This window comes from Poecile atricapillus, chromosome Z (genome assembly GCF_030490865.1).
Source record: "Poecile atricapillus isolate bPoeAtr1 chromosome Z, bPoeAtr1.hap1, whole genome shotgun sequence".
NCBI lineage: Eukaryota > Metazoa > Chordata > Aves > Passeriformes > Paridae > Poecile > Poecile atricapillus.
This window is the reverse complement of record NC_081289.1, coordinates 135,715,568-135,837,483: the sequence shown is the minus strand read 5'-3', so window position 1 is coordinate 135,837,483 and position 121,916 is coordinate 135,715,568. Positions and strand designations below refer to the sequence as shown.

General features: G+C 39.5%; 3 protein-coding genes and 1 non-coding gene across 6 annotated transcripts in view; 1 reads left to right on the top strand and 3 right to left on the bottom strand.

Annotated features, from left to right (window-relative positions):
- Positions 1–6,092: 6,092 nt before the first annotated feature.
- Positions 6,093–39,202, bottom strand: MTMR12 (myotubularin related protein 12). Of its 2 annotated transcripts, none has more exons than XM_058826798.1 (16): positions 39,043–39,202; positions 31,189–31,243; positions 29,896–30,035; positions 28,079–28,151; positions 26,774–26,904; positions 26,036–26,129; positions 23,481–23,604; positions 22,272–22,347; positions 19,272–19,378; positions 17,054–17,178; positions 14,430–14,508; positions 12,758–12,828; positions 11,594–11,766; positions 10,745–10,912; positions 9,776–9,937; positions 6,093–8,791 (listed from the first exon to the last, which is right to left on the bottom strand). In XM_058826798.1, the coding sequence occupies exons 1-16, from the start codon at positions 39,100–39,102 to the stop codon at positions 8,216–8,218; spliced, it is 2,214 nt and encodes a 737-aa protein (XP_058682781.1). In that variant the 5' UTR covers positions 39,103–39,202; the 3' UTR covers positions 6,093–8,215. The 2 variants fall into 2 exon arrangements, with proteins under 2 accessions (XP_058682781.1, XP_058682782.1); XM_058826799.1 differs by lacking the exon at positions 39,043–39,202 and adding an exon at positions 34,216–34,236.
- A 13,666-nt stretch (positions 39,203–52,868) lies between these two features.
- ZFR (zinc finger RNA binding protein) lies at positions 52,869–99,653 on the bottom strand. Of its 2 annotated transcripts, none has more exons than XM_058825802.1 (20): positions 99,566–99,653; positions 99,275–99,359; positions 81,540–81,822; positions 79,977–80,121; positions 78,966–79,184; positions 77,546–77,796; positions 76,000–76,191; positions 73,503–73,803; positions 72,414–72,607; positions 70,933–71,052; positions 70,291–70,436; positions 69,756–69,918; positions 67,932–68,137; positions 67,570–67,720; positions 66,031–66,172; positions 61,049–61,146; positions 60,132–60,227; positions 56,126–56,237; positions 55,933–56,030; positions 52,869–55,249 (listed from the first exon to the last, which is right to left on the bottom strand). In XM_058825802.1, the coding sequence occupies exons 1-20, from the start codon at positions 99,600–99,602 to the stop codon at positions 55,070–55,072; spliced, it is 3,219 nt and encodes a 1,072-aa protein (XP_058681785.1). In that variant the 5' UTR covers positions 99,603–99,653; the 3' UTR covers positions 52,869–55,069. The 2 variants fall into 2 exon arrangements, with proteins under 2 accessions (XP_058681785.1, XP_058681786.1); XM_058825803.1 differs by having other exon boundaries at positions 73,515–73,803.
- Positions 84,421–84,558, bottom strand: LOC131573929 (small nucleolar RNA SNORA66). The gene has a single exon (XR_009276305.1). It is a non-coding gene; the product is annotated as a small nucleolar RNA SNORA66 (small nucleolar RNA).
- A 7,413-nt stretch (positions 99,654–107,066) lies between the features above and the next one.
- The window catches only part of SUB1 (SUB1 regulator of transcription), a 15,435-nt gene continuing 585 nt past the window's right edge, over positions 107,067–121,916 (top strand). Inside the window, exons 1-5 of the mRNA XM_058826929.1 lie at positions 107,067–107,170; positions 109,098–109,170; positions 110,550–110,669; positions 116,492–116,600; positions 119,355–121,916. The exon at positions 119,355–121,916 is cut by the window's right edge and continues 585 nt beyond it. Coding sequence (XP_058682912.1) covers positions 109,099–109,170; positions 110,550–110,669; positions 116,492–116,600; positions 119,355–119,434 — 381 coding nt within the window. The 5' untranslated portion in view covers positions 107,067–107,170; position 109,098 and the 3' untranslated portion in view covers positions 119,435–121,916. The remainder of the gene's footprint in view (positions 107,171–109,097; positions 109,171–110,549; positions 110,670–116,491; positions 116,601–119,354) is intronic.

Here is a 121,916-nt window from a genome sequence, read left to right as displayed (position 1 = left end):
GGTGTGCTTCAAGCAGACAGTAACAGGGACTTCATTTGCCATTAATTTCAGGAAATATAGCATAGAATATGAAGGACCAAGGCTGTTTAGGGAAGGAGATGACATTTTTACTGCTTTCTATTGGCATGTTTGTTTAGAAAGATGATGTTACACAGAAATTACTTTAAAATTTGAAAATATATAGGCAGATAAAACTATTTCAAAGAAAACTTTTTACTATGGCTCTTTAGCACAGCTGACAAAAATAAAAAATATCAAGGTTCCTAATTCTGCTTCATCTGCTGGTTTCCCCTCCACAGCAAGAGATCCTTCTTGATCTGGGCAGTTAGCCAGTCCGGTGACCAATGTTTCTCCATTTAAGAATAAAGCATCTTTGATGCAGTTTGGTTTATTTACAAAAATGTAAGAAGCCCTGCTGCTTTGAGCACAGGATAAATCAAACAGCCGGGGACAGCTTCTTTAGCACAGCTCTTTGAGCCAGCATGTGACCCAAGCACCATTCTGCAAGGCTTCTCCTCTACCAGCTCTCCACAGAGCAGTTCTTCATGCTTCTCACCCCCATCAAATACATCTCAAAAATCTGATGGAATTGGCCCACCAAAGTGGCCAGTGAGTGGAGGCACAGCTACGCGCTGCCCCATATGAGACAGACTGCTTAGACTGCCACAGCTCAGCAGTGAGGATTTGGTGGTGGCCAGACAGTTATTAATGCAACAGCTACCTTCTCCGAGCAGGCCCGGGGAGACGTTCAGGAGGCCTGGGAGATATGAATCAGTGGGTGATTCTCACTAAACAAGATCATCCTGCGGGTGTGGCTGCCTGGGTGACCCCTACTGGCAGACCAGAAGTTGATAGAATTGAACAGAGGCTGACAGAGGCACATGAAATATGTTGCCAGGCTGCTCCAGTGTGGGCTCACAGGTCCTGCCAGGAGCCTGCTCCAGCACGGGCTTCCCACGGGATCACAGCCTCCTTCAAGCACATCCACCTGCTCCAGTGTGGGATTTTCCGTGGGGTGCAGGTGGGTCTCTGCTCCCCTGTGGAACTCCAGGGGCTGCAGGGACACAGCAAGCCAGTGGGTTTTTTTCCTCCACCTGACCATGGAAAGAGTTAATTCTTTTTTCCTCTCTTCAGTTCAGATGTTTTAAAGAATTCCTTTTCAGCCTTATGGTTAAATTTACCTTTTTTCAACTTAGTTTGTCACACTCAGGTATTATTTTACTGACTAAATGTAACTTTTCAAAAGAAATTTCTTGGCAGGGAGCACCCATTTACAATGCTCCTCTGACAAATGAAAATATGTCAGTCAACTTTTCCCTCAGTGTGTTGCAGCTGGGGGGACTTTTGCCTTCTGAGGCTGGAGCTGGAAGGCAGACAGTTGTATATTAATAACTGAGACAGAAAACATTCAAGGAGAAGGATGTCCATCAGCCTAGACAGAATATTAATGTCAACAACCAGCACAAGGAAGGCTATTACTACTTTAATAAGACCCAAAGATTAGAAAAAAGTTTATGTTCAGTCATTTCCTGCTGCTTGAATTGTTCTGGGTCCCTGGTAATTGTATTTCAGCTGTTTCTAGCATTCATTATTGCCTGCAGGACACCAGAGGTTTGCCATATTCATGCAGCCTCTACTTAATACCATGCCATTGAGTAATGGTTTTAGTATTACTGTATTTCATTTCACTAACTTGCCCTTTTTGTCATAATTTCTGCCAGCCAGCTATTCAGCTGCAATTTGAAACATAAAAAGGACCATTGCTTTCAGAACAACATTAGGTAGATAAATTTTCATGGAAAATTAGAGAAAGTACTAGATTCTACACCTGAGAGAGATAATAAGCAGATTACAGACGGAGCAGATCACCTGCATTAAATCTAAATACCAATGAGAAGCAAGTAAAATATGCTAAAGGAGTGTGGGGGAGTAACCAATCAGCTCACCTTTGTGTGGCTAAAGCTTTGAAGAGAACAGCAGGAACACACCAGGAATTCAAAACCCCTTTCCGAGCAATGGCAGTTTTTAGATTACAAGTCAGAACACGATATTTGCTTTCCAGCAGCTGCCCTCAATCACTGATTACTCACAGCCCAGGCAGCATGATGGTATTTAAGACTCTGCCAGCCCAACCAAAGTACAGCCTAAGGAACTACAGGCCTGAAGAGCATCAGAATGTATTTTATGACCATAGACTGAGTTCACTGGGTTTGCTCACCTTACTTACCTTCCTGCTGTGGCAAACAGGTCTGATCCAATAAAACTGTACTTTAAATCATCCTGTAAGGCTTCTACAAGCAACCTCCAAACATAGCTGGTTTGGATTGTGGTTTTTTTTTTCTTCCCTGTCTTTTTGTTTTCCCTCAGAAGTGTTAAATGGTGGGAGTTGGCCGTGCATGCTATTTTAGGGCATTTCAGCTCGCTGCACGTAAAAGGTGGTTCCCAGGATTTATCTCTTTTTCAGCAGCAGAGCAGCTGGAGAGTGACTTTTCCTGCACCTGTGATTCCACCTTTCACCTCATCTGCTCCAACTAGGCGCTGCCAAGTGAGAGGGGCAGCCTCAAACAGGGGCTCCTCTTGTCCCCCCCTGCATGCCGACGGGGTCATTTGGATCAATGGGCTGATCCGATGGAAAGGTAATCCACACAAGCAAAATACCAATTTCCATAAAATCAGTTGGAAAGCAGTAACGGTGTGATTGCCAGCAGGACTCCCTCTGGCCGCTCCCTGCATCTGCTGCACACTGGGAGTAACCCAATCCCAAACCTGCTGGGAGAACAGGCCATCGTTCTGCTGTCACTTGTGCTGACACCATCACAACGAAGTGCTGAATCTATAGGGGATATGCTGCATTAGAAAACACGTTTTGAGATTATCACCCTGCTTTTTCTTTGGTGCAGTTTTTGTTTGTGAAAAATTGCTGTGCAGGAGGATTTTACTCTAAATAACAACAACAACAGGGTAACTTACGGAACAAGCATGCTCTGTATTGGCAAGGAAGTAAGAGACCTTGTAGTTTGAGAACTGTTTAAGTCATCTGTGGTACTTCTAGTCTGGCTTTCAAATATTCCCACCACCACCTCCTGAAACAGGAAAAGCTACATATAGCTGGCAGGTATAAAACCAGCCTTTTCCAAAGTTAAATGAACCGCCATCAGAAAAGCAATAAATATTTTCTAATGGCAAATCCACAGTGGAAAGTCTGGGATGGAAAACTGGAAAATACAGGAAGTGGCTTGTAGGAAACAAACTGGGTTGATTTGTATAGTGAACTCAAGAAGGGTGGTGAGGAACATCCTGTTTTGATTTATGAATTGGGGTCAGAGTGAGAGTGGAAATATATTCTTGCATCACCGAACCATAAAGCAACGAGCACGTATACCCTCTACATAAAATTAGCATCTCTGTCATCACATTCATGCATAAACATACTTTCAATTAACATCTCTAAAAGAAAAGAAAATGAGTCCCACTGATTGCAAAGTGAGTCCATGGAGCTCTGACTTTTAAAAGTCTTAAGAAGACTTGAAGGTTTAGACTCTATTAGCAAAACCATACATTAGTTCTAGTAGTGTAAGCTGTTCTTAATTGGAAATTTTCTTTAGATAGCAGTAAGATTTGTAGGTTTCAGAACTCACAGAAATATTAGCTGGTTTCCAGAAATTCAGTGGTTCCATAGACTGAATTTTGGCTCCTACAGTATAATGAAAATTTTATTTCAAGACCCAGAAATAGACAAAATGCAAGAGAAAACTGGGATAGCTAACTTGACTGTAAATGAGCAGATTTTCCTATTTGAAACATTGCTTTTAGCCTGAGAACTGCAGATTAGAATCATGTCTGAGATGCAGGTACAGAGGTTTCTGTTGCATTCTCCTACCCTGATTTCCTTCTGAATGACACAGGGCATCTAATCATTGTTCCATCTACCCACCTGCTTTGAAAACTAGTAAATAATTTTAATGGTATTTGACAAAAAATTATTTCAGAAGCTGCTAGATTCCAGCAAGTAATCTGGGGGCTACATGGCCAGGCCATGCCAAGCCATGAGCATTCACCTGGTCTCCCAGGGACTGAGTTACAGAGTTTCAGTTGTCCAGGAAGTCAGCAGCAATGACAAACCTATGAACTGCTGGAACAGCACATGACTTAGGAACAGTGGGGAGATGGATGCAGACTGAAGATCTTCTGGCATGAGCAAGGACAGGAAATGCCAGAAGAAATGACAAAATTGAGGGGACAGACAAGCCAAAGCCACAGGAAGTCAGTCTTCCTAGATCTGCTGTTTACAAAGTAAATTAACAAATGCACTTCCTAGGCATGCCTTATTCACCTGCTTTCGGCATCGAGGGATAACACTAAGGTAAAGTGCCTTTTTCATTTTACTGGGCTGCTGCATGAAAACCAGGGAAACCAAATGCTTGCTGGAAGCAGCATAACATGCTGCAATTGAGCACCAGCATTTACTGTTCTACAGGGCTCCACAGCAGCCAAACCATGGCAGCACTGAGCATCCACTGCCCATCCACACACTTGCCAAGATAGTAGCAGTCCTCTATTACATCTATTATCTTCTCAGCTTCCACAGCACATTTAAAGCTGTGAGCCCAGTCAAACTTACCTCCCAAGCAGAGGGACTCCTCTGGGGCTCAGAACTGTATGTGTAGCCTACCCATTTCCTTCTAACACAGGCTGAAGAACCCCATTGCTACTGCCTTTGCACTCAACACGGTGGTGGTGCCCTCCCCACAGAACTGTCTCTCCAGCTCAAGTATCAGCTCTTTTCTTTTTGTGTCCACTCCTCTCCAAGTTAACTCTATTTTCCCGCCAAGTTCTTCCATCCTGCAAATGCTAGCAGAAAGCATTTGTCATGTTGACTTTATTATAAACCAAAAAAAAAAAGTGTGCAAGACCCTAAGAAGGGTTTTGCCCCTTCCATTCCCCACACCTCCTCAATTCAATATGGGAATTGGTATTCCATGAGTACATGTATTGTTCTGTACACAGAATGCTCTTTTCAGACTCAGCTAAGTTCACTATTCAAATCTCCTTCCTATCCCAGAAAATGAAGTCCTTCACACAATTTTTAAATAGAGTTTTATGCAAAACCTAGCTCTTTGTGAAGGAGCACTCAGCTGTAAATACTGCATGAGGTCTCCAAGTAGTTTAGAATGAAGGTGACCTGTGCTGTGACAAAATTAATCCATTGTAAGAAATCATCAGCAGAAAGTATTCACCTGCCTCTGGAAGAAGTTACGCTTCTGTGCTTCAGGCACAAATGGAAAAAGCTTTTGCTGGAGCGGAAGATCAGGAGGGCAAGCTGGCTGTAAGCACCCTAATCAAGTACATGTTTGCATTCCATTATGCTGCACATCAATAGCTGAATCTTTTCAATAGTGAATGCAGTCTTAAATCAAAGTCAAGCGGTCAAAGTACAATCACTGGTCCTTAGCAGGTGTGGGTGAGGCAGAGGCACACCTTGTGGTACAACATGACCCACAGCTGTTGCTGTGTGGGCCTTCAAGGACAAAGGTGGCACAATCTTGTAACATTCATGGGTTTTTAACGTGTGATTTGCACTAGTGCTACCTTTGACCAGGGACTAGCAACTTGTAGTGTCTTGAAAAATGTGAATTTTTAAATCTGTACTCCACAGCTTACTGTGGCCACCTTAGTCCATCTCAAACACATCTGGTTTGAGAAACACCCTCCTGTGGCAATTTCAAGAAGTTGCTTAGTGTAACTGCAAGAACAAATTTCACCCTGGACATAGGGGAAGCATATTACTAAGACAGAAACAAACACTATTTAATAACCCCCTCCCCAATACAGACACTCAGCAGACAATTTCTAGCTCACCTTCAACTTCCCACAGCCATCCTATGTCACTGCACTGAACTGTCCTCTCTCCTTCATTGGTGGCATCTCTCCAGAAGTACAGCCAGATCAAAACTGCACAGCTTCCCCATAACATATCCTGTAAAATCAGGATATAACCAGAAAAGCCTTGCCCCTGCAGATTGTCAAGTCTGCTGTGATTTAGTGCATCACTTGCAAAGTGGATCTTAAACATACATTCTCATTTCAGGATGAATCGTTCAAAGTATACTTTATTAACACTCTTCAAACAGCCCATTAGAGAGAAGTAACAGTATTTAACAAAAAGAAGGAAAAAAAAAAAAGATAAAAACCTGTAAAACTGCTAGATTGCATTCAGTGTTAAAACTTGGAGGTATAAACAGAAGCCTGGAGCAAAAATATGAAGTCTATTTCCAATCCTTCAGTGCAGAAAACCAGCAATAATGGTATTTACTCTACATTAGAAGTGTTCCCATGTTCAGTTCCAGATATATGCCTCTCTTCTATATATATTTCTGATAACTTATGTACAAATAAGATGTCCAACATCTGTTCTTTAATACAAATATGTAATCTTCATGACTGAAATATTACAACAGTTTGATCAAAAGTATAGAAAAATCATTTTAATAGCTTTTTTATAATGGCAGTGTTTAAAAAAACCCACCTTTGAACCCAAATGACCTTAGAATGACAAGTATTTCTTCACTGCTCATTCAACATGCAAAGTATTATTGCATACATGAGTCACATGAATTACAACTAAGTCTGAAGAAAATGCGCTGTACAGCCCATTCTAGCAAGTGCTAGCTGTAAAGATCATACATATCACAGAAGAAAGCATAAGTACTAGTGTATTTTTAAATAAAACACTACAAACTCAAGTATTGTCCTCGCACTAAGACTTTAAGGCAATAAAGAGCTGGGAAGCTTCAGTTTGGCATAGCTGCATCAAGCTCTCCCCCTTCCCAGTTACGAGAATTTCTTTTTAGAGGGCTGCTGATGAATTGTTGCTATACATTAATACAACTCAGTATGAAGTGATAAGTCAGTAACAAAAGTTTAATATCCCCAGTTTCACCGAGCTGATCAAATTTAAGCAACAGTTTATCCACCAGCTAAGTTTTCCAGCATGGATTTCTAAATTGCTATGAGAACAGATAAAATATTCAATGCGTAACCTCTCAGTGTAACTGATTTTATGACTTGAATCTGTTCTGGGGGTATTACAGATTTTAAGGGTTCAAAACAGATCTGATAGTCAAATAATATTCAGCTTTACAAAGGATAATTATTTGCAGTAAAAATTTGTATAAACATACACAGTAGATCCAAGTTAACAGGCATTTCTTTATGGCTTTTTTCACTGAGGTACTGTTGTAACATCCAGCAACAGGACACAAGTGTTCTATAAACACCACATTCATAAGCTGTACCACCAACTCATGACAAGTGGTAACAGACTGCAAATCCTGCTTTGCAGCAGGACTACAGGGAAAGAGTCTTCTGTGCTATGTGGAGAGTCTCAGTGCAAGCTACAGAAAGCCTTAAAGGCATCTGGCATCAATGAGGGAAAATGAGAGTCTCACTCTACTTAAAAGGAGAAAAAATACTCATGACAAATTTAAATCTCATTCCTTAAAATTAAGAGCAAACTTAATATTCCAAGGCAGCAAGGGCATATAGCACAGCAGCCATATATTAAAACTTGAAATGTGTCATTAAGCTCTTGCATCTGACCCTTGAGCTACGTGCATGCACAGGCTCAGGGCAGCCAACCTGTGACTGACACCACACAGACCAACACTGACAAAGGGGAAGGGGCAAGCACATGACTTCTGTTGTTCCAACAGCAGATGGAAAATGCCTGGTGACCATGAGTGTACTCCTCAGCTGTCAAAAGCTGATTTGTGAGTGCACAGTTAGTTGCATCTTTCACTGTTTATGTGTGTGGGGAAAATGCAAATCACAATACTCCACTCCCAGTACTCTTAGCATAAGGGGAAAGATGATTGCTACCGTATGCATTTATCATTCCACCTTTACAGCAGAAAGTATTCTTTCACTGTTTTTCTTTTTTTTAACAATGGCCATATGGTTACTTCAGCCAAGACTCCCATTTTTATTACACCTATGCTAAAAATATGTTTCTGCAATAAATATTGTTAGAGTGAAATGGAAGTTCAAAACATGCTCATTTAATTACAGTAAGTAGCTATTTCCAATCAAGGATTTTCAACCCCACAAACCCATTAAACAGGTTGCAGATGCTCAAGTTCCTTAAATGAAGATACAGCACAACATTTAAAACTCAGTGCTTAGTCACATACAATCCATACTGTAATCTATATACATGTTATAACATATCCTCACTTAGATCAACAAATTCATCATCCCTCTTGACCAAATCATCTTCGTCTTCCAAGTCTTTCCAGGTGCTGGTGGGTAAAGCTGGTTTGACAGACTGTCTCTGCAGTAAAGCAAATGGAAACAAGGACGACAAGCGGGCAGAATTTCTCAGCATGGGAACAGAATGTACATCTCCAGAAACAGCCTGACTGTGTTCTTCATCCATTTTCACCTGCAGGGTTTGCACTTCCTCCATCAAGTCCAAAATCTTGGCAGCTGTAGCTATTGTTCCACCACCATGAAGCTGGGCCTCAGGAATCCATCGTAGGTAACGCTGTGCCCAGACTTTGATCTCGGGACCGTCAATGCGCGGCAACAGAAGACCGTGGTAGTCGACAGGTTTGCTATGCCAGCTATCATAAAACTCCCTTAAGCTGTTAGGGGCCTCATCTGAAGAATTTATGAACTTGCCAATTCTTTTACCCAGAATGTTTTTAATTAAATGATCTGTTTCTTCCCTGAAAAATCCTCTCTTTGTGGAAGGCTTTGCCGGTGTCAGTGGCAAAGAAAGTTGCCGTTGATGCTTTAAGAGTAAAAAAAAAAGGAAAATACTCAGATAAATATTAATGGAATGAGACTTCAGAAAGCAGCTTTAAGAGGAAGAAAAACAAGTTGCATTCAGAAACCTCTTGCAAGCAATAGTCACTTGAACTATATAAAAAGGTGGTATCTGTGTTTAAATCGTTATTTTTCAATACATCAAGTACTTCACAAAGCATACTGAATATTGCTAGTTTCCTTCCTTGCATGAACCAAAAGTAACACCAATAAAGCAATTCTCTTTGAAAAAGCCAAACCCTTTGCTTACATTCAAGTATTGCAAATGTCCATGTTTAGTTTAAGTGAGTTAGAAATCAGAGAGCACTTTATTTCTATGCTTTTATCCAGTGGTCCCTCACTGCATCTCAGATTAATGCTGTAGATCATACTGGCAATGTCTCACATGAGAACGCTTTATACAGGACAGAATTTAACAAATTAATTGCAATTGAAAGAGGCTACTCCACAAATGTTTCCCTGAGTTTGTGCTACATGCCAGTAAGGAGATGGTCCATCCATAATCCTCCATACTCCAGACAGTTTTTTTGCTCTTGTTGGCCTCCCTCCTACTCCAAGAGAACATACACACTCCAGATACACTTGGATAAAATTAGGGCGGCAATCACAAACCTTTGTGTTTCAGTCAGGTACTCCATGGAATAACTAAATGAACTCCCTTCAAACACGTAATTGCAACTGACCTGAATATTGAATCTCATGATTTACCAACAGACTTGCATAGAAGGATGAAGAAAAATAATCCCTAACTTCATGGCTATGAACTATAAAAGAGTCATTTACAACTAAGGTGGATGTAAAGTGGGTTCTTAAGATCCAGGCAGGTTTGAGGTATACATGTCAATCAAAAAAAGTCTGCACCAATACTTCGACTGTGAGTACATTTGAAATAAGAGATGTGCGAAATATTTCTAGAATTAAAAAAACAGTTTAGCAGCACATATCTTACTTTGAACCGTGCAGTCTTCCGTTGACTTTTATCTGGTTTTGGTTTCTCTGCATAAAGAGGGTTGTTCAGAAAAGCCTGGGCCTTGGGGTCAAACTGCACAGCCCAGTCCCACACAGTAAGGAATCTGAAAGGACCACTTTGTGTCTTGATGCTTTCCCCACTCTGCCAAAACAAACAGGTCACATTTAATACTGCAAGAAGGGAATTCTAACCAAGTCAAGGTGAAGTTAAGAAACTGGTGTTTCAGTAAAAAGGCCACAGAGTTGCAACAACACTTGTGCTTTCTATGTGTTCAATAACTGAACAACAACAGTGCAATTACATTTTCACAGATGAAATTAAAGTTAAATATTCTCAGAAAAAAAAAAAAATCAAAACTTTTGAGACTTGGGGAAGAGACAGACACTTTGATTCTTCAAACACAGGGGGCATATTAGAATTCCAAACACCAAAAGTTGTAACTGCAGTCATACAGTGCTACTGGTCTAGATTTTGTGATCAACAATTTATTTGTATGAAAGACAGTAACCTTCACTTTTACTTTTGGTCTCTGTGCAGCCTTGCAGAGGATACTCCCACTACTCCCAGCTTTTTAGGCTAGAGAAGAGCATGAACCACATATAAATCAACATTCAGGAGATGTTGATTTTGGAATACAACAGAATATACTACACAGGAATTTCATAGATAACTTATTCTGCCAGACAGCTGGATATTCCTTGTAGGTTAAGGAGCTCCAGTTTCACTGAAGGGCATTAAACATGAAACTACAGCTACATATTATAGGTAATACACTCCTTCTATCATCATAAACTCCTAAGTACTGAACTTGACTCCTTACAGCCAAAATTGCATTCACCCTTCAAGGCATTTCAATGAGTAAGAAAAAAGGTGCCATCAGGAATTAGCTTTTTCTGAGTGTTCCTTGTTTTTCCAACACACTGCATCCACAAAATACCAAACCCTTACCTTATTAGTGTCTCTTTGATGTTGAGAGTTGAAGAAGAAAGTGCTAAAAATAGGCACATAGAGGCTGTCTGACAAGACAGTTAAGTAAGTTTCTGTGAACTCAAATGCTGGAGGATACTGTTGTACGAGCTGCCAAACACAATTTAGCAGGAGCAGAAAAACAGGAGCCTAAGTAAAGAAAATATTTCATCAGTTTCAAAGAAAGTTAAAATTGTTCCACCATGCAAACTACTTATTTTATAGTATTTAGTGTCTCCAAATATAATTCTTAAGGCAAGAAGCCTGATTAGCTACAGAACTGCTGCATATATATTTGCTTGAAATCTGAAGTAGTATTTTCTGAGCTACCCTTGGTAAATTACTGACAGAAGAGATGAGCACTTTCTACTCTGAATTTGGAAGTTGCCTTTTAAAGGTGGCAAAGCAAAACTAGTTCATAGCAATTCTTGGTCAGAATGAGTCAGTTTACACCTATTACTTCCATCCAAATAGCAATCTGATCTAGTCCCAAAGCAAGACAGTATAAAGCTGATCTCCAGATGTGACGGGAATAGGCAATTAACTTATTTCTATGGATGCTACTACCATTTAACACAGTTTTCAAGGGCACAAGATACATGACTTTCAAAAGACTGCAAGACTAAGACTATTTTATATTTGTTCCCCTTAATAATAAAGCCATTGCTGAGCCCTAAACAGCAAAAACAATGGCACTGTACAAACATCAACCCCTAAAACAAAATGCAAAAGATCCTCAGAGTAACTGGAACTTCAGGACTAGCATCTAAATCCCTCTTCAAGCTGAGTAAGTTTATAAACGTGTAAGCAAGGAAAGTAATTAAATCTTACCTCCTCTTTCTCACTTTTGTGTAAGTGGTTACAGCGATCCAAAAACCCATGTCCTCCAATCACCCACTCCTTCTGAATAAGGCTCTGAAACCCTGATTTTGTTCTGCTGTGTGAATCCATCATTACTTGAACCAGACTCGAGATTACACAGCACAGATCAGTAGCACTTTCTTCTACAAAGGAAACAGAAACCACTTCCAATACTGAGCCATTCTTCAAACTTTGTGTAAGAACGCAAAGCATTGACATGGTCACATAAATGAAATCATTTCAGGATCAGAGCAACACAAACATTTTTCAAGTCAGAGAGAAGTTAATCCATGATTCCAAATTTAAGGTTTACTTACACACTTCTCCTAGGGAAGCACGTTGACAATAAAACCTGTAAGCCCCAACCTTCACTACTCTAACTTGCCTGTGCCCTCCAGTCTCCCACAAGCACACACTGCCCCTCAGCCCAGCTATTTGTCCCTACCCTTCCTATCTTCCATGCCTCTTTTCTACGAGGTGTGAAACTGCCTCCTCATGCAACCTACATTCTTCACCTTCCCAAAAGGTGACTCTAGAAAACACCTCTTTGCTGTGCTAGGCTTCTCAAATGGCAATATGTGGGAAAAACCCAATTAAATCACCAATCCAAGAGTCATTCAATGGATAACTTTAGGTTTGGTTTTATATGCGGTTACTCAGTCTAGGAAAATAAACTGCTCAACGTGTTTACAGTAAGCATATTCTTCCATGTATTTTTAATAAAGAGCCTGCAGAATATCCAGCATGTATCTGGAAAATATAAAGGTTATTTTGCGAAATTTTCATATTACTGGTCCGTTGTGTAGATGTAGTTCCCTTGCCCCTTAAAGTACAGCAAAGGGTCTAGGAGACTTTAAATAAAATACACCGGGAAACAGGAATGTTACCTCTTCTTTACGCAAGACTCTCCTGCCAATTTATTAGCAGCTTTTTCATTCATATCCTGGAACTGTGCTTACCATATTTTGTTTAACTACAGGAAGCATTTCCAGGAGAGTGAGAGATTTAGGTGTCTTATTTGAGTGCTGTAGGAATTTTAACAACTCTTTACCATAACTATAAACATACAGCTTAAGCTAATTCAAAATAAATTTAAACAAATAAAAAAATAGGACTATCTCATGAAATTCTTACCTATGAGGAGAACATTTGTGTGCTGTATTTCCAGACACTCAGCAACTTCTATTGCTTTCTTCAAGACCCTCCTGTTTTGGTACAGGAAAAGTTGAGTGAAGTTTCTTATATTAGTTTCCCCTAGACAGGGTTAGAATGCCATACTTGAAACTTGACTAGTTCTTTAAAACACAAAACCCATGCTCAGTTTGTGTAAATGAAGAACTGCTTAGCTTCAAAAACATTTTATTTGGCCATTAACCATGCATTTGCAGTTGGTATGATATAAAATGCTTCATTCTAGATCAACAGCAGCCATCACACACTGAAGGATTACAATTGCAAAAAACCAGATTTTTATCCTGGAGAGAGTCAACGTCACCACATTTATGTTCTAATGTACTACATACTACATTTCTTCCAAAATTTGCTTTTAAGAGGCAGAGGGAAGGATGAGCAATCAGCTCTTGTAAACACTCAGACAAAAGTTAGGCAGAGAATATTACTACACAAGGAAGACTGAGTGAAATTACAGATCACATAAAAACAGATGTAACACGGTTGGCTTCTAGATCTAAATCTTATCAAGTTAGTTATTTTTAGCAAAAGCCTGCACACAAATTAGGATTCTTGTAATATCTTAGGTCACTAATAGAAGCTGACAGTTTATTTCTTAAGTGTGGAGTTGTCAGATTTCTTTTTTGTTCTGTCATCTAGAACATGTGAAAAGGCATTCATATTAACTGCAAGAGCAAAGAGCAGGCTGATCCAGGAACCAACTGGATCCAAGTATGGAAATGACCAGTCTCAAGACACTCCATGGATAGGAACATGGCCTGGCTTTTACTTTAAACTGCTTGTGATCTTGGTTATGTCAATGAACTTCTCAACATCTTCACTAGAACCTTTCAAAAAACACACACATTTAAATTCTAGATAAAGAAGTTAATAATTATCAGTATCTACTGATTGTTATTAAGACCAGAAGGGACTGGAACAGACTGCAGAGGCACTCCATGGTGAATTAGCTGATCACAGAATAAACTGACAGACAGAAGAGCTAGCACAAAGTAACACTGAAAACAAAACTCCTCAACATTCCACTACAACAAGCCTTAAGTTAGCCAACACCATTCCAACACTTACTCACTGTTGACTGCTGAAAGAAGAAAAGAGAACTTAAGGAACAATTAGCAAAGCAAGGGGACAAAACTGAGAAGAAAAGTCCTTTTATAAAGTCTTTGGTGGGCTAACATCTTAAACACTGCACTTTATCTCATCCTGAAGGACATTACAGAAGTAGAGTACAGAGAAGAATGGCAAGGCCAGTCAGAGACACAGAATAGCTTTAAACAACAAACAAACAGGATTCTTGAGTTCGGAAAGAAGGTGGCAGTGCAGGATGGAAATTACTGGATCTGTATTTTTAACTGGCTCTCTGGAAGAATTGTAAGTGGAATAATCTGCTACTTCTCACATCCTTTAAAGTGGAAGGCTTAACACAAGTCTGCACCGTTAAAAACAGTCTCAATTTGCAGACATAAGATATATAAATGGGACTATAAGCCTGTCTTAGTATTTTTCCCTACTGGCAATAAAGAACGTAATTCAGTTTCAAGAAACTAGCCAGAAAAAACACTACAAATGCCATTACCAACAATTTGAAATATAGAAAGCTGAAGGTACAGCAAACCTGATTATTTCTAGCCAGTTTGTGCTCTCCAGTAATGAAAACCATTTCACATCAGTTGCCCAGAAGTCTGTACTGTTATCTGCAAAAAGAAGAGGAAAACAAAAAATTGGTTTGTTCACACATGCGCAGTGGTAATTAACAGCCATCCATTGAATTACCCTTCAGTCATGAACAGGCACAAAACAACCAATACTTAGGAGGCAGCAAATCTCAATCACTATTAAAGTTGACACCTTATAACTAAGGACGCGAAGTAGTCCTACAAACACCAGCAGAGTTTCATAGGCACCACAGCCCTTTAGTAAAAGTACGTTGAAGGTTCATGGCAATCAAACCAGGTAAATAAATCTGTTGACAACATGGAAAAGGAATAAAAAAGTTCAATCACAGATGATGATCCACATAAAGCTAAACCTAAAGAGGCTGGATTTTGAAAATCATTACCATCAGAGCCAGAAACATCAATGGGTTTTAGAAGTAGGTTATAAAAATTTATTAAATGTAAGACTACCTGAAAAACATTTTGAACACTTTTGGTGCAACTAAAAGACGGCATTAGAATACATAAACAGGGAGGCCAAATTCAATACCACAAAGTCATTAAATGACTATGAATTTCACTAGGAGTTTTGTAGGTTTTTTTCAAATGCCACCTAAGTGCCCATTGCTTTTATTTCTATTAAAGCCAGCCAACAAATATTGGAAAGCTTTCACAAGCTGATACAGTCAATTAAGACCAGAATAGATTACATTTCCTGCATGAGAGAAACCTTGAAACACAAGACCTACATTTGTTCTACTAGTGAGAAACCAGATACACACACTCCCTCCTCTCCCCTACCCTTTCCACAATAGCTTCAGTTCCACATGTTTCTGTGTAATTATCCACCTCCCAGAGTCTCTCCAAACACTTCCAGTGTTCAGTTCCAGCACATTTACAAACACTTCTGACTCTGCTGCATCTTTCACCCCAAATGCACAGGCATATATGTTTTATTCCTGTAGCTGTGCTGCCTCCTTGCCTCGGCACCTCATTTTGTTCATTACACAATTTAAACTTCTCTCCCAATTTCTTTCACCCTGGCCACAGAAACTAGCTCTCCACAAAAGTTTTAGAATGCATCTTCAAAGCTCTGTTCTATTACACATAGTTCTCACCAAATCCCACCACCCTCACTGTACAGAATTTTTTCCTAATACCTGATCTAAACCTGCCCATTTTCCCTTGTCCTATTATTTCATGCTTTCATCTAAAGTTCCTCTCCAGTTCTCTTGTAGCACCTTTAGGCACTGAAGGGTTCCATAAGGTCTCCCTGGAACCTTCTCTTCTCTAGGCTGAACAATCCTAATTCTCTCAGCCTTTCTTTCTCTCCTTTTATAGGAGAGAAGTTCCATCCCTCTGATAATTTTCAGTGCCCTCCTCTGTGCTGGCTCCAGCAGGTCCCTGTCCCTCCTGTGCAGGGACCCCAGCTCTATCATCCTCTATCAGGGCAGAATCCCCTCCCTCCCCTGCTGCCCACGGGGCTCTGGATGCAGCCCAGGACACGTTTGGCTCTCTGGGCTGTGATTGCCATGGCCAGGACAAGTTGCCCATACCATATTAACTACACACATAAGGGAGAGAAGTAATTGTTAATGCGTTCAGACTTTAAAAGATGGTAAAAATATTTATGGTAATGTAATAATTTATGTAAGATGTTAGTACTTCTGCAAAAGGTTATCTGAATGTTTTTCTCAGACTAAAAATGCGTAGTGCTATACTCAGTGAGGTACAGTCTAGTAACAAACCTTATTTAAAAAACTGCAAGAACAAACACAAGATTGCAGTTTGAACACATTCCATTTTTCATGAATGTAAGACGATGCAATTACATCATCAAAATACACAGTATTTCCTGAGACAGATTAAATTACTTAAATTCAAGCTTTGGCCTTTTTCCTACAAAGAATGAGTTACCAGAAATCACATAAAAGGTAATTATTTTTAGCTCTTAAGATTCATTGTGGATTTGACAGTGTATTCTAGACAAAATCCTCAGAGTGAAACTCAAATACCTCATACTAAAAGTGGAGTGGAGCTCTTTTCATCTCAAGAGGTGAGGTCAAAGTGTTTCATGACAGCAAAATAGTTGGAAAGTTTCAGGAGAAAGAAGTCTGAAAGCATGGAGCATATTTTCACATGGCTTCCATTTTTGCTTTCTAAGGGATAGAATTTAAGCAGCTTTGTGTGTTTTGAGATGTGATTAGTGTGTAACAAAACCTAGAGCAAAAATTAATTAGCATTTAGTCTCTACTCTTGACAGAGCCCAAAGGCTAAGAGATTGGCCACAGAAGACTGGAAAATCTTCCCCACAAACTTCATTCCAGCTGGTGTATTCCAACTAACGCTTAAGACTCCACTCCTTCAAAAGTAATTCTCAGGTACTGTGACAGCTTAGCAGGAGATGGTTAAGTCAAAGAACTACAAACCTTCATTCACATCCCAGACATAAGCACAGTCTTCAGTTATATATTTTTAAATCTGTTTTTAACCACCCTCAAAATCAAGACACCAATCAAGAAAATTACTGCACTCCAGAGACACAGCACATCATTGTTATGCTTTGCTTTAAAGTCTGACTTACCTATCAAAAACAGCTGTTTAAATCTCATGTATGCAGTCTGGATATCTTGCAGAGATGGAAGGCTGCTTGACAAGTCATCCAGCTTCAGGAGCTCATAGGGAGGTTTGCTAATGGTCTTATAGATTCTGAATCAAACCATCAAGAAATTAAAGCCTTCTGCTTCACAAGTCAAATAATGCATCAACTATTAACACTGAAGACAAAGTTAATAGGCATGATTTGTCAAAGAGTTGTAATACTAGAAGACAGACACTCCCAAAAGCTAGTGACCTCCATGCATTTTTAGGTACTGTCTGGAAGCTTGCCTGCAGGCTTATAACAAGATTTGATGCTTCTAACATGACACAAATAAACTCATACTTGTGCCTATCTGTGCAGTAATGAATATTACAAGCACTAGTTGATTTTTACTACTGTCTCTTTAGTATTTTTTTCACTAGGCACACCAAAATCACTTTACTAAAAGGCTGCTAGAGCTCTATCCTGAAAGAAGAGATGAATAGAACCATCCAAACCTCCCAGCTGCCAGGTCTTCTAATGAATAACACAACTAAAGGAAACTATTTGGATTAAAAAAAGACAATGTATCTTTTGCATTTGTATAATTTCTTTTTCATTTGTATCATTTCCCTATATATCTAAGGCTTTTTTGCCTTGAAGGAGAGGAAAAAATACCAGGCCAGATGATGCTTTGGCTTGGACCCAGAACATTCCCTCTCATTCGGGTTCCAGAGCTCAGATGAACATCAGCTTAGTAACTACGTCCACTGTCACACTGGCCTCTTTATTATCAAGACTTGGGAAAAGTTGCTCTGGCTCATATTTCAGAAGTGAGGCCTTGTGGGAACTTTTCCAGGCAGGATAGAGTGTTTTGCTTCCTGCAGGCTGTAGCACAGAAACCTGCTTTAGGTGAGAACTAGAGGAGTCCACATCAGAAACACAGGTTACCAGACCTACTGGAAGATGCATCAGATCAGAGAAGTGAGGGAAAGCAATTGCTGGCCAAATACAATTCTTCTTCCACATGAAGCAGTAAAGAACTTACACTGGAAGATCAGGCTTGAACAGCTTTTTTGAAAAGATAAACTGCTAATTGTAAACATCTGCTCTGTGCCCGAGTTCAGACTATTACTATAATGGCACTTTAACACACCCTGATGGCCAATTTGTAGATATACTTCAGACTCCAGAGATTAAACACCAGTACTGCACAGCACTCTCCCAACTTCAAATGGCCAGAGAGAAGGGTCAAATTATCAGAGAATACCTGTTACAGCTTACTGCTAGTTTTATTTACTTTCACATCATGAAACAGCATTAAAGACAGTTCTAAGTGATATAATCGTTCCCATTTCAGGGTAGAAATAGAGAATCTGCAGGAAAGGCCACAATTCTCCTATGCAAGTATAATTAATTTAATAAACAAAAGCAGTTTTAAGAGCCAAATCAAGTTGTTTTCTGTTAGTTCTGTGTGATTAACAGGTCTCCATCTATGAGGAGCAAGGATCCAATATTCAATGTACAGATTGTACTTATGAGTCTGATCTAACAGGTGGCTTCTGATTGAGAAGTTCTGCCCAGGACAAACAACAGGTTAAAAAAAAAAAGCCAAAACAAAAGGGCAAAAAGTCATGTCCATAACAGTCAGACAGCTGTCCTTCTTCCCTTAAGTTAAACTTGTTATTTTTCAAACTGCTGAGCTAATTCAGCTCGCTACCCCATCTGAAAAAGCGCTGTCTGCCTTCACATCTGAAAGCTGCAGTACTGAATTGCTTAGGCTGTCTCAGACATTTTAGATCACCTTATCTCAAGCTATTTAAGAACATGAACCTACCTCTCAAAAGGCAGCAGAGTCTTAAAAACTCAGGTTGCAAATGCAAGTTAGAGATGGAGTCCACACTACTCTTACTTGCAAAACAATTAAGCCATTAAACCCTACAAGCTTTGCTGCTGCTTTACCTAAATAACATACTACAGTTTGTACAGATTTCTCAGAAATCTATCTGTATGTATTTCCACAGAAAAAGCCTTCAGTGAAGTTCCAACCCTGCACAAGTGACCAGTGCCATCGGTAAACACATTCCACTACAGCAAACTACTTTCAGATACAGAACTTGTTTCCTGATGTGTGAAAGCTTAAAAGATACAGCATATATGGAAAAAGAGAAGCAAGGTCCATACCAAGCAAAGTGTTGTGGACAGAATAGCTATTACTGACCCATCCAAGAAGGCTTTTTGCATTTGTGAAGTGCTGTCATCCTGTTCTTTGGGAAATGCAGACATTTTGAGAAGAGCAGCACCGTTATGGCAAGACCAACACCAAATCTGCAGAAAGACATTTACCAGGTGAGAAAAATTAATAAATTGTCCTATACGATGTGACAATACATATTCAAGTGATTGAGTGATTTCAAAATTTCTCTGTACTTTTGCTTCACTGAATTTTTAGTGTATTTAACAACACCATCAATAGAACCAAACTCCTACACCTGCACCAGAATTACATGCCTGAGTACACTATGTTATCACTTCCAAGTTTTTAAGTTAGGCTTTGCACAGGGAAATATAAAATGTCAGATTATGCCAAAACATTACTTTCTCAGCTTCCCTCACTGGTAAAAAAAACCCCATTGATCAAAAAGTCTGTGGCCAAATTATGTTGGAATGTATGCCACAGAAAGATAGAACTTGTAAGTAACATATATCTATATATATTATCCATCAGTTTCTCCATGGTAGGTTTTTCTAATAGTTTAGCATTGAGGTAACTCACAACAGATGCACTGATATTTTTCCATTTGAACTATGCATAAAGAGTAATCTAGGCATATGAAATAAAGTATTAAACACTCTACAGATGAATCAGACTGCATGATCTCAGTATTTCTTGTGCAAATCAGTGCTCAAAACTTCTTACTTCCCTTTACACATAATTTCCTCATTCAAACTCCTTCAAGCTCTCAAGATGATCTGTAAACCTGCATTGAAACGGGGAGTAAGAACCATTTTCATCAGGCATATTACACAAATTAAATCAGGAAACTGAAGTTCTGCTACCAATTTACAGTAACCAAGAGGTGCACCTCAGGATACAGAAACCTCACAATCATCAGGAGTGGAAAAAATTACTATACGGTCCTTCCATTGCCTTCTCAAACCTATTTAAATGTTCCAGCTATCTTGATACTAACTTCACAGACAGTGAATAATTACAAGAGGTCTACAAGGCCTCTGAACAGTGGACAGCTACAGATGTCATCTATATGGACATCTGTAAGGCCTTTAACATGGTTACCCACAGCACCCTCAAAATTGGGGAGATAGATTTGATGCATGTTGTTCAGGGATGAGGAACTGGTAGAATGGTCACATCCAGAGAGTAGTGCTCAACGTCCCAACATCCAGATGGAGATTAGTGATGAGTAGTGTCCCTCAGAGGTCTGCATTAGGGTCAGGACTATTAAATACCTTCAACAGTGACACAGTCAGTGAGATCAAGTGCACCCTCAGAGAATTCAAGACGACACCAAGCTGAGATGGTTTGACAGGACACCATCCAGAGGGACCTGCACAAGCTTGAGGAGCAGCCCATGGGAACATCATGAGGTTTAACAAGGCCAAGTGCTGGTGCTGCACCTGGGTGAGAGCAGCCCCCGGTATCAGCACAGGCTGGGCATGAACAGACCCAGAGCAGCCCTGCCCAGAAGGACCTGGGGGTGCGGTGGCTGAGAGGCTGGACATCCTCCGGCCATGGCACTCACAGCCCAGAGAGCCAAACGTGTCCTGGGCTGCATCCAGAGCCCCGTGGGCAGCAGGGGAGGGAGGGGATTCTGCCCCTCTGCTCTGCTCTGCTGAGACCCAGCTGGAGCACCCAGAGCTGGGGTCCCTGCACAGGAGGGACAGCTGGAGCCAGCACAGAGGAGGGATACAAAGATGGCCACAGAGCTGGAGCACCTCTCCTGTGAGGATACACTGAAGAGTTGGGGTTGCTCAGCCTGGAGAAAGCTTTGGGGAGACCTTTCTGTAGCATTTCATTACTTAAAGGGGCTTATAAGAAAGATGGGGACTTTTTAATAGGTCTTGCTGTAATAGGACAAGGGGTAGTGGTTTGAAACTAAAAGAAGGTGGATTTAGAACAACATCTATGGAAAAAACTTTTTACAAGGAGGGTGGTGGAACCCTGGATGGAACAGGATGCTCACAAAGGTGGTAGATGCTCCAGAAATATTCAAGGCCAGGTTGGACAGGGCTCTGCACAACCTGATCTAGGAGAAGATGCTTTGGTTCATTCCAGAGAGGGATTAGACCAGATGATGTTTAAACTCCAAACTATTCTACAGTTCTGTGAACACAACACGGAATAAAAAATCCCAAATGGTTCTGTTTCTATGTAAGAGCCAGTGTAATAGGTCTCTGACTCTCTGAGAAAAACTGAGCCAAACTGCTTTGACCTTTAGGCAGGATAGTACAGCCTAATCTCCTCCATGGACTAATAATTTAAGAGCACAAAATGAACATGGTTTTCCTTGGCAAATTTGATGGACACACAGCAACTAAGTTAAGACCTCACAAGTGGGATTAACTTGCTCCTTTGTTTCCATCTTCTCTGTTTCTTGAACTACAAGGCAGGAAGCCAAACCCAGCTTGCTACAGCCTGCAACCAGTACATTTAACTTCATTTTCTGTTGGTCTGGTAGAACTAGTTTTTCAGTTGAGCTACCTGACTTTGTAAAAACGCTACATTATCACGGCCATAGCACTTACCAGAACCCAAGCCAGGTAACTGGAGGTGTTCACCTACACCTTACATGCACCATCTTCACCTCAATACCCTTGAATTATTGAAGATAATATAATTTCAAGGCCTACATCTTGCCCCAGCCAGATGCCACTCAGCACAGTCTGATGAAAAACAGGCTGATGGACACACAGGCTAGTAATATATGTAGGCTGTAAGACATGAGTAAATGGGAACTGTGAAGAGTAAATACAAATTCTGCTGTTATGCTATGTATATATATCATATATATGTTTTTCTACATGTTACACTGTTCAAGCACTTCTCATTCCAACATCTGTTTCCCTTCTGTAGATGACCAGGTATACATGTAAACTGTTAAGAACAAGTTCTGAGAACAATATGCCCTAACATGGGCAATGTTAATTGAAATTCTGCCACCTCAGTAAGAGTCTTACTCTCAACCACGCACATACTTACAGGAATTCCTCGGCCTTCATACTTCAAGATACTTTCTTCAGAAATGCATATAGGAACAACAAAATACAAAGGCAGCCTAAGACAACAAAGAAGAGTTTCTTGGTCTCAAAAACTGAAAAAACAACAATCTCCAAGCTCCTTTTAATGATGGTGAGTTTTCTACCTCAAATTCTAATTATATATTCACCTTGCTACAATAATCTTCTCTGCTAGATAATTCTGTTGTCCTCAAACCTGTACCTTTATTTTCAGCTGAATAAGGCTTTTTTCCCAACCTTGAGGTCTTAAATATTTTCATTGTAACACTCCCCTGCCTTTGCAAAGGTGCATTTAAGTGTAACCTCTAAGATTGATGGCTAAGACCACCTTGGTTCTCTCATGCTTTCTTGTTTCAAAATATACTCTTGAAGTACTAAGTGACTAGTTCTGTTTCCATGCCTGTTAAGCAGTTCACTCCTAACTCAAGAATGTCATTTAATATATCAAGGATTTCCAGCATCAACCAATACTATTTATGTTTAAAACCCAGAGAAGCAATGAAGTTAAGTACTTAAACTCAATTTGGGTGTCCCAAGACAGAGTTCTCGAATAAGTAGTTAAGACACTGAAATACTAGTTTCCAAGGTCTGTGAAATCTTTCAAGATTTGACTATGAAACAACAGGAGAAGTATACAATGCCTTGTATACATCCTGAAGGCTCACCAATAAATGCTACTCAGCTAAACTGGTGGCCAAGCTCAGTTGAACCTTCCCCTAATGGAAATGCAACTTCCACCAGAATATTTTTCAAATTACTTTAAACCGGTTACTTTTTCCCCACCCAGTCCCATCCCAACTAAAACAGTGGAAAATTTCCAGTGCACACAACTTGAAATTTTACCACAGTAAAGGACTGAGAAGGTGTCATCCTAATGAGTATGATGGAAGTGTAGGACTCAGCCATATATATTTTCTATTCTCCACTCCTAGATACACTCAAAGCTTGATTAGACCAAGCTCTTCAGTAGTTTGAACCTAATGTTGAAGTTAACCCTGCTTGAACTAGGGGCTGTGCAAGATCACCTCCTGAGATTACAAACCAAACTATTCCATAAATAAAAATGGAAAACAAATCTTAAAAAATGTTGTAAAAAATGTATCATTCCCAGCATCAAAGTTACACTGATTTTCACAAGTCGAAAGTTCATTATTTACTAGGGCAAACTTACTTTTCAGAGACTCTGTAGCCTTCATTGGTGGTCACTGCTTTGTATTTCACATTCCCTTTAGTCCGCTCCAACTCATCACGCCAGTCCTCGAGGGTCTCAAACATCACAGTTTGGTTTCTCCCATCTGTCAGACATCAATAATATGAACTTTCCAGACTGTCAGGGACTCTAACACAAAAAAAATCCTAAGTAAACCTGTTAGCCACCATTAAGGCAAGCAAGCAGAACCTCTTGTGTACAGAAAGCCTTGAGTCAAAGACAAAATGTCTTTGTACACCACCTGCTTCTGTCTGATCTTTAACAACAGCAATATTCTGTCAAATACTGCTGTGACTAATAATTCCAGGAACAGTTTCTCCTGCAGAAGCTAATTAGTTGTTACAGACCTTCCAGTTAGGGATGTGTTCACATACAGCCTAAAATGCAGGATACTATGCAGCAAATGTTTTATACTAATGCAGCTGACTGGTATCCAAACCTGTAGTTTAAATGCAGAATTAATGATCATACCAAACACCCTTCTACAAAAATTTAAGATATTGCATTTCATTTAAGGTTTGTTTTTATCTCATAAATAGTTTTGCATTGAATAGAACATTTCAGGCACTCAGTAAGAGCAATTCAGTCTCAATACTTTCAACTGAGAGTCTTCCCTGTAATTCTACTTAGCCACCTCAGAAACAGGTGAGACAGCAGCTTAATTTAGCCTCAAATCTTGTATAATAACCATATAATTTATGGAGTAATGTCAATTGTTTTAAGCACACATCCTAATTAAGCAACATTCTACAACTTCTGCTAATACTGAATTACCAAAGAGCACTATAATTCCATGGAAGATACAATGGCAATTTGAAACTTTCCACTGTAAGAAGATAAGGTAGATGAAAAATTTACAGCTTGGAACAGAACATTATTGATGAGCTCTTGGAGACAAGATTTTAGAGGTATCAGACTGTGAGAGGCCTAAAAAACAATTTCTACAGTCTACATGGCTTAGCATGTAATAATTTTAAGAATTTTATGAAGAATAGACACCTAGCCACTTAACACTGGAAACAGCTATTAAAACAGGAAGGAATTGTGGGACAGCACTACAATGTTACTTTAAAGAGTAAGCTTCTCTCAGGCTCAGTCTCTGCCTGGAAAAGCTTGCAGTCCTCCCATTGTTTAGAGCTGAAACAGAACACCAGTTTCAGGTGAAGCCTGCAGGAACTACCTGGGCCAGCAACATGCCTTTCCTTGCAAACAGTGTGTTCCTGGGCTGCTTCAGCAAAGCCACTGTGTACCAGCTGAGTGAAGCCACCACTGCTCTCAGCTGGAGGGCTGTGCCCAGTGCTGGGCTCCCCCATGGGGGCTCCTGACCAGGCCCAGTGAAGGCCCTCTGTGATCATTAAAGGACCCAAAGCACCTGATATGAGGAGAGACACAGCTGGGATCATTCAGAAAAGAGGGCTCAGCAGGAGCCCATCTCCCTGTGTGGATAAACACTGGAGGTGGAACAGGGGAGGGGAGTACAGAAGATAGATCCAGACTCAGCGACTTGAGAAGAAGCAGTTATGCACAAGCTGAACTACAGCAAATCCCACTTTTATATAACAGTAACATTTTTCACTATGAGGAGGGTCAAACAATGAAACTGACTGCCCAGAAATGCTGTGGAGTCTCAATACTTGAAGATTTTCAAAACCCAACTGGACATGACTAAGCTTGATGCAGTTAACCCTACCCTGGGGAGGGGCATATGGACAAGAACATGACTAATTTCCAGAGGCCTCTTCAGCAATCCTGAAATTCCTTGACATAATTTGGAAAGTGTTTGATTAACACCTTGCACACATCAAAACCTCCCTCAGTGAAAGGAATTGGTGTTTCTGGTGCACTAAGGATCAGGTTCCTAATTCAAAACAGCACTATTATTTCAGCTAAGGTCTGAATTATAGAATGCTAGAAAGCGCACTGACGATTTTTTATCCTGAATTTTGTAGCCTAATGTGTTATTTGGCTAATTTTGATCAAGTGGGAAGATTATGTAATAGGTCAGATATAAGAGGAAGTCATATGCCTTGCAAACCTATGCTTTTTTTGCAATTGCCTGGAAGAAGCATATTCCTTACAAATAAGAGCAAAAGGGGAAATAGTTTCTCATAGGATGCCACTGCAAATGCAGTAATTTCAGAATTAAGAGCAGGAAGTCTGGTTCACAGCAGTAATACAGAAAAACCACACCGTTAAAACAAGCGAAGTATTTTTGAGATGAACCACATGAAAAGCATTTGCACATTTTAGTCACAGTAAATTTTCAGTCCAGGGATGCTACTCCTGCTTGGAAAATTTCAACTTCCTGAAGGACACCAAAACCAACAGGAGACAATTTAGACGTTTTTAGCAACATGCCAAACAATTTACAACAAAAGAATGATTTTTCCTTTGAGGCTACCTGCCAGCAGGACAGAGCCATAAGCTAAGCACAAACTCAACTATGGACCTCCCAGACTGCTTAACAAACTAACTATGCAACAAACAGACAAAAAAACCCACAAAACCACATTTACCTGTGTTGTTTGGAGCAGCTGATGCATAAGAGAACAGAAACAAACGTTTAAGCAGCTTAGGAGTCTGGCTATGATGAACTATACCACTGACGATCTAAAAAAGGACCAAAAATTAACACACACAACAAGACTGTCAGTGAAAAAAAATGCCTTTTTTTTTTTTTTTTTTACCAACCCCTCCATCCAGGTTTTAAACAAAACTGATAAATTCTATCTCCAACAGCTGAAACCTGACTTCTAGGAAGGTTTCTCTGTTGTCTGAAAGACACTGTACCTACTCTGTAGTAGTATTATATATAATAATACTAAGTAGTATTGTATATGTTCAACCTCCAGAATTACTCTTATTTAAATAAAGTTAGTTTACTCTTAGTTAGTTTGGAGTTCAGACTAACTTGTCAAAGCAACACTATATTGAAGTCTAAAATATAATGAATTACATGTCACAAATAGAGCAGCTTTGCAGCTTGCCTGAGCTGGAGCTAATTTCCTGTAACATCCCCAAATTCCAGTTTTCTTTAAAGAGACACTACTATCTTTTAACTGCTATGCAGAATGAAATACTTAATGAAATCAAGTTTTACTTTCTGTCTTAGCTGGAAATGATCAGGAAACAATTCCAAGTTTCAGGGATATCTCAGAGTGAATTTCATCCTTCTCTCATCCTCACAGCACCCAACACCCAAATTGGTTAAAAATAGTTAAAAATAGAAAAGCAAATCAAGTTACAATACATACTCTTTTCACTTCCTCTTCTTTTGTGTATCTCAGGCAGAAGTTAAATACTCTAAGGTCTTTACAGTAGATAATTAACTTCTCTGGGTATTTTTTTAGCTGCCCTGTTAGAAGTTTCTTTTTCTCATCATAAACTGCAAAATTAAAAAGCAAAGTAAATATCAAAAAGGTACTTGTATGTTGATAAAGTTGTCCCTGGCTGACTTTCCAGAATCCTCAAGAAACTAATTGAAGCCCAAGTTTTCTCAAGACAAAACAAGCATCCTATAACACAGGCTAGCAAGCTCTTGTGCTGATACTCAACCTTTTCATTTAAAACTCATCAAATTACTTCACACAAAGTAAAAGGGAAATTTGCAGCAAACCAGCTGCTCAGTGGTTATATCTGTTCACATTCTGACTGCACACTAAGTTTAAAGCTTCAAGATACATAAAGAACAATTTAGTAGTTTTACCCAAGGGGAAGTCCCCAGACATCTGAGATCATTCTAAGTTCCTTAAAAATATTTCTCTAAATCACCATGAAGTCTCCAAGGCAAACCTCTCCTCATTTCTCTTTGAGGATGTACCATTTCACAATTTCAAGTGCTGCCAGCTGGGCCACTGTACATAAAACTAAAGCGTCTCATAATCATCTGCACTGGTCTGTCCCAGTTCACAACTTCACAAATCCACATCACCACATATAAATACTCTGAATACCCATAACTAGTCCAAGAACAGGATTCTCAATAAAGCCTTCCCCTACTTAAAATCATCAGCCGCATTCTAATTTATCTTTTTTAGCAATACTGGCACATGTCTAAGCCCTGATGCAAAGCACTTGAGATTTAGTTGGCAATTAAAACCTCCTTTTCTATCTCCTTTAATAAGCTGAAGACATCATGAATCTCATAAAACAAAGTCCCCTTAGACAAACAAAAAGAATTGTTTGAGCATGTAGTACCTGTACTGCTATTGCTTAAATGAAGTGAATACATCCGTATTTATAGAAATAGTTGATACACTGGAAGATCCTTGTCTTTTTAATTTAGGGACTTTTCACAGTACACTCTCTGCTTTGAACCACTGCATTCTGAAGAATCATTTTGTCTGTTCCAGCAGACGATTAATCAAATTAATTTAATCAAATAAATTAATTTAACAAGCTTGAGGGGTAAGACTGAGTTCTGATAAATTTCTTATCTGTCATTTCATTAAATATAATTGCATCTGCTTTTTTAAAATCTAGTGTTTTTCGAAAAAAAGATATACATGTACAAGGAGCACCAGCATTCTAAGACCCCAAGGGGTAGAAAGCTGACTTACCTCCATATATTTGATCTACGCATTGCAGAGTTATGTCATTTTCTCCTACAATCTTATTCTTAAATTGTGGCTCCTAGAAACATTAAAAAAAATTGTAGAAATGTCACATTACAGTACCACCTTTTGCCAAGTAAAGGCTTTCCATACATTCTTTTCATATCAGCATTACTTCTTATTCTTATAAGCTGTATAAGGCAGGACAGAGAAGAACAGTTATTAAAATACAGACAGATGGAAGTTACACACATAGTATAGCTTTTTTTAAATCTCAGCCATGCTTGAAATGTAGATACAGTTTTTACTTTTCAAATAGCTTTAAAGCATACATTTCCATTGAGAGTCATTTTTCAAACTAGAGTCACTGCAGTAAACAGGAAATACAGTAACTTCATGTAATCCAAGCTCTTTTATGACAAGTTTCCTTGCTATGTGAACCTGACAGGAAATAAAAAGCCAACAAGTATCTCAAGAACATTCCAACATTAAAGCCAGATCTATCACCGGCTAAAGTGAAGACACACACACACACAACCCAATTACTTTATCTACTGTGCAGATAAACTTGAAGTGATTTGGAGCTCCCTTCACTTCTACCATTACATGAGTTCAGTTAAAAATGGCATTTTAGCAATACCACAATGAAACACTATTACTTTCAATACTATTACCAAACAGTGGATGTATACTACATTAGCAAATTATATTTTACTGTGAACAGAGTTAGCCTTATTCAAGTTGCTTCCAGGTCTGTAGTACTCTGAAGCAGGTAGCTAATACTGAACTTTTTTTAAAAGAAGTATAGTTGACTTGGCATGTTACGAACCCAAGGGACAAAGCCAGCAGGGAACAGAAATTAGCATGGTCATTACCAACTTTCCACAGATCACCTGAGATTTACACCAAAAGATTCTGCAGCTTTGTCTTAATCAGTTCCAGAAGGTCCAATAATCTTTACTTGACTACAGAAGCCTTAATTTAATGTTTAAACTTTGTGAAATTTTACCCCAAGAAACTTCTGACTACAATCAACATTTGTCAAATGATATTATTCTCAGTGTCAAGATCACCTTGAACTTGGGAGCCATTAAACTCTCTTTTCACTTCTAACACCTAAATAATCTATTTTAATACTTATGCTTATCAAAAGCACTGTGGCAGTACCATTCTCCTCTGACAGCTCAATTTGAGCACCTAAACCAAAGGAAAAAGATTAAAATAATTTTTAATATTTGGGGAGTTTTTAGCTTTTTCATTGTTTGCAAGCTCAACAGCACTAGGCTTTAAAATCTTTTCAGTAAACACTGGACTTTGAATGGAATAATTCACAGCTTTACTGAGCCACATAATTTTTCAGAGCATTTCCGCTGAGTATTAGCTTACTCAGTCTTGTACAGCCTGAAATGATTCTGCAGATGTAGCCCAAAGTCAAATCAGGCAGATGTTATCCATCATCAGAGACATTCACACTTCCACAAATGCTACCAAGACAAAGAGCCAGAAATCTGCTTTAAACAAACTGTTGATTAGTTTTCAAAACAATGGGTTCTTTTAACTTAAGCTTCACCAACTTATAAAATATAAAAAGAGTTATAAACTATGTCTAATCTAAGTGTCCACATAAATGCTTGCATTGCCTTTGCTTAAAACAGTCATTAGAGCTTGCGGAAGGATCAAGCAGATGCAGACTGATTCAAGTTATTCTGCACCCATTAGGAAATTTTATACATTTATGTTCATTCTGAATCTTTACATAAGGGAAAGCCATGATTATTTATACAGAGCCTGTTTAGTCATAATTAGAAGACTTGTTTTCTTACATTATCATCTGAAGCAGAATCATCATCAAGGAAAGAAATCTTAAAGTTTGTGCACACAAGTTTCCCGTAAGTGCCACGATTTGACCCATCTTCTTGCATATACTTGTACACTGTGCTGGCTTCACAAAGCAGAAGTTCACCTGTAGAGAAGAAACACAGACTTGCAACATTAACTGACATTTACAATTGAATAATTTCAATTGTTATCTCAAACACAGCAATAACTTCCTGACAGTTTCTCAGAACCATATGCCTAAAGATAGCTCATCACAGTTACACAAAGCCACTACAAGGAAGCTCCTGGAGTCAGCACATTGAGAGCCTTCCAGTTTACTAACATTATTCCAGAAGGCCTGAAGTGCAGATGTTGGGGAGTTCTGTTAACCAGAGGTACGTGTGTCATGGACTACTCCACATGCCAGGAGAACAGCAATCATTTGAGCGTGTACTTGGAAAAAATACAAAATCCAGCAAGAGCCATTTATGTAGTCAGTAAACAAGTTGAAAAATATTCTAACCTTCCTTACTGTTAAACTTTAAGAATGCTGAAACATTGAATTAGTTATTTCAGGTTCAACATAGTTATTTTTTCATAGCTTTGACTGTTTTACAGGTCCCAAAGCTATTTTGGAAGGCTCCAAAACACAAGTTTGCATAAATAATAGTCAATTAAGTTCTTGTGTTAGAACCCACAGGAACTGAACTTCAAATTTAAGAAAGAAAAGTTTTAACAGATGTGATCAGACATCTTGGTCCTTCCTAAAAGTGTAGGAAATCAAGCAGAAGAATACGAGTTTGTAGTAAATTTTTACATGTATTTTGTCTTTCCTTATCTTGGAAAATACTTGTTAAAAAAAAAAAAAAATTATGTTACAAAAGAAAACTTAAACAGTAAATGAAACATTGGAAGGCCCAAGTAACTCACAGCAGAGGCAAAAGCCACCAGAAGGTAAATTTCTTCTAGTTCTTATCTTCACTTCCAAACAAACAAAACCCACCCAACTTTAACTTCTAAGAAACAGGACAAACTCAAGTATTGACAGTTCTCCACATGCAGCTTACCTGAGGACACTGTACTCTGTAAAAAAATCATTTTTATAGAGTTTTTAATATCCCATGCAGATGAGATTCTAAAAACATTGTAACCTGCATGGGTTTTTAAACCAAACCATCTATTTTACTACTTGTCACACTGATGTCACATGAGTGTTTGCTGCAGACATGGAAATATTTAAGTATTGTTCATTAATCACTTATTTTTATTCCTTAAGTCTAGTAATATACAACAGTTACCTGGTAATAAGCGAGGATTTACTTCCTTTTCTATGGGTTCCTTTATATGTATTTCCTAAAGAGAGAAAGTGTAATTATTACTTTGCAAAGATCATGCCTTCAACACATGCTGTAAAGAACTACACCCTCCCAGCTTCAATTCCTCACATTCTGGCAAGTTAAAATTAAAGAGAAAAGCCTCCTAAATGAAAGGAGTATACATCTGCAATTTGATCTTTTGACTTAATGTCAGAAGTCTATTTGCCAAGTAATTGTTTTGACATCCAGTGTCAGTGACATGCATTTGTGAACACACAAAAAAATGCACCATTTGTGTGACAGAAATAAAACATTACCAATATTTTCTAAGTTCTCTCAGCACACCTAAATGGATAAACTTAAGCATAAACTTAGTACTACAGCACCATCTCCCAGCTTGTTCATAAGCTTTTCCATGAATGACTTGATATAGTGTCTAATGTATTCTCCGGTTTTTCAAGTTTCATCCATGACTCCCTGTTTCTGATTTTTTACATGTATTATTTCAACCAAAGTACATAAGTTTCTTAAACAGCACTAACATGACTATATGGAAATGTATTCCACGATCTTGGAGCTAAGAGGTACAACCTGGTGACAGGATATCCTTCAGTTTTGACCCAAACTGCACAAAACAAACGTATCAAATTCTGTGCCACTTATTCTAGCCTTTAGCCACTGACAGTTGGCCTAAAATCTCCAGCCAAAAGACTGTTAAACTAGAGGAGATGCTACACCCTTCCTGCTCAGCCTGTTCAGAACTTCCTCCTCCAAGTCCAAATCACTTTGCATGCATTGGAGTCTTTCTGGAAAGCCATTAGATAACTGGAAACCCCCCCGAGAGCACAGCAGTAAGCAAGCTAATTTTAGTTCATCACCAACATCCAGAGTCAGCTACTGCAATTCAAGGCAAGCAATCAAAAGAAGATATAAGCAATAATAATTTTGCTGGATTAAATACAGAGAAACAAAAGCCCCTGAGAATACAAAAATAAACAGCCTCTGCCATTCATATAAACACTTGCCCTCCACACCCGGAAGACCTAGAACTTAGTTTGAAGGTTGCACAGCAAAGCTAAAACCAGCAGGAAACCACGTCATGAGAACAGCAGAGATGTTCAAGATAGGACAAAAAGAGAAAAAGGTTATAAAATTAAAGTGGTAGTGGTGTGAAAAAAGAAATCCATAACTACAGCTGACAACTAACAGAGAAAACAAATCCCAGTTTGCTGCCTTTGTCTTCTAAGTGTGGGTGCTGTAGAAGTAATACTTAATCAAAGTTCAGGCTTGTCAGCTAAAAAGTTAGCTAAAATGTTACTATGACGTAAGCTGAATGCTTCTGCATTCAGAGGAGAAATATATACACCTTTTCTTCCCCCAGTGTTGTCTCCTCACCAGTGGCAGCTTTAAACTAATGCTTGGGTTTACAAGTGTCTTTAACAGCTCTGCCTTACACAATTACTCTCTGTGTACAACTACATGCAATACTTCTCAGAAAACTACATGCCAACAATCACTTCCACAGAACAGTAAAGCAGTTATACTAGCCAGGTGCTTTCCCAGCACCTCTGACTTTGGGAGATGCCATAAAAAATATACTGCCACTGCACACACTCTGTTCGTACTTACTGCCATGAGTACCAGTTTATGCTGGTGCTGGCAGAACTGAACTGAAGAAAAAAAAAATCGACCCCAAAGAAGTTCTTTGAGCTCACACACATCTGTTAAAATGTAATGAAGCTTTTATAATGGGTTTCAACAGCAAATAATCTTGAACAAGTAGTTAGGGTTTTGGTTACAAGTTAAAATTGGTTCTCTTCTGAATGGAGTTAGAAGTTTAATCAAATTGCATCACAGCAAATTAGAGACCACAAAGACTGAGATTACCTTGTAAAATCCAGTTTCACTTTGTTGGAAAAAGCCTACAGCCACTACAGTGTAGTATAGTGTAGGCACTGTGTTTATGATAGGTACAATTCCTGTAACATTCAACAGATCCCAAGAGTTAAGCCTCCAGAAAAGTTCTATTTGAAATTCAACATTTACATTCCCACAATAAATTAATAAACATATTAAAGGTGGTTTTGATACATATATGCTAGAGATAGCTAGACCTCAAGCCATGAGTGCTGCTGAAGAATCCATGATGCTGCACTTATTTTCCTAGGGTGGGTATTAGAAAACATTAGACTTTACATACATTTTGTATGTGCTCTTTTCAGTGAGAAGGTAAAGATCTGCAAAGAAAAATTAACTCACCATGAATTAGTTCAAGTTGTGTAGGAAATTACATGTAAATTCAGCTGCCATCTCCACTCTGTTTCAACTACATTTTTATAATGAATATAAGTTTTGGAGCAACACAGATCTTACCACTAACTGAAGAGCCTGCTGACACTTCAATTCATACTGCTCAACGCCCCTTTAAGCAGTCACAAGTTGACAGTCACTCACCCACTACTTTATCCCTGGGTTTGTCTGACAACACGCTGAGGTAATTTGGTTTGTAAAATCAGCTGGGAAGTATGTACTTGTCCTACATTTGGTTTTATTGTTAGTGCCTATTGTTAGCAGAAGTGGCTCATCTACAGGTCAGATGAGCACAGAAAAAAAAGAAAGGGAAGAAGCAGAAGTAAGTCTGCCCCCTTCTGCAAGCTACTGAATACATTTGGACCTCAGAAATCTTCACCCTCTGACCATTTTGAAGCTAAGCATGCAAGTACTTTCCACCTGTGACCATTGAAAGCCATGCAAACCTCTAGACAAACAGTTTTTCATCTGTATCTCTCCCCTCTTCTGAATGCCCCAAGCAGCATTTTGTCACTTCTTACTTAAGATAAAACTTGGGAAGCCCTACTACCAGCCAGGTGTTAAAAGCAGTCACCCATAGGACACCATGCAAATGAGGAAAATTAACTTTGTTTCTGTAATTTCTGAGGCAAGGATTTCAACTCAGCTGAAGATTTTAGAGACTTCTTTCTAAGTGATGATTCTCACCTGTGCACTTACCTTGTGCTACGTTCCTTCTTCCAGGCTCTCAAAACGTGGTAAGAAATATAGCAATGCTCTTTAATTATCAATTTTAACAGAGAGTACCAAGTTATGCCAAAACTTCAAGCTAACATGTCACACCAAATTAATTCATAGTACATCCTCCTTCTTGCTAACAGAAAACTAAAAGCTGTCTTCCCTAAGGAAAGTTTTCTTCCTATTTTTTACTGAACTATAAGGAACAACTGCACAGTTCGCAATATCCAGGGACTACAGTCAGCTCTCCTCCAAAAAAAATGTATTTAAAGGGATTAAAATATTTTCCTCAAGTCTGTCTAGGGAGACAAGTCTTCCCCAGTTGCTGAAGGCATGAGTGAGGCAACAAAGTTTAGGGCAACAAGGTCAAGTAGGAGCTATGTTATATTAACAGGGTCCTAAGGTTGGAACAGGAAAGGAATTCCAAATGACTTCTGCTTTTCATCCTACAGTGTCACCACAACTTGAGAGCAATTCCTCTCACTCCACAGGAGGGTAAACAACTGTGTACTGGAAACATATAACAAGAGAAAAACATTCCCTTCATGCCAGAATCCAGCTCTTGATAAAGAATCTGTCACAATTGACATACAGATACATGTATGTGCCTGCTGATCCTGCTCATCTCCCCCAGCAGAGACACCATGCATACAGTCTGCTGCTGCAAACTGTAAACTCTAAACCTAGCTTATCCCACAGTAATGCTTCCACTGATCCATAGCTGAACATTTGTGCAACATGTAATTCCAACAATGAAAAATAAGACTTTTATTAAACATGCTGGGAAAACGTTTGAAAGATTCAAATAAAGAAGGAACAAGTTATCACTTCCAAGGTATCAAGGCTACTGGCTGAAACAGCTGACAGCTTTCAAAGCTGATGTTTTTATATCGTTTTCCACAAGTAAGTTCTTGTGCAGGGAAGCTCAACATCTTGCTGAAATTTGCTATAAGCATCTGTTTTTTTCGTATTTACTTCACTAAAAGAGAGGTGAGATAAAGATAAGTGTATACTTAAGAAAGTTATCAGCTGTGAAAGACAAACTGTGTACTGAAATATTTGCAAATTAGTTGTGGTGCTCCAACAAGTTAATACAGTGCTCCTGAGTAAAATACACTTTTATGGAACAGTTCCACTGGAATTCCACGCTAAAGAGGAAACACCCGCACAAATGCTGAGTATCTACTTTGCATCCAGAAACAAACCACATTACATACCTGCTACTTTCTGAAGGACTCCTTTCTGGTCAAACAAAAAGCCTAATCCCACATTGTATGCCATACCACCCAGAGCATATACTTACTACACTTTAATAACATTGCTGAGAATAATCTCCTACTGTTTGTTTTCCTTCCTTTCACAGCTCCATTATCCAGAAGTCTATTAGATCATAGCATGTGTTTTCCCTATCCGTTTCATCTCTTATCCCTTCCTCTTTCCTTACATTGTCCTGTCCATCTCCTCTGACATCAATGTCTGTTTTTGACCATGTCAGCCCAGCTGTCCACTTCACCAGCTCCTATTCCTTATTCCACCCTTCAACTCCACCACTCCAATTTCAAAGGAGTAACATACTTTTTAAAGACTGATCGCTACAGAACACACAATATCGTACCAAGATTTACAAGCAAGAAGTATTCACGGTGGTTATGAGCTAACAACAGAGCAGAATCTGAAAGACAAAGCACACAAGGTATGAAAGTTACCCTCAGCAGTTTGTGGTGTATCCCAGATTCCAGAGGCAAGCAGCATGAAGCAGAACAACCTCTTCCATAGTTTAAAGGTTAACACAGGAAAAAACATCCCTTAATAATGAGGGATGTTGGAAGGATTTAGCTTTAAAGAATGCATGGAAAAATACCAACTTTAAGCTTGAAATCAAATTTGCAATTTAATTTTTTGTGCAAATTAAGATTTTTAGGAAAATATGATCTAGCTTGTTTGACCTGTAAATAACTTCAGTTTTCAAAGTTTAAATAGTTAGAAATCAAGAAGTAATTCTCTGGTTCTTGTTTCACTGTCTCCACAGACACATATTCTGTGATCTGAAATGTCAAAACATTGACTTTATACCCTAGTATTCACCCCGCTTCCTGCAGGGTAGCCAAGTCTGTCCTGAGGGGAAGTGTGTCATTAATATCAACATCCTACGGTCTCACTCTCAACAGACCACTGATTGATTTGCAGTTCCATACAGCAGAGCCTAACTAGGTTATATTTAGTCAGATGTTAAAAACGCTGCTTTTCCAGACATTCTGGGATTTCACAGCAGAAATTAGTTCTGTTCCTTTAATAAACAGCATTTTCTTTTCACTCCTTGCTTCCATCTGGTCATTTAATAACAGGAATAGAGTTCCTGTTTCTTTTCATGTTCAAATTAGCACACACAGCAGCTTAAAGCTGACTTCATTTTATTTTTCAGAATATTGCCTACTGTGTCCCGCTGGTATCTCTAGACAGACTAAACAAGGTGGAGCCAAATCAAAACTCAGCTCTGCCTGTTAAGTTCCCTACTGCAGGGCTCCCCTAACCTGGAAGCAGCAGTTTATGGCATCCTTCCTGCTTTAAATCAGCTTCCCAAGCAAACCAGGACAAGACCACAGAAGCTGGAGGCTGCAAGCAAGGGAAGGCAACACTGAACTCTATTGCTCTGTAGTACATAGTGGTTGATTGGAAATCTTGCCTCAGGCTCAAGCATAAAGCCATTCAAGGCAAGGCTCTGCAAATTCATGGAGAAGTCCACCATTAACTCCAATCCTACACAGCTGAAATCTCAAGCTCATGAAATCCCTGAACTGCTGTTTCCCACCTTCTGACATGGCCTGCCAGAGGAAGCATCACACCTGTTGCCAGTACTTCTTCCTAGAGCACCTGCAAGTTAAAATGCCTGATGTAAGTTCCCAGATGACCAAACTATGTTCCACATAAGAGGAATTAGAATTTCCACTGTTTTATCAGTCTAATTCCTTTTTAAACTCAACTAGATGAAAGTTAACTTGTACAGGAAATCTGTGTTCAGGAAGCTGTTTTTCTTGGGTGCACACAGCTCTGTGAGAGATGCTCACTTCTGCTTACTTTAGGATATTTAAGCAACATGCTTGTTCTAGACACCAGAGTAGCCTCACAGGTTTCATCACATATCTAAAATTTTGTTTTTAATCCTCATACAAGCCACTAAAGTGTTCCGTTTCCTGTGTAACCATTAAGGCATACATAGGCTGTCAACAGCAGAGTCAAGCTTGCTTCACTTGCTAATCACATCAGATCTCAGTTTCACTGTGTCTTTGAAGGTGCAAAAGGTGCCACTCTGTGGCAGATGTCACATCTATAACACCAAGTTCCTTCTGCAAGAATGCATGAAATTCTTAAATTTAAGTGAAAGATGGAGAGGCTTAAAAAAAGCAAGAGCATGTAAAGAGTTAATGACTGCACTGTCTACTTAATCAGGATATTTCATAAAGAACCTCATCTTCCAGTATTAAATACCTTAGTTATTCTTCCTGCAGCCATCAGGATCATATCTGAAGCATTACATCACTGCACTTAAAATCAAATTAAAGTACTCTTTATTATTTGGTGTCTTGTTGCAATATGTATATATTTACTTGAGCTCTTTACAACTAGCTATTTTTCTAGCAAGCTTTAGTCATGAACCACACTCATTTAAATGGTGAAACGTCTTCCAGTAAGTCCAACAAGTGAAGCTGTTTCTTTCACAAAATCCAGTTCCTTCTATATTTGTACAAGGTACTTTCCAAAGGAGAAAAAGTGACCTAAAACAGGGGTATATTTGCTGACTTCAAAAATATTTGTACCTATCATTTACATCTGATTTCACTTGGAAATACAAGAAAGAGATAAAACTTTTAAAGTAAACTGATGAAACCACAAGCCAACCAGGACTGAAAAACATATAAAACCAGATTTGCTATCACCAACTAAGGACATAAGTTTTAAATACCACAGCTGATTTTGGCCATAAGAACTGATTGTTCTTTCAGATCTAGTGTAAAACAAAAACAGCAGATTCACCAAGGTCCTATCAGTGACAAAGTCTGCACTGACTAACAAGATTGACAAAAATCTTTTCCTTAAGAAGCTCTCAAGAGAATTAACGATTAAGAAGAATCAGTTTGACACAGATTACAAAGAAATAGGAGGGGGGAAAACTCCAGCACTTACGGCCCATATTCTTCAATTTTTTTTCCCTGGAAAACAGCTGTTTACCAGGAATAAGAATGATGAAATGCAGAATAACAATACTGACCTAATACCGTGTGCTAACAAAACGACCTCAGTAAACTGAGCCTAAGGTCACTTTGATCAACCCGTCAACATAAGTTTCGATAAGTAAGTGAAAGGACAACAGGCAGAACAATACCGAAGACACACACAGAAATATACACACTACCAAGAATTCAACGTCGAGCTGTTAAGGAAGGATATTCAGGGCTTTCCAGCGGCGGAACTGACTGTAAGGAGCTCACCGAGCACAACGTGAAGTGATGCTGTTCGGGGACAATACGAACAACAGGTTCGGAAAGTCCCACCTTACGGGCCGAACAGCCGCAGCCCGACATCTGGCCGCGGCTTACAGAATACAACTCTGCTGACCAGACAGCTCTGTTTTTTCAGCTCTTTTCCACGCCGTTCACCCTCGGGGCAGCCCAGGCAGGCTGAGCCCCGCAGTGCCCGGCGGCAGCCCTAGTCCCGGCCCCACTCCCCCCAGCCCCGCACAGCGCTCCCCGCGCCCCGAGCCCCCGGCCAGGGTGCCCGGGGCTGCCCCGCCCGGCCCGCCCGGCCCCGCACCTCCGGGCTGATGTAGGACACGAAGGACGGCTTGGCCGCCCTGGCCCCGCCGCCCAACATGGCCCCGGCCCGCGGCGGCGGCGGCGGCGGCGGCGCTTTCCAGCGCTCGTCCCGAGCGGGGAGGCAGCGGAAGGAGCGATCCCGCAGCAGCGCGGCGACGCCGAGCCGCATCACGGAGCCGGCACCGCCCATGCCCGCCCCCGGCCACAGCCCCGAGCCCGGCCCCGCTCGGCGCCGGCCATTTCTGGGGCACCGCCTCCCGCCGCGCCCGCCCTCACGGGGCACGGCCCGCGGCCCTCAGCGCGGGGGGGGTGCCTCGGCTGCTCGGTGTGCCCGGGGAGTGCCCGCACCGCTCTGCACTCGGCCTGCGGTTGGAACCAACAGGGGTCTCCCGCCGGCTTCTGTAATTTCGGGGTAACCACGTACCTTTGTGTGTGGCCGCAGGCACCTCCCGCTCCTGGCCTGTTCCTTGATCCAGCCGCCACTTCCACGGAGTCATAAAATCGCAGAGTGGTTCGGGCTGTAGAGGACCTTAAAGCTCATCTTAAAGCCAACCCCCTGCCGTGGGCACGGACACCTTCTAGGTTGCTCAGAGCCCCACCCAGCCTGGCCTTGTGCACTGCCAGGGATGCGGCATCCACAGCTTCTCGGGGCAGCCTGTGCTCACCCCCTCACAGTAAAGACTTTCTTCCTAATATCGCATCTGAACTTCTTTTAACTCATCTATTGCATTGTTTCTTACTCGACTGCCAAACGCCTGTGTTGTATCTGTGCACACTTAGAAGGCAACTCAGCACTAAGGAAAATCTAGTGCAAGAAAAATGACATAAAATATGCTTTTCATTAAATAATCCTCTAAACCCTCTAAAATGTGACTGCTGATACACCCCGAGAAGTCCTCTGCCTAATGCCTGCTCAATGTGTTACAGCCACAGCCTCCCTGGAATGTCGTCTTTGGACACTGTAAAATCACAGCTGTAAATATAGACCAGGTTTAACCGGTATGTAGGTTACTTTTAAAAGCCTCATTTTTATATGAATACAGAACAATGCAAATATTGTTAACGGCCTGTGGCAATGCAGCTAGACTACCCAGCAATTCAAATGGTAACCCAGGTGACAATTTGTGCAGAGAAGACTTTATGGAAATACTTTTACAAAAATAAAACATACTTTACAAACTTCAGTAGACTATAGGACATGAATATCAACAGCTCCTTCAAATACTAGTGATATGCACTTTTCATATAATTTCCCCCTCTTATTGTTTTAATACTTCTCTTTATTTACCTTGTTCCAAAACCAGACCTAGGAAAACTACAGAAGGAAGAAAAAGGATTACATGGAGTTATAAAATAGCATTTATAACAGTTAAATGGAGTGACTGCTTCAATTCAGAAATAAAGCAATTTCCCTGTTTTCAGAGTCAAGGAATGAGAAGTCACCCCAAAACAGAAGTCTTTTGGATTTAATCACCTTTTCTCTGGGAAAAAAACCCAAAACAACTCAGAGATTAGCTTTCCTTAGTAGTTTTATAACAAAGGCTATTCTGGTATGGGAACCCACGCTGAAGAGCTCTCATGTTTCACTCCACAGCTGCTTCCACATCATTCCTTACATCCCATCTGACCTCAGCTGCATAGGTCAAAAGTACACCCCATGGGATTAAACTGGTGCAAATCCAGGGTCAGGGGAAATGTGGGACACCACCTCTGTGCTCCCTAGAGTATTAAAGTACTTTAAGAAAGAGAACAACATATTAAAAAAAAAAAAAATCGTTCAAAGTACCTGGATTTAGAATGGGAATAATGTGAATACCTCAGCACGCCATGAGGTTTACAGCACACTAAGGCAAAAATCAGCTACTTACTGACATAGCATTTTTCAAAGAGGAAGGGATGTTTTGACATCAGGCCAGAGTCTTAACTCCGATGGGAAGTGCTAAAGCAGCCTTAATTCCCACACAGCACATGGGAATTCATTTTTCATCTTGTCATTCAACAAAGCCCTACATAAAAATAATCCGAATGTAACTGCTATTCTCCATCAGCAAAACACCCACATGGTGATGAACAGGGAGTAGTTCATCCTGGGGTTCACTCTCCAGGATGCAAAATGTGTGGAACTGGACCCATTGCAGAAGAGATTTGGAGCTTTTTTGCTAGAATTTGAGGGCTGGATTTGTATTCCCCCTTAGTCAGTGTGTTCATCTTTTCTGGAATGGAAGAAATTATGCTATCAAAAGCAAGTTAACTTACTCCACAGAAGAACATTACCATCTGAAAGGGCCAGCTGCAATCCTGACTCTGTGCCCAACAGATTACCAAGTGCCATGTTCTTCCCTTTCCCCAGGAAGAACGATGTATTCTCACTTTCTCTTCTAAAATCTGGAGCTCTCTGTGGGGAGTACTAGCAAAAGTCAACTTCAGCATTGCCACCTCATCTCTGCAGATTCCTGTCTGCAGGAGGGAAACTCAAAGAGCAGTTCTGCTCTTCCTAGAAACAAAGATTACTTTGTTTAAAAAATTCACATGTTATTAATTTGAACAGTTCTTCAGGCTGAATTCTCAGCTGTGCCCAGGCTTGGTGGCACAACAGCTGATGGAAGGGAGACACAAAGGGACTGTTTGCAGCCTCTCTATCAGTTTTCTTTCAATGATCCTCTTAACTGCAACTTGTATCTCATATTTTCCTTTGTGGCAGTCCTCCTTGTCAGCATTTCCTTGGCTATGGGAAGTAAGTATCCTGGATAAGGGATTATCCTAGGCAGTATCTGGAGCACAGTTGGTGAAGATCAGTGAACACAGCTCTTTGTATCACATTTCAGCTTTTCTGAGCCTGGGCCTTTGTAAATCTCAATGCCTTGGGGAGTGCAAAGGGTGCTTCGATACTCAGTGGGTGCAGGCCACTGTGTTGTGGGTGCTTTGGTATAGGTTGGACAGATGTAATGAGTTCTTAAAGCCATTCATGAGTGTTGAGCAAACTAACTAACACTATATCTATTTTTTACTTCCCATTTCCTCCTTCTGAAGAAAATAGAGGGTGTCTTTGTCATGCTGCAGACCTGCAAAGTCACAGGTGTGCATGACTCCCAGAGTAGTAAATCAGAGGCAGGAATCTGCAGCTGTGCTCCCCTTTGAACATTCATCATGGCTGGATCCAGGTCTGGACACTACTTTTAGTACATGCAACTCCAGTGGTGACACAGGAAAAGAATTTGAAGTAGCAGCTCAAAAGAGGATTTCAAACAATTACCATTTTTCAAGGTTCCATGATCTTTCTATTCAGAAAATATACCTGGGTGTACAGTTTGATTTTTCTTATTTTCACATTGTCTGGGCCTTACCAGAATTGCACTTAGGTGTGCAAACCTGGGTATTTCTGTTGTATCCATTCAGTTACTCTGACATTTCACAGAGTATTGCAGGTGCTCGTGTGTAACTCAGAGGGAAGGAGCTGTCCCAAAAGTGTTGGATTTACCCTGAGTATACAGAGATCTCCCATGCATGCTGGGTCTGATACTCCCTATTAATACTGTTCAATTAAGTAACTGAGTTTAGGACTTTAGTATTTCAAACACTTTAAGAGAACACATTAAAGTGGATGAAATCAGTATCCGAGAAATATAGAAGATTTAAGATGAAGCTGGAAGTCAGATTACTGGGAACTATCAGGGAAAAAATCAGAAATGAGGAATATACTGAGATGTCCTCTGGGAAAAGGTCACCAAATCAGTCTGTAGACAGCCAGCACCTACCTCTAAGGCTAAGAGAATTTTCTGTGAAAAATCATGAATGTTAGCTTTCTGTAAATTAAGACAATTCTAAAAAAATAAAACAACAAAAACAAAAGCCATAAAAGGACTCGACTCTAAGATACTACTTCTAATATACTACTTCTAAGACTATATTCACACTGACATTTTCATTCTCCAGTATTTTCAGTGTCCTTCAGGAATCAGTTTCCAAACTTGGTTTAGATTGCAGTATGTCACCTTTGAGGTGAGCTAATTTTTGAAGTGTATGGTCAGAGATTCTGTCTCATGTAAACATTTTATGGTTCATCTTTGTTGCAGTGGCTTTTCTCCACTGATTGTGTTACCTTTAAGCAAGGCAGACACCCTGGTTCAAGGAACAGCATGGTGGCCAATGCCCAGGCCACTCAGTCCTTTTGCAAACACAGGCATCAATGTGATGGATGGCAAAATGGCGTTTATTGCTGAAGAATTTGACATTTTATAATCTAGGTTCACTGTGTTACTCCCATGTGCTTTCATCACAGCTAGGTGCTATTGGCTAATTGCAGGGGCATTACCATACACTGTGGAGGAGGGGGGTTACTATCTTTCCATTACATTCCGATATCTTCTGAGCGCCAGGCCTTACTTCTACATATTCCCCCCTCTTTATGCACAACTAATTTGGTAGAATATAAAGTGTATTAGTCTTAAAAAGTTCTAACATTATTTTCTGTATATCTATCTCTAAATGTTTTGTCTAACTTATCTATATTATAAAAAGTTTTAAAAGTAGATATTATAAACTTGAGTAAAATATAGGGTACACTATACTTAACTAAAAGGCTAAAAACTTATAAAATAGATACTGCAGTTTTTCATTAATAAGCATAAGGCACATGCGGTGACCAAGTGTATTTTTAGAGCATCTGTTGCCTTTCTATAAACAGAATGTTAACCCTTTCTAGTCGGCTCTTAACAAAGGACACAAGCTTATTTAAAATATACGGTTTTTCAATTATCTGCAGGTCTTCATTAATTGTCATTTGTAGCTGAGACAGTCTCTGTTGTTGGGTCACGATGGCAGAGACACTTGTGGCAGCACCAGTTGCTCCCAGGCCAAGCAGCATTGTTATGGTCACACCTGTCACCAGTTCTCTTTTCTGAAGTTGGGCGAGTCTTTCCGCTTGCAGGCTCAACTTTTCATCCAGGTGGTACAGGACCATGGGAACAATCACAACTTGCACACAAAAATCGTTAGAAACACTGAAGTTATAAAATTATAGGCATAGGGTAATCATTGTCCCATCTGTGCTTATCAGCTGCTGCAGGCTGGAGCCTTGCAGTTTAGGATTTATTGGTGAGTGAACTCTCTGTCTCCCCTCTGTCACCTGCACTGGGAATGCTAGCGCAGCTGAAGGGACCCAGCTGGCATATGCAGCTTTTATCTGTCCCCAGTCTGTGAGAGCAGTATCTTCTCTCAGTTCTTTTTTAATGTAGAGGGGGGTATTCTTGTTTATCTTTGTTGCTTCCTGCTCGAAGGACTCAGTCTCCGACCGTTTGCCCTTGCTAGTATCTCGGTCGGAGTCGGAACTCGACTGGCTAACTACTTCCGGTTTCCCGTGCCTTTTTGTTGGGCTCTGGCCCCGCCTACCATCCCTGTGGGCGGGCTGTTCCCTCCCTCCTGGCTCTCCCCGCCCTTCAGTCCACCCTCCACTCTGCCTTTCACCCCACCTTTCACTCCGTCCTTCACTCCAGTCTCTGTTCCTCCCTCTGCTCCACCCTCCTCTCTCTTCTCCCTCCTTCACATTCCTTTCCCTCTCACCTTGACTACTTCCCACGCATCCTATCTCCTTCACTTCAGTTTCTCTTTCTTCTTCACATTCCTTTTCTCTCCCATCCCCCACTATGTTCATCTCTCAGTGCCAGTGTTTGTTCTTTGTTCTCACTAAGGATATTCCTTTCCTGCTCTATGTCTTTTTGCTCAGCGCCATTTTTAGGCACCTGAGGGGATATTTCCCCCCGGGCTTTTTGTGCAGCACCCCTGGCCTCTTCTGTTAACTTTCTCCAAAAATCTTCTGATCCCTGCTCTTCCTTTGAGAGCAGATCAGGGTTTGGGGATTGAGGGGACGTTTCACCCTCTTGTGTCCCCTTTGGCTCAGCCGAGCCACTCTTGTCTGGGGGCTTTGAAGTCTGAGTGGCCGCCCCTACCCCCAGTTTCGGGGTGGCCAACAGACAGTTTCTTCTTTCCAGGTCTCTTGCTCTTGTCTAGCTTTTTTCAAAGCCTTGACGACCTTACCCATGACTTAAGATGTTTCACACTACCCGAATCTATGGTTTCATTAGCGAGAGCTCTGGTACATTTCTCCCACACCTCAGGGTGGAGAATGTCCACTGGTTGCTCTATAACCCCAATATGCAAAAGCCTTGCGATAGTAAGTGTAAAATCCTTAGATTTGCAATCTATTCCCCACTGTTTATGTAATTCAGATACAACCTTTATCAATGATTCCATCTTCCTTCTGGTCACAGGGACGTCTCCCTCGCCAGGACTAGTCCAGCTGTCCTGACTGCTGCTCCCGTTTTCCAGGTAATCCTTCGCTTTCTGGGTTTGAATCCCGAATCTTCCCGGGTTTCGGCACCAAATGTTACCTTTAAGCAAGGCAGACACCCTGGTTCAAGGAACAGCATGGTGGCCAATGCCCAGGCCACTCGGTCCTTTTGCAAACACAGGCATCAATGTGATGGATGGCAGAAATGGCGTTTATTGCTGGAGAATTTGACATTTTATAATCTAGGTTCACTGTGTTACTCCCATGTGCTTTCATCACAGCTAGGTGCTATTGGCTAATTGCAGGGGCATTACCATACACTGTGGAGGAGGGGGGTTACTATCTTTCCGTTACATTCCGATATCTTCCAAGCACCGGGCCTTATTTCTACATGATTGTATAGTGTGTTTCAATTTTTTAAGCAGTTTTCGAACCTAATCTCTCTGGTAAAAGGAAAGCAGATCTACTTTAGCTTTCCTCAGCTGGAATAGCTGGCTGATTCCTGTTCCATCCAATGTCGCAGTCCTGAGACACTCTATGTGTCCAGCTCCTCCCCAAAGGTGGTTGAAGAGATGCAATTTTTTTTCTTGACTAAAGCCACCTGGGATGTCCCACATGGCCACACATCATGACTCAGATGGCAAACAGCAGTTCCTTCAGGGGTAGCAATACACACCACTGCCATTTTTTGTCCATCCCTTAATTACTGTTTTTGTTCTGCCAGGGCCTTCCAGAGCTAGCCTTCCTAACTCCTCTAACCAGGAAGGTTCATCTGCCATTTGGGACATACAGTTCCAAAACATGCACATAAGAAGAGTGCAAGACTAAATTAACAACTACGCCATGAAGAGCAGGACAGAAGCATTAACTGCTGAGAACACACCCTGGACCAGAGTGTTTACTTTGGTCACAGAGATGCAGCTGGGAATTACATGTCTTAAACTTGAGGATGGAAAAAAAAATATTGCTGTGAGAGTTGTGAAAACTCAGGGAAACTGACATTGAATGGCAAAATCACCTTCTCATAATAGCTACAAGTGGGAGAAGAGGAAGTGAGTAACTTTTTAATGACTCTCCTCACCCAGAAAAAACAGGAATACAAGGGCTAGGGAAGTTCCCCACCTTTTCTTAGCTCTTTTGAAGCAAACACAATTACTTGTTTGTGGGCACACACAGACTTCTTTGTCATGGGGTGAACTTCTTTATTTTATTCTCCAAAATACTGTGAACAGAAATGACTTCAGACTGGGTATTCCTTATCCTTAACAGGAACACACAAAGGGTAATCCAAACCCCATCTGTATTGGGAAAAAGCCTACACCATGGCTAGATGTGAGGCACAGTTAAGTCAGGGCTCTCCTCTGACATTGTTTCTTCTAAACCTGCAGTCCAAAGAGAGGTCCTAAGATCATGAGCTTGCAAATAACAAGGTGGGTAAATTTAAGTGTGGCCCTTCTGATATCAAAGGTTGTGAACTGACTCTTTTGTCTTGGAATGACTCTCACAAAAGAAAAAAAAGAAACAACATTCAGCTCCCAGTTTGATGACAGCCCCTAAGTTGGGTGGTGGAAAAAATCTGCCAAGGTGTCCTTGGGCAGCCCTGATTCTTTCTTCCTAAGTCACTTCTCCAAATGCAAAGTGGATGAAAACCCCTTGGGAAAGATGTCCAGCCATCTGTCACTAGCTAGGAATCTGCTCCATCTAGTTAAATAGTTGCTCCTGTGCAGGACTCTTCCTGCTGGGCATGAGGAGGAGCAAACCAAAGCTAGTGAGAACCATCCAGTGTCCGAATTACAGGGTGCAGGATGGGTCAGCTCCAGCATATCCATGGACTCCTTATGAGGCCTAGACAGTAACCTCTTCTCTTTGGGAAGGACACATACTTGAAGATTATGCTGGCTGTGTTGTGGCTCTTCTGTTCTTTCCTTTAGCAGTGAAAATTGTAGCTAGTGCATAACTACAGTGAAAGAAATATGCTTGTTTTACTTTGCCTGCCAGGGCCTCGCCTTACTCTTGGCTTTGATTTCCTAAAGCAAAATGCTTGTGTCAGTAATCATGGATGTCAGGTAATGAAAGAAGCCATACAGCTCATGCTGTAATTTCCACCTCCCATACAACTGCTGCAACTAAAAAATCTAGCCCAGGTAAACTGAGAAACAGACACAAACCTACTCTTTCAGGAAGTCTACATACTCTTTAGCAGAAACTCATGGCAAAACACAAACATGATTCTAGAGTCTTGCTTTAGCTTCCCTTTACTGTCCCTGACTTCAAAAAGGCTGTTATCTAAGTGAGGCATGCGTTTATTTGGCTAAGACAGATGAGTCTTTGTAGCAGCAAACTTCATAGAAGCAGCAAATCTTGTAAAAGAAGTTTCATAAATCCATGTGTTCTTCCCTGTTAGCAAATGTTTCTGCTTTACTAGAATATTTTTCTCTGCAATTGCTGTGGTTTTCATCTTCAGGCCCTTGGAAAGTGTTTGACCAAACTTTCTAGACTTAAAATGCATTAGTGTGAGAATTAAAATATTCATGCTGACATATGTATGGCAATCTGGCATGCCTGAATGTCAAGACAGGTATTTGGAAACTTTTTTTCTTGAGGGTTCCAGAAGTCACCTGCACTTCCAGAACTCCAGGTTTTTCTAAGAAAATAAGTTATTTTAAATCTATTTTTTTCCTGATGTGTGGGTGAAATTTGTATACGGACTTTTCCTCAGGGATAATAGGTAAACCAGCAGAGGACTGGTGGAATTTTATTGCATGGACTTTGTCCCAAACCGTTGGGTTTCAGATCTGTGTTCTCTGAACTCATCACTGCTTCTTGGGAAGCACTTCAGCCCTGGCTACTCCTGTAACTGGAGCTCTGAACTCATCCCACAGCATGTAAATGGACTCATCTTATGCCTTTGGGTATGCTGGAGAACTTGCTGGGGACATTAGCTAAAGCATCCAGAATCCTGATTTATGATCTACCACTGTCGTATCAGGAATGCTTATCCTGAATCTATTGCCCTGAAATCACCCCTGGCAGCAGCTGCAAGAAATTTCTTAAGAAATGGGTACAAGAAAGCAAAACCACACACTACCCTCTCACACAAGATTTTTATCTGAAATGCCCCTCTCCTCCTGCTGTCAATGATTTGCCAGATACAGTCTTTGACACACATTTTATCTACTCTTCCTTTATAACCTCGCTCTCAGCTTGCCTTCCTCAGTGGGAATCCTTACCTTGCAGAATTCCTATGCAGTCCTCAGTGACTCAGAATTGAAACTCTCTTCTTCCTTCTGCTGTGCCTACTCTGATTTGTGTAATTTCTTCACACCCCTAAAGTATTTACTTCTAATTTATTCACAAGATAGTCCTGGCTCTGTTTCTAGCCACTGCTGTCTTATAATTCATTAGATTTTATTTGGGGTTTTGCTGCCATGATAACTTTGGTACATAGTTAAAAAATTATTTTGAAATTGTTTTAAAATGCATTCTTTGGCAATAGATAGGAACGCCGTAATAGCTGAAACATCACAGTTTTCTCTTGGTGCTTGTTACGGGAAGGTGAGAATGAACTCTGGTTTTCCAGGGGGAGCTGCTGCTGAGGGCACAGCGCTCTCTGCTGCTGGAAGCGCACAGGGACACTTCAAACACAGCCCTGTGGATTTGCTGCATAAAACTGCACTTTTCTTTTTGGCTGTGGAGCATTCATTTAGGTTTCCACGTGTCTGGGGAAGTGTCCTCAGACACTGTAACACTCTCCATTCACATGCAAGGGAACAAGGCACGTACTCCAGATGTATTTCTGTCTGTGAAGCAGAAGAGATGCATGAAAAGTCAGTGACAATTCTGTAGTTTTCCTTCACCTTTCCCACAGCACACTTGCTGTACATGACATGTAAAGTATTTTAACACCTCAGTTCCACTGACCTAAAACATTTTGGTCTTAAAGTCCTCAGTGACCTGGGAACTTCTTTTTTCTGTGTTTTTGTGGAGTGTTGCAGTTGCTCCTTGAGTGGCCAATTGTGCACTGTCTCCTTTCTGCTGAAACAGAGCCGTTCTCTTTGATTTCCCACATTGTTTCTGGAGTTGACTGTTGATAAGTATTGATGTAATTTTTTTTCCTTTTTATTTTACCTTTGATTTATAGCTCTCTAATGGCCTTCCCCATCTTATTTCTTGAGTTGGAGCCATTTAATTAGTTCTGTTCTTTCACTTACCATTTCTCTTGGGGTTTTTTTGTGTTTGCTTTTTTCCCAGGCCCGCCCCCGCGCCCCGCCCCCCCCCCCCTCCGATTTTCTAATGGAGTGAAATTTACCAAATTCAAATGTGGGATTCTGCACCTGGGATGGGGTAATGGTAGGCACAGGTACAAAGTGGGAGAGGAGTGGCTGGACAGCTGCAGAGGGAGGTGGGACTGGCTGGTGCTGGGCTCAGTGTGGCTCAGCAGTGCCCAGGCAGCCCCAAGGACAACAAACCCCATCCCAAAGCACCGAGCACAAGCACAAACCCCATCCCAGAGCACCGAGCACAAACCCCATCCCAGAGCACCGAGCACAAACCCCATCCCAGAGCACCGAGCACGGCACAGCCGGCCCAGAGAGGGGATGGTCCCGCTGGGCTCAGCCTTGGGGCAGCTTCAACCTGGGCCCTGCAGGTGGACGAGAAGGGGAAGGTCTTTGAAAGTGTCCCGAGGAGGAAAACAAAGCTGGTGGGAGGGCTGGAAGGAACTTCCTGTGAGCAGCAGCTGAGGAATTTGGGCTTGTCCAGTTGGGAGAAAGGGAGGCTGGCTGAAGGGTGACCCCAGTGCTCTCTGCAGCTTCCTGAAGAGGGGAAGGGCACCGCCAGCTGCTGAGCTCTCCTCCCTGTAATCCAGGGACAGGACATGAGGGAGTGGCTCACGGCTGCACCAGGAGAGTTTTTGACTGGCCCTCAAGAGGCATTTCTATAAAGAGACGGTGGTCAAGCACTGGAACAGCTTCCTAGAAAAGCCCCAGTCTGTCACTGCTCCAAGGCACAAGTGCCCTTAGCAACGTGCTGGAACTTGGCCAGCCCTGAAGTGGGCAGACAGGTGACTGGACAATAACTGTAGGTCGGTCCCTTCCAACTGGAAGAGTCTGTTCTGTTGTATTTTATTTGCTTTCCACTTACAAATAAAATAAATTATTGAAGTTATTGGTAGAAACTGAGATAGCATTTAATAATCACAGAAGCTTTTCTTGTGACAAGCATGCTCTACTGCTGCTACCACAATGATTATTCCACTTTCCTGATATTGCAGTTTCACATGACTATAACTGGCAACATCCTGGATCACTCTGGCTCCAGTTCTTAAATGTAGCATGCTTTTCTCTCAGGAAAATATGAAGTAGTTACCTAAGCAGTGACATTCTTGACATCTTAAACCATACTGAGGTATCCATGTGGGACTGGCACCTGTGGGCCTGCACCTCTGAGAAACCCATCCCCTTTTGGAGAAGCACATACCCCAGGAGCATGTAAAACATGACAGTAAACTCCTGTATTCAGGCACCGCCATCTCTCTCATATTGTTCAATAACTTGTATAACCAGAAAATTACTGGCAAACTTAAATGTGTGCCAGAAGTGGAGTCTGTGCTGTCTTACATAGTCTGATCATATATGCATAGTACTGATACAAACACAATACAGCATGCAGAAAAGGAAAGAGGTTACATAAGGAGCAAGGTTTGTGATTCTTGTGTGAATCAAGAGGCCTTTTGTCTCAGTTTTAATGTTAAAGTAACATTTTTACTGTGGAAAGCCATTTATTTTCTCTTGGTCAGCTACTCCATTCTGCAGTCTTAAATTTTTAAGCACAGGAAACTTAAAAAATCCACAAAGTTTTCTTGATCCTATTCTATGTTTATTGTGATTCAGGGTATCAACCTCAAACAGGACTGATGCAGAATATACGTGAAAGTACTTAAGCTAATGGCTGAGCCTCTGCAAGCTGGTAGGCTTAGAACTACCCTGCAATAAATACTGGTGGCCATGGCTTTCTAGAACAGGCTAAGAAAACAGAAGATGTATCTAAATGATGACCCTTACTAACACAGGTATATAAGAACCATGATATGTGGGAAGGTGTGCATTGTGCAGAGTCAAGATCCCCAGCAAGAGCTGCCAGTCCCTGAAAAACAGTAACTTTTGCCCTTGGTAGCAATTGGACACTTGTCGAGTATTATTAGGGCAGCGTTTCTTAAAATACAAATTGTAAACAATCAAAGTTCAATAAACAACGGCAAGCTTCTCTCAGACTTCCATAATGCAAGTGAAAAAAGTGGAACAAAATGTAAGAATACACATTTACAGATATTTACAGAATGAAGTCTGATTTTTATTTGGATATAAATCAAAACTGCTGTAGTAAGTCTATAGATAAAACCCCTTGGATTTTTCTTTTCCTTCCCCAAAAAGACCAGCTAATTGTTTCATTTTGGAAGTCTGAGAAATATCAAAACGAAGGATAAAAAGATCTTCTGAGAAGACCTATAAAAGAATCTCGCAGAAGAAAATTAATTTGCTAGCCTTTTTTGCTAGAAGGCTCTTTGGCTTACAGCTTAAAAATTAAAAAAAAAAAAAATTGAAGGAAAAAAGATGTTTTTGTTGATTCTATCACTATACTTTGTAAAATTGAACTATACATGGAAGAAACCATTGCTAACTGTGTCTACTCTCCACCGTTACTCAAATTCACCGTTATGCTATTCAAATCTGCTTAGTTGGTCCAAACAAGTCTTAATTGCTTAATAAAGAAATGAATTCGGCATTGTGTGATTACTTAACAGACTAATTATCAGCAGATATTCAACCAGCAACAAGAATGTTAAACATGCATACGAATTGTTGCAGGAATATTTAAAGTTGATTCCAACTGTTAGTAGTTTTCTAGGCAGAACAATTTTAAGTACTAAAAGGTCTAAAAATAGAAGCTTCAAATGAACCCATCATATTCAATAGTTCTGTAAGTTTAAGTGTTCATCTAGAATTTCATAAAAGGGCAAGAAGTCAATGGACTATGTCTAATAGACTTTAACTTCTAGCAGTGCCTTTAAGCACACCATCCATGTGAAACCACACTGCTCACAGACAGGATGCATTTATGAACTAGGAAGACAAGTCAAAGTAAGAGAAAGCTTTAAAACAGAACAGCTCACATGTTCATAAACTGTTCCTCTTAGGTGAGCATGGCTCTGTGTACATTTCCCTTTTGTGAATGAGGACTACAGTGTTTGTGATTGTGGGATTTAACAAACAGCACTGCTGAATAAAAAATGAATAAAAAAAGTGCTTATTAGTAAACTGCTAGCATTACCAAAACACAGGATATTAAAATACTTATTTAGTCAGTTTTACCTTCCTACGTGCACAGTGTAGTATTTAAGTCAAAGCTAGCTCTATACGTTTGAAAATCTTGATTTTACATTCTTAGATTTGTTAACAAGAGTCAGAAGTTATCCATTAAAATGGACAGGAACACCAGAAACAAACTGCAAATTCACCTTTCACGACACAGCACAAAAATCATGGTCACAGCTTCATATTTAATGTGGAATCACTTTAAGTATACAATATTTCAAAAGATCCAGAAACTGGTTAGGAGCTAAAAGCCAGTAGAACAAAAATACAGAAAATCTAAAATACATCTTTGACCTTTTTAATCCTATGTTTTAGGGTCACATTCCTGAATAGACAAGTTTGCCTTATGAGTAAAGAAACTTTGGTATGGAGTTGAACTAGCCACATGAATAGCACCTGTAGCATTCAAAATAAATAGTAATGGCTAACTAGACACGATGGCAGCAAGATATCCCCTAGAACAAGCATATGCTTGGAGCTATGCATGAAGGCTGGACAACGAAATGAGAGTAATTTTTTTAAAGTAACTTCAAAGCATTTCTGCTTTTTGTATTTCTAATTATTTAGAAAGCTTTCCTACAATGAGAAAGCTTTACTTTCGTATGCTAACCCCTTATAATCACTCCCTTGAAAATTGCACTCTGATGCTCACAGAACACTATCATTAAGCGTTTTTCTTTTAAAAACTTTAGATTCCCTCTATTTTTCTAAAATATTGTATTTTTATTCCATAGGCCCACACTGGTTAGCAGTAGATGCTGGGAACAGAAACATCCCCCCTGCTCCAACAGTTGCTTATTAAAAAGGTCAAAGACAAATTCGACCTTGAAATGGAACAGAAGTTGGGCTTTTCTTAGTAAATGGTATCAGAAATAACAAATTATCTTTGTCACATGTGATACTCTCCTACAGCCATCGATAAAGTAGCTACCGGAATGTAAGTCTATGTTAATCTGTATTTTATGGGTTTGCAATGAAGCATAATCCACATTTAACAGAGTAAGTGAAACTTCTGCTTCCAGTGTGTAATGGATTTTAGTAGTTTAATAAATTTTAACTTTTATTTGTGTATTCCACTGTAGTGCTGTGACAACAAATCACACCTGTGTACCAGAGCATACATCAACAGTATGATGTAACTTTACTTACACCACTGCTATATTTAGATTTTTGAAAGAGACATAAGCATACACTATGGCCACAGCAAATAATTTTCTGTTTTTTTTCTTTGATAACCATCACTTTTTGAGTAATACTTCACTTTTAAAACTTGAATTATTGAAAAAAGTCACAGAAAGTTTATACAGGAACAGATATAAGGAATAACCTCACAGGCACTGATATGACAAACATTTATTTCAAGGGCTGAGAGGCATTACTACCATATTGACAAAGCTGACTGAAAAGAATGACTAACTTTGTCTAAATGGAAAATGCCCACCTTTGCTTGTTGAGAAAAGAAATTCAGAAAGTTATTTTTTGGCCTTGCTATGTCACGAAGTCAATCATACAAAGACCTATGCATTTAACCTAAGGTAATAGTTTTAAAAGCCCTTCTATAAAAAAAAAAAAACAACAAACCATCATGCAAATCTTTGATCAATTATGCAGCGGCTTTAAAACTGTTGCAAGACCATACTGTATATATTAGCTTTTATACTGCTAATGCACAACTAACAGCAAACTCGATTAGATTAACACAAATTTATCTTAATTACATTGTTATATCACACTAAGGAGACAAATGCCACAAGATTGGCAAAAACATTTAATTCTGAGCAGTCAAATGGCAGGACAATTATGTGTTGTAACCCCTTCACATTTAGAAAAAAACATGATCCTGCAGTCTCACTTTACAAAAAAAGAAAAAAAACCTTCTGTAAAATAGTAATTGGGAGGGGAACAGTTCTACCACCTAACACAAAGTAACTCATACAACTAGTGTCAAAGGCAAACAAAAATACTTCTAAATAAAAGGTCAAAATACACATAGCAACAGAAGCACAAATGCTGCATTAAATACAGACAAGATAGGAAGACAATGCACTTGTTAATAAAAAAAGACAAAAAAAAATGAAGTAAAGATACTAAAATTAGCAACACATTTAAAGAAAATGCTATGAGGGAAAACTGTTTTTTCCTATAACAAGTTTCCATTTGCAGTCTTTCCATCCATAATTTGTCTGGTACAGTACATCCAATTAAAATATTCAGACTCTCACAGAAGAACTAGGTTGTTCTCTTTCAAATCTAATTCAGAAGCTGGTTTTGGATGTTTTAAACAGACATTATTATGAATGAAGTAAAAGCAAGGCAACAAATGGACTTTTCATTACCATCAATATTAGCAGTGATAACAAACATTTTTAAAAGTTATCATAATCTTTTTTGTCCTTCTTTCCCTCTGCTTCAAACCCATCAACCCCATCACTGTCCCTTCTCCTTTTACGATTATTATGGATGTTGAAGCGTTGATTCATCTGTGGTAACGGATCCATTCCTAGAACTTTGTGTATCTGACGGAATGCAAGGAGCCTCAGCGCAAACTAGAAAAACGGTAAGGAAAAGTTACTCGTGTTACAAACAAATGTCCACTTTGAGTACTTTGTAAAACAAGTAGGGAAGAACATCAGGGATTTGTGGTATTACCCGTAGCTCTAATTATCCCAACTTTCTTTCTCCCAACAAAGTCAACACAATAAAATGTCTATGTCACATTTGCTGCTTCTATAAGTGCAGCAACTTAGCTTAATGTGCATGTGCTTGGGCTTCTGGGCTTGCACTGAAGCAGCCAAGGCTTGTCACATGTCATGTTAGGTGACACATTATCAGGAACCATTAACAAAAGGATCAAATGAAGAGGCAGAGGCAGTAACCTCTTAAACTGCAAGCACAAATGGTCATTACTGTCATATAAACCTTACAGATGTACTCAGAAAATTTCCAATCTAGTAACATAGTGCTGTAGAATAAGCCTGTTTACAGATCTAGATCTATATATATAGATGACAATGCTACAAATTTTTTTGGAAAATAGATTTATTTCAATAATGAACACTGTGAACCTCCTATGCTGTGGTATGTTCAATGCCTAGCTTAAGATTGGTAAGATATGATTACATTCTGAGAAAACAAAATTCACATCCAATATAAAGCTCCATTAAAAAAAACCAGAACCTAAACAAAACCATCCCTCAAATTTAGTTATTTCACACCTACATTCCCTTACCTGTGCACTTGAAGTAATATCCTCTCGTTGCTGATCTGTCATTACAGCAAGTGTATCAAAAGGATCCTTTTCACAAGGGTCCAAAAGGCCAGGACCACCTACAATAATCAGGCTAATTAATAGCACATCTTTACCTAATTACAAGCAAGATTACAGATTAGTTAAGTGTAAGTATACATAAAAGGCAACTTGCCTTTAAGGATGATTCCTGAAGATATACACTCAAAAACTCTCCTCAGTGCATCCCCAGGACTCTGTGGTCCAGTCGCGCTGCTAATTGCTTTTTCCACAAGCAACTCCATAGCCTAGATCAACAACGGAAGGATTCAGCCAAATTGGAAGATGGACTAAGAATAAAGCTTCTACTGCTCCTCAGTAGACAATTTTGATTCTTGAATTTTGAAGAACATTACACACTGTAGAACACTCAATTAAAATAGAAAGAAACCCCAGTTATGTTATAAAGGTGGTGCCAGATTAACAGTGAGCACTGATACTGGCAGCTGGTCACTAGTGGTGTCCTCCAGGGCTCAGTGTTGGGCCCAGTCCTGTTTATTCGTGATCTGGATGAGGGAATCGAGAACAGCCTCAGGCAGTTCACAGGTGGCACCAAGCTGGGTGGGAGTGCTGATCCTCTGGAAGGCAGGAAGGCTCTGCAGAGGGATCTGCACAGCCTGGATCCATGGGCTGAGGCCAGTTGTGTGAGGCTCAGCCAGGCCAGGTGCTGGGTCCTGCCCTTGGGTCACAAGAGCTCCCTGCAGCTCCAGGCTGGGACAGGGTGGCTGGAAAGCTGCCCAGTGGGAAAGGCCCTGGGGGTGCTGGTCAACAGTGGCTGAACATGAGCCAGCGTGTGCCCAGGTGGCCAAGAAGGCCAAAGACATCCTGAATGTATCAGCAATGATGTGGCCAGCAGGACCAGAGCAGTGATTGTCCTGTGCTGGGCACTGGTGAGGGCCACATCTTGAGGTGGTGAGGGCCATCTTGAATCCTGTGTTCAGTTTTGGTCTCCTCACAAGAAAGAGACTGAGGTGGTGAAGCATGTCCAGAGAAGGGGAACAGAGGTGGGGAAGGATATAGAGCACAAAGAACTGCTGAGGGTGCTGGGGGTGTTTAACCTGGAGAAAAGGAGGCTCGGGGGTGACCTTACTGTTCTGTATAACTACCTGAGAGGAGGGTGTAGACAGGTAGGGGTTCGTCTCTTCTCCCATGTAATTGGTGATGGGACAAGAGGAAATGGCCTTAAGTTGCATCAGGCAAGGTTTAGAATAGATATTGGGAAAAAAAATTTGACTGAAAGGGTTGTAAAGCTTGGAACAGAGTGCCCAGGAAGTTGACAGAGTTACTATCCCTGGAAGTGTTCACAAAACATGTGGATATTGCAACTAAGGACATGGTTTAGTGGTGCTAGGTTAACAATTGGACTTTATGATCTTCAAGCTCTTTTCCAACCTGAACAATTCAGTGATTCTGTGATGGGCTTCTTCCCATCACAAGTTGTTCAATAATTTTGTGGAAGTTTATACAATCCATATACAGGCAGACAACTTGTCCAGCCATTTTTGAGAGTATGAAACACTCTGGGACACTTGATTCTGTCAGCCACATGAATACAATACACAGTATACCTAATGAAACAGGATGCTATCGAGAAATAGAAATAGTTTTTTATACAAGAGTACAGAAACTTATAAAATCAAAAATTTAATGTTCTTAAAATGCTTAATATCCTCACTAGTCCTTCAGTAGCAAGACTGAAGGTCACAGCAATTTTTCTCCTGGTTATCAACCAACACTAACTCAGATGTTAAACAAGTGTAAAAAAACTCTGTGATAATATATTTTCTGAAATGTATACATTATTTGATGTTAGTTAAAATGGCTTAAATAATTAGCTGTGTTTTAAGTACTGGTGGTTTTTTTCTGTGAATATTTTTTAATTCACTTTTATTATACACTATTTTTTTACAGAAGAACCTATAAAAGTATTTGTAAAAAAAGGACTAAATTCTCTTAGATCGCTTTCCCAGAATTAGATAAGTATTTCACTGCTACCTCTTTAAAGGTTTAAGGCTTTTAAACTGCAAGTTTATTATCAAACAATGGTTTTTGGTGGGTTTTTTGGAGGCACTTGTTATTTGGTCGTTGTCCTCCTCACCACATCTACAGTTGTTCAAAAGCTATCTTTTGTTCTTCCTTTCAAGGTATAAATATTTATTCTGATGTATGCAAGTAACTACAGGCAGTACTCATCACTAAGGGTGCCCATTCCTTTCTATTTTAGCTCCATTTAAGTGACAGATTTCAATTATTGAATTGAATTGCTCAATTAGTTCCATCCTCCCGCTGTATCAGTCAGGATTTGGCAACAGTGATTTAGATATTTTCAAGTGCAGCAGTAGAGAAGAAAAAAGCAGATCTTGGATTTGCATTTATAAAAACCTAGTTCTTTTGGATCCTCATATAATACACTGAGGTCTATAACACACTCCTAGGAAAATGTGAATTATGATGTCCTGGTGTTTAGGTGGACAAAAGGCTGGATTTCAAATTTTAATAATGTGTAGGAACCCGACAAAATTCTTCTAATTTAGTTTTCACTTTGAGCCACATGAAAAACTAATACTGTGAACATTCAGGCTTCCCATTAACTTCTATTTTTACAACTACTTATTTTTTTTCAAAAAAGCTCTGTCATCTCTTTTGTTTGTAAGTTTTCTAGTATAGAGGGTAGGAGAATCCAGAAATCTGTACTACTCCAATCTATGAAATTCCATCTGTACTGACTGAAATTACCACTTTCATTTTGTCATTGCTTTTTATCAGTAAGACTTTTCCTACTGGCCAAAAGAACAGCTGACACCAGTTCAGTGCTGATCCATCTCACTGAGAACGCATCAGGTACCAGGAACAAATCGGGAATCATTCTTGGAGAGAACTGAGATGCAGCAAGGTTTGACACACTACTGCACATCTCTCCTCTCTTCTGGATGTGCCTTGGAACACATAATGTGAGAATTAAAAAGCCACATTCTTCGCTCTTCACACATGTCCTTGCTTTGTGTTACAGTAGTTGTAAGGATACTTTTCTGAAAGTATGCCAAGGTTCATTCTCTGGCAACTCAGTATCATACTGATATTAAGAGAGCACTTTTTAGCATCTTTCAAGCTGTATTTGTTTATGTATTTGTATTTGTATTTATTTCTTTTCATGAAATGTACTAGTACTGAAACTAGCACTAGTTTTTTCCCTTTAAATATTTAAAAAAACACAGACGTTACTGCTCCACTTCCTTTCCAGAAGCAATAATTATTATCAGAAGTAATTTAATAAAACTGTCTGTAAACTTAGTGGAACTGTAAAACATTTCTCATCTAAATGAAGTCAACTGCTCAAAACAATGTTAGTGCTCTTCCTGTCAAAACTGAGAAGGAAGCAGCACAGTACAACTGGATTTGGTCTGCAAAACACAACAGTCAGAGCTAGGTTTACTTCCACATGATATGCTTCAGGTATTTGCTTCAGACTAACTTTGTCCAATCCACAGCTTATATATCATTTAATATTTGGAGCTTTTGTAAGGCAGTCAGTGCAAAAGGAATGCTCCAAGAACACTCAACTGAATTAAGAAAGGTGACCTGACACAACCCAGAGATTTAAGTGACACTGACTAAAGTATGATGATGACACAACCACAAGCTGTACTGAAGTACTGTGGTACTGCACCTTGTGAAAGGGATATAATAATCATAAGAATTATTGTGATTTTTTTTTAGTTCTTTCTGTTATCACAGAACTATTTGGGCACAACTGACATTATTTTAGGTAAGTTTCAGCAAACTCCAAGCAATTCAGAATAGGTGGTTAGAAATACTTTTATACAGAGTAAAGGAAAAAAATGCTAAAACCTAGAATATTAATCTACCTACAAAGAATAGAAAAGGACAAGAAAATTTATTTTGGAAAAAATAATAACTTCTAGCTACAGATGAAAAAACCTCAGAAACTGTATTTTAAGAGGGAATCTGGAGTATTTGTTAGCCAAAAAAGACCTCAAAATCCCAAACAAAATCCTACATTATATGTTGAAAAAGTCTGAATTTAAAAATTGTATTAATTGTAAAAACTGTATACTTCCCTATAATTTCCTTGTAGAAGCATATTTATTAAGAAGACTCATTAAAAAAAACCCATTACTTACCCAGCTTGGAAAATCAGACCAAGTAGGAACCCGCTGACAGAGGTCACGAAGAATACGTATGATAATCACACAGGACTGCAGACCATTAGCTCTAGCCTTGAGAGCAATACAAAATCCAATTAATTAACCCCTGCACCCATAGCAAACAGGACTTGTTGAAAGACTAAAACACCACTGTTCAATGGAAGCTCAGATACAAGATTGAAACAAATCATTCTACAACTTTATTCCGTGAGCTGCCATTTACAGCAGTATTTTATACAGGGTTAGTAATTTAAGGTGGCAGAAGTCAAAGTGCACAGGTTATACAAGAATAACGTTTCTTGATCCCCTATACACTTTGACCTATGTTCATTTGAAACAATAAATACAGTATCTTTCTATATTAGCAATAAAAAGGATATAGTAAAGAACTAAGAAATACGTATAGAGACTGAAAGGTCAAGGGAATCTGTTTGGTTTCTTTATTGTGCCTTTGCCAGAATGCAAAGTCACTAAACCAAACAGTTGCTTCTCACCTTTCATTCCCTACACTTAATGCACTTAAAAGAAATAGAAAAAAAAGGCTTAAATCTAAACACAAAGCTTTAAACACATATTCCATTATTTAAAGCGAAGTTACTCTGCAGCCTTATGGAATATATAACAAATATACAACATATGATCACCCCAAGCGAGTCAAGCTTTCAACATCGCCTTCTCAATGACCGGAAAAAAAAATGGCGTCAAATGAGCAATAACTGCATAAAGCAGCTCCTCCATACTCAACCTTCTACAGTTAAATTTAGGGACCAGAGAAATATTAAGTATTATTAGCATGAACAACGCTGAGTGTTTTCACACAGTTAAACATTCATATTGCAACTGAACTAATCTCTCATAAGGCTACAAGAAGAAAGTAAAATGATGTTCCGAACCTGGAACCACTTAGCGTGGCGTAGAGCAGCCAGAGCGTCAAGGCATTTTTGCCTGTCCAAGACGTCCGGTGGGTCTTTCACCATACCCGAGGTTACATCTAAAATGGATTGAATTGGCAAAATGCAGTGAGGAATGGGTGTTTGACCAGGTGAGCAAGACACTTCCTTAAATAGCTTCAATGTCACACATGCCATTTGAAGTTTCAACCCTTGAATGAGTAATGTAGATGTTCAGCAGTAGCTGCTCAATTAGGATTAGGGCATCGACCCAGTAGAAAGATCAAGAGCATAATGCACTTCAGCTCTTAAGTTATTTTCAATTGCATTGCTGATTATGCAATGCTCAGCTAACACTGGAAAAACACATATCTCCTAAAATTAAATACTGAAGGAAGGATGGTTGGACACAGTGCACCAGCACAGAGAACACAAGACAGAAGAAACACAAAAATCCACTTTAGCCAAGAAAAAACATTTGAACTTAGTTTCTTTTAAATTTTAATTGTCACATGTTATTTGGGACCTATTCTAGAAAAATAAGTATAAAAAATCTTAAAAGCACTAAATGTTTAGTAATAAGGTTATTTTTATCATGCCTGGAACTTGAAATTATTTTACTTCAAAAGCCTGACTAAAGGAATGCGACATGTTCTTCAATATTATGGAGTTCCTTGTTTTCTAGTACCTTCTCTCTTACCCGTATAAATAAAAGTCCTCAGCCCATAATATGTGTTCCACCAACACTTAGGATGTAAGGAAGGATCTGAAAAGGGACTGCTTTACGTAAGACTCACCAAGATAAAGAAAAGAAAGGAGTAGTCTAAAAAACAAAGCAAAATGTCTGAAAGATGGAAAAAACACAGCAGACATTGCCTATTTAAATGTTCAGGAAATAATTTAATTACCAAGCTAACTGCTTTGCTACCAAAAATGAAGAGTTCAAAGAATTGGTTTAATCAACAAAACTGGAAGCACTACCACTAAACAATGTGAAATGGTATCATAAAGTTACTTGAAAACTATATGGATATAATCAGATCACTGTTAGAAGTTAATTTTTTACTCATTCTGAAAATGGCTATGGTGGCTAGTCATAACATATGTTGCTAGCATAACTGGTGATACACCAGATAAGATGGAAATAAAAAGCTCTCACTCAATGGCACACTTTTCACAGGAGCTGGCTGTTTGGACCAGTACAGTTTACTCCTCCAAGATCTAAATTTAGGTTAAGCCAGGGAATAAAAGAAAATAAAAAATAATGAGACTCATGAAACATGTCTGCAACAAGAAGCTTTTAGGAATGTTGCAGAAATTGTGCTCTGAAACCACAAACATAAAATACTAGGTATTCTTTAGTATATAGAGCTAAAAGGCCATGAATTAACATGGTGGTATAGTTTTGCAATACAGTAACTAAATTTAATGTGAAGTACCACATTCAGATTTGAGCATTTTGATAGGACAGTTCCATTGCTCTGCACAGGGATAAAAAGGTGAAGACTTCATAGGAGTGAAGTTGAGAAGAACATATGTAACTTCTCACACAGATATTCCATTTTACAGACTATATATTAAAGTGGAAAAATGAAAATCTTTCCTAACAATGCAATTACAGAGCAAATGAAGATGTTTAAAGTGATTTTTTTAAAAAACAAAAGATTAAAAAAAACCAAAACAAAAATCCCAAAACGGAACAAAAACAACAACAAAAAAATCCCCTCCAAACCTATACAAGAGGGGTGCCAGCTAAAGCTAAGTGATGAAAGGAGTACAACACAGATATATGAGACAACAAGTACATCCTGACAGGAGAAAGTAGCAAAATAAGGCTGAGAAATAAAAAATGGAAATATATACTGTTGGGCCAATAGCCTAATCAGTAAATTATTTACTTTCTCCTAAAACTAATACACAAATAGGTGATACTGTGCAAACTTTTAGCACAATAATTCATGAAATAATTGGAAATTTCTACCTCTGAAAACCTTCAACTTGTAAAATGGTTTTACTGACAAGAATTGCAACTTAAATGTACAGAAAATAATCTTAGTGCTGGAAATGTTTATCTAAAATGGGTTACTAATAGCTGTCAAAAGAACACCCTTGGAACTTAAAAAGACTTTGAAAGTCAGAAGTTGCTGAGGCATGTACTACTGAAAAAATATATCAAGGGAACTCCTGTAATATTTATTCTGTGGATTTTTGCATATGTTTCACATTTCAGGATTAACCCCTTAAAGACTGTGTAACTAAAATCAGATGCCTAACATACCACCCTACTAAACTAAGACAAAAATGGAATTAATTTACAAAACACGGGCATGAATTCTTACCCTGTATAACTTATTACTAGCCTAAACATAAGGGGTTAATCTTCAGTTAGACATGCTGTGTCCACACTACCTCTTCATTAAAAGTTAACAGGTATGTCAATTTAGGTAAGTTTTATTATGCAAAGTACATTTTATCCAGTCAACTATTATAAGACTAGTGTGAACACTGCTTCATTCTAGGAGTGAGACAAAGACAGAAGGAAAAAAAAAACAAAAACCGAACACAAAGTAACAGCAGATGCTAGGACTATGCATCCAAACCCCTCCTTTGTAAAGCATGGCAGGTGTGACACTGAGCTTTAGAAAACCTTGGTCAAAAATCCTTCCGATGTCTTGGCAGCAACCCCTGACAGGAATCAAGTCCCACTGCTAGAAGGCTTTGGACCGGGGCTGTTAGCTAAGGATAAAAAAGACACACGCGCACACACAGAGGTGTTTGTAAGTATGTACACTTTGTTTGCAGAAGGAAGACTCCACAGCTGGGTTAGAGCTCTTCAAATGTATCAGATTTGGTCAACTGTCAAACGCACAATACTGTAGGGAACAGTAGCTATGCGGTTAACAATTTAATTTCACACTTTTGGGTTTTTTAGCCTTTTATGTAATAACACATCAAATACGATTCTTCTCCACGTGCAAGACACAGGTTGCATCTTTACTCCAACTGGTTCTTCCGGTAAAGCCTTCCTTAATACTTGAACTAGCTCCCCAAGCGGGCTAGGGAAAATGAGAACTTTAAACCAATGTAAGACACAGAGCATGAGAAGCTGCAGTAAGAAAAACACAAAAACATACTGTTACTCTGCAGCAAATATGCAGCAGTCTTCGGAATAAGGAACTTCTTTGCTGCAATAATTGACAATTCAGTCTTCTATTTGCTCCAGTTTCAAAAGTGAACTTTTCTGCACATCCATTTTATACTGCTCAGTGTCTTGAAGAGAAATCTAACTTGATTTTGTTTGCCTAGAGGCAGTACTGCATTCAGCAGTGAATAAACTCACAAAGATAATTTAACTCAAGTGTGGGTCAGACAAAAATACAGATTTGTTTCCTTTTGGTGGCATAACTTAGGGAAGTGATGGTAGGAATTTGAATTTTTTTTATCTTTAGTCCGCATCATAGAATTTTGGGCCAGAAACCACTTAGCTGAAATTCAGTATTGTAGCAGGAATCAATACTGCACATTTGCACAGTACATCAAGAAATAAACATGGTGTTCAAGGTTAATTTCATTAAATGGTTAGTCTAATTTAATAATAAAATGCATTCTTTATAAACTTAAATAATATGGAAGGTTGGATTCAGCCCAGAGTCATGTTACACTCAGATTGTCCAAAACCAAGTAAAATTGGTTGGGTCTGACAGTACACATACAAAGCCTTTATAGCTAGTAATAATATGCACAGCTTAAAACAAAAGCTCTCTAAGACTCTTTGGAAGTCATCCAAACCACAGAATGCATGTTGAAAATTTTTCTTTCTGATTATGTAGGATGACTTTGTTAACATAACTTGCTTATAAATGCACTAGTCACAGCTACAGGACACTTAGTAATGCAATATAAAAACCTCAAGTGTTTTAGAGGACATGTAGTGATGAGATGAAATATAAAAAAAACCTCCGTGGCTTATATAAATACGTATATACACAAGCACATGTATACATACACACATACAATTTCTTTCAACCTGTATATGAGAAGTGTTAAAACAGCCTCAGATTTCCTATTTGTAGGTTCACTGTCAAACACCAGAACCTTGTTTGCTATGGTCTTTTTCAACTATGAAAATACAGGATTAAAAGGAAACAAAAGTTAATTTTATCTGACCCATAAATAAAAAGAACCAATGTACTGCAGACATTAATCATGCTTGTTGGCTTAAAAGCTTTTGGAGCTTTGAAAGTGTTACAGAACAGACCCTAAAGCAACACTGCTGGCACCAGAGAAACTGTGGACTTCAGAAACATAAATTGATTCCCGAGCTCCACCTTCTGCTTCAGCTCAACGACAAAGCCATTTCTTATTGTACTAGTTGGGTTTGCCAGTTGGATAAAAGAGTGATTGTAATACCAGGAGCCTAAATATACGCAAAAAAGCACTCCAGACCAAAAAGCAACCTCAGAGAGCTGGAAAAAATCGCATCATCTTTCAAAGTTAGAAGCACTGTTACCATCAAAAGTGCTGTAAAAGTGCATTTTAAGTGGCACTATTTAGAATGTCTAAGTGATAGAAATACTGACCCAGTTCAAACCCAAAAACCTGTGATTTGATTTTCTAAATCCATACAATCTTTCTCTTTAAGGCAAGACTGCTTTGGAAAGCCAGTTTATAGCCACTTGCTATAATATACTTAGTTTTCCACATAATTTTAAAAGAGGGGGAAAAAACTCAAGCTTGTACCTTTTCCAGAAAGCTGAGGTTGGACATAAAGTTAGAAACTTTAAAAATTAAATAAAAGCATCATATACGTATTTATTTTAACCAACTGTTCTCTACTGAGACTGGTTGTTGAAAAACAAAGTTTCAATCAATCAAATACATGTGCCAGCATGTTGCCTTCCAGGACCTTAGTGCCATCTTAAGCAGAATAGATAAACATAAAAAAACAGGTGAGAAATAAATAACATCTTTAACAACTTCCCAACCTCCATCCCTCATGTTCTCTTCCCGAATGACTGGAGATGTCAGTGTGATTGTAACTTGCATTTTGGGTTCCACACACGAATTTAAAATTATTGCTGCTTCTGGGATTGCACACTTGATATCGTATTTCTCTGGACTTATCACCTAAATATTGAGAAACAGAAATTTCTATTAGCATGTAGCCATTAAAAGTATGTGGAAGAAAAAGGATTCCAACATATTCTTTCTTCAACAGAAAGACAGAAACACAATATAATTATATGAAACAGGTACCTGTGTAGTCATAGAACCACACTACCCACTATAAAGATATGTAGACTTGCACATTGTTTCCAAACTATTAATAAAAATACAGAGCCAAGCAGTCAGAATAAAAATAAAAGCTGCCCAGAAAGGAAATTAATATAAATTATGTAACAAGAATCTTCATGGTGTTTGAGATAAAGAAAAGCATCAGAGCCAATTAAAATGTCAGCAGGGTGTTTCTGACTAGAACATAGAAACCTTTGAAAAGCAAAGATGCAGGGGTTATTTTTCAAGCTCACAGTTACAAATGGGTATTGCTAGGTACATCCTGTGCTTTGGTGTCACAAAATGCTAAGAGAAAAGGGCAAGATAAGCATCAGGGAAGAAATGTAAGTGTAACTAACAAAGTGTTTATTTTGAATTGTTTTTTGCAACTTTATTTAATAATTCTAAATAGCCCCAAAAGGAAACTGTAGGCACCCCTGTGACCTTCTTCTACATACATGGACAAGTGGACATTTCCATGAAGACAGACCCAGATGTCCATTTGTTAAATTTACTTCTGTTCTGTTACTTCAAACAAGAGCAAACTTGAGACTATTTTCTCATTAATCTGATCCTGCTAAAGCTTCTATCATGCCAGTGATTCTGTCAAGCATTTTACTAGAGTGCATTGAAATACTACTGCTGTGACAAGCACTCTACAGTGACAGGCTTTGTTCAGCAGAGAGCAGAGACTTTACACTTTTTTGTGGAAATACTACAAAGGGTTTATATTTCACTGAATGGTCTAAGACTGCATGTTTACTTTTTTAAATGTCCAAATTATAAAAAAACACACACTAGACTTAGCTGGCTAATTGTGAACTATAAAGCACGGGCACATACAAATAGGAAACAAGATACAAATACAAAATACTGGCATTAATGGAAAACTTTGGCCTTGAGGCAGCAGGTGTGCTGCAACAGGTAATGTGGTGTAATTATCTCTATTGCTACTGATAACTGATTAATATTCTTTCCTGTGCTCAGTTCTATTTCCCAAATAAATGAAATCTATTAAATGGTGATTGATACTACACTGCTAGAGCACACACTTTTATGAACATAATATAGAGGAAGCAGAACATGCAGCAGTCTCTGAATTCAGACGAAAACACTCAGAAAATGGAAAGAAACTGAACCTGAGCTATGTCATGTTGCAGCACAGCAAGTCCTCCAGACATTTACCTTGAGGACAGATTTTCACAGTACTTTTACAAAAATTCAGATCCAAAAATCTAAATTCTACTTACTGCAAGTTGCTTAGGGAGACTTTCAGCAATACGACTGAGTAATGTCTTGGAGGGTTTCTCAGCACACAACAAAACAAGATTGACATTTCGGTCTCCACGGAGTAGCAAACCTTTAGCCAAAACGCCCACCCGTAAAACGCCTTTCAAGGCTCTGTGAATTATATTAAAAGTTGCATTTAAAACAATAATGTAAAAATCATAAAAATAATCCTGAAAATAGAAAAGTGAAATAAAACAGTGTTCCACATCTTTCTGAGACTTCAAAGTACTGCATAAAAGCCCAAAGAGATGAGATCCTGGAAAAACTGATCACAGGGTAAGGAAAAACAATAAAATTATTAAGAATTAATTTTAAAAAATACCTGTCTTTGCTTCCATCCTTTTTGTCATCTCCCTCTTTGTTCTTGCTTTTTTCATGATCAGTCATGCTGTCAGAAACCAGCTTCAAAGCACGCTCAGTAATAGAAACAATTTTTTGGACTGCCTGAAGTTCCTCCTCAGTTGGATATATAGCAGCATGCTTGGTCATCACATAGCGGTCATCAGAAGAGTCAGGGCGGCGCATAGGCTGAACAGACAAAAAAGCGTACTTCTGAAACTTGGGTACACTTCCAAGTTCAAAAATGAGACAAAATGACCAAAACCCAAACATGTGGCTAAGAAACAGAATATTCAAATCCCACATCACTGAAATGTAACAAAACATGAAGTCTTCTCAGTAGCCTACACTGTCACAATCAATCATGTCTGAAAAGACCTGAGACGTATCAAAAGTAAACTAAGGCCTAGTCCCAATATCAGAGGAACTTTCTCAGCATTAATATCACTTGCCTTTCTGTTGACCGAGAAATACCTGCATATTGCTGCAAAATAAAGTATCCATGATTACTTTTGTACAATCACAGGATTCTACAGGATGGCCTCGGATGGTCATCTAGCCCAATCTCCTGAGCAAAACATGGTCAGCAGTAAGACCATATCATGTTGGCTGAGGGCTTTAATTTTTGAAAACTTTCAAAGGATGCACAACACGTGTATGGAAAAAATAATTTCCTGTATTCACTCTAAACCTCTTCTGTCTTGGCTTAAGCTGGATGTATCTCACCCTCTCTTGACTGTAAAATGCCTGGCTCCATATCCTGTATAAAAGCAGAGTTATTAGAAGGCTATTATGTCCCACTGAAGCTGTCTTCTACAGGCTGAACATCTGAATCTCAGATGCCTCAGTCTCTCCTCACAGGGTAAGCATCCCAGACCCCTGACCATCCTTGGTAGCTTCACACTGAGCTTTTTATGGTTTATGTATCTTTATGTATCTTGTACTGGAAAGCCCAGAATTAAATGCAATATTGCAGTGAGGGTCTAATGAAAGCAGATCACTTCCATTCATTTACTGAATGAGCTTCTTTTAGTAAAGCTCAGGTTGCTGCTGGCCTTACTGCCAGGGCATGCTGCTGACTCATGCATGACCTGGCTGTTTGCCAGGACCCCGAGATCCATTTCAGCAGAGCTCCTACCCAGTCTCTGTCAATGCAATATTGAATGCAACTTTCTTTCTGAGTGTAGCATTAGGCATTTGTGCTTGCAGAATTCCATAACATTCCACTCCTACAGCCTGCCTAGGTGCCTCTGGATGGTGCCCTTGCCCTTGAAGGTATCAGCTATCCTCCCCAACCCAATATGATTCAGGTTCATGCCAGTTGCAAACCTCAGCAGTGTGCACTCATTCCATCACCTTGCAGATCACCGATAAGGTGCTTATCAGACCAATGCTAGTATCAACCCACATAGTTCTTCTGCACTCCACACTGCTGGAGTATGGTGCACCACAAAGCATTATTCTCTGAGACTGATGACCAACCCACTTTTTATCCACACATTTGTCCACAATTAGGTAAATAATGTTGTATAATGCAGTCAAATAAAATAAAAGGTAGAAAAATCCAGTATGACTTGTGTTTCATAAGAAGCAATATTTAAAGCATCCTCTTGTCATTTTGCTGGACTTATTTTGGAAGACTAGTCCACCTACACCATTTCATTAGCATATAATTTCTTCTTCTCTTTTCTAAATCCTTTATTAAGAAACACTGGAGACAAGTGAAGTAGCACTGAATAATTTATAATTCTTAACTGTGCCTCCTGGTAAGAATGGTTTAATTCTTTTCTCAAGTTAAGAAACTCACAGCTGGTCCTTGGGGCTGAGGAGGCATTCCAGGTCTAACTCCCAGCAGACCTAGAGGTCCTGGAGGGCCATGAGGATATCCTCCATCTGGTACTCTGCGACGGTCATCCCAGTGATGTTGCTCTTCCTCCATTCTCCTCCAGTACATGTCCTCTTCATATCGCCTGAATAATCAAAGTGCTCTGTTTATACTTGTTTACACTGTTTTAATACTTGACAACACTCTAGAGAGATTCTTCTCCATCCTCAACAAGTTTTAATAGTCATAAGCAAATACCAACAAACAGATGGTAACTAAAATGAATTATTGTTGTAAAAGTAGGTCTGCATTTATTGAAAAGTAATTCTAATAACTCTGCATTCCTCAGTACAACTGAACAGTAGCAAACAAAAATCCCAGTGAGAGAACAACAATTTAAAACAAGACAGTACAGAGTTCCCTAAAGTATTTAAAATAAGTAGCTATATGTAGAGTTTAGTTTCAGACAATCTGACAGCAGCTTTGTCACATTCATTCATGAAACATAATGCATTACCTCATTTCCATCCTCCAGCGTTCCTCCTCTTCTCGCCTTCTCCAGTATTCTTCTTTTTGCATCTGTTTCCTCATCTTCTCTTCTTGAATTTTTCTTGCTCGAATACTGGGCTTTACTTCTACTTGTAAGTCTGGGTTTACTTTTTTCTAGATCAGAAAAGTAATGAATTAAATGCTGTTTTCCTGTCCTCATCTCAAGGTTATGGAGTTGTTCAGACATATTTAACATAACATTACTCATCTACAATAAAATCAAAGGGAGTAAAATGCAGTGTTAGAACTGCACAAATGCACGCACCATTGAAAAGTCTGCTTTTTAATGTTGTTCATCCCACCAAAAACACAGCAATACTATTTTGTTTTTTAAACTTCATCATAAGCAACATAAAGAACTTATTGTTGCTTGCATTTGTTGTACTACAAGCAAGATTCAAAACGTTTTAAAAAACCTCAACCAAAATACAATTTTGCAGCTTGCATTATTCTTTAAACACTATACTGCCTATGAAATATATTTCTATTTTTTCAGATGCTCTTTACTCAGAGTGCCTACTTTTATCTAGTCTTTAAACCTAAGAAAAGGTGACCAGACCAGTTAGCTGACATCTGGTCGATTTTCAGAGAGTAGCATTAGCATTCTTACCTTGTACTGAAGTCTGTGCCGCCGCCCTTTCAAATGCATCTCCTTGGCATTAGGATCATTAAAACTGCACTCACAGAGTTTACAGTGAAAGCGGATCACCTTTCCTTCATCATTTCTTACCTGGAAAAAAAAAAGTTTTAACATATTTGGTCTTTTTTTATTTTATTTTATAAAGCTGATATAAAATTCAATAATCCATTAATCAAATTATCCAGTGACATTGGATGTCTACCTCTAACACATTTGTCCCAAAACACATTAAGAAGTTCACACAGTAACTGAAAGAAGGCAAAGTAGAAAAGTAGAACCATCAATTCTGACAGACACACCATTGTGCTTGGTAATGAGCAAGGACACAAGGTCCTTCCATTCCAAAGAGTACACAGCTGTAAATTCAAACCTGAACATAGTGAGCTAATAAATCACAAATCGGTGTATTATGCAAAATTTACATCAGACTTGATCCACCTATTTCATACCAGCCATATGAAGCAAGAAAGGAACATGCACAACACAAAAATGTAAACACATGCACAAGCCTTTGCAGGTTCAGTGCCTTGTCACTCTTATCTTCAAGGAGAACCCAGGGAATTACAGTCAGTCAACCTCATCTTGATCTCTGGGAAGGCAATGGAGCAGCTAATCCTGGAAACCATTTCCAGGTACAATGAGCTCAAGAAAACCATTAGGAGCAGTCAGCATGACTTCACCAAGGTGAAGACCTGGCACATGAAGGCAGAGCAGTGAAGACTGTCCATGTAGACTTCAGTAAAACCTTGGACAGTCTCACCACAATATTCTCCTACACAAGTTGTTAATGCATAGGCTGAAAAAGCATACAGTGAGGTGGACTGAAAGCTGTCTGAGCAGTCTGGACAAGGGTGGTTATCAGCAGGACAAAGCCCAGTTGGAGGCCAGGAGCCAGCAATGCACCTCCAGGATCAATTCAGTCCTGTAACATTTTCAATAATGCTCTGGATGATGAGGCAGAATGCACCCTCAGCTAGTTTGCTGATGACACAAAACTAAGAGGAGTGACTGGTATGCCAAAGGATTGCACTGACATCCAGAGGGACCTCAACTGTCTCACCTAGTGAAGAGGAGGCTGAGGGGGGATCATATCAGGATATATAAATATCTGGAGAAAAGGTGTAAAGAGGACAGAGCCAGACTTTTTTCAATAGTGCCCATTGCCAGGACCAAAGACAATTAGCGCCAACTGAAAAACAGCTGAAGATCGGAACACTGTTTTATTGTGACTGACTGCTCTCACACAACTGCTCAGGGAAGTTATGGAATCTCCATCCTTTCACATTCTCAAAAACCATCTGAACATGGTCCTTGGTGACTGGCTGTAGGTGGTCCTTCTTAAGCAGGGTGACTGAACCAGATGACATAAAGAGGTCCCTGCCAGCCTCAACCACTCTATGACTACGTTTCACTGAAACAACTAAAAAATAATAACATTTTCATATTAATACCTCCTCCACGTAGTCATGGCCCACTGGTTGGACATCACTTTGCAAGGCAGCAAGAGTTGTGGGAGTCACTGGCTCAGCTGCTGTGTCTGGTTTTACTTCTTGTGTTTGTACTGTAGCAGCAGGAGGTGTTTTAACACTTTCAGCTGATTTCATTTCTTCCATTTTACTCCCTGTTGTCTGAAGCTTATTGCCACCTAGAAATCAAAGAAAGTTAAATTACTACCCTTCATAAAATGAAAATGTGATTTAACATAATGTGCAAACTGAAGATTTTATTTGTAAATATCTATGATCTGGGCAAAGAATTATAGTCTTTTAAAATCTACCCAAACTTAGATATGTTTTCAATACAATTACATATTTTAACAGTAAGTTTAACAACATTCAGGTTACTTAAACACTGAAGTTGTTTATTCTAACAAGAAAAACTTTTGCTTTATAAAATTACCACTTTGTTATTTGCTTTCCTGCTTTTTCAAGAGACAGGACTGAATGGGGAATAACTCAGAAAGCTTATTTTAATTATCTCTTTTTTTATTATTATGTAAATTTATCTAGAAAAAGTGCTTCAAAATTATAATGTTTGTACTAGTAAAGGCAGTGTACCCCTGGTGTTGCAACTGTATAAGGCTCTCCTTGAAGAGCAGGATAGCTTATTGTGGAACAGCTGCTTCCCATCTCTGTTATGTTCAGTTCAAAGTTTCCATGGTTAGTTTTCCACTGTAAAAAAGATGTTTCTATTGCCCATCACAAAATGCCAATCTATTGCAGGTGTATTAACAGCCCAGACTGTGAACTGAAACTAGGACTATAAACTGCAATACTCCAGCAACTACTACATATGAAACCAAAGGTAGGAGGCTTCTTACGAAAGTGGGAGAAGTATTCAGGAAGGGGCAGGTGGAGACAACTGGGCAGAAAACACCACCAATTTTGAAGCAAAATTTTTATAGACATTCTTGCCTATCAGTAATTCCCTTAAACATAGTGGAGTAACTCATGCATGGAGTTACCTAAATACATTCGTGTCTGCTGCATTAATTCTTAAAAAATATACGGAACAGGTTAGGTTTTAAAATAAAGACTGACTTCTGTACTTGCCAACAAAGTTTATTTTCGGTGTAGATATTTTCTTTACAGCTATGTTAGCAGCAGTTGAAGATGTTTTGTTGTTGGACGCAGTGTTAAGTGGTGTGTTTGCTGTGGGAGTAAGAATTTTCACTGCAGAAGATGCAACGGAAGAGTTCACTGTACTGCTGCTAGTTGCTATATTTGAAGCAGAGGCAGTTGGTTTGGAAGCAGATGTGGATGTTGAGGAAGTAGCTTGGGTAACCACATTTGGTTCAGTTGAAGGAATGGGTTTGCCAAGTTTCGTATGCAACTTTACTACCTGTAAGTAGGAAAAGAAATTCAGAATATGATCTCCCAGAGATAGCTATAAAAATACTGTATCACAAGCAAAAGTATCAATATAAAAAAAATAGAAATAAAAAATTAGCTTTTTTTTTTTACAAAAAGTGGTCTTGGGAAAGACAAAAGACAGATGTGTAAAAGCTCTTCTCGTCTGTAACAAAGAAATACGTAGTTGTTACCTTATATTGCTTACTTCCACTAGAAATTCGGGCATTTACTCCCATAGCTGTTTACATAGTAACAGAAGCACAACGAGCTTGTAACTCAGGATAGTTCATGAATACATTTTGCTCCTAGTGTTTCAATGTATCTGTTTTGTTGCCTGGTCACTTTTTAGACTCCCTGGAAAAGGCAGCACATCCAACTGTTTTGGTTCCAAACAGTATTTGGAACTAAGAGTTATTTAATTCACCTTCAGCAACACTGTCTTTTGATTGCTACATTTGAAGAGTCTTCATATTGAATCACTTGCCAGATTATTCAGCTAAACTAAAGACATTCCTTAGGCAAAAGTTAACCATTTTTTTTTTCTCTTTTTCCAATGTTCAGAAACAGTTTAGAAGGATTTAAGATATATTTCAGAACTCTTTAGTATCTTATAGAAAGTAAAGAGGTACATGCTTATTCTTAGAAGTAATAAGCAGTGGTCTTTCCACAACATGTCTGTCATGGAATAATACTTCTTTTTGGTGACTGCTGACCACCACCTGAAAAAGCAATGCAACTAATCCTTAGGAAAAAACCACGCAAGATAAAAACTAAAGACTGAGTTTTGATAACAGCAGTAAAAAATACAAATCTGTGAGACATGCCTTACACGTGAACATGTGTACAATCATGATATGCACACAAATTAGTTTCTTAGGCTTTTGCTCTTATTTTTTATGTTCCCTATTAGAATACAGACATATTAATGTTATACAATAGGATAAATTTAAGCTTAAGCAACTCTTCAAAATTACTTTTTTCCAGTAGCATGCACACAGTTCTTTAGTTCTCACAGGAATAAAGAGAGTCCTTTGAGATACCATTTTCACACTAAGAACCTAAACCCAGCAATGGTTTGCAACTATTAAAAGAGAAAACTATATCCAAATATAAAAGGAGAATATATACTACACTCCATATACTGATGGAGTATACATCAGTATACAATACTCAATTATACAGTATACAATATACAATATAATATTGTATACAATATTGTATACAAGTATACAATACAGTTGTATTGAGTACAACTGAAGAAAGCAATGGCTCAGGTTATTAAAGGAAGAACACTAGGCAAGTCTCTCTAAATTTTAGTTTCTGCTCTCTTTTAAACATGCTGTGAGATTTATTTTAATAAGAACAATGCTACCGATGCCTGTGTCCTGAGATGCAAAGAGCTATAAAAGCAGAGTATTAATACTGTATTTGTTAGTGACATTAATCTTTCCAGAGTTATGAGGAAAATCTGTAATTTCTAAACACATGTTCTACCTATCACTGCACATACTGTTCTATGTCAAAGTTTAAAACATGGGTCACAGCATTTCACAGTGCAGCCCGGAGTTTTTATTCCAGAATGCCCACAAAAGAGCACCCAAACAACGAGAAAAACACATGTACCAGAAGTCTTCTAAACATACTCACTATAAAGTCTACTACAACAACTACTACTGTTCCTTGCTTCCACTGGACAGTTTTCTTTGCAAGAACTATCAAATAATGATGCCTCGCACTCCTCTTCTTTGCACTAGCTCAGCTTACAGTGTTTCAAAGTGCACTGAAAGATTTACTGTCCCAGCCAGGCAAGTAAGATGAATCTCAAGAAAAGTCCTGAGAAAAGTTAGGGGGCACAAGCATGGTGCCACATGTCCTCAAATGGTACCTTTTCCTCATCTCACTCTTTCTCTCATCCTCACACCTTCTTCCTACGATTTGCATGATACCCCAATATATCCTCTTGTTATTGGTGCTATGGCAATATTTTCCCCTCTTCTTTCAACAATGCCCTTCTAATAGTGAGCCTAAAGACATATTTGAAAGGAAAAGAAGAACTAAAATTTTTTAATAAAATAATTTAAATTCTATTGTTTTTGCATATTTTCTCCTTCCTAAAAATGAGAAAAAATGATGGGGAGAAATGTTTATTCTGACTAGCATGGTAAGAAAAAGAGAAAACTCTCACTTTCTGGTGCTTGGCTCCACGGATATGGGCAGCATAAGCATCTGCCCCAGTACAAGACACATCACAAAGCTCACAGCGCAACTGATTCTGAGTTCCACGAGCAGAAGTACTATTGTTGGTGGTGTTCTGGGAAGCTTTTAATGCTGCTTCCTTCTTTTTGTGTTTCTGGCCTTCCAAGTGCTCTTTGTAAGTCTGTTTAAATAAACAAAACACACACAAGTAAGCTGTCTTTGTACTGTGAATATATGTAATACAGAACATAGCAGAAGACACACGTTTTACCTAAGAAGTACCTCCTACACTGAACATTTCTGTGGTACAGCATGCTCTTAAGGCATTAATAGGCCACTTCTAAGACCAGAAAATGTTCTTCTCCAGCATCAGAATCTCACACTTAGGTAAAATAATACATTTTTTTTCCCTCTAACTTCTCAGCATTCCAATCAAGTAGTGGTCATCATCACCACTGAAAATTTGATAGGATCAGAAAATTGCAGTTTCCTGCATTGCATTCAATTATTTTTGATTTTCAGCTTCCCTCAAACTCTAAGTGGATCCAGATAAACAGAAAAATCAATTTAAAAGAAGGTAGTGCACAGCTAAAGCTGTAATGAAAAAGAAATTCAAAAATTGATATTAGTTCCTATATTAACACTGGCGACCTAGAGCAGACAGGGTAGGAAATAATGACAAGTTTACCCAAAGTAAAATAACTGTTTAATCAGACTCACACAAACACTCTGCCTGACTTTCTATCAACTTTCTAGGCACCTGTACCCACTGAGACACTGAAGTGGGAAGTTGGAATATAATGAAGAATAAATTTTCAGGTTTCCCATTCACAAAACTTGTGTAATCCCATAGCTCTCAAAACAATATTTTCTAATAAGTTTCCTACGCTAAAGAAACAAATCACATTCAGAGTTTCAAATAATTCTGAAGTCAGGTGAAGCTTCTCTGTACCAGTTCAGGGGTGTATCCTTATGTCTTCCAATAAGAACTCTTTCTATAATAGTACACATTTTTATTTCATTATTCCTTCAGTAGAAGTATACAACCAGGTCTAAAAGTCAAAAAATACTCTTGATTAGAGGGACAGAGCGTCCCTCCAATGAGGAAAGGCTAAGACAATCTGGTTTGTTCAGTCTGGAAAAAAAAAGGCTTTGGGGTGACCTAACTGGGACCTTCCAGTACCTAAGGGGAGTTTATAAGAAAGATAGAAGAGAGACTTTTCACAAAAGCGTGGAGTGACATAACAAGGGGGAATGGCTTCAAGCTGAAAGAGAGTAGGTTTAGGTATTACAAAGAAATTCTTTACTGTGAGGGTGATGATGCACTGGCACCGGTTGTCCAGGGAAGCTGTCGATGCCCCATCCCTGGAGGCACTCAAGTGTCCCTGCCTACAGCACAGAGCTTGAAACTAGATGATCTTCAAAGTCCTTTCCAACCCAGGCCATTCTACAATTCTATGACTCTTAAGAGGGTCAGGGTTTTAGCTGAAGAAATTATGAATAAAGTATAGTAGAATAATATATAATACAGATACCTGTGGTCCAGCACAGCTGATCTTGCAAACGTCACAGTAGTGGATCTGGGGTGGTTTGGGAGGCTGTTTTGGTTTCAGTTGCTTATTTTGGAATGGTGTCTTTTTAGTAAAGGTGGTCCCTGTCCAAGCAGCTGTTGCAGCAGCAGCAGCAGCAGCTGCTGCTGCCTGTTTCTGTTGCTGCTGCTGCTGCTGTTGGTAATAGGATGATGCAGCTGAATACACTGCAGCTTCATAGCCAGAATAGGAGGTACCTGAAAAATTAAAATAAAAACAAATGTTACATCACCATATATAATGTATCAATTACATAATACACTAATTCAAATCATGTTGCATAACAGTTGAGGGACAAGGCAAGATGTAAGTAATTCACTGAGATCTTGTCAGGCAGTCTTGAATTTGGCTTCATGTTTCACAGTAGAAAAATATACAGCCACTAATCATGCTGGAATATACTCAGTTCTAGACACATCTTTGCAGACACATAGTTACATTAGATATCTCAAAGCATCCCTAGAGAACATAGGAAATTTCTTAGTACATCCGGTAAGATTGGGAATGATGGAACAAGAATTATAGTGAAAAAATCAGCAAAGGCCACATGAAACAAGGAATCTTCTAGAGCCAGATTTGCTGTTCACATTCCCAAATGGCAAGGACTGATAATATGGAGAGGAAGGGGAAAAAAATGAAGATAGAAGACAGAACATCTAGTGTTATTACATCCTATTTCAGTGACTTAAGTTGTTTTGGTACAGAGAAGATGCTTCACCCCCTAAAACCTGGCTACACAGTCCTTGATTTCTGGTTGAATAAATCAGGGAAACCAGGCTCTGTCTGCAAGGAAGTAATAAAATCCCTTTTTAAGCAGGAAACAAAAGAAAACAAAAAGTACAGGGTAGCTATAACATGCCAGTTAATTACCATCTATGGCTATGAAGTTACCATATTTTCATCTTTAACTATGTTTTGGATTCCTCATGGTTGAATTAAGGTCTTTTCAGCACACATTTCTCATTCCATTTTGGGTCAGGACAACCCAAACTTACGAGATTTATACTGAACTGTTCCTCCCTGTCTCTGTAACTGCATGCACCCTTCCCATTTCCTAGGAGTAACATCTGTGTAGATGCCTTTCCTTAAGTTTTATATTCCATTTTCTCCATTTCAGTTTATACCTTACTGCTCAGATATCAATGCCAACACTTTGTATACTCTCACATGTAACAAAATAGGCACATAATGAATCAAACTTCTTTTAAAGATACAACAAAACATTCTGCCATTGTACTGATTGAACTGGTTGATACTTCTCAGCAGACTACTATATAATTGAGCAAACTGCTAGAATTCTGAGTGCTGAAAGCCTCTTCTGCAGCAACTGCAAGGATCCCAGCAATAAAACATGCAAAAATCTTACCAGAGTAAGTTACTGCTGTTGTACTGTACGTTGCACTCTGAGTATAGGATGGAACAACAGTGGCTGCAGCTGCCACCGGCTGCACAGTTGAGGACACTGGATATATGGAAAACGTTGTTGTTGCTGGACTTGGGGTTGCAGGTTTTATAGCTGTCACTTGCCGTGTTTGCTGGGCTTGGGTGTACTGAGTTGCCCCTTGACTATATCCTGCTTTGGGAGCTAATGAAGACAGAAAATACAAGTGTACAAACATTGTCAAGTTTTAGTTGAGTGAAATGCAAACCATACTAAGGGAAAATTAACAATATGCTTGTGAACAAATGTGTAAAAAGTGGGGGTTTGTTTTGGGAGCTTTGTTTCATTTGTTTTGCATTTTAGTGTTGTGCACTGGATTGCTTTACTGTCATGGCTAGGCCCTGCATACCATGTGTCTCAATCAAGCCACAGCTCACAGTAATAAGCCTTAAATTTATTTGTTTTTAACTCTGCTATCATGTTTTTAACATGGTTTTAAACAAGTATTAAACAACCTTCTTATCCAACAGTTTTTCTAGAATACTCCAAACCAAAGCACACCTAAGCATTCGTCTTAATTCTATGTCAAAAAAAATAAGCAGGATTCACGCTTTGTAGCAATCATGATACGAGTAATTAGAGAATTATATACATGAAGTACCTAGAGAATGGAAAGAGTATTTCTAATGAAGTTATCATCTGAACACAACACTTATTATCTCAACCTATTTCAGCAAGATTTCTAACCAGTAAGAACTTTGCCTAGAAGTATATTTTGAATGTATTTAGTGGCAGTCCAAACCTCAGAGGCAGCTACTTAGAGCAATGTCACGAGTGTTGAAGTTCTAGGTACAGAAAGACTTTCCACATAGTGACAGAGATTACATGACAAAAACAAAACAAGAAGATAATATGAAATTGTCAACTAACCATTTTTAAGGCTTAAAGTAGTCAACAAGACTATGAGTAACAAGCAGCTTTAATCATGCCACCCACCTGTCTGGTAGTAGGACTCAGCCACTGAGGGCTGTGGCTGGGCAGCAGCAGCCACGGCTGCCGCAGTCGCGGTTGGCTGCTGATAATATTGTTTGCTGTCATAAGCCACAGCCGGGGCGGTAGATCGAACGTAAGAGTAGGAATCCTAAAAATTCAAAACAGAGAAACCACCTGTAGGTATATAGCTAGAGTAATTGAAGTCATCAGCAGAGTCAAATTAACAATGTATTGTCTTCTGGCCTACTCGAGTAAAAATTCCCCATCTACATGTACAGTAGACACAAATAAATGCATTAGAGAAATTAAATTTACTCTCGTAGATACTTCAGGCCTGAAACAGCCCTAATGGTCTTTTACAGACTCAATATAGGAATTAGCCTCATACTATTAATCCCTTTCTCTACCAAATTATTTTTGAAAAGCATCTTCTCTCAATAGCTTTTAATGACTGTATCAGATTCTATTTCTGTAAAATATTAAGAAAAAACCCACCACAGATCTCTACAAAACATGAATTTCTACAAGGCCAAATAAATTCTCAGGGACAGAAACATGAGCCTGTATTTTCTTTTAAAATCTCATCGTTAACAACATTTGTCTTAATATATTTTTTAGAGTATGAAAGCGGTACTTTTAAAGCCTTCTTTACTTTTTGGTGCATCAACGCGTTCATTAGGGAGCCATTACTAGTCTTTAAAGGCAAGGAAAGCAGCTTATTTGACACCTTTACAATTCAGTAGACCTCCAATAAACTTAGAAGGGGATGACTTGGAAGCCACTATATGCACATACATACATTTTTCCATTCTCACCATGTTTACAGTAAAGCACAATGAGTTGATCAACTAAGGGGGAGCAAGGCATGAACTACTAAAGCAGAAATATACTAATGCATTAAAATTCTTTTTAATTCCAAGAAATACAACAACAAAATCCTTTTCATCCAGCCTGTGTAAACAGGAATTATTTAGTTTAGGGGACTCTCTTTTTTTCCAAATGTATGTAATACCTGAGAATATATAACAAATTACACAAGCTGTACAGAACAATTAAGAAAATGCAGCAACAATATAGTCCCTTTAAACAAACCAAAATGGTAATTAGAATCTAGATAATGTCCTGATAAGTTCAGGATTAAAAAGCTGAAAAATTATTGCAAGAAACATAATATTTCAAGATGAAAGGAGACAGAGAGCAAAAAGCCCTTTTGCAAAAGCCTGTATCCACAGAAGGTTAGGCAGGGATCTCAGAAGAGGATATCCAGAAACTACCTACAGGGTAGTTTATCTCCTAGGGCAATCTTCCGCCCTCACAGGCTTGGTACTAGATTCCAGTGGCACCCGGGTATCTGATAAAGGAACTATTTCTACCTCTACTGAAAATTTTTATTGGAACAGTCTTTTCAGCTCCATGACCCAGTTTACTGAACACCAAACCAACATCCGGGCCAATGCAAGACAGTGCTTTTCTTTACAGCAGCAGTTTCACAAAATCACACTTTCTTTTCTGAACAGCCGTACTCCTCTCAAAGTACCCTTTAAAAATCACACAGCAGGAACCCACCTGGTAATTCTGCGTGGTGACAGGAGGTGGTGGTGGTGGAGCTTCTTGCTGCCGCTGTGTGTAGCCATAGTCTGTAGCTGTGTGTGCCGTGGGATACCCACCGTAGGCAGCAGCTGTGGCAGCAGCTGCCACGGCCACCGGAGCAGGCCGGGCCACCGCCACCGTGGCTGCGGCCGGGGCATAGGCTGCAGTGACCGTGTGTGCCGCCACTGGGGCCTGGTGGACAGTGTAGCTGGCAACTGTGGTTGGATGGGAATAGGCTACACCCGAAGCTGGCTGCTGGCTGTATTGGCAGAAGAAAATAAGTAATTAATCCAACCTACAAAGCTAATGCCTACACATTTCAAAATCCCAGATTTGACTAATACTTTGCCTGTTCTACGACAGATCTGGAGCAGACTTCTTTATTTAATGGCTTTTATTAACCATCTTCCATCCCCATTGAAAAGGCCATATCTTTCTTAAATTTCTGTGGATGGATACACAGAACAGAATCACAGAATGTTAAGGCATGGGAAGGGACATTAAAGACCATCTAGTCCCAACCTCCATGCCAACTCCTAGACCAGATTGCTCAAGGCCAATGCTGCCAGGATCAGGACACCCACAACCTCCCTGGGCAACCTGTTCCAGCTTTCTTGCCACTCTTAGAGTAAGGAATGTCTTTCCAACAACTAACCTCAATGTCCCCTATTTCAACTTGTTTTTTCAACCCATTACTCCATGCTCTATAGTTCCTGGCATTTCATGCAGAAGATTATCTACTTCATAAGGAGAGGCATTTGCGTTGAGTTTTATCTAAGCAGTGAAAGACAAGTCTTTCATTCAAAATAATGCAGTAGTCCCAAACTCTTATTTTTTCCAGACTGGCAAGTTTTAAATGCTTTAGTAGTTCTTCAATAAAGTGAAACACCTGTCAAATTAAGGAAAATGCTACTTTTCTGTGAGAGCTTATTACTAGCAAGTACTAGTGTACTAACGTTCTGTTTTACTAGCATGAAGGTTCTCATTATACCATATTCAAGCAATGATATTTTAAAGACTTCCATGAAAATCAGCTCAGAACTGTTGTATTTACTTAAGACACATATATCTGATAGGGGACTTCTCCAACAGATGGTTAGAATTATAGAAGCTGGCCCCACTTGCTTGAGCAAAAGTCCACTGATGAAGCATGAAGCATCAAAAGTGCAGACAATTATATCAAGCAAGAAAACCACTACCAGAGCTCTGGCAATCTTCCAGGCACATGCTGAGACTAATCTGCCTCTCTAAAATTTTCAGGTAGGACGCTAATATGTGGTAATTTACTAAAAAACCACAAATATTAACAGCAGAAATAAAAAATCATTGCTTCAAAGGTTTAACTACTTGAAAAGAAACTAGAATTATTGTGCTGCACCAATAGCTAACTCTGCATGATGTCGTCCTATTATGATATCTAACTGTGGATTATGATTAGAAGCTTAGAATAGTTATTTTGATTTTCAAGCAAATAAAATGAAACACATAAAATATCACTATCTGGAACAATGACATCAAGTGGGATTCAATAATAAATCTGATTTTTTTGTACATTTCCTATACTGGTGTTCAATAAGAGTTCTATCTATATACTTTCAATTTCACAAAAGACATACCCACAACTCCCTGGTGCTCAGTAATATTTTTTTAACTTATTTTTAGAAAACCTGATTTTAACATTTCAATTACAGCAAAACCCACTTACAAATTAAAAAAACACACATGCAACCCCCTCTCTCCCTGCTCCAAACCATTCTCACAGCAGAAACAGAGAAAATTTTATTACTGATGTACTTACATGCCTGGACACCACCTTCTTCCCATCATATGTCCCTCACTGCTTAAAAGACTAGTTGCATTCTATCCAATTTTACTTCAGTTATGAGTTGCACTTACAATAATGTTTTATGTTATTTTCAATTATTAGCCTAAGAGAAAAATGAAAACACCTAGGTACTTTGATTTACCTCCTATCACTGCTTGCAACAACTCCTCCTCCCTGATGTTCCCAGGAAAATTCCATTTACTTAACATGAGAAATTGGACCCCATCACAAAATTCAGGAAGACTGTTTTATGATGGTAAAAGTGAATGACAGTCCATAAAATTAGATCTCATAATCTACATAACTAACAGTACAGAAATGTAAAATATTCACAAAATCTGAGGTAATTATCATGGTCTATATATCTACTAAAATATCATTAAACTCAGTAAACAGACAGCAGACTGCTTAACTGACTGCAGCTGAACACATCAACAGTCTAATACTGCCAACAAGGTAAGTCTTGCTTCACACTTTTCCCACTCTTAGTTTTCCCTTCTTCCAAACACCAATGCTGGCTAAGCCATCTTATTCCATCCCTGGTGCTAATTCTGCTGCTTGTCAAGCCATTCAGTGCACAGATTTAACTTATTAATCTAGCAGAAAATGATGTGAGGGTTCCCTGTTGGGGTCATATTCTAGCATGGCAGAAATTTTAAGAAACACAGCAGCTTACAAAATAGATCTGCTGAGAGTCAGAACTCGTATTAATTATATATATACAGGGAAACGGAGCAAAAAAAAAAGGAGCAGAAGACTTGTGCTGAAGCACTAGCTTGGCTTTTCCACATTTCATTAAACTGTTTGTTACTGTTACAAAATAAGATACAGTGATCACAACACACTACAAAGTAACAGTACCAGTCAGTTTAGCAAAGAAAAAGCTTTTGTACTGAGAATATGTACGATTAAAGATACCGGATAGCTGTCAGTATTTAAAATTGCGAAAAGATTATGAACATTACCAGCAGAACTATTAACAAGATTATGGTACCGAAAACCTCATTTCTTGTGCAACTGAGAAGCAAATTTCTTTATCATGGCATAGAATTAACAGCCCAAATAATTATATTTCTAAGGCTAACACAGGTTCTATAGCCATGTTTATTTTAGCAGACCTGTTCCCCTTGCTTCTGCAACATCACGCAGAGCTCGTGATTGAGTTTGCAAGACTGCAAGAAAAGCATTCTAGAAGTGACTGCTTCTTCCTTTCTAAAAGTTGTGTTACATTATGTAATAGAAATTAACTGTGACATCTCCTCTAAATTTGTGGCATTCTTCTCTCCATGGTCATACTGAAAACCTTTAACACTAAGATAAGCAGACATTTTAATGTAATTAATTTACATAAAAATATCCTTGTGCCAACTCCTTCAATTAATTTACAAGAGTTCTTATCCTGGTTTGCTGATTAGTGCCTCATTACATTTGCTGAGATGAACTTAGCTCCTCCTAGATCAGTTTGCCAAACTCTCTATACCACTCTTCCTTCATCTGGGCACCTATCTTAATATTATCTGTTTTTCTTTGACTACAGATGGCAAGAACCTCATGCGTCATTTCATACGAATTTTCAGCTGTGCCACCCACTCTGCTCCAGACAACTGTTTTCTTTCCCAGCCGTTTAGCTTCCTCAGAGTAGATTCTTTTAAAAGTTACCTGTGTACTGACTCCATTTTCCTCACATCAAATAGCATAACATGCCACACTAATATAAATGCTAAAGTCACAACCAATCCCTAGTGAACTCTACTGCAATTACTGCTATTTGATGAGTTCTTCTACTAATCACATCTACCAGCTCCTCTCTACAATTACTTTACTAATTTCTACCTTAAGCAGTAATTTTTCATACTGCACCACATCAAGTATTTCATCTTAGTCTTGATAAAGAAGTCTCCAAAAGATCTAGGCATATCATCAAGTTCTTGAAGCATCAATGAAATACTGTATGCCAGCTGAGCTATGGTAACAAACCACATGAATGTTCTTCAGCACATCCCTCAACACCGTGGGGAAAAGATGAATTTATACAAATTACTCTGTATGTTCTATGAGTTAAGAATACACCAATAGGTACTGCAGGACTGCAGAGAAAGAAGCTAACTCATTGACACAGCCTCTTTTCTTTGTAGATCAACTCTTCTCTTCCCCAAACTAAATTCTAATATCCCTTCTCAGCATTTTTGCTAATAAGCAAATATTCCAAATCTTCCAAATACACTCAATTCAGTTTGCTTTATTAACTAGGAGGAATTTAAAACTCATAGGCTTATTTTGGTTTAAACAAGGATTTGGAAGTCACCTGTCCTTATCCAATGCTCAAAACTCAGCTTATCTTAAAGCTACGTTTCTCAGGGCCTTGTCCAGTCAGGTTCTGACCACCTCCAAGAATGGAGATTGTAAGATTGCTCCAGACAAGCTGCTCCAGTGTGTCATGGTTTAACTCCAGCTGGCAACTCAGCCCCACATAGCCACTTGCTCATTCCCCCACAGTGGAAGTGGGGAGAGAACTGGAAGAGTAAAAGTGAGAAAGTCTGTGGGTTGAGATAGACAGTTTAATATGGAAGGCAAAGGCCAAACATACAAGTAAAACAAAACAAGGATTCGGATAGGATGGATTAATGGGCCAAAGCTGATCATATGAGGCACAAGAAGGTCAAGTGCCAGGTCCTGTCCTTGCGTCACAACAACCCCAGGCTATATTACAGATTTGGGGAAGAATGGCTGAAAACCTGCCCAGCGGAAAAGGACCTGGGGGTGCTGGTCCACAGCAGCTGAACATGAGCCAGCGTATGGGCAGATGGCCAAGAAGACCAATGGAATTATTATGTATCAGCAATACTGTGGCCAGCAGGACTAGGGCAGTGATCTTCCCCCTGTACTCGGGCATTGGTGAGGCCACACCTTGAATCTTTTGTCCAGTTCTAGATCCCTCACAAAACACTGAGGTGCAACAATATGCCCAGAAAAGTGGAAGGTGCTTAACCTTCTTAGGAAAGCCAGGCTCCATCACAGAAAAACAGTTACTTGGGAAGACAAACACCATCACTTCGAACACCACCTCTTTCCTCTTTTTCCCCCTAGTTTTATGATTGAGCATGATGCTATATAGTAAGGAATGTCCCTTTGGTCAGTTGGGTCAGCTGTCCTGGCTGTGTCCCTTTACAACTTCTTGTGCACCCTGAGGCCCCTCACAGGTGGTTGGAGTGAGAAGCAGAAAAGGCCTTGGCTGTTTGAGCACTGCTCAGCAGTAATGAATACATCCCTGTATTACCAACATGGTTTTCAGCGCAAATTCAAAACACAACCTAGTATCAGCTACTATGAAGAAAATTAACTCCACCCCAGCCAAAACCAGCACACGACATTTGAGCATCCTATCAAGAATTTTTTCCTTAGTTTATAAAAGGTCCAGTTTCAAAAGCAAATGAGCTCTAGACCAACACCTACAAAGGCAGATACAGTTTCTGACCATTCAATCCAATGTAACTTCATACAACAATTCTTGAAGTGTTTACATTCACTTTCAGAATAAATCATTCTTTAATTTAGGAAGTTACAGGTAGCTTCAAATTGCACTCTGCTGTACTAGTGTTATACCACATCTTCCATAGGAAATTTGAATTCAAAAATAATGTATTTTATTGATATCAGACCTATTCAGAAGTTTTACATGACAGTGTATACTTGTCCTCATCTTTCACATTCTAGCTGAATAACTCCAAGAAAATGAGATGTTAACTCTTTATTAGCAGTACTGTATTACTCTGCACAAGTATTTTTTGTAAAACACCTTTGACTCAAATCTTTGAATAACATCTACTATAATTTCTACTGAGACTAATGATGGGAAATACCAATCTTTCTGTTGCATTTGTGTCAGCACAAGTGCCACATATTCTAAAATACCACTATGATATTAAACCTGAAAGATAAGATTGACTGCAGTGAGCTGTGGCCATGTATCTCTCCACAGCAATCTCTAATTCCATGATAATCTGATTTTCTAGGGGTGGGGCTGAGGGGCCACCCTGTCACTCAGTCTTGCAGAATTCATCCCCAAGTAAAGGCCAAAGCAAAAACTGGCCTTATCCACATTGTTGTCATGCCTAAAATGCCCTTCATCAAATACAAGTACCTTTTCTCAAAGCAGGGACATTTTGCCCTGATATTTTTTAAGTTGGATACACGAGTAATACAGCAGAAGTTTGCATGGTATCACCATTGGATTCTGTTATGTACACCCAGAACTGTCCTTCTGAAATAAAATAGCAATTTTAAAATGTTTTTCATGTACTTGTACAAGACTTGTACAAAGTCTCCATTATAAACACTGAGGTAACAAATAGTTAAGAAGATTTCCCTGCCCAATTCTACACCACAAAACCAAATAAGCCACAGCATTGCTTTGCAAAAAACAGTGTAATTCTAGGTAGATACTTAGCCTGGAAAATTCTACCCTGAGCATTTGGCCAAGCTGTATTAAAAAATCAGCAACAAAAAGTCCACACCCTGAGAACAAGCTCTCAAAACAGAAGGTGTTAGCAATCACTGTTATTTAATCACAATTAAATTTCTTATTAAAATAACTAGATAAATTTCATAATTCTTTTGGTAACTTCTATTTCTCTCATCAAAAAACAGAACATTCAAGCAACAATTAATAACCTTTTCTGAACTGCCTAAAGACCTCCAGCAAGAACACTATAGCAGTGTTTTTGATATAAAAGAAGAAACATGGACTTTCAAAGAAAAAAAAAAAAGCTGGCAGCACGCTTAAACAGACAGAAGTTATGGAGAGCAGAAATTGCTGGTCAACAGCAATTAATGAAGTACAGGTGTCCACTTGTCAAAACATTGTTCTTCAGCTCCACAACCACGTGTTTGCCTAACTTAAAGAGCCATATAAGGTAGGTTTTCAAATAAGCAGCATTATTCCCCAAAAAAGCTTAGATAAGAACTTGTTAGATGGAATACAGGAGAACCTTTGTTAGTTACTTCCCAATAGCAACACTGAAAGAAGATCTGGATTACCAAAGAATGTCACAGTATTAAGAGCAATTCTGCAGCAAATAATGAATTCTCCTCTGCAATGCATTAATGTCATGTCTTTTTTCATTTCCAGCTACTGCCCTTTTCTTGAAAAAAGTGTGGAGGATTTTTCATTTAAACCTAAATGGGAAGTAGAAAACTTTACTTTTTTTATGTTAGTAATATAAAGAAAACACAACCTTTTTATTTAATGCTATCTATTTTGCCAGATAAATGAAGATTGTAAGACACTTTATTTTCCACATTAAGGTATTTGTTGAGTAAGTCATGCATTAAGAAACGTGATAATCCATCTGTGGCAGTTACTGTCAGGAATAATACATTTTCACAAAAAGGCAGCCTTCCAAGTAAGATATGAAGCATATAAAGGGTATGTACACAGGAAGCACATAAAATGTTCCCTGTAAGCCCTGCTTTTCATCACACTTGAATCATTTATTTGAATAAAAAAGTAGAAGTTAATTGTTACTCGTGTGCACATAACCTGCTCATCTTCAGTATGCTGCTCTAGTAAGAAGCAACACATGCACACAAATGCTGCTCCTATTCCAGCTCTGTTTAGGTTACTGAACACTGAAAACTCTCCTCCAAAAGGCAAAGAACATCTCTGATTTTTCAGTTTCGGTATTCTGATGAGTGCTGTTTTGATAGACAGTTAGGATCTGGCCTAAAATCAAGTATGTCTCTATCCAAAAGACAGTATTCCTCAGAAATTACAACTTCTAAAACATATTTCTTGCAGGGTTTTTTTTTCATTTATAGAAGTGATTTCCATGCACATCATTTAAGCTAAGCTCTAAAATAGTTTTTAAAATATGAGTGTCTTGAATGAAACCTTCCACTAATTAGGATGTTGTTTTTTTTTTGATTTGTACCTTTTAAGAACATTGGAACATTTTAGCATTAAGGAAACCATATTTGGTGAAATCTAAGTGCCAGGTTTCTCAAAGTTTCACAGATTATTCTATTAATAGCAGAATAGGAAAAAACACAGTTCTGCAGTTCTTTCAGGAACATGATGATTGAAACAAGTATGTTCTAGTTACTGTTAGAAGCAGCGCAATCTGCTACTGCTGCAGATCCTAACCTAGGAAGAGGCACTCCTGAATAATTGGTCAGATGAAGTTTCAGATGTGCTAATGGAACATGGACAGAGCAAAGCAAAACCAAAATTAGAATTAAAAGAAAAAAAGAAAGTGAGTTTATTCTCCTATACACACTTGATAATAAACAGCATAAAATGGTGAAATGAAATATTACACTACAGAATGTTGCACTTTAGGAGTGACTTTGCCTTTGTATTTCTGGAGTCTGTCACTCACTACAGGCATAACATTTTCAATATTTGAATATCTTCTAAGAAATTTAAGGAAAAATATTTTTTTCCTATTCTTACAATTTTGTGAACAGAACACTACTTGTAATACAATTCACTAGGAATCCAGAGAGGCCTGAAGGCATTCAAATGTTCTATACCCTCCTGAATTCTGCTAAATTTCAGCAGTAATACATTCTATGGTTTAACTACATAAAGCCTAAAAAAGACAGGGTTTTGTAGCCATTTTGAGTTTTCCCTTCCCCTTCTATTTGTTCTAAAAATTTCTTTGCATCATGCCATTACAAATTACTGATTGCCACTAGATAGCTAAACCATATACTTATCAATAACTCACCTCAAAGATGAACAGCCTCATGTTTTCAAAATACCCTTTCTTTCATTATCTCTGCATTTAGTCTCACAATCTAACTAAAATCCAATCAAATTCTGCCATGTTTTGCTCCCTGTATATACTGTGGGTGTCTGTAACAGTGATGTAATATATGATCTGTATCAATCTCTCTTTGCTCAGCCACACACAACAGACAAACCATTGCCTATACTACTTTCTTCAAAAAGCTCATTTTTTTCCAGTCTATTCAATAGCTTTGAATGGTAATATGCAAAAGAAAAAACTGAGCTTGAGAGGCTACATCTGCTAAAAAAAAAGGAGCAACTACTAACATTATCCCTGTCAAAACTACAAAATGGCAGAGATTGGAAGGTAAGCCTGAGGTCATCAGGGGTCCAATTCCACTTAGGCAGTGTCACCTAGGACACTAGGTGACACCCAGGACTGTATCCAGACACCTTCTAAGCATCTTGAGGATGGAGACTCCACAACTTACCCAGACCATGTGTGCCAGGACTCAGTCATTTTCGTATTTAAAAGGTGTTTCTTCACATTCAGAGGGAAGCTCCTGTGCTTCGGTTTGCGCCCATTGCCTCTGGTCCTGGGCACCACTGAGAAAAAGCCTGACTCTGTCCTCTTTGCATCGTTACTTCAGGTATTTATACTCACTAAGAAGATCCCCCCCCCCCTCCTCTCCTCCAGGCTGAATAGTCACAGCTCTCCCATCTTTTTCTCATTAGAGAAATGCTGCAGACTCCTCAGCAGCTTTAGTGGGCCTCTTGGGCTCTCTCCAGTATGTCCATATCTCTCCTGTACTGAAGCCCAAAACAGACACAGGATTCCAGATGTGACCTCACTGGTGCTGTACAAGAGGGAAATGACGACCTCCCTTACCCACCTGGTAATACTTTGCCTAACGCATCCCAGGATGCCATTCTCCTTCTTTGCTGCAAGGACCCATTGCTGGCTCACATTCAAATCTGGTGTCCACCAGGACCTCTTCCTTTCCAGCTGGGTGGCCCATGGCATATACTAGTGCATGGGGCTGTTCTTTCATACTGAACTTTGCACTTTCCCTTGTTGAACTTCCCAAGATTCTTGGCAGCCGTTTTCTCCAGACCTTTGAAGTCCCTCTGGATGTCACTGTAACCCTCTGGCACGTAAGTCACTCCTCATCCTTTTCTGTCATGAGCAAGCTTGCTAAGAGTACACTTTGCCCTAACATCTGGATCATTAATGAAGACGCTAAACAGAAAAAACACTAGAACTGGCAAATTCTCCATAAAAGGAAGGAAACTTCACTGGTATGGAAAATTGTACTAAATTGTTAAAACATTCTGTATTTCCTGCCTTAAGCTACTACTTTGCTTTTCTAGCACCAATAATGTAACTATCCTCTAAGCTGCCATTGTTGTATTTTAGTAGCAGACAAAATTTCACACATAATTTAACAATCCACAGCTAAGCCTATAACCATCAACCCATTCTGAGGATACAGCTACAAAGGACACAGCTATACCATTGACAGAAAATATCCTCAAGTGCTCAGTCCCTGAAGATAAGCACCTGCTGCAAATTTCAACTAGTTGGCAGGCTTCCCTCCTTAAAATGACAAAGGCTTATTTGACTAGAGGCACCTTCCCCCCTCATTTACCACCTTTCTCTGTCTCCCTGTTATAGCCTATTCCAACCCTAGCATATAACTCAAGTTAACATACTCAGAGCCCCTTATTGCCTTTCTAATGTTGGTGTATCTCCTTTGAGAGTGGGACCTCACTGACTTGAAAAGAAGTCCATCAAAATCCTTTCAAGAACAACAGTACTGGAGGCTTATTGTGTACATTGAGCTAGAACAGTATGTTTACCACTTAAACACTTAACATTCTTATTTAACACTAACTTAACACAGCACTTAACACTAACATTCATCGACCAAAAGAAAATCAGCTCCACACAGCTCTGCCATATTCAGTGAAATCTCTTCTGCTAAGAATCATGTATGCGTCAAGACAGCATGCTCAAGAGAACATAGGCTCAAAGTACACAGAGCAAGCATTCTGAGTTTTTAGCTTCAACCTGTGGTAAAACTATGACTACTTTCACTGCTCAAGTCTAGCAGAACATACTGTCAGCAGAAGAAGTCCTACCCACTGCTGTCCTTAACATCCTGTTTTCATCAACACAAGACTGAATTACTTTCAGTGAATACCTTAAGCTTGGTCTGGTATGCCTATGTGAATTACAGCCCTAACATCTTTGAAAGACTCAATACTTTTCAAACCAGTATCCAGATGAAGAACAGTTAACTGGGACAGATATTGAAGACAAAAGTAATTAGAAATACCAGCAAATGTGAAAAGAACATCCCCAATCAATTCTCAACAGCCAACTCATCCATGCACACTCATTTTTGCATCCATGCAATTCACTTTCTTTTGTTGTTCTGCACCACTTGAATATGCTGCAACATGGTGCTCTGTATTTGAATTCCAAACCAGCTGTAACTGCAGCAGTTCACTTCCATACTGCTGCCTAGAAGATTGCATCTTAACCTGGACTCACAGGCATTGTGGTCTGCTCTGAACTTGCACTGCTACAATTGCCTTTATCTGTGACAGCTCGCCACACTCAGTAATATTCAAGCTGTTTGAAGGCAATTCAAAGCTAACAAATCATTCCTAACTACCCAAGCATCTCCCATCATTAGATGTCCTGTCTCATTAGAGCAAGAAACAGTATGAATACCACCAAGATGAAACTCACAACACCTAAAAGATTCTTCATATTTTTAACAGAAACCAAAACCATAATACAAGGTTAACTAAATGAAACTATCATATTTGCACACTTCTCTGTCCAAACATTACTCAATGCCCCTATCTCTCCACTAGCATTTTAACCAGCCAATCTAAGATTAAAAGCATAACTATACCTCTCTCCAGCACAGAACCAAGAATGCTATTACTATTTTACGTGGGAAAGACAAGCCATTATTAGGGTGCTAATTTCAAACTGAATAGTCACACAATGGCTCAGGTGAGGTACAGAGTATGCACACACACATACACAAAGAAGACTAGTATCACCAAATGCCACATTTATTTCAGGCTCCTAAAAAGAGTGACTGGATTAGCACAGTCACTTAAATAAGTAACAAATGAGGTTTGCATTGCACGCAGGTTTATAACCTTAGGCCCTAATGCCACCACTAGCAGAAAGCAGAAGCTGTAAAGGTCCTGTAATGTTCAGAGAAATTTCCTGCATTACTCTTCGCATAATCTAATGCTTCTCAGTAAATCACGATATTATTACTGGGTAGTGCGCACAAAGAATTGTAAATGAGTAGGGTAGCAGGAAATTTTATGCAGCAACAACACTGAAAGGAACAAGAATGCTTCTAATACATTATTTACAGGTTTAAAGGGCACTTAGCTCTTTTGCTGTCTTTGATTAAATATGAAACAAGATTTCATATTTCACATTTTATGAAAATTAGTATTTATGCAGTAATGAAGACAGTAATCTATTCCTCTTCTTATTTATTCAATTGAAGGAACTTTACTGGTTATACTGTTACAACAGTAAATATAAAGTTTTGCATGCCCATCCTGATTTTGGCTGGGGAAGAGTAATTTTCTTCTTAGTAGCTGGTTCAGTGCTGTATTTTGGATTTAGTATGTGAATTATGCTGGTAATACAGTGATGGTCTAGCTGTTCCTCAGTAGGGCTCACTCTTGTCAAGAACTTTTCCATTTCTTGTGTTCTGCCAGTGAGCACATGCACAAGCCAGGAGGGAGCATGGCCAGGAAAGCTGACCCAAACTGGCCAAAGGGATATTCCATGCCATAGAATATCATGCATGCATGTATAAACTAGGGTGAGTTGGCCAGGAACTGCTAATTGTTTCTGGAGAATAGGCTTGACATTTAGTCAGCAGGGGATAAGCAATTGTGTTGTGCATTGCTTTACTCTCTTGGGTTTTATTCCCCCTATTCCCTTCACTACTACTATTTCTTTTATTAGTATTAGTGCTATAATTCATATTATTATACTTTATTTTCTTTCAACTATGAACTGTTCCTATTATCTCAATCCAGGAGTTTTACTTTTCTGATTCTCCTCCCCACTGTGAGAAAGAGGCTGTGTAGTACTTAGTTGCCCACTGTGGCTAAACAGCAACAACCCAGTATGCCTGAATTTTCCAAATCCAAGGTCTACCACCTGAGCAGCTATCAATCAGACCTTTATAACCACTTCAAATATCAGTATTTAATGTTAATACTTGGACAAATTTTAATTTTTTCTTTATGTGAAGGATGACAGTATTTAAATGATCCACCATGACCATGGATAAGCTGGAATTCCAGGAAGGCACAGTGACTTCTATGCTCCACTGTCTTTTCAGTTCTTGATTTAAATTTTGCACCTGGGGGAAGGCAAACCTGGATGTGTGGAAAGACTGGCAAACAGAGGGCTGGAGACTAGTGCCATGGAAAGGAACCTGGGGCTGTGGGTCCATGGCAAGTTGAACATGAGCCAGCAGTGCCCTGGCAGCCAGGAGGGCCAACCCTGTCCTGGGGGTATCAGGGACAGCATCACCAGCCAGGCAAGGGAGGGGATTGTCCTGCTCTGCTCTTCACTGGGCCAGCCTCACCTCGAGTGCTGGGGGCAGTTTTGGGTGCCACAATATAAAAAAGATATTAACCTGTAAGACAGTGTCCAAAGGAGGGTCAAAGGATGGTGAAGAGTCTGGAGAGGAAAAGTGAGAAGTGTGAGAAGTGGCTGAGGTCACTTGGTCTGTTCAGCTGGAAGGAGACTAAGGGAAACCTCATTGTGGCCTTCAACACCCTCACAAGGGGAAGCAAAGGAGCAGACACTGATCTCTTTTCTGTGGTGTTCAGTGGCAGGACTCAAGGGACTGGCCTAAAGTTGTGTCAGGGGAGGTTTAGGTTGGCTATCAGCAAAAGGCTTTTCATCCAGAGAGTGGCTGGGTACTGGTACAGGCTCCCCAGGGAAGTGGTCACACTACCAAGCCTGACAGAGTTCCAGAAATGTTTAGACAATGTTTTCAGGCCACGGTGTGATTCTTGGGGATGTCCTGTGTAGGGCCAGGAGCTGGACTTTGATGCTCCCTACAGGTCCTTTCTAATTCAGGATATTCTATGATCATATGATTCACTACTATAATACAAATTAGAATACTGTAATTTTGAGGAACTGCAGTTCTGAAAGAGTTTATACCAGACTACAAGACTAGAATTAAATACAGAAGCTTTCTTTAAAAGCAGCTTTCAGCAACCACTTAGTACAGCAGATTTTCTCCTTGAGTTTTCTGAGTGACTTCTGAGATTCACAACTGTTACTCAAATTCTGAGGGACTAGCTTTTAAACTGAATGTTCCCATGTCTCCATGGGCCCTGATGGGATTCACCCCAGAATACTGAATGGCCCAGCAGTTGTTAGAGCAAGACCTTTCTCAACCATCTACCAAAGGCCTTGGGAGTCTGGGCAGGTCACTGCTGACTGGAAGCTTGCCAGTTTAATACTCATTTACAAAAACATGAGGCAAGAAACAGGGAACTGGAGACTTATTAGTGTAACCTCAGCTCCTGGAAAAACTATGGAGATACCAAGTGCTATTGGAAGGTGAAAGAACTGTTAAAGAACAATGCAATCATCGGTCACACCTACCCCTGTATCATAAGGTCACCTCGCCTCCTGAAAGAAGGGAAGGCAGTGGATGCAGTTCCAGTTTGACTAAAGCTGCTAACACTGTCCCTCACAGCATCCTTTTCCAACAAGTTGTTCAGCTGTGGGATGAGCCCATTCACAGTGCTCTGTCCAGATGGCAGCACCCAAAGGGCGGTATTGAATGGGGCTACATCTGTCTGGCAACCAAGAGTTGGGTGCATCATTAGCAACTTGGCTGATGATTCAAACTGGCAGGTGCTGTGGATCCTCTTAAGGGACAAGAGGCCTTGGAGAGGGATCTAGATTGGAGCACTGGCCACTTTCCTAATGGAGTGAAATTTACCAAATTCAAATGTGGGATTCTGCACCTGGGATGGGGTAATGGTAGGCACAGGTACAAAGTGGGAGAGGAGTGGCTGGACAGCTGCAGAGGGAGGTGGGACTGGCTGGTGCTGGGCTCAGTGTGGCTCAGCAGTGCCCAGGCTGCACCGAGGACAAACCCCATCCCAAAGCAGCTTCAACCTGGGCCCTGCAGGTGGACGAGAAGGGGAAGGTCTTTGAAAGTGTCCTGAGGAGGAAAACAAAGCTGGTGGGAGGGCTGGAAGGAACTTCCTGTGAGCAGCAGCTGAGGAATTTGGGCTTGTCCAGTTGGGAGAAAGGGAGGCTGGCTGAAGGGTGACCCCAGCGCTCTCTGCAGCTTCCTGAAGAGGGGAAGGGCACCGCCAGCTGCTGAGCTCTCCTCCCTGTAATCCAGGGACAGGACATGAGGGAGTGGCTCACGGCTGCACCAGGAGAGTTTTTGACTGGCCCTCAAGAGGCATTTCTATAAAGAGACGGTGGTCAAGCACTGGAACAGCTTCCTAGAAAAGCCCCAATCTGTCACTGCTCCAAGGCACAAGTGCCCTTAGCAACGTGCTGGAACTTGGCCAGCCCTGAAGTGGGCAGACAGGTGACTGGACAATAACTGTAGGTCCCTTCCAACTGGAAGAGTCTGTTCTATTCATTGAAATTGAACAGAATCTACTTAGACTCTCTTCTTTCTGATGCAAAGTTTAGGTTTACTTTCTCTTCAAGTTTCCAGATGGAAACTTAATATATTTTGAGATATTCATACTGGAAGTTGTTATAAGAAAGGTGTGTATACTAAAAAGAATTGCATAATTTTTTTAACTACGTGCTGAAATCAATAAAATTTTGATTATTATCATTAGGGAGCACTGAGATCATCTAAAATTGCAGACTAATATTCTTCCAACATATCAGAATTCTTCATAGCCATTTTAGCAAGAGAGAACCTTTAAAAATGTGATCAATATTGTGTTTATTATGAAAATTTCCATTTGTTGCTATAAAAATAACCATGTCAGAACTTCCAAATGGTGTATGTATAAAGAACTAAAGACTTCAACTGCAAGTGATTTGTTCTTCTAAACCTAAGTCCTTGTTACTTCTAGCAACTTTCAAAATATCCACAGGTGAGTTCAGCATCCAGAAACACGTTTTATTTTTCAAAATTTATGAGGCTCACCTATGTATTAAGTAGGTAGGAAAACATTTTTTTGTTTATCTATTGCCCTGGTTTCCAAGAACATGATTTTTTTATGCTATGAACTGTCACTTCAAATACTAGAAACAAATTTAAAGACTTGTTGTAATATCAAATCTTACCATCTCCTCCTGCCACCACCATCTCTTTCTCAAATACACTGGAGTGGAATACATGATTTGTAGCATTCTGTAAACACACTAGTAAAGACCAACCAAGCTGGCTTTGTGAAACTAAGCTCCCTTCAGACGTTTTAAGTGACTCCTGTGTTTTCAGCTCAAAATATTAAATTCCTTCTTATGAAAGGACTGCCTAAACACCAATCGCTGTTTGTCTTCACTTCCAGATGTGGTAAACACACAAACCATTTATAGAATGTAGACTCTTTAACTGATAGCAAATTAAACAGTATCTTAAGCTTATGATAGCAAAGGAAAAATGTTCTTTTGATCTGTTTTCCATTTTCTGAAAAACACACTTAGGATCAGCTATTAAACTTGAATGTTATTCCAATTATATAACTTCAAAGGAAATGCTCAGGATCTTTGGTCTAAAGATCATCTCAGCTCTGCAATAAAAGATGATTTTAAAAATTCACTGCACTTCAAAACTGCAGACATACAGATCTTGGTTTATTATTCACTTAACCTTTATACTTAAAAGGAAGTTCTATATATATGTCCTATATATTCACTATAACTGTCACACAAAATGTAAACACATACACACACTGCGAACATCCAAAGGAACTAGAAGATTAGCTAAATTTAATCCTCTATTAAATACCAGAGTAAATTAAGTTTAATGTACTTCACACCCATTTTCAGGAGAAAAATCAACAGAAAAAATAGACTTGGAGTTATTCCAACACCTCCACAAAAGTGTACATTCCTAAAACTACATTACATATGCAATTTTTATTAGCTAGTAGCACACATCTGCATTCATTGCTATTGTTAATCATGTCTGATATATTTGCTTTATTCTTCTGAGCTTTTTCTTATTCACTACAACTTAAGCATTGAGGAAAGCCTTTATTATAGATTTACGGAATGAGCAACATAAAATTCAAATATGGACTTTAAGGTGTCACTCCAGTATAAGCCAAAATTGCAAAGATGTTTCTGACTGTATTTTAGCAAGTTAAGTAACATGATGTCAGAAAATGAGATATAATAGATGCTACTAATTACTTTTTAACACTCTGGCCACAATTTAGATGAACAAAACCTACAAAGATACAAAGACTTGTGGCAATGCATTTATAAGAGATCTGTATTGATAGATCAATCCAGACACATAAGACACAGGTATGTATATTAACAGAGTCACGGGTCCTCAAGTTCCACTGGAGCTCCTGGTCTTAGAAATCAGAGTAGGACATTTTTTTAAAAAGGTACCTGTCCCTGAAAGTACCTTCTCTACTTTCTTATACACATTAATCATAACATTACTTCAAGGGGATTAAGTCCCCCGCTATTTTCCGGTGCTCCATCTCTCCCTGATCCATCCAGCCTCCCTTAGATTAGTTTCCAAGCCACGTTAGAAAGTGTTCCTTGTGTTCCCACACTGACAGCAAAGCGTTGGGGAGCAAGGCCTGTGTTCCCCGAAGCTGAGGCAGGAGACGGGCCTGGGGGCGGCACACGGTGACTCGCCGGCGCTGCTGACTGACTGCAAGTGGCCATTTTAATCTAAGGGCCTGGGGACCCGATGCTGTTGCTGATCATCCTTCTCCTCCTTCTCCGCGGTGCCCAGCCCCACCTTCCACCCCCAAGCATACACGGAGATGAGAACACACACCCGCGGGCACGGCGGGAGGGTCCGGGCACAGCCCACGGCTCGGGACAAGGGGCGGGAGTTGCCCGGGGTCCCCGCCGGGGAGAAGGGCCCTGGGGGGGTCCCGGGGGGTCGCGGCGGTGCTCACCTGTACTGGGCAGCAGCCCCGCTGTGGGTGAATCCAAAGTAGTTGCCGGTGGCCATTTTGGCATCTTCCCCCAGCCGGCTGGGCACTGCGGCGGCGGCGACAGAGGGGAGGCGGCGGCCGGGGCCATGACAGGAGGCCCGGCGAGAGGAGGCGGTGGGGAAAGAACGGGACACACAGAGGGACAAGGGAGAGAGAGAGCGCGGGAGCGCCGGGTCAGACTGGGCGCCTCAGGACCGACCCCCGCCCGCCGCCCTCTCCCCAAGCACGGACACGCCGAGCACCGCTACTCACCATAGGTGAACGAAACTACCGGGCATATGGGAATCATGAGTCCGGCCTGGCAGCGACGGCGGCGGGTGAACTCTCAACTCTCCCCCCCTCCCTCCTCCTCCTCCTCCTCCTCCCGCTCTCTCCCTTCCCCCACCCACCCACCGACGGCGACAACGGCGGAGTGCGGCCGGGCCGGCTCCGCCTGCGCAGGCGCGGGATGTGCGTGAGGGCCGCTGGGAGATGTAGTCCGGTCGCGGCCGGGCTCTCGCGCAAGGAACAGGGAGCCGCCTCCGACCCGGGGACCGTGTGCGCAGGCGCGGGATGTGCGTGGGAGCCGCTGGGAGCTGTAGTCCTGCTGGCCGGCCACGGGGAGCCGCGCTCGGGGCGCCTATGGAATATATGCACAGACGCAGACATGCATATGTATGTATTATGTGTAGAATCCCGCCATAGTTCCTGTGTGCTTGCTGCACGTGCAACGCTGGTGCAGCCTCACCCACACAGGGCCCATTAGTGTGACTCTTCCAGAAGCCAGCAGTCCATCAGATCACTCCTGAAGCGTGCTGGGCAGCGCTGTGCGTCCAGTGCAGTGACCTCCCGATCAAAGGCACTGAATGAGCATGTGTTTCCCATAGCTCTGCCCCTCCTTCCGGCAAATCCTTCCCTCTGAGCATCAGATGTCCCCCAAAACTGTGAACAAATCAAAACTTGAATGCCTAAATACTTTTATCTCATTTATATATTTTGCCTGTGCTACAGTGTGCATTATTCATAAACAAATCAAGACATATAAAACGATTAATAAACACTGCATTAAGTATAAAGTATCATTTTAGAAGTATTTGTTTACTGTAAGCTAAGCCTATTCAAAACATACTTGTTGGGACATCCTGCAGTCCTCACAAAAGCAGGGATTCCCATATCGCACAGTAGCTGTGGTTATAGGCAGTAGGACTGCAAGGATATTATAGTTCATAAAATGAGAAGAGGAAAGCTATTTCTCATCTCACAGAAAGCTATTTCTCATCTCATAGAAAGCTATTTCTCATCTCATAGCTAACATTATTGCAGCTGCATATGAAGTACAACTACTTCCGATGCCAAACATCCTTCCCAATTCACAGAACATAATTTGCTGGTCATTATTATTAATTTTGCATAGGAATGGAATATTACTGTACCTACTGTTCATTCTTATCTTAATCAAGCACAACAGTAAAAGGAATATGCTTGGTTCTACCGAAAGTGCTTTTCTGGGAAGAAAGTGGCTACTGGGTGAATATTTAATTGCTATAGACTAGGAAAGAAAAGCCTTAATCCACATTTCTGTGGGACAGTACTTGAGGAGAAGACTCTACAGACCTTCTATAGAAGAGCTTAGAGGATATTACCACTGACATGAAAATCCCAATTGGCTCAGGATACACAAATTAGAAATAGATTTATGATTTATATATCCTTACTTTTATTAAAAATTGTTCATAATTAGACCATTGGATCATGATACTTGGACAGGAAGACAACACAAGTTTCTTTTTGTCTTTCAATTTTCTTCAGTTATAAGCCTTCCAATATCCTGATAAATAGACAATATTCAGTACATTTCATTAAAAATCTAAGCATATATAGACACACACACAGACATTCACATACCTTTTATCACTGCATCACTAAAGCTATTTTTTGCCATTGCTATTCATTTATGAGGTGTACTTGATAGAATGACAGAATCAGATTGGCTTGGGGTTTGAAAGGGACTTTAAAGATCATCAAATTCCAACTCATCTGCCATGGACAGGGACACTTTTCACTAGTCCTGGTTGCTCAGAGCCACATCCAACCTGCCCTGAACTTTGTCAAGGATGGGACACCCACAGCTTCTCTGGGCAATCTTTGCCAGTGTCTCACCACCCTCAAAGTAAAGAATGTCTTCCTAATATCTAAACTAAACCTACTGCCTTTCACTTTGAAGCCATTCTCCCTTGTTCTGTCACTCCAGGCTCTTGTAAAACAGTCTCTCTCCATCATTCCTGTAGCCTCCCTTTGGATACTGGAAGCCCCAAAGCCTTCCTTTCTCCATTTGAATAAACCAAATTTTCTCATCCTTTTCCTCATAGCAGTGGTGCTCCATCCCTCTGATCAATTCAGTGATCCTCCTGTGGACTCTCTCCATGGATATATATCTACATTATTAATATATACTACTATTCATATGTATTATATTATAATGTTCAAAATAAACTTGGAATATTTATCCTCTTTCCAACTTCGTCTCCATGAAAAAAAACACAACCAAAACAAACAAACAAAACTCACACCAGAAAACCCCAAGGCTTTCTTACTCACAACTGAGATTTTGACTTCAGTTTCATAGCTTTTCTTCATCCAAGTAAATTCTAGTAGTTATAATTCAAATACTACACCCTTTATGTTGTGATTTCAGCCCTGCATATTTCTGAGCATAAGCTCCCATCTGGCAGCCCAATTCAGGTGCAATTTCAGAGGAAGTTTCAGATTACTTTCCTGTGTGAATTTTGCATTTTGAGTTCTAGTGCATATGTCACTTTTAAAGAACTACAACACATTTTATGAAAAGTCATGCTTTCTAAATGTGACCAAAAAATATTAAAAAACAAAGTTTCCTTTCTCCTTGGGAAAAAAAAAATAAACCCACTAGCATTATACAAGTCTTTCTCTCAGCAGTTTCTTAATAAGAACCTGATGCTTCCTGGTGACTTTGTGAACCATTACATAACATCTATTTATGCTACTACTAGCTTGCAGGATCAGATTCATGGTCCATACTTAAAAAACCTCAGTGGATTATGAAACAAGATTCTATCTCCTTAAGACATGTATCATATTGCTTCAAAATTAAACAGTAATAAATTCAAATTAGATCTTTAAAGGCTTTTTGACATTTACTGATTTCTAAATCTTTAACTGCAAGGAAGATACATGGAGTGATAAAGTGCAAGTTGTGGCACAGGGAGAAAGACAGAAAAGCTTTAGTGAAATATGGAAAAGTTATTTTTTGAATAGGATAAAGAAACTTCTCTGTCCCTGATTGTAATAAGATTACAGAAGAACAGCCAAGAAGTTCCAGAATGAAAACATATGCTAGAACACGAATCTTTAACTTGGAATTAAATACAACAGATACTCTATCTGTGCAAAGTTCAAAGTACCTAAAAATATCACAGAGAAAAATGGCAAGCAAGCTAGCATTCAAGAAAACACATTTTTGACCTTCATTTCAACCATATGAGAGGAAGAAGAAAGCACTGTAATAACATGCAAATGTCATCAATCCTACTATTTTACTTTAATGTCCGAAGACGCATGTGATAATATCTCTGCTGTTGCCGCAGGACTGCAAAACTGCGACTGAAACACAATGGGGAAAACTAAATGCTTTGACATCTCAAGATTTTCTAAGTAAGACTAGGTAAGATTTCTTGGAGGCAACTTTCCAGTTTATGTAAAAGCAGGCTCTCAGCCAGCCTTTGCGTGCCCACCAGAGGGCAGGGCCACGCAGCAGAAGGTGAAAGCTTTCCAAGACAGCACAGACCATGTTAACAAAAGCTGCTTTTATTTCCTGAAAAGGTAATTTAATACTTAGCGCTCTCTATGTAAATACTCTAGTTAGAAAGAGATTTACAATCAGCATATGGAGACCAGTGCTATCTTCTCACCCGGAAATTATTTCAGATAGCTAGAAACACAAGACATTTTTCAGTTTATCAACCTTCTTACTGTAGAGTGAAATTACATTTTTTAAGCAGTAAAGACAAAGACCCCACATTTTCGAATTATTAAAGCAAAAAAGTGTTACTTTTAACAATAGAGTTTAGATATTGTAGAGTGACTATAACAACGGACACATTAAAACCTATAAAAGCAATTTATTAAACCACAGATGGAAGTTATTACTGTTTAGGTTACTAAATTGCAACATAAAAAAATCCACTTCCCAAATATAATAAAAATTATGCAAGTATTGATGCAAACTTAAATTTAAATTAAAGTTCCAGTTCCACAAACACTGTTTGGTAGCATCTCTTACTTTTTTTCCTGACACTTTAATAAAACTACTGTCAATATTATAGCTAACCTCCCCTTTCACAACATCAGATTTCGTCTTCCACCTTTCAAACTAGTAAGCACGAATACCAAAGCTTTGAAAGCTGTCCCACTTTGGGTTTGCCCCAAAATGGTTTTCTTGCTAGCTCTACTATTTCTAACCAGAGAAGTCATCCTTTGCAGTTAGTAATTGCTATGTAATCAGAAGCACAAGTGTGTATTTTTCAGCATTCCCATTTAAATCTGCATGCTAAAATCTGTTACTGAAGAAAAAACTAATGCTTCAACATTCTTCTCTGCCGAAGACATGTGGGATATGAAATGAGGCAATCAGGCAGTAACTAGAAGAATTTAAGCCCTTTTAAGGCAGCTACAGAAGGAAAGTATCTGATGAAGGAACAAACCCATTACAAAAGTCTATTTTAAGAGCTCAGAAAGTGAACTATACCCCTAGGGGGGATAGATGACTCACACAGAAGGTAACAGCAGAGATTTACCTTGGAAAAATTATGGCTCCTTTCCCACTGTTCTAAAGCCAGCATTTTTTTTTTTTAGTAGCTTCTTTCTTCTTTTCTAAATACAATGAAATACAGTGAAAGTGATTCGCCAAAAACTCAAACCGCCGCTGCACTCAGTGATCAGAGTATTTCTCAAAGAAATGTATCATTCCTGAAAAGCAGAATATGAAATCCAGTTGCAGGAAACCTTCCCCTCACTGACCTGCTGTTTAGGAATTTAGCTGTAAAAATAAACTTGGTGCTTGTTTTAGAGGAAATACTGCAGGTGGGAGAAATTAACTCCTTACGAGCCAGCAGAAAATGTTTCTTTCAGTCAATTTGATTTATGTCAAGACTGAAAGAATTGATTAAAAATGCAAAAGAACTGTTGATTTGAATAAACAATTCCTTGATGATTTGATTAAAACCTGAACATTCTTTGTGTACCAAGTGTTGGCCTGTAAAAAAGCAAAGCATATAGGGATTACAAATACCTGAACTCTCATTATGCTTCTAAGATGAAAAATTAGTGAAAGTTAGTTGAAAAGAATAACTATGTTTTTTTACAAATTAATAGTACATATATGGAGATGATCTTTTTGGAGTTAAACATTAAGTATTACAATATAATCTGTTCATCTTCCACAATTACATGGCTTGACAAGCCAGGTGTTGGTGTAGTGGTGTAAATTACTATATTGCTTGCATATAATTTACTGTGCTTTGCCTCCTCTTTGTTTAAACAATCATATTTTTATCTTCCAAAGGTCAGAGATGCAGTAAGAATTGTATATTTTTCTATTTCTCTTTTTATTTTGTGACCCAGATGACATCGTGAAACTGCAAGTTACCAAGGATTATTTAGATGAGCACAGTTCCTTTTTCTGGTATTTCCTTCTTGTTTTCCTGCTATTAAAGTGAGGAAGTGATAGCCACTTCTCATAGCAAAAGCCAATTTACTTCATGATGAGGGCTCTAAGAACCTCATGGACCCCCTCTGAAAACCTCTTTGTCCACCTCCTTTAAGTATTTTTTCAGAAACCCTGCTTAGAACTTGCAGCTGCTCATGCTGATTTTGGGGGATTATTCCCTCTTGAAACATGTTTGCCTTCCTGGACCATTTTAGTAAACAGATATCTTTGCGATTAAAAAAAAACAAAAAACTTTTTCAATGCTTTATTATTTGGTGTTTGTTACTGAAACTATGGAGGCCGATCAGCCACCAGCTCACTCAGCCTGTACACCAACTTTACCTGGAAGCTAGGACTGGGATCGCAGTCCACTTCCTATTTTTTATAGTTTGCTTGCACTTTTTACAGAAAGATTACACTCACGTGGTAGCAAAAGCGTAAGTCTAGAGTTAGTAAGAATAAGAAAAGTACTTAACTGGTACTGGGTGTCTGATGAATTGTCATTGCTCACAACAGGACTACATGGCCCATTGCAGCAAAGTCATTAGCAAACAGGAGCAAGCTGCGTTAGTTTCATGTGAATCATGACCCTATTTTAATGTTAGTAATAACATTAAATTCATTATATTCATTATATACTCATAAAATTACATTCATCATAAACTCAAAGGCTCAAACAAGTAACACAGAAGACACAACATGAAGCCACTTCGTGGTCTGACAGCATGCCTGGCCTATCACAGTCTGCAAAGGCTGTTAAAAATCGCCTCTTACAATACTGAGGGCACAGGGCCCTTTCCTCACCTCCCTTCCACTTTGGTGTGTCTCAGAAGCAGAATTCATTTAGGCCAACTAAGCCGTGTCAAGCCCTCCTCAGCAGGGTGCCCAGGATGCATCCCCGTGTGAACACGCTACAGAAAAAAGCAACACTGTCAGTATGTTTTCAAGGTTATTTTCTTGGACAGCTCTTAAAATGTTGGTGTGTAAAAGAGGCGCTGAGATAGCTTTAACCTTTCATCCCCGGTGCTTCAGCCCCGCGGTGCCTGCCCGAATGGGTGCCCTGATGCTCCCTTGTCCCCAGCTGCAGAGACGGAAACCCGGGGCACCGACGGCAGAATGGGGATCCGGTGGCAGAAGGGGAACCATCAGGAGGGGAACCATCAGGAGGGGTTCCCGAGCCGCGCCCCAGGTGTGGCGGGGCCGTGGTTTCGCTATGCAAAGCGGCCGCGGCCGCACCCGGACTCACGGCGCTGCTCGGGCGGCTCGGAGCGACATCGAGGAACCGCTGCAGCGCGTGAAAAATCCCTGCTATTTATGAATTATTGTAGGGGTTTTTTTTTTGTGTGTGTGTGTTTGTTCGTTTGGGGTTTTTTAGGTTTGTTTGGGTTTTTTTTTTTCAGCCTGGAGAAGATTGAGGGGACACTCCAGATTACGACAGAATCAATTTGGAAAAGAAAGACCGTTGAGACCACCGAGTCCAATTTATGACTCAACACCACCACGTCAACCTGACCCAGTGCCATGTCCAGTCTTTCCTTAAACATCTCCGGGTACAGTGACTCCACCACCCTCCCGGGAAGACCATTGCAATATCTAATCGTTCCCATGAAAAAATTCTTCCTCGTGTCCGTCGCAGGCTACAGCTCCCTCACGAGGGGAAGCGGAGAGGCAGGTACCCATCTCTTTACTCTCGTGGCCAGTGAGAGGATTCCATGGCGAGTCAGGGGAGGTTTAGGCTGGATACCAGGAAGAGGTTTTTCACTGAGAAGGTGGTTGGGCACTAAAACGGGCTTCCCAGGGAGGTAGTCACAGTACCAAGAAGTGTTCGGCCAACGCTGTCAGGCACAAGGTTCGACTCTTGGAGTGTCCTGTGCAGGGCCAGGAGATCGAGTCGATATCCTCTGTGGGTCTCTGCCAATTTGGGATTTTCTGTGATTCTGTATAATCTCCTTTCCAGCACTATGATCCCTCCCCCGCCCCTCGGGAGGCGGGAACGAGCGACGACAGGGACAAAGGGCCGCGTCCCCTTTAAAGCCGCCCCCCGCCGCCTCACGTGAGCGGCCCGGGGCGGGCGTTCCGAGCCGCGTCAGTTCCGCCTGTGCTGCGCTGCGGAGGAGCCACGCGCGGAGCAGGACGTGAGTGTTGGGTCCCCTCGCGCGCCCCCGCCACGCCGCCATTTTCTCCCGCGCGCCCCTTCCCACGGACCCCGCTGCTGCACCTCCCGGCCCTATCGGAGCAGCCGCGGCCGGGTGGCGCCGAGGCGAGACTTCCCCTTGTTCCTCGAGTGCCCGCGGTGCCCAGCGGGAGGGATACCCCGCTGTGGAGCGGGAAGACCGAGCCACCGCTGCCGAGGGGGAGCTGCCATGTCGGGGGGCACAGTCTGGTAGAGGGAGAAGATGGCGCCCGGCCGCGCTCCCCCCCTCGCTGGGAGCATTCCCGGCCCGCCGGCGACCAGTGCCCCGCTGGTTTCCTTGCTATCCTTTTCCTCCGCCCCGCCACGGGTATCCCGCAGTCCATTCGCTGCCACCGTGCCCCGGGAAGACTTGGGCGTTCTCGGCCGCCCATCCTCTCGCCCCCATCCTTATTCGGGTCTCGACTCTTTTCCTCGGGGGGCGACACGAGCCGTGGAAAAGAGGAATAGGGGAGGAAAATGGCGGCTGGGATCCGCCTACCTGGAGTTCCTGGCTCGTCTTCTTACCTTTCTCCGTTTTCCCTTGGCCCGGCTTACCCCGTCCCCCTCGCCGGCGCTGCGGTGTCTCCTCACGCTCAGCTCTCCCCGGGGGGCATCCACCACCCCACGTCCCCATTTCCTCCAGTTTCCGCCCATACCTTCCTCCATATTGTCCCTTTATCCTTTACATGCGGACCCCGGGGTCATCCCCCGAAACACCGTTGGCTCACCTACTCACTGTCATCCGTTTGCTTATTTTCACATTGTCCCATTCCAGCGCTCCTCTACCTCCATCCTAGAGCGTGGCTTGTGTGTGCTTCCTCACACCCTGTATCCTGTGCAGTGCTGCAGCTTCCGACCTTGTGCTACAACCTATTACCACAGGTTTTGCCCTACTTTAGAACCACATTGATCCATTAGCATTATTTGGACTCTGGTTTGGTTGTTTCATTTTGTTGGTTTGCTTTGTTGTTTGGTTTTTTTTTTAAATTTGCATATGTAGGGTTTTTTTCAGTGTCCGTTTAAGAACGCTGTTACTCCTTTTTTCTTTCCTAAGATACTCTGTAGTATTTTGGCCTTTCCTAGCTAAGGTTTGTATTGTACAGTTTCAGGGATGCTTAATTTTATTCAGAAAGAACAAATTAGCTGTGTATTTGTTACAGAGAGTTTCTAGCAAGCAGGGAAGATGTGTAACCGCTATATCTAACCACATGTTTGCATACCAGGGTGATGTGCAAAGACACCTGGCAGCACGCATTCAAGGAATGCTGAATGTCTGCTTGTCTAGCAAGTTAATAGTCACCAGTGACTGATGATTTGAAGTTGCAGTGAAGAAATTAATTACAGTGTTGTAGTTCTTTGTAACTGATGTGTATTTCAGACTGTTAAATTATAGGCGGGAGCTCAAGTGTCACCTATGTAACAACTGTGCAGCATGTTGCTTGCAAATCCAGCTGTGTGAAATGCCCACGTCAGAGTACAGATATTGCTAGAGTGTTAATAATTCATATTTGTGGATGTAGTAGAAAGGATTCAGCTGGAGGGCAGTATTGTATTGTGTATTTTACATTGTGGGTTTTGCCATGTCCAGGCTTATATGAAAATTGTGAAAAATCATTCTGATGTAGACATTTCAGAGGCCAAATCACTGCATTTAATGTGGACTAAATGTGTTTTAATGCACTTGCAGCAAAAAGAGGAAGAGATGTAAGATGGAAGAGTGCTTGATACTGCATCTGCAGTGCGTATTAAAGCTTAAATGAAAAGGCAGGAAAATATTTAGGAGGGCTTAAAGAAGATGAGCCAGTACAAACAGGTTTGAAGATTGCTTTCGAGCCAAAATGGAATGTCATTCCTTATACAGTGTTCTCATGTTATTTTTCTTTCCCCAGAATGCCTAAATCAAAGGAACTTGTATCTTCAAGCTCATCTGCCAGTGATTCAGATAGTGAAGTTGACAAAAAGGTGAACAATATATGCAGTTCATTACTGTATTAACTCTTTGGTTTCAGGTTCGGGTTAAGGAATTAGGGGAGCATTATGTCACAACATGCATGTCATTCCGTATGATTTATCAGACACTTTAAGAAACTTTCTCTTCCACCCACCCATCTCAACAACTACAACAACAAAAACCAAACAACCCACCTTCCAACTATGGGTGGATTGCATAATTTTTGCCCTGAAGAAAAGTTTTTTTCTTTAGTTGATCTTTGTTTTCTTTATGCCATTCCATGTGATAATCACAAATTCCCTGTGATTCTTTGCTTTGTGGCAAGCTTCTGAAGGCTTCTATATCAACTGCCCTGGTGGCAAGAATTTGGACTTGAGAACATGCCTACAGCCACCCACTGACATTTTAGTATCTAGATTACTTCTCCATAACAAAAATCTGCACTTGCACTATGCTCCTTGTATCATTTGCTTATCTTGTTTGCATGGAATTTTTTCTGTGTTTCATTTTCTTTAATTTGCTGTTACACTGTCTGCTAGTTTCTCACTTAACAGCTGAGCCAACCTGAGTGTCTTTGAATTGATAAATTTTAAGACAGCTGTTTTAAATATATAAATCAAATGTTCCCATTTAATTTAAATAGTTATTCAAGTTAGAAGTTTGTATAGCTGTACCAATCATTTTGAACAAAACCAGAAAAAAGCTAGTTAATTTATCTTCTTTAAGAAATGCTAGGTGGTAACACAGACACCAGGTCTTTTAATGTAGTATAGTACATGAATAGGTCTGGTCTCCTATTTCCACGTGAGTAGAAATACGAACTTTGTAGCTTCCCTGGGTAATCTGATTTACAATCGATACTGTCTGAATGCTTTAAAACATCTCATAATTTGTCATGCTGTGGGCAGTGATTACATGCTTATTTAAAAAAACAGTGGTCTGATAGATATGGTTTCCAGATTCTTTATTCGTTACATTAGCTATGTTTTTTTTTTGTTTGTTTGTTTGTTTTTGTGAGGTGTTGTAAGCTGTTCTGTACCTTTTGTTCTGTTTAGTGGAGAAGAGGGTGCCATGTCAATCAGACTTAATTTTTTTATTAAAATTACTGAACTGACAGTGTTACTGTGCAGAAAGAGAAGGATTTTTGAAATGTATTTTGATGGGATTAAATTTTCTTTAAAACCAAAGTATTACTTTACTGAGAACAGAATTAGGCTCATTTTGGAGTTTTAAAATTCCAGTCTAATGTATAGTATTGGATTCCTGCCTTCACAGCAAGAAAGTGATAAAGTGCATTGCTTGGTAGTAGGCTGTGACATACCATGTAAACTTATCTGTAGCATACAGAGTAATTGTGGCTTATGCTTTTCTTTTTTTGTTTTGCTCCAAGGCAAAGCGGAAAAAGCAAGTAACTCCAGAAAAACCTGTCAAGAAACAAAAGACTGGTGAAAGTTCAAAAGGTGCAGCTTCTTCTAAGCAAAGCAGTAACAGAGATGAGAATATGTTTCAGGTAAAATTGATGACTTGTAGAGCCTGCTTTAAAGTGACATTACATCATAAGTTGTATAGATTTTATGAGGTGATATGAACTTCTTGACAGTCTAGTGCTTGGCCTCCTGAATCCTTGGCCTCAGATGATTACTATGCTGGCATTCAGATGAGATGCTCAGAAAAGCATGGTTGGGTTTCATCAGGGTAAAAGAATCTGAGTTGTATCAATTGATCTCATTCTCATGACTTTGCTCCTGATAGCTCTGTGTAGTCATTTTGCCAGTAAAGACAGCACTTACCATCAGTATATGTTAAATACTAGATTGGGTTTGTCTCTACATGGAAATGTTTTTTTAATTAGGGCTCTTGAAAAAAAATGTTCTTGGACACCGAAGTCTGGACTCTTCGTTCCTATTTAACTAGGTCAGGGGCATCTTGGCCTCCTGTGTTATGACAGCATATTGGAATAAATTTTGTTTGTTCCTTTATGTTATGATGTAGGATCTGATTACTGAACATCCATAAAGATAGTAACTTGTGGTATTGCCTTGTTTTTAAGATGGGATGAACGTCTATTTTTTCAATAGAAAGGTGCATTTGTGAATTCAGGGTATTGCAGTTCGAGGGTTAGGCAAGGCAGTAGCAGTGTGTGAGAGAGCTGTTATACAGCTCAGAATTAGCTGTTTTGGGAATGGGAATCAAGATCTTTTAAAGGTCTCTGACTAGCTGGCTGGAAAGGAACTTAAATTCTTGAGGCTTTGATTCTCAGGTTTGGGAAAGGGTATGGGAAAGGTGCCTAATGAGGTGACCCAAGCACAGAGTGATGTAAATGAAATGGTTCTGGGCTGTAGCCATGTGAAGTAATACAGGGGAAGAAAAGTCTGTTCTAGAGAGAAGACCTGCTTAACTGATACTGTGATAATGTGGCAGTTACTTTTAATGTCTGAATTCTTATTTTTCCAATTATGTTTAAGAGGGGGAGCTTCATTTGAAGTCTGATGCTGAACTTCTGTGTTGAAGGAAGTGTATAATATTTTTAGTTCTGCTTGGGGATGCTTTGAACCATGTAGGAAGAATGAAATAGTGAATTCTACAACCTATGATGTGAACTGCAGGTGGAATTCTAAAGACCTATATGTAAACTTACTGCTATGTTTGTAGTAAGTTCATAAATTCCAGTTGCTATGGTTGTACTAAGTTCAGAAATTCCAGCCTTGGAGAAAACTAAAAGTTCTAGTGTTCCCCTGATGCAGAAACACACCCAGACCCTTTCAAATAAAAGTGAAAGTATGCATGATCTGGTTTCTTGAAACTGCTTTGACCTAAGATAATAAGAAGTTACTAAAAACAGACAGTAGAGGATTCATATTACTCTGACAAGAACAGGGTTTTTCTGGTGTTGAGTAGCATAAGAATCTTTGGATATCACCTTGACCTAAAATATCAGTTACCCAGTCTGTGCCTGCCTTTGAAGTAATCAACAATAAAATATTTTTTAGATCACTCACTGTGTTATGGTGAAGCACTGTCAGTTTTTGTAGTCTGCCTTTTGTGCAATAACTAATGTGCAAATGTTGAAGTATAGAAATACAACCACAGTAGGTCTGAGGATACTCCCCCTTTTCCCCCGCTACCCAGGAGGGTGTGCTCGTAAATTTTTTAGATGTAGTTTTGTTTGTTCTAGGCCTCTTGGTGATACTATAAACCTTTCTGGAGAGTTTCTCTCTCACAGCAGTAAAATGATCTCTGATGTGGAAGTGACTTTGCAGTATAGCTTTACAAGAGTGGCTTCAGCTGATGAAAATCAGGCTGTAAAGCATTCATAGGATAGTCACAAGTTCTATGGTGTCCATATTGTGTGTGGGAGTGGCTGCAAATGATGTGGAACCAAGAGTCTTGTTCTACACCCTCAGGCTGTGTTCTTGAAGCATACAGATTCCCTTAATATAGAGCTCATTGTGACTGCTGTATTCAGAAGGTTCATCATTTTTATAAAGATCTACATTTTGTATTTTTGTTTGAGATTGTTGGTGTAGTTTTTTTTGCAACTGCTTACAAAGAAAAGTGTTAAGCAGAACACTTTTTGTTTAATGTAAGAGACAAGTTGTATTTTATGTATTTGCATGTCTTGGCCTTACTAGGTTTTATAGGGAACCTAGTATACTCTGCAGCTTGAAGGATTTGTATGCTGTTAGGTTGCAGAAATTTGTTACTCCCATGTGTGATGTATTACTCGAGGCCTTAAGGATAGGCATTACTTGTGTTAATGTGAAAGGGTTTAGCCTTGATGCAGTAGATTCCTGTCTGAGGCTTCAAGCCAGCCTGAGCTCTGCACCATGTGCTTTGGTTGGTTTGACTAATCCTATCATCTACCTATGCCTGATTTGGATAAGGTTTGTCAGGATTCATTAATGACTACCCGGAGCAGAACCACACTGCATGATCATGCATTGAACTGAAATTGCTACTTCAGAGGTTGTCTCTGTGTTGTTCTGTCCAACTCCCAAAGTTTGGGGTTTGTTTTTTTTTTTCTTGTTTATTTGTTTGTTTTTTTGAGTTTTCATCATATTTGGGTTTTGGCTTGTGAGAAGTAAGTTCTTTGATTTTTCCAGTTTAATTTCTCAATGTCGTTATCATAGGCTCCTGAAAGAAGGTAGACGTAGAAATTTATGATTCCTGAAACTATGATTGGTTTAGCACACTAATTATGAAACTTAGGTGGTCACTGATGCATTTCACAATTTGCTTTGTTGCAGATGTCACTATTTACAGGAGTCTTGTCCTCCTTACTTATGGTTATTGGCTAGGGAAGAGGGAGGTTTTTTTGCTATTTATGCTTGCTCTGTGTGTGCATAGTTTAATCCAGAAAAACTGGAAACAGGAAAAAGGATGAAAAAGTTGGATTGCTGAAACTCACATAGGAATTTAGTTGCATATCTCAGAAAGAAACCGAGATACAGTTCAGTGCTTTTTATTCTAAGAAACAGAAACCTGGAAATAAGGGTTTTAATGTTTACTGATTTATTATACTACAATAGAGTAGTGTAATCTAAGGATCTCTACTATTTAATAAAAAGTATATGAACTTCTCTGTGAAGGTTGAACTGCACCTTGGTACTTTTCTATAAATCATGATGACTGTCTTGGTTTAACCCCAGCCAGCAGCCAAGCCCCAGGCAGCCACTCCCTCACACCCCCACCAGTGAGGGCAATTGGAAGGGTAAAAGCTGGAAAACTCGAGGGTTGAGATAAAAAACATTTCATAGGGAAAGCAGAAGCCACACATGCAAGCAAAACAAAGCAAAGAGTTAATTCATCACTTCCAATGGGCAGGCAGGAGTTCAGACATCTCCAGGAGAGCAGTGCCCATCACATCCAAGTGTCACTTGGGAAGACAAATGTCATCACGCCAAACATGTCCCCTTCCCTCTTCTTCCCTGCACTTTATATCCTGAACAAGATGTCACATGGTCTGGAATGGCCCTTTGGTCAGTTGGGGTCACCTCTCCTGGCTGTGTCTCCTCCCGGTCTCCCAAGCACCCCCAGCTTCCCTGCCAGCGTGGCAGTGTGAGAAGCAGGAAAGGCCTTGGCTCTGTGTAAGCTCTGCTCAGCAGTAACTAAAACATCTCTGTGTTCAGCACACAGCCGAAACACAGCCCCACATCAGCCAACGTGAAGAAAACTATTTCCTCCCAGTACAGCAGCCCTTGGAATGCTGCTCTGGTTATAGAGATACAAAAATACCTTCAATCATTGAAATTAATGTTATCAGCAGGTGCATGAAAAAAGTATTGTTCAGAAATGAACCTGTACAAGAGTTACAGATAGCTAAGTATCAAGGAACATAAATTTATGTAACTAGTTAAGTATTTAAAAATTATAGTAGTGGCAACTTTTATACAGAGTTCAACTAAATATCTGAAATTTAATGGCAACATTCATGTGAAATCTAGATGTGATATGAAATCTAATTTCAGCATTTACATAGAGAAATACTTTTATCTAAGGTAGACTTAATGATCAAGTGAGTGTGAAGTTTGTGTTATTGCCCCTCACCTTATTGTAGTTGGATTAAGAGATAGTCTTTTCTTATCCTTGATAATCACATTCTAAACGTTTTTACTATATTTGCAGCTGTAATCTGCTATATTGAATTAGATTTTATTTCTTACAACTAATCAGGAATTATTTGGGAAGGTACTAATATAATTCAGTAGCCATGGGAAAAAAAATGGTGCTGCAGAGTGCTCCTGATGGAAGCTCTTCCTAGAGGTGACCTTAAAAGTTATTGGAGTGTTAAAGGGTAAAACCAAGAAATGTTTTCCATGTAGGCTATTTAGGATATTTTTTGCCAGGAGTGCAGATGGACTTGGGCATGGTACCAGGTTTGATCTGAAAGATCTAAGCTGCCATAGCATTATACTTTTATTTTTGAGTTTTAAATTTGTATTGTATTTGTTTTTTAAATTTGTATTGTATTTGTTTTTTAAATTTGTATTGTAATTATCAATTAAAAATTCTGTCTTATGAACAGTAATGTCTTCTTAATTTTAAAGGATGCTTTGAAGTAGGAGAAGTGCTTCAGACTTGTGTTATCTAAAAAGTCCTAGTTGTTTTAAAATCAATTTTAGATGTCATATAGCATCTGCAGAAGAAGAAAAATCTGTTTAAGCAGAGATAAAGTATTTATATTTCTATCTTGTGAAGTGAGGGCATATGAGTTAAACTTCTGTGAATTATTCTTGTTGATTTGAATTCTTAATTCTTTTTTGTCAAACTTAAACCTAGTGGTTTTGGGCCAGAAGTGTAGGGCCCATCCTTAAATTGTATCAAAATACAACATGCAGAGATAAAAGAAGTTGAAGGGTAGTGTTTTACCAGGAAGGAATATTTTATTTAAAAATTATTTCCTTTAGAATTTGTTCTTTTGTTATATAAAGTGTATCCAGGAAGTACATGCAGAATTCAGGGGATTTCTTAGAATTGCAAAAAATTTGGTTTTTATTGTATTTTAATTATCTAGTTTTTGGTTCTCAAATCCACCTTGTACTTGGAATTGATATGAATAGATAGTTTTTTTATCATATTTGGAAAGATATTAAATAAGCCCAAACATGTAGTGTAGTTGGTAATATGCATAGTTGGTAGTATGATTCTTCCCCAACTTCTGCCCACTCCACCCCCCCAAAAAAGAGATGTCCTTGTAATTCAATTATGACACTGGTTTGAAAATTACGGAATTCCAAAATCCAAGTTCCAAAAGTTCATGCTGTGCTACGTGCTGGTAAACTTAAAATATTTGACTGCTTTTTTTGAAGACCTACCTTTGAGGTACCAGTGAGGACCTGGGAGTGGGTATGGGACAGTTGGTGGTGGCTAGCTTCACTTCCATCTGTAATTACGGTGTTAAAAAAAACGGGGAAGGTATCCCACATGAACACCTAATTTGCTTTCTGTACTTGTGGAATGGACTAAAGTTTAGATTTGGGAGTAGTGTTCCCTTTTTCCTCCTTTGTTTAGAACTGTTGCAAAGAAAGGAAATCTTTTTTTGTCAGAAGACAGTAAGTTTATGACTTGCTAGATGCAAGCATGTAAAGAATACAGGTATTTTTTTTCTAGGAGAGCTGCTTTTGCATTGAGCATTGCCTGCTCAATCAGTTTTAAGTCGTTACTTATTAGCCTACTGACTACTCTGAATTAAGCTTTTAATCTAGTTGTTTCTGTGGTGTCTAAAATAAGCTGCAGTGTGCAGTGTCACATGTCAAGAGTCTAATGCTGCTGGGGAAAGTGAATGCTCTAATATGTAAAATACCTAATAGACCATTATATGTGTTTTGACAGATTGGCAAAATGAGGTATGTCAGTGTTCGGGACTTTAAAGGGAAAGTCTTAATTGATATTAGAGAATATTGGATGGATCAAGAAGGTGAAATGAAGCCTGGCAGAAAAGGTATTGTTCTGCTTCATGTTACTTTGTATTAAAACATGGTTTGCATTGTCCAGTAGAACTTCCTATATCATATTTTTCTACTTTGTTGCTACATGACACTTTATGAGTATATTTTTTACTTTTTATTTTTTTCTTTCTTATTACAAAGAGTTAGTTTTATCTGTATGTTATGGATAAAAGTGTGTTTTTGGCCTGAGTCTGTTTTCCTAAAGAGATCCTCCAGGCTTTATGTAAAGCAAGGTGTCAAATACAAGCAAATTTGGTAAGGGTGTTATAAACGTGCTTATACCATAGCCATATCTTCCGTCCCGTCAGCTGATAAACTTAATGAACCAACTTTCTTCTTACGGTTGGATTTCTTATTTCAGAGTTAATGGAAAATATTTAATCATTCTTATAAGTTTCAAATTTTGGTAAACCAACCATGTCCTTCTGTTTCTATTGTATTTTAGATTAAAATTACCTAAACATTTAATTTGACTAATTATGAAAAAATATTGTTAAAAAAGATTTAGTTGAGGAGAAAATATCTCAAGTGTCCCAAGTTGTAATCTGTAGCACAACACACTTACTTTGTACTTCCAGCTGACACTTAAACAGTTGTTTTTCATGGCAAGGCTTCACTGTGAACCATTTCCAGAATTTGCACATCTCAAGATGGGGATTGCAGGACAGTTGCTGTAGTGGTGCTATGCTTAATGTTATGTTGCTTCTCTTTGAAAAGCCTAAATTTATCCATTTTTGTATAGCATCAGTGAAATGTATGTATAAAACATTCAGCCCTGCAGATTCATAGGACCACAGAATGGTTTGGGTTGGAAGGGACCTTGAATATCATCTTGTTCAACCCTACTCACTCCCTACTGTGGGCAGGGACACCTTCCACTAGACTAGGTTGCTCAGAGCCTCATCCAGCCTGGCCTTGAGCGCTTCCAGACTTCCAGGGGTGGGACATTTGCAGCTTCTCTGGGCAACCTTTGCCAGTGCATCATCACGCTCACAGTAAAGAATTTCTTCCTAATTCCCAATCTAAATCTACCCACTTCCAGTTTACAGTCATTCCTCCCTGTCCTGTCAGTACATGCTGTTGCAAAAGGTCGTTCCCCAGCCTCATGTACTGGCAGTCTCCTAAGTTTGAAGTTTGAAGAAATGTAATGTATAATCACCATAGTTTGTTACATTCTTTCGATGTGTTCAGGAGCAATTCAGTAAACAGTCATTTAGAAAATCTGAGAAGCATTTTCAGCATTTCTTGAATAACCACTGAGAAGAGGTTTGCATGAAGAGGTATACTGATGCTCAACAGGAGAATTGCTGTTTTTTGGTTTGTTGCTAGTTGATGGAAAAGGTTACTTCTAAGGACTTTGTTTTGTGTTTTAGGGTAGAATGCAATAGTATATGTACTTTGAATGGCAAACTACAACAGGATTTGATGGGAGGGCCAAGTGACAAAAACGACATGATGCAAATAGAAGTGTTAATCAATGCAGCAAAAGAGTCTAAATTTTGTTATGATAAAGTTAGGTCTGATAAACTGTTAGTCTAATACTTCCTTGATGCACTCATAGGCAGCTCATCTAGCTATCCTGAAACCAGTATAATAAGCAGTCAAAATTTTATAATAAAAATAAACCTGGCATGTCTCAAGCAGCAGGTCTGAATTTTGTTTGGTTCATCTGGTCTGTGGTTGAGGGACGTCTTTATGACATTTAAGTCCCCTAATAATCGTTAGCAGACCTGACCTGTTTTCAGATGAAACCTGCCCTTCAAAGGCTGGTGAAAGACTGCTTAGTGAAGTTCTGTGTACACTAACTGCTTAAAGTTGTGGTGGTGCTCTGATAAGACACTGATGGTAGAGAAAAGAAAAGGCTATGGTCTCCAAAAATGGAATTCAAAGTTTCAGCTGTTTTCAGGTCCTGCTCCACCTTCAGGGAGAGAGCAATGAAGAAAAACTATCACTTGGAGGGGAGAGTGGGAGTAATTAGTGGAACAGCTTGACAGGAGAAAGTATGAGAGGACTGGGAGCCTGCGCTTTCCACAGAGTGGGTGTAGAAATTTTAGGGTAAGAGTGCATAGACCAAAGTTGAAATGAAACATGCCTGTACTCAAGCTTGAGAGGAAGTTGAGATCAAATTTAGAAGTGAAATGATGGGTTGCGGGGTACTGAATGATTATTGGTTGAATGTCACTAGAAACTATAGAGAACTTGAGGTAAAAAGTAACTTTGCTGTTGGTTTGTGAGTGCTAGGGAGTGATAGAGTCTCTCCAAAAGGTTATTTTCAGCATCTGTTATTTACAGTGCTTTAAGAAACAAAAGTGGGAAAAGCCAGAATTAAGGTACTTGAGAAGTGCACAGCAGACCTCTCTGCATAGGTACAGCTTTTAGGAACCAACGGGAGTACAAATGATTTCCTAATTATCAGCCAGGGCTTTTGTACTGCCTTCTGTCAAGGCCAGAGTTGTATTTCACTTCTTGTGTTTGGCCTAGTACTAGTAAAATTATTTGTTACACACATTTTCTTTGTAAATGTGTCTAGAGATAACTTCAGGTTAGTTATCTAGAAATAACTTCAGGTTAAGTTGAAGTGTTGGAAATGTGTAGTTTCACTTTGTAACTAAGACAGTTGTTGAAGTAACTCAAGTATTGATATTATAACATAGGTATTGTGTATGAAAGCAGCCTTTGTAATAATTGCAGAAGATCCTGCACCACAATTTTTTTTGTCTTAAGTGTTTATTTTTTATGCTTTTCAGGTATTTCTTTAAATCCAGAACAGTGGAACCAGCTGAAGGAACAGATTTCTGATATTGATGATGCAGTAAGAAAACTCTAAAGGCAGAGCCATACAAAAACTTTTATCATTTAGTTGTATTAAGCAGTCTTTTTACATTGGCTTTAGTTTTCTAAAATATTGTTTTCCAAGCTATTGTATATTTGGATTGCAAAACAATTTGTAAGATGAATACTTTTTTTATGTGCATTAAAAGTGTATTCTGAGTGAGGCTATTTGTGTATACTTTACTAAAAGGAATTGTGTTGCTTTCACCCCATGGTGTTAAATAAACAAATCAAGTAATATGTAAAGCATACTTGTTTATGGCCTTTTGATTGAAGGTGTTTGCTGATAAGGCCACCTAATAGCTTTAGTCATTGTTTTAACTTCAGTTTAGTTTACAGTTAATATGAATTTGTTTTCTGAGGGGATTTCTTAAAATGTCTCAGTTTCATTTTTTCTTTTTTTCCATTTTCTTTGGTATTGCCCTGCAGCTTTCTGCTTTAAGACTTGATACAAACAGTGAATACTTGGAAAAACAGATTTTTGTAGATAATTTTCAGTACTGTATTTGCTAATTTACCCTTTTATTCAGATGTAAACAGTCTTTAATATATAGCTTTTTCTGCATTACTTGCATGAAGGATTATGCTAAACAATAACACTTGAAAACACAACACGTGCTCTCTCTTCCCATTTTTCTATAGCTTGCTTTACCTAGAAAATACAGGTAGCCTTCTTTCTTGGTCTTTAGATGTGAAGCATAAACTTTAACAGTAATAGACATATACCTCAGAATAATTCAGTATTTAAAAGCTCCAAATGTGGTTATTAGTACACTCTTCAAGGTTTGCATTAAATTAATTCTGGAATACATACTAATCAGTTATTCCATAGAAAAGGTGTGGTTTATCTGGCTTTAGGGTTTTTGTTCATTTGAAAGTATTGTCTAAACAATGATGCTTAAGTTAGACTATAACACAGGTTAAACAATCAAAACAGGGTTAAAACTGCTGCAGCCAAAATGTCTGTCTGTCATGTTTCTGCCCCATCCATGCTGCCTGCCCAGGCCACCGAACTCAGGTTGCTTTCCGTAGCTCACGTGTGCGCAGCTGGTTTATCTTTGTGCAGAAGGCGCTTAGCGCGCACAGGGAGCTTACCCAGTACACGGTGGACCATGACCCAGTGAGCTTGGCTGGTCAGCCCTGCTACCTCCTGGACAGAAAAGCCTCTGCCCCGTGGAAGCTCTGTTACACAAGATGCTGCCCTAGAGGAAGGGATTCTGAGTCACAAACAATGGGAAGGAGAAGAGGGAGAATGTGATGGATAACTCGGAGATGTAAAAAGGGCACACCAGGATGGAAGTTAATGGTGCAAGATCAAAGTTTGCTGGCAAAAAATAACTGCAGTGAAGAAACGGAAGCAGAATTGGAGGAGTTCATTTTCTGAAATAATTAAGCAAAGCAAGAAGATAAAAAAACTTTATGAAAAAGGACATATCAAGACTAGTGAATGTCCAACTTAATTAGTGTAATTTTCCCATTTAATGATAACATAGTCTCTAAATTTTGTATAGATAAACAAGATTTACTGTTTGTTTAGTTACAGAACATTTTGATATAGTTGTTTATATTACAATCATGTCTGCAAGTGCCATATTCTGTCTATGTGCTGCAGAGTTCATAATTCAAATAGGTATTAAAGGCTGAGGAACAGAGACTTCATCAAATTAAGTGCATGTTGTTTAGTTTAAATACATCACGTATCTTCACTTGCTTTTTAACTTACCCATTGTTGACATATTACAAATAAAATTAAGATCTGTTTTTGTATGGCTCAAGAAATCACAAGTATTTAAGAACTGCTTAATAGCAGGGTGAATAAAAAGGTGAAGAGATGTTTGTGATAGCAGATGTAGTTTTGGGCACAGCATTCTTTTTTGAGTGACTCTTAACAACATATAGGGCTATTTGGACCAAATACAATAAATATGAAATAGCTGCTAAAATTTCACAGATGAGTGAATGAAATAAATTGCTTCAGATCACTATAGACAGGTTCTAGGTGTTTTTTATTGCAATCTATATAATGTGATTTTGTTCCTTTAAGTCTGAAATTTTGCAACAGATTTCATGCTTTTTACCTCAGATCTTTGAAGTGGCTACTTAAAAGCACATGGTTATGTTAGAGGGAAGATTGTCCTCACTTAGATTGCTGTTCTAATAGGTGAATTATGTTCAGGAGGGTGGGAAATTAAAATCATTCATTTAGGGAGAGTAAGTGAAAAGGTTTAATATAGCAATTAGTTTTCATGTGGAAATTGATGGCAGAGAAATTCAAAGAAATTAGTATTTGTTAGACATGAACTATGGCTTAGTAGTATCAAAAGAGACAAATCAGTTTCATGGATGAATTCAAAATGGGATGACTTCATCAGATGACTGATGTGCTTTTAATATGGTAATATACAAGTAACCTCAGTAAGTGTGACACATTCAGTATTATTTTGAAATAAATGCTAGTGATTTTTCATGTAATCATC

What these genes read in the sequence shown, in the direction of transcription:
- MTMR12 (XM_058826798.1), bottom strand. Translation starts at nt 39,102, where the DNA reads ATGTTGGGCGGCGGGGCCAGGGCGGCCAAGCCGTCCTTCGTGTCCTAC. An exon ending in AAGAAGAGGAAGTGAAAAGA is followed by an intron (nt 26,130 to 26,773) that starts GTATGTATTGTA and finishes GTCCTTTTTTAG; the next exon opens with ATCGTCAGTGGTATAGTTCA. An exon ending in CAAAAAGCCTTCTTGGATGG is followed by an intron (nt 17,179 to 19,271) that starts GTCAGTAATAGC and finishes GGTTTGATTCAG; the next exon opens with AATCTATAAGACCATTAGCA.
- ZFR (XM_058825802.1), bottom strand. Translation starts at nt 99,602, where the DNA reads ATGATTCCCATATGCCCGGTAGTTTCGTTCACCTATG. An exon ending in AAGGATGGAAGCAAAGACAG is followed by an intron (nt 67,721 to 67,931) that starts GTATTTTTTAAA and finishes TATAATTCACAG; the next exon opens with AGCCTTGAAAGGCGTTTTAC. An exon ending in AGAGAACATGAGGGATGGAG is followed by an intron (nt 61,147 to 66,030) that starts GTTGGGAAGTTG and finishes AATCCATTTTAG; the next exon opens with ATGTAACCTCGGGTATGGTG.